We start from the raw sequence: 106,341 nt of genomic DNA, 5'->3' as shown, positions 1-106,341 counted from the left end.
CTTCTACTCCGTTGAAAGGAAGGACAAACACAGATTACGGTATTCTCATTCCAACTAGTCTTCATTGGGACTTATTGGCTGATTTATTATGGGTATCATCTTCAAGGGTCTTCCTCTTTTGTTTCTCATAAATGAGCTGTAGGTACGTGGGCACGATGGATGATAAATAACTTGAGCGTGTGAAAACATTATTCCTTTTTTATAGGTAGGTATGGAATTGAGTTTATGATTTATATATCTCGGTATCTGTCTCTATTCTTCCGTATTATTAGATATATTCTCAAAAGCTCTGAGATCAAATGAGATATGAAACACACCATTAACAGGGGAATGAGATTATACCTTATTCTTACTTTATTTCAAAGGGTATACCGGTACACACATACATCCATACATCACACACATGCATGCATATCATCTGGTCAAGTAGATATATCACCTATACCAAACTTTCGAGCGCAGCGAGCTATGGGGGTTTGGGGGCTTGCCCCCATGAATAAATACACAACATATCATATCTACCTACTATCGGACGACGCCACAAGAATTCAAGGGATGAGATATACCTGTCTGTGTGTGTATACTCTATGGATAGTATTTTTATGTTTTCATAAGCTGTCGATCGGCACGGCAGAATAGCATGCTCTTCTGATCCTCTGCAAGACCACCCAGACAGAGACCACTGAAACAAGGGTTTCTCATTCCTGCATTTATGAAAGATCTCATTTCTTCGTATGGAATACGAAACGAAACGTATAGAGTACGAAGGAATATATACCATATACCTATCTATCAATCATCGAATCAAACACCAAAAGTTCACAAGTACTTGCATACATACATACTTACATACATATATACTTACATACATACATATCTCCTCTCCTCCCCGTCCATCCCTCCGAGAATAGAATAGCAACGGAAATTTCAACCCCCCCCACCACGTCCACCTATCCACATCCACATCCACGCAATTTACCTGGTCGCGCATGTCTAAGTCCTCGTACAAGTACGAAGTCCATCTATCCATCCATCCATCCATCCAGTGCACTCAAGCTCCACACCATACGATTCGATACCACTTACCCAAATAAATCCCACCACATGGCATTCGTCAGTAGGTACCAAAGTACTTTATTCAGCCCTTTCTTTCCGCTTCCGATCAGAGCATAGATGGGGATATGTGATGTGTGATGTGTGATGTGTGATATGATGATGATGAGCGAGGGATGAAAATGGGAAAGGAACTGAAATTGCAATGATAATAATCACAACACGAGCGTTGAAAACAATAGGAACAAACAACATGACTATCAAAATCAGGATTCGAATTAGAATCAGAATTAGAATTAGAATCAAGCATATAAGTTTCATCCTTCCTTGCTTTTATCAATTCAATTCAACTCACCTCATACCTCTCAATATATATATATATACATATATTTCTCATCTCCCTTCTCTTCTCTTCCCCTCCCTCCTCTCTCAACTCTTCAAGGTCTTCAAATACCACACACACATATACCTATACACATATACATACCCCTCTCCTCTCCTCTCCTCTCATATCGTCATCTCCCCAATTTTTACTTTTTGACATGTTTGTGTTTGTGTTTGTGTTTGTTTATGTTTATGTTTTGCACCAGCACCAGTAGGTATGTACCCACCATCTCTATCATCATTATCATCATCATCATCTCCATCCACCTCAACAACACTAAAGCTAAACCAAACCCAAAACCACAAAAATAAATAACCCTAATCCAATCCAATACAATCCGCTACTCCAGAATCTCACATATGCATACGGCGTCGGTTGGCCTAGCTAGCTTAGCTTAGCTTAGCTTAGCTGGGCTGGGCTGGGACAGACAAGATTGATTGATAGATAGATAGATAGATAGCTATCCTATCCTATCCTATCCAACATGCCCAAGGTGTCTGTCTGTCTATCTAGCTCTGCCTCAGCCTCAGCCTCAGCCTGCCTCAGTACTTAGTGCTCGGTGCTCGGTGCTTGTTCATTAAGCTAGATAGATAGGTGGGTGGGTAGCTGGCTATATATATGTGTAAATAGGTAGGTAGATGGGTAGTTACTCGAGCGAGTTAGCTACCTACAGCAGTATAGTATTGTGTATCGATCTATCTGTTTGTTCTGTGTGTTATATTAAGCATGCTGTGTCTGTCTGTGTCTATGTCTATGTCTATGTCTATGTCTATATCTATGTCTGTGTGCAACACTGACATTGACACTGATACTGATACTGACACTGACACTGATACTGCTATGGTATTGTATCATGTTATTAAAAGATACGAGAGAAGACAAGCCACAAAGAAGGAGGGGAACGGAGGCATAAAGTGGGTGGATGTGTGAATGAGTGTACTTTTGCAAATATCTATATTACCACTATCCTCCCTATATCTCTATTCTCTCATCCGAGTTTAGATATTCAATTTTTATTTTCTTCTATTCTCTCAAATTATATATATTGCTATACTATACTATACTATATTGTATTGTCTAATTCATTCATTCATTCATTCATCCATTCATCATTTTCAAGAACTGCTATTTATCTAACTATATAGTTATATCTAACTAGGTATTAAGATGATAATGATAATCACAATCACAATCATAAATGTCTTCTTATCTCTCTCATCCTTCTCCTCTCCTCAAACCTCGCATCACTCACTCACTGATTCATTCATTTATTAATTCATTCTTTCACTCATTCATTCAAGCTTCAATTACTTGTTTGCTTACTTTACTTACTTGCTCGCATATACAAACAAACAAGCAAACAAGCAAACACACACACACACATATATATTCTCTCTCACCTCTCATTCTACATACACATATACATATACATACATACATACCCAAGTACTATAAAAGAATATCTCTACTTTGGTTTATTTTATCTACCCCTTCCGTCCCTCCCTAAAATCAAATCTGAAATCAAATCTGAAATCTGAAGCTCACAAGGTGCTTGCTTTGCTTTGCTTTGCTTTGCTTTGCTGTGCTTCAGAACACGTTGTTCCTTTGTATATATGATAGATGAGAGATAAACTATAAGAGATAACTAGACTTGAATATAACATCAACTTAACTAAGAAATAGTTAGAGACTCTTTTAAGGTGAGAAATATATAATTATCATAGTGTACAATGTTAGAATTTAGATTTTAGAATTTAGATTTTAGAATTTAGAATTTAGATAACGATAGAGAGAGAGAGAGAGAGATTCATAATTTTATTTTTTTCTTTCTTTTTTTACTTCTTTTCTTTACTTCTCTTCTATACTTCTTTACTATACTAATTAGAATAAGTATATATAATAAGTTAGTTATACATATCTAATCGTTTCCTCTCTACCTACCTACCTACCTACCTACCTATCTATCAATCAATCAATCACCTCCCACCCATCTCGCGATTTCGAGTTGAAAAATAATCTACCCATCTACCTATCTACTCATCTACCTACCACACACGTGCCAATCTAGATATCTAAATAATACTAATAATAAATCACTTTTTCAAATTCGCAATTCTATTCATCTATCTATCTATCTATCTATCTATCTATCTATCTATCTATCTATCTATCTATCTATTTATCTGTTTTTTTCTTTCTTTCTTTTTCTTCTTCTTCTTCTTCTTCTTCTTCTTCATTCGGATTCCCCCAATCTCCTCCTTTTTACTCACCTATTTTGTAAAAGTAATCAATACCTCACCTTACCTTACCTTACCTTACCACATCTCACCTTATCCATATAACCTCCCTCCTTTCCTTTTCCTTTCGCTCTCTCCTCTCCCTATCCTCTCCCCCCCCCCCTTTCCCTTCCTTCCCCCCTTCCTCCCATCACAAAACAAAATAAAGCAAAAATAAAAACATACCCACAAAAACCACCCTCCCTCCCCTCCCCCCTTCAAGGCATCTCATGATTCTCATCTCGGACAAGCCTCAACTTTCCATTTTCCACTTTCCACTTTCCACTTTCCACTTTCCATTTTCCATTTCCCAAAACCAACTCCCTCCCTCCCCTCCCTCATCGGACCCGAATTCAAATCCCAAAACAAAAACAAACCACTCAACCGACGCGTCGCGAGTATCTTTTCTTTTCCCCTCCTAGTCTTTCACAACTTTCCATTTTCTACAATCTCGATTATGTTGATGTATTGATGTATTGAGGTGCAAATATTGGGAGATAAATGTCTATTTATTTATATATCTATACGAGTAGAAGAAATTGCATACGGTGATTACACACAAAAAAGGTCTCAAAACCCTCAATTCTCCAATCCAACTTTGAAGAATCAACCCACCCACCACATAGAATGGACTTATCGACAACACAATACAATAAATCACAATGAAGACATGACAAGCAAAGAGAACGTGAAAGACAGATCACAGCAATGCACAAAACTATAACTTTGAAAAATCTTTATAATCCGCTACCTTCAGGTTGTCGTTGATCTTCTGTACAAGTACAACAACATCTGATGTCCATCACTAATCGCTATCACAAAATCACAAGTATCTAGCAACCCTACCCTCCCAACGCCCATCCATTCCATTCCATCAGTCCAATACATAGTTTCCTAGTATCTGTAAATGTCGAAAGAAGTAATCTTGAACAATTACGCTTTTAACATATTCCCAGAACCATAGCAGAGCAGAGCACAAAAAATTCGGAATCAACAAATAACAAACGAACGCGGTCCAGTCACGCGTGATATCCCGTTCCTTCCCAAACGCCTTATGAACAGTTCATTAGAAAGAAAGATGCTTGCAAGTGTTTCTCATTGGAGAAATGTTTATGCAGCAGCAGTAGCAGCAGCAGCCTTCTTAGGGGCAGCCTTCTTGGTGGCGGTCTTCTTAACAGCAGCCTTCTTGGGTGCGTCAGTCTTGGTCTTGGTGACGCGTCCAGAAGCGGTCTTCTTGAGGACGGTGTCCTTCTCAACAACTGCTGGTGCCTATAATTCATTGTTAGTTATGTTTATGTCCGAGTATATAGAATATAGTTGACTTACGTCTTTGGGGGTGGCGGGCTTCTTTGCCTTGGTGACTGTAGCCTTCTTCTCCTTTGGCTTAGCAGCAGCCTTTGGCTTAGCGACGGCCTTCTTTGGGGCAGCAGGCTTCTTCTCTTTGGTGGCGGCAGCATCGACAGGCTTCTTCTCCTTGGTAGCAGTTGGCTTCTTGACGACAGTCTTCTTGACAGCAGCCTTCTTCTCGGTGGCCTTCTTTGGGGCCTTCTCAGCTGGGGCCTTCTTAGCCTTTGGTGCGAGCTTGACTGTGCCGGAGGAACCTGAAGAATAGGGGTTAGAGATTGAAAGGTTTGGTATGCGGTGATGCAAGGAAAGGCTTACCCTTTGGCATGATGAAGACCTCCTTAGCGACACCGTTCTTCAAGGCGCGGTTGAAGAGAGAATCGAACATGCTGTCACCGGCATTGATCTTGTTGTTGGCCTTGAGGTACTTCTTGAGTTGGATACGGCTGTGTTGATATTAGTATGAGATTCGAGTACGAGTAGTGGCAACGAGACGCGTCGAGTATAGATTGCAGGAGATTGTGCGAAGTATAAATAGGGAATCATACCTAGATCCATTGCGCTACGAAAGAATGTTAGTATATGTATGAAACATGGACGTGGATGGAGAAATCATAACATACCTCTTTCAAGTTGATGATAGCATCAATGATCATGTCTGTTGTGACGCGTCAGTAATTGATATATGGGAAAATGAAGCTCCACGTCCGATGCATGAGAAGCATGCGATCACAACCATGTATACATCATGTGTATGCGACGTGGTGTTGTGGATTCGGAAGCTATTCCTTACCTTGGTAGCTGGCATGGTCGGATGGAGCAGCCTTTGCCTTTGGGGCAGCAGCGGTAGTAGTGGCGGCCTTTGGTGGCATTTTGAGTGATATTTGGGAGAAGGGGTTTAAAAGTAATTAAATTGAAAGTCGAGATAATGAACAGGAAAGTCCAAAAGTTTATGATATGAATCTGTCGTATGTGAAAGTTGTTGGTATGTAGAAAGGCAAAAGAGGTTCCGAAGGTTCGTGTTTGGGAAGCGGGGGGGGTTTGTTTATGTAGATGGGAGAAAAGGTCTTGGTGATCTTTCCACGGTTTCGACGGAATTGTTATCACTAGTCCGAATTAAGCAATTAATTATAAAAAATGCAAACGAAAGGTATTTTGGATTCCAATTTCACGGAAGATCATTGGTTTAAAGGAGGGAAATGGGTGCTTAGTTCAACCGTCTAATGCCCCCTCAAAGCTTTCGCCTTGATCATGCGACAACTCGACCTTACTCGGTTTTTTTCGCACTTTTCCACATCCCCCCCTCTCAACTTTGGGGAATCTGCCACACTTTTCTTTCTCTTTCATCTGGGGAGAGGGTATGTTTTGTATTTCCTCCTGATATTTGCGAATCTCTGTTTTTCATCAGAACTATTTTGATCTTTCAATTCAGCAAATTGATGACAATAGTACGCGATGCTTTTCGATATATGATTGATATAAAATTCAAGTCGTCGAGTTTGATGAAGTTGACATATCTTGCTGTTTTTGCTATTAGACACAGGGAACACGTTCGATATTGCAATATTTAATGTTATTAGTGATTTCATCAATTAAGTAGTTATATCAATGATACTTTTGTTCCAAAATTTGAGTTGTGGTTGCGAGTGCATCAAATTGGATTTTGTGTCGAGATATTTGTTGTTTTTTGAAGCATCACGATCTTTTCTACGTATCTTCAATATACGCCCAACAATCAACGAAATCACCTTGAATTATTATAAATTTTATATGAGGAGATGCGTATTTGACATATCATCAAGTGTATATGAAAACAATTTTATTTTGGCTTGTTGCGGCTTCGATTATGAGCATCAACGAAAGTTGGCCAATTTTTGACTCGCGATTATTTCAGATTGCGACCGAGACCCCAACTACTTTTTTGAATAATTCCCTCAGATTTTCATCAATGCCGATGAAAAGACACGCAAATCATTCATCATTTCTTTATAATGTGAACCATATATAATTATCTTCATCTATTTGTTGGATTTGCCATGCTAGACTACGAGGTTTGGCAGGCGTACACAAGGCGGCAGGCATAGCATAGAGCGAAAAGCGAAGAACACTCTCAACATCATTTCAAGAGGTTAAGAATTTTCAAAGAGACTACAGTTTTCACGACATTCTCCTCCAGAGAATTTCCATAACATCTAGGAATAGCGAGTTCTCTGGTGCAACTTTGTCCGGGTGTTCCGAAAGAGTGCGACCGAAAAATCACTCAACTTGGCAAAACCAAAATAGGATTGTGCCACAAAAGTCTAACAGAAGTCTAATATCACACAGCCTCAACTAATTTGAAATAAATTTCTATATACAGAAATGTTTATTATTTCTTTATCGCTCCCAACAATTTCAATAATTTTCATCGTAATGTGCGGTTGATTGAACTGGTGTGGTGTTCACCATGCCACATACCATTCAGACAACTCATCGCCCAATTCCGACGCTACTCCGATCATACCACTCCCGATATCAATTCCTAACCCGAATCTCTCGACTTTTTTCCGTGGCATCTACACTCGCATATGCACTTCCGGGAACTATTGTGTCGATGCCACGTGTATTGTTTCAACTCTTGTCAGCCCTAGATGCACTCTCCTACAGCAACAACGTATCTCGGCAATTGAGCGAGTGAGCCTGATTATGTCGACCTTCAATCTTTCTATCAATGACGGAGATAGGTACTGATATGATTAAATTTGTTTAACATGTCGTTGACTCTCGTAGGCATCGTCCTTTCGCTCATTTTGGTCAAGGTGCAAATCGGCATGAGAATGACTAGGGCTTCTACCTAATTCCTTGGAGTTTGAGCTCCGATTGCCTTTGATATCAATAAAAGGCACCCAATTCTCTACTTCGATCTTTACTTCGATTTGAGAAATAATTTACGAGTTTACCACACAAGGATGGATGAGCTTCTGGAAGTTGTGATTGGCAATGCCTATCTACTTTTGGGGATACATCTCAAACTGGCTTTCAAGGAACGTTACTGTGGGATACCTCGTTCACACTTAACGCACTGCGCCTGCGTTCCTGTTGTTAACCAACTGTGAGTGAGATGTCAATTCTTACATCATGCTCTTATTGGCAGACACAAACCAAAGCGGCAGGGGTCAAAGCGCCATACCATGTGATTCGCTCCCTCCCTCTTGGCTTATGCCTCGTCATCAATGCAGGGGTTAATGGCAGAAATTAGAGCCGAACGTTATTGCAGCAATCCGAAACGACTTAATGCACGCGGTTTCTGTGCATGATATACATCTTAGGGCAACGGATCATTATCATATGAAAACAAAGATGACGATCAATAAGTGCAAAAGATGCTCTTCTCGCGTCGATGCTTTTGTCTTTCCTTTCACGAATATTTTGCTTCGCCATCCACCAAGTACACACTAACCATTCCTTCTTCAGCCGGTCTAATCATGAAGAGAAGGAACGATAGCATCGATATAGGATCGACATCTCTTCAGAAACAAACATCAAGAGCAATGGCATCAATTCAGACCACCAACAAAATGAAAGGCAGTGCAGTCTCTTTAGAATGCGACTTAAACCTATACATACGTCCTGTTTTGAGATTGTTTTCATCAGAAGAGAATCCACAGACAACATGGAGTTTCTTTGGGCCAAGGGATTTCCGAGCATGAACACCGTTCTGTCCTAATGTGCCCTACGATTAAAAGGTCCGAAGTTAATTTGAAAGTTAGTAAGTTGTATGTGAAACTTAAACTTTAGGTCTATTTACTGTTTCTTCTTCGTTTCTCTTTGCTGTACTTCTATACTCTACAATATCAATTCAGCAAAACAATCATCAGTCTACAGCTATGACTTCTATTAACAACGCTCTCGAGATGGATTCTTCTCCTGCCCCGCAAAAACCGGAATTTATGATGACCATCTCTCCAGACTTTCGCAACCTTGACCTCACACGGGATAGAGAAATTCGTCATTTACAATTTAGAATTTCCTATGATAAATCCGATGATAGTGGTAACGTCGCTATCATGGAGGGCCACCTAGTCAATCGCGCACTTGCAGAAGAAGCAGGGTTCGGAAAAACGATGGAAGATATAAATACTGAATGCAGCTTGACATTGGCATCCGTGATATTTGATGAATATGGTCAACTTAAACAAAAGTGGTTCCTAGGGATTCGTAAAGGCTCAAGCATTTGGGATGCTCGTGTAAACATTGGCAGTTTTCTTATAATTGATTCGATGATAATTGAAGAACAGCATCGTCGCAAAGGCCTTGGAAAATATCTGATTTATGAAATGCTACGCTACATGAAAGACTACAGAATTGGCATCTCATACGTTTTCACAAATTTAGGAGAACTGGAAGGGGCAGCGAGAATAGATGCGATTGCGTCTTGGAGAGCAGCAGGGTTCAAAAGAATTGGACTGTCACACGTATTCTGTTATGCAATGTCAATGAGCGACAGATCGAAGATACCCGATGCGGAAAAAGAGGACTCAGAAAGAGATACATTTGATTCCGAAGCTTCATATTCCACAGAGGATGAATTTTCTTCGCCAGTGCAAAGTGTTGAGAGTGAATCATTGTCCGAGTCGTTTTCATCCGGGAGATTGAACGAGTTGGAAGGAGCCCAATTAGCACCCTTTGACGACGATAGTGCATCGAAAAATTCCAGCAGCCCAAGTCCACCCATTGATGAAGAGGCTTCATTGGCGGAGTTGGACAGCCCAAACGTTCAGAGTTCGCACACAAGCATCGAAGAACCCAATATGACCATATCAGATAGATTGGCAGATTTTTCTCTGGGGCACGAAAAAGAAGATAGTGAGGAAATATTCGGGTTTTCGCTGTAAGAGAACTTGGTTTATGTTTCAAAGTCTTCTGTGAATTATCAATATGGTTTCAGTGGACAATAGCGTGATAGCGGGAGTTGAATTCAGGAGTTATTATTAACCACCAGCCTGTACGATTAGGACATCAATCAAATCATATTTTCTTTCCACAAGTTTTGAGGCATAGCTTGAATGGAACTTCTCTGATGATTCGATTCGTGCGGCTTATGATATATACAATTTACCCACCACTAGATGAGAAGAATTACACAATTTTTAATGTAGGAACTTGAAACAGTACTATGAATCATATTCAAAAAACAACAACATACCACTCTCTACATTCTATATCCCTCGCCCACCACACACTTTGTGGCCAGATCTAGGGAACCATCCTATGATGCCAAAAGGAAGTCAGACTCGCTGGAGCTATACATTTCATGATGAGCCAAAATCAAAGGCGAATCCAGCATTCAAAGATATCGATCATCATCGCATGCTGTTCCGCGAAAAGCACATTTTGGGAAGTTTTTATAAGGGTTTCTGTCTGAATGTGATGGTTCAGCCACAAGGAGGGGTGAATGTGGCTACGTTTATCTTTTCTGGAGCTACAGTTAACCATTATAATGCCTTGAAATTAAGGTTGCGCGCACGCGAGAGTAGAACCAATCATGATCATGATCATGATCATTAGGTTAGGTATTCTGTCTCAATGCACATGGCGCGTGGATTTCACTCGGATGGACGTGTCGAGTAAGGATGGACGCGATCGCTGGGTTTTCAGATAATCTGCTTCTGCTTGGTAGCAAAGCTATCGCTGGCACTGATCCAAATACACAGGACGCTGTCTGGAAATCTCGGCGTGGGTGGGTTGATCAATGCGAGACGTGGATTCCATGTTGATCGCGACAGGCGATGGAAAAACGCGTGAATATCATAATTGACTCTTAGCCCTGGATGGAAACATCATTTTTCTCGTAACCATACCATGTCTGTGTAGTTAGTTATCTTTTCTCTGAATTCCGGTGTATCGTGGTCGGATTTGGCTGGTGATACTTCCAGATGAGAGAGAACACATGTCTATTTCGAAAACTCATTGGAGAAGGAGACATGGACTATTCTAGATCTCGAATTGTGCCATTTCTGATACGCGCACTTTGCTTTGCTTTGGATAAAACATGCAATTGTTGGAAAGAATAATATCTCGAGCTACTATCTCCTCCATGTGTAGGATCGAAGATGTGGATGTGGATGTTGACTTGTCAATGCAGTGGGTTGGGGTTGTTAGCATTGTTAAGAAACACACTTCGAAATAATTGACTCAGGGGGAGAATCGGAGATCGATGTCCTGGATCGTCTGGAATCACTCGAAAGATTATGAAGCAAACGGCGATCGATACTCTGCTGGGATATGGTAGAAGGACATTTAGAGACATCTTTGCCGGTCTCGTGTTAGAATGTCTATGAATTTGCCATCGAAACACAACACGCTTGCTTCATCGTGGACTGAGAATTATGGAGGCCACATATATCAACCCAAACTCTCCGTTTTGTCTGGAAGACGCTGTTACATGTTCATGACGTACAAGCGGTTTCAGATGGCATCGACCCTTTCAGAAGTGTCAATAGCGACGGTTTGACAATAAGCTCCTACCTTATATCTTGGGTAATATTCAATCCCACGATCAAGTATCGGGCTAGAGAATATAGTTATTGGAAACAGTGGATTTGTGTGAAATTGGAACTTGAGGGGATTCAAAACATCTCGAATACTCATTCAACCCTCAGTAACTTACCATACCCATCATAAATTCACGCGTCGGAGTCTCCCATCTACTCACAACTTTTGAATTATGTGCGATATACATCGTGCTATCCAGTTCACTCCTAATTCCATATCGTCGTCTCATGTGATTGCGTATTGAATATCGCATGTCCATCTTTATCATACTGTACTTTGAACATTCCCCCTATTTTATAGTGTTTCTTATCTTATTTCACGCCCTTGCTGTTGATAGAAGTTGAAATTATTCATTTCCTTTGAAAAGTTCTCCCCGGATTGTTCGTGAATGCACATGTAATCTTTCAGCATAACTTCCAACAATACCCTACCCGTCTCTGTACATTGATTTCTCAGCTGCACAGAGTAGAATCGATGACAGATATGCACATATACCATGAAATATTCACCATCCATCTCCTGATATCTGCTTCTAAAGTTGATAAGCAACCTCAAATCTTGAAACAACAATGATACATACCTCCAATCTTCACTCCTCAAACGCTCCTCTAATTCTTCTTTCGGCGCCCCGTAGGGCTTATGTCTTCTTCCGTCACTTGAGGTTAAATAGTCTGAGATACACGGGACATACCAACTACAAACTCGCTGAACAGCAGTATAGTTTACTAATGATAGAAAGGGGATGCAAACAGGTACTAAAATCAACTGTGATGGGATCACAACACTCGCTCTGTTTGATTGTCTGAATCAATTAATCTAGAGAAAGACTTCTTTCGACTATGTAACTTGGCATACTGCTTGCTGTTAACAAAATCAACTCACCTGTGGGACCAGGTATTGAATTATCTCACTTCGTTTTCATTTGAACTCCTCGATATAAACTGAAAGGTGTTCATTTTAATTTCACAAGTTTTAATTCACTAGTATCTCAGTTGCGCATCTCATTGTTGTTGTTTTTTTTTTGGTTGTTTTTTTAAATTTTCAAATTTTGGGTGGGTTTTCTTCATATGTCTAGTAAAATCTAAAAAGTTTTTTTTCTGGTAAGCGCACGACTATAAGACAAGGGCATCAAAAGACTGACTAGCGCCTTCCAAATCACCTCTCAATGTTCAAACTTCTTCATCAAGTTTTGTACCTTGGCACTGATCTTTCTGCCCAACTTCCGGGGAGCGGGAGCGGGAGCGATAGGGTCTTCACCCGCTAATTCAAAAGCCAGCATTGGTGAATTATAATCCGGCATGAGTAGACAAGCATGAATTTTCACCACTCGTTTCGCACCTAAGCTCTCTGCATGATCAGTAAGCATTCTAGCAACTGGTCTTGCGTTGGCAGTTCCCATCAACATCTTGAACTCAGCACTCGCTGTGGAAATGTCGTTGGATGCGAAAGTAACCATCTTGAGTTCATTATCCTCGATCGAAAGTCCCTTGATTTTGAGTGCATCAGATAATGTTATGGCGGTTCCGTCATTGGAGATTGGAGCAATGATGACATACTTGAGCTTTTTCATCTGTAAAGCTTGCAAACTTTGTATATTCCCCCCACTCTGGGAAGAATGTGCGGCACAAGTATCGCGCCATGCTTGGAATAAGAGCTCGCTATTCCAGAGACGAGGCGTATCTACGCCGGGGATGTCAAAATCCGCATATGCCCATTGGCTCGAGGTGAAAATAGTCGCAATCTTCGCAGATGCATAGATTTGAGCTACATTAACAAAACGGAGATGTTGATACTTTTCCTTGTTTTCCGGTTTTACAACTTCCTTGGAAGAGAGATTGTATTCAGACCAGTGATGACCTTCATACTCGATTCCAAGATCTGTGAGAACTTTCGCCATGCCATATCTAGAGAAAAAGTCAGAATCTTCGTCGCGTTGGTGACCTCCGTCGACGTTTACATACCGGATGTTCCAATGGGGATATGCAACTTCTCGGTGAGGAGTATTATTGATAGCGATTCTGTTAGCTTCAAGAACGGCGTTGCCGCGTTCGAGGTATTCTATGGGTGCCAAAATTTCTGACTCTCCGGTGGTACAATTTTCGGCATCTTCATATGGGTCGTATATCTCGTCAAGTCGTTCAGGGTCAGTCAAAACTTTGGCGAGATTTGCATCGTAATCGAAGACTGCAGACATGTTGGCGGAAAGTTATGGATTTTATGAATTGAAGTTTTCTTGAAAAAGAAGTATTCTGAATTCGTCTCTGTGGAATGTAAGTGACCTGAGAGTGAATGAAGAATATGGTATCAATTAACAAGGGATTTTCAGGCGACAATATAGATGTTGTGTTGTTGTTCTATCCATTTTTGAAGATTGTTCTGTAGTTGTAACAATGACATTGTATCTGTATCATCAAAGACAACAAAGGAGAGTTGCACTCTTGAAGATGTGTATGTAGCATAGTGCAGAAAATAAGAGGAAACGCGGTTGGGAGCGGTTAAGAATCTCGTAACATCAAACAGTCTCGGGCAGCAGAGTCAATGGAGATTCTCAACCATCTGCCAGTAATTAAATCTTTGAGGCTGTGAGAATGTTCACAACACGTGAGTTTTCCGATTGGAATTAGTACGATAGATGCAAGTAGCTTCTTTCGAAGCCTTGGCCGAATGTTATAAGATTGAGGGTGAGATGAAGGACACCATTTTCGGTGAGGAAGAGATTCATGTCGAGATGATTGGATATGAAGTAAAATTCGTACTGACAGCATCCACCATCCACCATTCACATATCATGCCATGATGTTTGTGGACTTTGGTGCCTGGATAGGAGGTCATCTCCCTTTTTCGAGTTTACACTGTATAGAATTATCTTAGCGAACTGAGATCCGAGACATTTTCGTCAATTCAAGCCTTTCGTCAATTCTTGTGTTTCCGTTTGACACGTGTGGCCGAGAAATTCAAGAGATTCTTTCTCACTGGGAGGCGTCGATAAGATGATAATGCAGATAAGATTGTAACTTGTATTGAATCATCTCGTACCTGTGAAACTTATTAGCCTGTTGGTGGCTGTCGGGCCAGAACTCCAATGTTGGGTTAGCGTACCCGGGGCGTTTTTAGTTTTGATCTCCGCTGAATCTTTGAGCACGTTGTTATTTCCCCAACTTTCATTGGATATCCACAACATCAGCCAAGAACATGTCAATTATTGCCAACAACCATTGTAGAATCTTCGCAACATAAGCAAAAAAGCTTCACTGGAACAAGATCTTCAGCCATTCGGTTTTGGCTAAATGAAAGGCACGTACCTGTTATCTCTGAGCCATGTCGCGTGCAATATTGCAGTAAAGGGACATTGATGTACAGGAAAGGATTGTTTCGTGCCACGAGGAAAGCAATACTCCCCGCTGGCGATCCATTATACGAAGCTACGGACTGCAGGTTGCAGACTGCAGACCCCAGGAAAGCTATATGTTCTGGAGGATTTCTAATTCTGGTTGATTCATCGCTCCACGTGTTTGCACCTTCCATATTTGGAGCTCTTTGGATATCATTCTGAAATTATTTGGGAGGGCATATCATCTTAAAGCATGCAGGCATCAAAATTTGAGCCTTTGAGAATGATACTCGGCCAATGAATTCAGCACATTCAGAAGCTGCGTGGTACATCTGGGGAAGATGATTGGTTTCAACGAATGAACGGGCTTGGCGTCAACATAAGGTTACAAATGGATCCTGCGCTAAACTCGGACATCATCGAAAGGGTCCCGGGTCTCTTTGACTCCCCCGTCTGCCCGCCTAGAATTATCAAAAGGTCATCGACCAGTTACAGCCTCGAGAGGCTGAACTCTATTGCTTGAATAGATCGTCAATGGCGCCAAAAACCTCCAAAGTCAGACATCTACATGCTACACAATGGCAAAATCTGAAGCCACAAAGTTGTTATTGCGCTTTGCTCGGGGTTGCCAGCCCAATAACCCCCATTGAGTGGTCTGAGTATCTATTCACTGCTGAACATACAATCTTGGCGACCCGGGAACTGGGACTTTTACTAGGAATCAGTTTTGATCTAGCCAATGTCATTTTGGGATGCCCAGACTTTGGACTCGGAGCTCCTTGCCTAATAGAATCCACCATGGATTTCACATTAAAATCAGTTTTTTCGGAAGTAGCCAACAATTGGAATCCCACCTTGCAGGAAGAAATATAAGGATACCTGATTTCCTTTTTGCCAAAGTCTTTCTCTCGTCAGTCAAGCACTCGCACCAAATTCTCACCACAAACTTCGTTGCAAAGGTACTATTCCTTCAATTCGTCGCAATGGTTGCTCCTGCCCCTGCCCTAAATACCACCGTAGGTGGAAATTCTGCCTTCCACAACTTCAACAATGACTTCGCCCATATTACAGATGCCAATGAGCGAAGACGTCTCGCTCTTGCCGAGATCGATAGAGCTCCATTCGGATGGTATCACGTCCGTGCCTGTGTTGTTGCAGGTATTGGTTTTTTTACAGATTCCTACGATGTAAGTACATGCAATCACAACACTGGAGAAAGACACCACTAACCGTTGCCATAGATCTTCGCCATCAATTTAGTCACTTCTATGTTGGGCATAGCATTTTTCCAGAACAGTGTCTCAAAGGGTACGATTCCGACAACTAGTGATACTGCTATCAAGGTTGCCACTTCCGGTGGAACTGTTATTGGTCAACTTGGTTTCGGATGGCTTGCAGATGTTGTCGGTCGTAAGAAGATGTATGGTCTTGAGTTGATGATTATCATTTTTGCCACTCTCGCTCAAGCCCTTTCCTCCCCATCACACGCTGTCTCTATTGTCGGTCTATTCATCTTCTGGCGTGTATTGATGGTAAGCTAACACTTGTTTCAATTTTTTTTCGCTTCGCATACTTACATATATTAGGGTATCGGTATTGGCGGAGACTATCCTTTGTCAAGTGTTATCACTTCTGAATTCGCAACCACTAAATGGAGAGGAGCTATGATGAACGCAGTATTCGCCATGCAAGGTATTGGCCAATTTGCTGCTGCCATCATCGCTTTGATTGTCACTTCAGGTTTCAAAGAGTCCCTCCTGACTGGATCAAAGGCCTCAACTTGTACTGGTGTTTGCCAGCTTGCTGTTGACAAGATGTGGCGTGTTATCATGTAAGTTTACCTACTTCTTTTAACATAACACATTGCTAATGAACACTAGCGGTTTCGGTGCCGTCCCAGGTTGCATTGCTCTCTACTATCGTTTGACCATTCCCGAAACTCCTCGATACACCTTTGATGTTGCCCGTGATGTTGAACAAGCTAGCGAGGATGTACAAGCTTACAAGCAAGGAAAGAGCCATGGCGAACCAGATGAGATAACTCGCGCTACCACCAACAATCAAGCTGCTCAACAGCTCGATATCCCAAAGGCCAGCTGGGCAGACTTTATCGCTCATTACAAACAATGGAGATTCGGCAAAGTCCTTCTCGGTACAGCAGGTTCATGGTTCTTCCTTGATGTCGCCTACTATGGTCTCGGTCTTAACAACTCGGTCATTCTCTCCGCTATTGGATATTCCGGTGGTCACAACATGTATGAGGTTTTCTACAAAACTGCCGTTGGTAACCTTATTCTTGTCTGCGCTGGTGCCATTCCTGGATACTGGGTCTCTGTCGCTACAATTGATACTCTCGGCCGTAAGCCAATCCAATTTATGGGTTTCTCCATTCTTACCGTTCTCTTCATCATCATTGGATTCGCTTATCACAAACTTTCTGGCCATGCCCTTCTTGCCCTTTACGTCGTCGCCCAATTCTTCTTCAACTTCGGTCCCAACTCCACTACTTTCATCGTCCCAGGTGAATGTTTCCCTACACGCTACAGATCTACATCTCACGGTCTCTCTGCTGCTTCCGGAAAGGTAGGAGCTATTATTGCACAAGTTGTTTTCGGACCACTCCGAACAAAAGGTGCTGCTCCAGGCGCTACTGGTGCTGCAGCTAGCCCATGGTTAAATCATGTTATGCAAATTTTTGCATTGTTCATGTTCTTGGGATTGTTAACCACTTTCCTCATTCCCGAGACCAAGAGAAAGACTCTCGAAGAGTTGGCGGGTGAAGTTCCAGGAACCCCTAATTATGATCCTGCTTTGGCTAGATACACTGCTGGAGCTCAAAAGAGTGGCCACTCTAGTCATGAAGGCATTGCGCATGAGATTCAACCTGAAAAGATCGTTTAAGTTTGTTTGAGTATGGACTGGGGATAATATGATGTGATACCTGGTGTTTTTGATTGATCGTTCGGTTTCAGGGGTTTTACATAGATAATATACAAAAGCATGATGGATTGTTCTTCTAGTATTGCCACCCTATGCACAAAGTTATCAGAAACAGTGAGATTCGAAAGAGAATTTAAACTTCGTATGGTGTACTAATTAGGTCGCTTGTATAGCTTCCTGCATGGCTTCACTAATAACATTAACCGATGCCTTTCAATAACCTATAACTCTTGACAAAATGTACCAGATAAACCCAATCCTCGTTTGGATTTCTTGCTGGCATGCGGAAATCGTCGGCATGTCATTCACGCCCTTGAGCTTCTATCAAAATCACGTGCGCTGCAGCTCCGACTACCCCGCTTCGATTTTGGACAGCTTCATAAGGTTATCTATTATTCATCTTGACATTATATTGACATTATCAATTTCAATTGGCATAGATTGGAAATCAGAACGCGTAAGACGTACAAAATTAGCTCTATCCGATCACGAACTCGGAGTCGAGCATCTTACGAAGGGAGATATATGAGTCAGAATTGATATCTCAAGTAAGAACAGTCATAACGTGCTTCTACATCTAGCTCACTATAAGTACTCGAAATTTCTCAAATAACGTTCTTGTAACACAATCATTTATTCTTTTCTTGTTGAAACTACCTATCTTGCCAAAATCCTTCCGGCTTTCACAAAGTTTTAAAGCATATCGACGCTGCATTTTTCAGCTCAATCGTTACGGCCTCTACCTCGAAACAAAATCTTAGCTACTTCAAAATGCATATTCCATTCACCAACGTCGATGTATTTACTCATACCCGTTACCTAGGTAACGCTCTTGCCGTCATCCGTCCCCAGTCCCCAAGCACCCTTTCACAAACCCAGAAATTGCAAATCGCTAAAGAATTCAATCTTTCCGAAGTCGTTTTTCTCCATCTTCCCGAGTCGAAAGATTCAAATCCAAAGGAATTGGTAGTCGATATCTTTACATCTGCTGCCGAGATTCCTTTTGCTGGTCATCCTACCATTGGAACCACATTCTTCGTGCTCAATTATTTGGGACTGAAGAGTGTGGAGGCTTTAATCACCAAAGCTGGGAGAATCCCAATCTCACTTGATGCGGACGGAAAAGTGGCGAGGGCCGAAATCCCACATAATGTCCATGTCCATGAGAAAAAATATGCGTTCAAAGACTTTAACACAGGGGAAGAAACGCAATATCCTATCGTCTCGATAGTTAACGGAATGACGTTCGTGCTCGTTAGTCTTCCTTCTCTGGAACATCTAGCACGAGTGGCAGAAATCAAAAATCTAAACCCAAGTACGTATAATACGGAACATTTGGATGAAGGGTGGAGGAATGGCTTGTGTACGACCATGTATTATGTGCATGTTGGGGAAGATCAGGGCAGGAAAAGATATAGAACGAGAATGTTTGGAACGAGAGAAGATCCTGGGACAGGAAGTGCTAGTTGTGCGTTGGCTTGTTATTTGACGAGGAAGGAGGAAGGGAAGGGAGTCAAGGAAGTGAAGTTTGGGTTTGAACAGGGTGTGGAGATGGGGAAGAGGAATGAAATTTTTGTAGATGTGAAGACGAAGGAGGATGGACAGGAAATCGAAAAAGTGGTTTTGAGTGGAGAGGCGGTCAAGGTTATGGAAGGAACTTTGGAGGTTTAAGGGGAGGGTTGTATGTTTCTAGGTCTGAGAATATGGGGGATGAATATTGATATTCGAATTCGACTCATCACTTCATTCTCGCAGGCTACCCTACCCCACGTCGACAATTTGATTGGTCTGTCCATGATTTTAAGCATTTTGTTGCACATCTTATTTCGAAAGTGAGATTATCTCAAGCGATCAACAATATTTGTTTACTTCTCATAGTCGGCTCTCGTTAGTAGCCGACTGTTATCAGTGGTTGTCATTGGCTATGAATAGTGAATACAGCATGCTTTTCAAACATTTCCCACTCGACCTATCCAAGCGACAGTTCTCTCGTGAAGTATATATACCTCTCTTTCAAAACTCTATTTAATTATGGAATCCTAAAAGTCCCACGGGATGGTGTCCCAGGGTAGAGCTGCTTTCCCCTTCGAGGTTTATCTCAATGCCAATCCAATCACAATTACATAGAGCTTCACTTGAACATGAAACTAGAATCGCACGCATATAAATACTGGGAATGTCTTGTTGTCAAATATATACTTGTTGTTGATTCTTATTCACAGTCTGTTAACTTTTCTCAATCACCACTAGACTAAGATAAGAGTGAGGTTTTCGACAGCGAAACCTAGAAGCAAGATTCAATAGAATCACTCTCACACACAAGCATGACATTTTATCCGTTCATAAGTGTCTACAACGTAAAAGGAGGTAACCTAGAAGTCCCGCAAAACGGAGATACTCCTGCATTCGCTCCATACTGGGTCAAGTTGTGTATTTGTCCTAGAATATACCATACACGTGGAAGGCTTTATACTCCTGAGGTCGCAAAAAATCACAAATTCGGGTAAGATAAGGTTAGTTAGTTCTGACCTCATTTATATTGGGAGTTTATGTAGAAGCTCTGGATTGGTCAGATGCCATTGTTCTAAAATATTGCACTAGATATAAATATCTCTCTCATCTCAAGATACGTACTATCTGCAGATGACTAGAGGCTTAACAAAGAAGGTCGATTACGGCAAGTGCCTGTTCAAAGTTTAGATAGGGAAAAAATGCTTCTCTCGCTCGATAGTTTGGCTCATAATTCTGTGGTATGGATCGTCAATTCTAAGCAAAATAACGACGAGTCTATGAATTCCTGACAGTGAAAACGTACTTTGACTATCGATGATGTGTTGTGTTGTCACCTGTCAAACTTAGTTACCAAGACGAGGAATTCTAGATTCCAGAGATCTATATCCCCGTCCCTGTTATATCTCATCACCCCCGCGGTATTGGTTCTGGACCGTGGTGCTCTCTTCACTGTAACTTTCTACCCCATGTGTTGATGTGTGTTCTAGGTCGAGTGTTCATGATGCCAACGTGTATGTCGAAGAAAGCTCACGTTTGTACCCCTTAATTGCTTGTTTGAGTTTGTTCTCTTTGAGGCTACGAGAAATATTCGAGTGTAGAATTGAGGGATCATGATTTTTAGTTACACTCAGCTAGCCTGGTATGGGATATCTTCACGTAGATAGAGCTTTTGTTTTAAAATGTAAAGGTATATAAAACCTCACCTGATTCTCATATTCTCAACCAGGGAGCGCAGGTGAGAGACAACTGCACGGAGAATAACGAGCCGGGGACGTAAGATCAAAGATGTTGTGTGGAGTGTGAAAATTTGAAGGTATAGAGATTGTTGTACATGGAATGAATTGCGATAGAAACGAGGATCTTGATGGACAATAGATATTGTTTTCATTGTTGTAGCCTAGATTGTCGATGATTAACTTGTTGTTTCATTGTCGAACAACCTTTCTTGCTAGTAACAATCTTTGTTCTTGTTATAAACTCAATTTGCTTGAACGTTGACTACAAGGAGCTCCCATTTAAATAACTAAAACCGAAATTCACACCATTTTACTCCCCCTCCTCTTAACCTTGGCACTGACCCCATCTTTAGCATCGCCCAGCTCTTCATTTCCTACATCACCTTCAACCACTTCGCCCTCCTTGACCTTCTCCCCAGCCTTTCTCTTCTTCCCAGCTGAACTCTTTATCCTTCCTAAAAGTACATTCAAAGACTGCCCCCTATACACCGGCATCTTATTCCTGGTCTCCCTCGTACTCCTCCTCGTTCCCGTCGCTCCCTCACTTCCAACCTCCGATAATTCATCAGTTTGAATCTTCTTATTCCTAGCCTTGCCCTTCTTCTCCTTTGGGCCAAGATATTCAGGATCGCCCTTCATTAGAATATCCGGACTCACCGGCGGACTTTCGACCGGTGAGATCGGAGGGCTTTCAAGCTCTTCTGCTCCTGTAGCTTTGGTTTTAGGTTTGAGTGCTCCGGGTGCAGCTTTTCTCCCTTTCCCTTTTAGAATCCTCTCCTCCTCCAACCTCCGGACCTCAGCCTCAACTCCCCTCTCAAACCTCTCCTCCGCAATCTTTAATTTCTCCTCAATCCTTTCCTTTTCTGTGACCTCCTCTTTCGCATTATTCTCAATAGTATTAATCTTCTTCTCAAATTCTTCCTTCATATCCATAAATGCACGATCTGCAAAGCCAAGCTTAAGTCTAAGTTCTTCCACTTCTTCGAGCGTGTTATAGAGATCCGTCTTTACGATTTTGAGCTCCTCGGATACGGATTCTCTTTCTTCGGAAAGAGTGTGACTTGAGGGTGTATTTTCAGGGGCTTCAGAGGGCGCGGTAACAGCTATACTTTGACCTGAGCCGCTATCGACTGCATTCCTTTCAGTGAGTTGGCTTCGCAACTCATTGACCTCATTTTCTAATTGGGCGATAACCCCATGCGCTCCATTTAATCTCCCCTGTAATGTCTCTGCTTCTTCAACCAAGCCAGCTGCATGCCTATCTGCGCCCTCAACTTCCTTATCAAACTTCTGCTTCCAAACATCCTCATGTTCATCTGAAAGTACCTTTCCTCTCTCAGAGACCTTTATAAAATGATTCCCCCTTTCGTACGCCGTTTTGAGATCATGTTTCAATTTTTTGATTTCATCCTTTTCCTCCCGAGCTTCATTTTTCGATTCGTATAAGCCTTTGAAAAGATTTTTCTGCTCATATGATTCTTTGAGTTGCCTATTCAATTGTTCTATTTCATCTTCAAATTGGCCCGCTATTCCATCCAGCTCCTGCTCTTTATCTGCGAATTTGTTGTTTGCTTTTTCAAGTGCCTGTTCAAGTGCCAGGTTGGTGGCATTCAGAAATTGAGTATGACCGATTGCTTCATCTCTATCCGCTTCGCCTCTTTCGAGCTCTTCGATTCGGGCCTCAGTCTCCTTAACTTTAGCGCTGAGCTGATATTCTTTGAGGGTACGTGGATGCTCCGAGTGGGAAGGTAATTGGGTAGCATATGCAATGAGTTGACGAATCCATTCTGCACCTGCTAATTGTTGTCCTTCTTCGGCCAACTGATACAACGCAGATATCTCGCGAGGTACAGTCAGAACAAAATCATTTATTTCATTTGCCCATTCTCTCCAAGTGCTTTCTTCAACAAATGGAGCGACTGGTCGATTACAAGCTAGTTCAATCAATTCTTTGACCCAAGTTACACCTGGGAATTGTTGACGTGGACTCTCAGGTCCCGGGTCTACATCTGGTAGTGCGCCCCCAGGCCGATACAAATTTGCTGCAGCTAGACTAAAGAGACCTTCTACTGCTTGAGGCTTGGCTTGGATATGATTCCATAACCTCTCCGACCATTGTCTCCAGACGGCATCTCCGAGGATTTCTGATCCTGATGAGCGTACCGCTTCGCTACTGCCTATATCGGCCATTTGTACACCAGGCGGATGCTGAGCCTCTGAAGCAGCCAACATGTCCTCCAGAGTTCTTATTGTTAGCGATAATTCTGCAGTGCGATCCTCCAACTTCATTCGGTCTTCTTCCCAGGCAATCTTTTCTTCTTGTAGCCGTGAAACCTGTCGCTTTGATGCCTCCACGAGGTAAGAATCCTCTATCTCCTTCACCCCCCGTAATCGTTCAATTTCCTTGTTGGCTTCCTGCAAAGCAATCGAATTATCTTGTATATTTGTCCATTCGGCCTTTTGCTTCCTTAATTCTTCAACGTCGCTCATTGAAGCATTCCAATTAAGTTTCAACTCTTCGGCCCATGACCCCAACCTACGTGCCTCGTGATCGAACTCATCCCTCTCTTTCTTTGCATGCGCTAATTGCCTGGCAAGTTCCACAGTATCGGGAGGTAGAGGATCATTTGCCAGTTCGAGCGCAACATGCGCACTTTCCAATCGATCCCTGTATCCGTTTTGTCCAAACGTTCGTTGGTGTAGCTCATCGTATTGATGCTGTAGCCCAGTCTTCTCTCGCTGCGCTCTGTGAATTTCATAAGACTGCTCGGTTTCGGCTTCGGCTGTAGCGCCTTCGAGATGTTTCACTCGCTCAAGATATTTGTTCTTTTGGGTAACAAATATCTCCGCGAGATTTGTGCCATTTACATCGAAGCGGGGTAGTACCTGTTCCTCAAGCTCACTCACATATTGTCTTAGGTCATCCCTCTCTTGAATAACTGTCTTGTAGGATTGACGGACTTCTTCATGGGCACCATAATGATCTGATTGTTCGGATTGTCTTCTTTCAAATTTTGCAGTGGTTTCTGGGTCCATGATTCCTGAATTGCAATTGCATGAATGATGAAAAAAATCAAATACCTCGAAGCTGTAGACTTCACTTTTGGAGAACAAAGAAGTGTTTGGGTTTGAAAATATACACTAGCCGCCAATTGTTACCGTCCTATTGCGCCCGAACAAAGAGGAAGGGAAAACAAAAAGTTACTGCTTTTGCACGCTTTTGGCATAGAGTCATTGTAATAACGCACAATAGCATCAAGATGAGAGAAATAGTCACCTGGCCACAGCAGTCCTAGGATAAAATGCTCATCGTTGATGTATCAGCACGAGAGAACTATGGACTAGTTCAATAATGTTATTTGTATGAATGATACTTGTTTATTGTGCTGGGGCGATCAATTGCTGGCCATCATCTATACCTTAAGCCTTTAGCTTTCCAATCTTTTATGGGATTTAAATTTTCATAGGGAATTGCCGAATCCAAGATCAAAATCCCATATCTCTGTCCAGTTTTGAGCCAGGATTGTACAGTCCCATGGATATCCAGAATTAGACGTCAATAATAGATGCGATTAACCTGGGTGTTGTTGAAATCCTATTAATCACTAGCGCTAGGTGAGGAACGTTAATTTCGATACAATTCATTATTGGTGCATCTCATCGAGGGGTTCTCAATTAATTACTTTAATGTTGAATGATATTTCATTCCTGTGGTCTTTTGCTAGGCGCCGTCTTGTAAAACTTACTTGACTTGCTAGCCTTGAAGAATGTGGTATCAATCTGTGACATCAAGCGATTCCATAGGGTTTTGATTTCTGTGTGCTCATTGGCGCCATGAGATAATTGATCTGACTTTATACCCATCAAGGGAAATTCCGGGGATTGAGTGACGGTTGTGCGAACTTTGCTATAACTGAAAATTGTATGGACCAAAACACACCGCGTGATCATACCTAGGTCAATTCCATCTGGATGTGCTATATTGATTGAATCCACAACTTCTCGTGCTTGAGTTCGACTGAGACCCCGAGCGAGTACGGCTCTCGCTTCCCAAAGAGCGTCAGGGGCAAAGTTATAGTGTGGAAGATCGTCTTCTAATACCTGACGGAAAGTTTGACGAATCGCTAAGATTTCGGGGATATCCTCTATTTGCCAATAAACTTCCCAGTAGCGCCCCAATCGTGTCATGGCAGGCTTTACTCGTCCCATGTTGAAAGGAGACCTCCAAAATTGTAGAAATCGCATGAAAACTTGGTACTGTCTCCAATTTTGCACTGGCAGGCCCTTTATAACTGCAACGTTCGCCCGACCATTGTTCATGGTTGGAGTATACTGGGAGTATTTAGCCACCGTTCTGTCCAACTCTCTTGTGACTTTTTCATCTAGATGTAGACAAATGGTGAGGGTTTGGTCGATTCTGCGTGATATCTCCATATCTTGACTGGTCGTCGTATCGGCTTTGGCTGTCTCGTGCTCATGGTAGCCGCTGGCCTTTTCGGCAGCCGGTTTCTGGAGTTCCCCGAGGAAATCCTTATTGTGTCGCAGGCTGTCTGTGGAAAGCCGGACTTGTTCCTTGCTTATGGCGTTAACTTTGGGCACAATCTGTGTGGGAGTGGACTTCTGTTTCGTTTCCAATGTAGTGATCGGCTGTGTTGCGGTATTATAGGGTGAAGGTTCTTTAAATGCCGTATAACCATCACCCTCAAGTTGGTCTAAAAATCTCGTGAATATTTCGCGGCGTGTGTTGGACTCCTGCTGTATGCCTCCGCTAGTATCCTCCATCCTCTTCTCAGTTACCATATCGGGATTCGAATCCTTGACTACTCGGTAGGTTTCCATGTTTGTGCTAGTCATTGCAGTCTTTTGAGGATGCGATGCATGAGTGGAATCGAAGTTGCTCGGACTTTGAGCATTTTCTTTGACTCCAGTTGGCTCAACTCTTATCGGCGATTCATCGTTGAACATTGCTTTGCAGGTCTTTGAGAAGCTTTTGGTAATGCCTCGACGTAAGAAAATGGACACACTCTCAGGACGAAAGTGTCTGGCAGGCAGGATGAATGGCACGACACATCTCGGCATATGAGATTTGCGTAGCCACATGTTCAACAAGTAAGAGGAGAGAAATCCACCCAGGTTCTTCGCCGCAGATTCGAGAATGAGTCCAAAGACTTTATGTGAGCTTAATGGGTGAATCGACGCATTCACCTGATTATTTATAATACAAAAGAAAAGGCCGACTGTACAAGTGTTATGATATGAACATATTGACTGGCGTTTGTTGAATATATCGTACACCCCACGATATATTCCAAATACGTTGTTGAACTTCTAAAATTATCTGGGTCTGTACAGGACTTGATATTCAATTGATTATTTTTGCAAGGAGCTGCCAGCCACAAATACATCAAATGATAACAGCCAATGGGATCAACTATATCAGCAGCCACAATGCATATTGATGCCTTAGGCATTAAATGAGACTGGTGGGTATCTCAGTATGTACTTTTTCATGATCAGACCTTTCAATTAAAGAGGATTCACAGTAAAGCATAAAATTTGTCAAAATTATCAATTGAATTTTTTATATCAGGCTGCCCGTACCACATATTCCTTTCTCATCCAAGAACAATGAAATCCTGTACTCCGTTGTTTAGGTTGAAATTGGAAGTTATGACTTTTATGTCATATTGATCAACAAAGATCTTACTCCAGCATAGGCCTCAATGACACTAGGTGTGATTTGGGTAGCGGGCAGAACGAAACCATAAGTTCCAGTATCTCTCAGTTCCGTGGTGAAAGAGAAATCAGCACCAACGGTCGCATCATGGTAATCTACACTGTTTCCAGTGGCTGCATAAATTGTGGAACAGATAGGGCCGTATGTGAAGACGGTCCCATAAACCGCTTTCACGGCAGCAACATAACCTGCTGCAAGAGATTGGTGCTGGGCATTGTTCTCTGGTAGTGCAGTGCAAGAGTATCCGTACGCTGTGCATGTTAAGTTAGGAAATTTGTACAGTGTTCTTTGAGGTTGATTCGACTTACGAGACATCATGAGTTGAGAGTACGAGTGGAAATCAATGAAAAGCTTCAAGCCCTGGGCTGTCTTGATCTTGTTGGAGTATGCAGCAAGTGCTTTGGTTTCTTGGGCATCCGCTGCAGCAACTCCTATATGATATTTAGCACATTTTTGTCAGATAGTCTGGGCCCAATTGACAATACATACCCCTATAATCTTCAGCGCAAGGATTCGTGGAAGCTCCACCAGCAGTGGACCACTTGTACTCCCAGTTTCGATTAATATCCCTACCATAGCATGTTGAAGAAGATGGTGGTGTCTGACGATTCTTACGCCACAACCGATTTGTACTTTGCGTGTATAAGAAGCCTGAGGTCGAAATTAGCCATGCCGAAAGAACAACTCGATTCAGCTTACCATCAGGATTTACAACTGGGAAGATATAATAGTCATATTTATCAACAAATCCTTTGATCTCCGTGTTGCTGGCATAGTTTGAGAGAAGGTTGTATGCCATGTATTCAACAGTCTATAAACGTTAGTGCTGCAAAATTGTCGAAAATTTGACAATTGACTCACCAAAGTTGTGATCCACTCTCTAGCATGCACAGTACCGTGGAAGAGCACGGCTGGCTTAACTCCTTTACCCGAACTACCATAAATATGAATACCAGTAATTGGATTGCCTTGAATGGAAGTTCCAGCAGTCACAATCTCAGCATTTGATGGATGTGCAGTGACAAGATCTTTAAGGAATTGTATGTGGTCCGCATACGCATGGTAAGCAGTGAACCACGTAGCATTTGGTGCGAGGGCTGATATCTGTTAATTACAACTCCAGACAACACAAATGAAACTTACCAGCTTCTATGGAATAAGTATCAGCGTGCTCCTCTTCCGCAATAGATTCTCCAAGGTTACTGTGCATAACCTGTTTTGAGAAGTCTCCGGTAATTTTCAAGAAGTTGTCGACCTGCTCGGGTGGTACAACCACATCAGCAGTCCCAAGTTTGGCAGACTTTTTCCATGTTTGAAGGTTTAACGAAGAGACAATGTCATCGATTTTCCCGATGTTGTCTTTTTGAGCTTTGAGTCGGAAAACTTTGTAACCATCATAGTCGACCTTCTCTGCAATAGCCACACCTGCAGCAGCAGCTACAGTAGCAAGAGTGAATATCTCGGAGAGCTTCATTTTTGCAGAAGTCAATGAATGCAATTAGCTAGGTGTTATGAGAGGGAGAATGCTGCTTGATATATCTTTCTGTACGGGCAGATTGCGGTTACCAACGGAAACTTTTCTGGGGGAGTTCCTGAACAAGAAGCTCATAACTTCGTTCACTAACGTTCACCAAAGTTACACATATTAATGATACACATTAAACAAATCATAAGATCAGACTGAAGAAATATCTGTAGTGACTGGCCTCGGTAGATCCAAATAGGAAGCTGTGATACTTTGCCGAGCATGTTATCTCTCGCGCCAAGGGGGCCAAGACTTTGAATTAAGGTTAAATTGACATTGCCTTCCGCATTGTGCGGGGAACCTGCATTTAGCTTCGAATTCACCATTTTGTTCTAGAATTCCATTATCGAACTCTTGAAGACATCTGTGGCTTCGCATCGGGACTTGGCTGGCCGAAACACAGTTGAATTTTGGTCAGTGCAGGGGTTTTGAAGCGCCCACAAAGGTCGTGTTGAAGTATGTGAGTTTTGCCTGAATTGATTACGCTATGAAATCGCGTTATTATTGGTACTCAATACCGATCTCTTAGCTTCTGAGCAGACACTGCTTTCTTCAATAGCGCTGACAGCGCTGCATGTAATGCGCCCGCCTTCCAAATCAAGCATTTTCTAAGCACTGCTTTTACATATCGGATTGCTCCATTTCCAACAGCATTGCAGCCATTTTTACGACGCAACGACTCAACAAGGAAGGTGATAGTATTTATGAAGTCCAATCTTTGACATCCATTATCTTGCCCATCTCTTGGACTAACATAATCGTACCCAGCCCCATGTCCATCTATTTTTCAATACCACATTCCAACACATTCAACCCATGTCAAAGCTGGTCTATAGCTATGAGCTGAATACCAAGTCAAGTAGAACTCTATAAAGCCAATCATCAAGATCTAGATCACGGCTTGTGGAACCGTACAGTACAACATCAATTATTCGCATAGTTTATGCATCGAAGGTAGAATTTTCAAATGGCGTCAAATTTGGCGGCAGCGTTCTGGCCGCAATAGACTACCGTAAACTATCATTAATGTTTATCAGACAAAAAATACATATTTGCTATGCCACATACGTACAAGGTTGCGTCGCCTACGAAGATTGTCACAAGGTCTTTGATTGACCATTCGGCGATTGGTCCAGTGTTGTAGTGTCAAGCTTCATGCTGAATAGCCACCACAAATTGCAACTTTACTAGCGACCCATAGGGGATCGTATCATGTATTGTAGAGGCCAGCAAAACGTTTTGCGCAAACCACGGTTTGGTAAAATTCATCATTTTTATTGCACATTGCATTCGCAATGATACAAGTATGGATATCTCAATTTCTCATCAAACACGCAACCATATACTGCGTCCTGGCATTGAATCAATCGGTACAACACCCCACGGCTCATTGTTAATGGCCCACTAGGGATATCTTCCAACACCACTCAAATACATGGCTGGAGATCAATAAGGGCTATCACACGAGCCAAATGCACAATCCCTATACAGTTTGAAACCAATGTCCAAGTACTTAGATGGAAATTAATCTGGACTGACATGATACTGCAAAGATTCAAACGACCCCAGAATTTGTGTGTAAGTTGGGATAAATGTAACTGTTTACCCTGATAGCTAAACCACAAAATAATGAGAACTTCCCCCTATCCAAAGTGCGCGGATGGTAATGAAGAGGTATGAGAACTGTTAAGTAATCTTCTGACCCTACAAATCTAACTCCTCATGTCCCAATGCTTCACCTCACTAGGCCATTCCCTGAATGCCGCCTCCATCGATAACGCTATATGTCTCGAGGCTGCAGCCTGAGGCTTTAGCGTATTTGGAGGTAATACGAATACATACCTCACGATCAATTTGTCGGAATCGGCTAGTGGATAAGTAACAATTCTAGAAACTGGCTGGTCGGCTACTTCCAGACCTAGTAATATGCCGTAGTCATATAATGGATGGCGGACAGCTGCAAGTGCGTCGCGAGCCCCCTGTTTGAAAGCATATCGCCATGACACTGCTGGTTTTCCAGCAGTCCAGATTCTGTCGGTAAGAAAACCATTTTGAAGGATAGAGTGAAGTGTGTTGATTGCAGTGCCGTGCCATCGTACTGACGTCTGTCCGTTGTTTCGAATGACAGCCGCATTAAACCGATCTCGGATTCGTGCTGGTGGATAAAGGACGGTAAATTGCCATATATTGTCTGAAAAGCCAGAGACTTTTAAAAATTCGGGTGGAGGAAAGTAACTGTGCCCGAACGTCATCTGCATCCACTTAACCAATCGAAAAACTGGCTCAGGATGATTTTGTTCAAGATATGATACCATAGCTTTAGATGTTAACGCCCCGCACTTGGGAAGGCCTCGGAGAAAAGGCTGCAATTCCTGAACATCAGAGACGGTACAATCATCGGATAGTTTTAGGAGCCGACGGTTGTGATCGATTTGATGATAAAATGACATGAGAAGCAAATAGAGCCCACGATGATTGACCTCGCAGATTTTGGCCATGTCCTTACCCCATTTTATGACAAGCTCTGATTCTTCCCCATGATCTGACGTATCCGAATCTTCCGCTGTAACATCTTCTGCTAGATAGGAGGGGATAGCGAGGGTTTGGAGACGATTGCGGATTGTATCTGTGTTTTCGCGTTTTATATGAGGAGGATTTGAATCTTCGGAGTGCTCGTTTCTACACATCATAGTTTCTTTGGGACTCCTGACGGCTGGCTTAAGGGAGCGATGAGATGTATGCGAGGCATACAGTTGGAGACAATGGTAACCGGGATGTGTAGCGGGCATTGCGAGGAATGATTATTGAAGAGAGTGCAATGATTTATAACGGAAAACTATGCTGTCTTAGGACATTGAACGGTGGAAACATCTGACTAGAACTACTCGTACCTAGTCATCTATCAAAGGCCCAATCCGAAAAGTGACATGGCCATTCTAGAATATTCTCAAATTCGATGCCGATCTAACTTTCTTGTGAAAGGTTTTGCTCCCTTTGAACTTCCCGCATAGTAAGTATGCTATACAAGCCAGCAGTGCTTTCAAGAATACGACTAGATACTCTAGAACTGCTCAAATCCAAAACAACAATCATTGTTAAAAAGAGAGATTTCTTCTACAGTAATAAATACAGAACGAACCATCTAAAGTTCTAAAGCTACCCATTTTTTCATACCCAATTTATCAAACCATATCCTAATATCTGGCAATTTCCACTCGGTATTTCGCCGCGCGAAATCCTCCAGTCCATTTCTCAAATTGGGAATTTCGCTCTCGTCTATGAAACTTTCATATATTCTCAAGCTCAATCTTCTTAATCCGCTGAATTGCATGACCTCGTTCCAACAAAAATCGTTTGAATCCCAGAAATGTGGCTGCACCGTGAACTCCAGATTTCTGACCTTTTCTACATCATCTATACCCTCGAAACGACCTCCAACTAACATGAATACACAATTGGAACCCGCCCGAGTCAAATCTATGTTATCTCTTTCAAAATCAACGTATGCGGTTCCTGCTCTGTGGTAAGAGCTAAAAGCTAATTCATATCTTGTCAATCCGACCTCTCGCGCCTCGCTATTGACATGGAGTATTGTCGGGATAGCGCTAGTATCACCACCACCAGTGATTAAGCTAGCGCTGTCAATAAACCAACCACGAAATGAAAATCGCCCCGTAATGCTTTGATAATTTTTAGATTTGATGCATAGATCCCGAGGAGCGGGCATGTAAAAATGCCAGATTTTGAGACGGAGCTCCGTTGGAAGCTCTGCAAAACAAGAGAACGTAGTGAGCTGCTCCGAAGATGAATCCGACGACTGCAACATACGTTCCATTACAAATAGCTGGTGTGTTTTAACGGATTATAAGGGTAGAAAACAGAAGCGATCAAGAAACGTTGATATCGAGATGCGTCGTATTTGGAACAATCGTCCGCTTGGCGTAAGGGCGGCGTAATGAAGTTAATGAGGACTGATACCACAAATCTCTAATGAAAATGAGTTGAATTATGTAGGAATGCGTATCAAGAGCATGGAGAGATCAGACAGGTCAGAGTATCTTATATGTATTCAAAGTCGTCAGACGACGCGTGGTAATCTTGGCTAGGCACCCAGCTTTAGCTTTTAAATAATAAGCAGTTCGTGCCTTCACCGTTGCTGTCTGATGATATTATTAAAGCGGCAGCTCAACGGAGATTTATTTGAAGGATGTAGTGGGGGAATGCGGGGTCGCACCTGGAAATATACACATCTGCTAACACCCTGATCTATCGATCCCTAAAATATCAATAGCCAATAATCTATGGGAATCAAGATTTTTGATGAAAGCATTTATTTCGCATCACCGAAAGAAAGGCGAACGAGCCGCAGAAGAGCAAAAGGTTTTAGAGCCATAATCTTATTTTACGGGCTGTCACTCAGACATTTACCAAATCAATGGATTAGGAAAACATGATCATCTCTTGCACCTAGTATGATAAACAAGACCCCTAAATCTTACGAGAGTAGCTCAAGACTTGAATCACCAACCCCTTCACCAGTTCGCTTACGCACAGTTTGTAAAAAAATCTTCACTATCTGACCCACACCACCCTATTACAGGTATCGTACCCACAGTGCGCACTCTCTTTCATGAAGTTCTCTGAGAGCGAAAGATGGAGCAACAAGGCTGTTCATCTACAGAAGTTGGTACTTTAGAATTGCAAGGAGGAGAATGGAATAGAAAAGCAAAAAATAAATGACCAGACTGGGGCACGATCCCAGGACCTTGTCCGTATTCAACAGGTGTTAATTGTTAAGGACACGTGATAACCAACTACACCATCCGGCCGTTTGTGATTTTTGTTGAGAGGAAGATTCAATTTAGCAATATATTGAAATTTTCATCAGGAGGGGTTGTGTAAACAAGGTATCAGGAAAGAGGAGAGTGGGGTTAAAACCGACATGGGTGGTAACGGTTCAACTAACATCATTTTTATAATTGGACGTCATAGGCAAAGTGCTACTTAATGTTGGAAAAAACTTATTTGTCAAGAGGTCATGAGAAATAATATTACTAAAAGTTATAATGTACAATCATACGCGAGTGTACAAATTGCCATGCCTTTCAGCTTAAGCCTCACCAGGCCAGATATCATCTGCGATACTTCTGACCAAGAGTAACTTGTTCTTCATATCTTCCCACCCCAATGAATTACCTTCCTCATGACTAGCAAAACCACACTGAGGGCTTACGCCCAATCTCTTTAATGCTTCCTCTCTCGTTTGCCCTGCTCCTTTTGCTACAATATCGGCAGCTTCCATGACTCTTGCCTTCATCTTCTCTTTGTCTTCGAGCTCTGGAAACTTTGAGGTGATGACTCCAAGAATAACATTCTTGTGGGATGGGAGGTAGAGCAATGGCTCAAATCCTCCGGCCCGTGGTGTGTCATATTCGAGGTAGTATGTTGCTACATTCAGGTTGCGGAATAGCTTAGTAGCAATGCGATCATAACCTCCTTCGGAAAAGTGGCGTGATCCCATAAAGTTACCTCTGCAAATGTGCAAACCGAAATGCATTTTCGAGGTGTGTTTCTCGATGCTGTCGTTATAACACTTGATATAGGCATCAAGCAACTCCTCAGCAGTTTTAGTATTGGATTTGTCTTCCTCCCAACCCTTCAACATTTTCTCGGAACAAAAATCTTTCAAATCGTTAGCTCTTGCTATTATTTGCGTCGCATCGGAATACTTACATGCAAAATTTGGATCGTCAAACTGCACATTTCTGAGTCCAGCTTCGTACAAGATGTCCAACTCTGCACTGACAGCTTTCGAGATATCTGAAAAATATTCCTCATCGTTTGCATACACTTCTTTGGGGAAAGCCTTTCCATCTTTATATCTGAGATGATACCACGGTGGGGCAATCATTGTCAATTTGATGTCACTCCATCTCTCTTCAGGTACAAGAGTTTTCAAATATTCGAATTGACCAATGAGAGTCGATTTTCCAGTGTGCTTTATTTTGCCGGTGCAGAGGCAAGATTGGCCTGGCTTGTGGCCTTTCTCGATGAATCCAGCGATATCAGGAACATAAGGACGGAAAATGTCCATAGAGGGGTTGCGGATTTCGGTCATACCGTCGAGCTCCTCGAAGAACGTTCCCCAAAATACAGCACGTCTGCCATCCGATTTGAGTAAGCATGGATGCCACAATTTACAGTTTATTGAAATTATGCGAGACAACGAACCGATATTCTCCATCACTGACGGCCCTAAACCCGCACTCCTTTTGTAGCTCTACTACCTGCTTGATAGAATCATTCTCAATTTGTGTAAGTTCTTCTTGGCTTAGATTATTTTTCTCGAAAGCACTGCGTTTGGCGAGAAGCTCAGTTGGGCGTAGTAGGGAACCTAAGTGCTCGGCGCGAAAAGGGGGATTATGATGAATAGTCGCCATTTCGATGTATCTTACAATGAAGAGGGAGATGTTCAAGAAGCAGAAGAAGCGTGGGTAATCTTCAATAGTGGAAAGAACAATACATATACTTCACTTCCCCCGCTCGACTCCGCACCAGCCGCTATCACTTCCGCAATACCTACATGAGTGCTATATCGGCAGTTGAGATGTATAGTCTTGTTGGGATGGAAAGAAGTGATATACGATAGATATACCACATCACAACCGAAAATTGCCCTCAACAATTGAGGTTTCTGAATAACAAGACGCTTGATGCTCGTGAGGCTGTTGATGAACGATTCACGTTGTCCGATAGCTTCGAGCTTTGATTGGACTGTGCAGATACATCGGAGATAGCAACGGATAAACGTTTGCCGACAAAAAGCCAAGTTCTATTTATTATCCCGCGCATATTCGTGATACGAACCATTAATACACCACCCACTCACCCTGATTGCAGCCAGATCAACGTGACAATGCACTCAGTTTACATGAAGCAACGGTTATCTATCTGTCTGTCTTGTTGAGGTCGGCGTGAGAAATTGAACCCCGCATGAATCATCCGGAAAAATGTATCACATACGATCAAATAGACGGCGTGCCGCCAAACCGACTGACATACATCATACATCATGCATCTCGCAGCTGTGCGTTCTTATCCCCGATTCGCTCCGTGGACCAAGGATGATATAGGATTTTGGCAAGTTGTTTGTATCCCGCAACAAACAGAATTCAACGAAAGAGGTGGGCGACACGCACAATCTTTATGTCAACCCTGCGGAAGCTTTCAATTGACAGCTATAGTGGGGCCATTTGGTGCATCTACTGCGTATCGTCCATGACATGGCCGCCGCCAATTCGGCAACTCAACACCGCGTTCAGACATGCTCCTCAACTTTGATGAGCTTCAGTATTCGTTATTCTTTATTCGTTCTCGTGTCATGTCGAAAGTAGCGAGCTACTGAGCAGCGACTCTATGAGGCCTAGGCCCAACACAATACGTATAGCAGTGGGCCTGCGGAATCGCGGGTGTCAAAGTTTAGTGGGGGTTGAGAGGCTTAGGGTTGGGTTAATCCTGCAACCATTTCGATCATCATCTACTCTTTATCTGTTTTGCCACACATCTGACTGCATGAGTCGTCGATAATTCACTATCGCAATTATGCGAGATACCAACCGCTACCCTTGGAAGCGCGTATTTTCTACTCAAAATTCGCGCAGCTCCTTATCAGTCCTAAATGACTATAAAATTTCTCTTATCAGCACCTTTTCTCAATTGTCTTTGTATGATTTTTGTCGCAAATTTTCAAAGATAATCCAGTGAGGATGCAAGTTCAAAGCATCGTTGCAGAAGTCATTGGACTGGCTGCTATCGGAGCTTTTACACTGCCATCGATTGTAACGATCTCACGTACTCCATACCGACGAAAGGGCACTTCAAGCTGGGGTGACAATAAGGATGGGAACACAACTACCACTAGCGAGACCAATTTTAACTCCAAGGTCCCAAAGATATGCTTGTCAATATTTACTATTTTGGGTATCTTGACGTTTGTTCTGAAAACCCTTCAATTCGGTAGCGCTACTTATTCCCTTGAGCAATTTGCAACTAATATTGTGGGTTGGGTGAGTGGTTGATTACAACTTTTCGCAGCAGTGATGCTAATGATGATAGTTCTTGTTGACGATACAAGTGTTCGCTGTATGCTATACGAAAGATACTATCGTGAGCTACACACACGGTGTATACATTACAGCTTCCTGCCTTGCTTTCCTCTGTATGGTTATTGTTGAGGACCAAGAAACTCTGAGAAGCTCATGGTCGATTTCTACTGCGTTATCTGTTGCCCAGATGGTTACTCTAATTGCTGTTGGGATCGCAAGTATATCGATCCCACGACGACCGCAGGTTTTCTATCATGGGAGACTAGTTCTAAATGAATTCAACGTTTCTTTCCTCAATCGATTCTCGTTCTCGTCAATAGGGTACTTGCTCACAAAAGCGAAGCGACAAAACAATTTAGATATGGAAGAACTTCCAACAATGCACTACGCAAAAAGATCAAAGACTCTCAGCCATGAATGGATGGCTAATAGCAGCACTGGTCGATTATGGGTGAGGTTGTTGAAGGTGTACAAATGGTCACTTATCCTACAGATTGTTCTCGGGTTGATCCATGCTTTTCTTGCCATTGGCCCACAACTAGCAATCTTCAAAATACTAAATGCAATGGAGTCAGGGCAAACTGGAAAGCAGCTAGCATTCTATATACTGGCTTTTGGGCTTGCCACCGTTTTAGCTTCTTGGGTTGAAGGTATGTGTCAATCACCAAAGTCAATCCTCGTTATCATCAATCTAACATTGCATAACAGCCATGCAAGACATTACTAGCACGAGCCTAGTTTCTGTTCCAATGCGAGCTCAACTATCTGCTTTGATATTTGAGAAAACTATGCGGCGCAAAGATGCAAAAGGCGGACCTTCGATCGCTGAAAACGAAGATGGCGTTTCTTCTGATGAGATAGACCCCGACAAAACATCACAAAAAATTCTCAATTTAATTGGAGTAGATACCGGAAGAATTTGTGATTGTGCTAGGCAAACTTTCGAAATTGTTCAAGCACCCGGCCGGATTATCATATCTGTAGCGTTTCTGGTTACGTTATTGAGCTGGCAGGGAATTTTACTTGGCTTCTGGTGCGTCACCTACTTTCCAATCCTCTCTTGGAGATTTTTATTCACAGCCCCGGAACTAACTTACTAGCTTTATCATCATAACTTTTCCCGTTACACGCCGCTACGCAAAGAAGTTTACAGCCTCTCAGGGAATTCTAATGCAGACTAGAGATAAGAAAGCTGCAATTATTGGCGAGGCTCTTCAAGGATTCCGCCAGATCAAATTCTCCGCTCTTGAGGATCGATGGGAAAGATCAATCATGGCAATGCGAGACATTGAGCTTACAGCAACCTGGGATGTTATGATGTCCAGAATAATGCTGATTGCTTGCTGGATTTTAAATCCACTCATGACCGCCGCTATAGCACTGGGAGTTCACTCATACATATACCAACAGCTAACACCCGCACAAGCGTTCACTGCCATCGGTGTATTTCTACAGTTGGATCATTGTATGCAATGTCTCCCCAATATAATAACACAGATGATTGCTGCAAACGTATCGTTGCAACGTGTTGAAAGCTTTCTTAACTCGCCAGAACTCGGGAATATCCTTTCTAGCCCAATGGAACTACTCGAACCTGCCGACTCCGATTTGCCCGTGATTGTTTTTGAAAATGCGAGAATAAGCTGGCCCGCCGACACCGAGTATGTAGACAACGAAAGTGATCGGTTTATTCTTCGAGATGTCAATATCTCATTCCCAGTCAACAAATTGACAATCATCTGCGGGAAAACCGGTTCCGGAAAAAGCTTGTTGCTGAATTCAATGCTTGGTGAAGCAGAGCTTATCTCTGGTAAAATCAGGGTACCGGAAAGGCCATTTGATTGTTACGACCAGCACGCGAATAAAGATAATTGGATTGTTCCACACTCGGTTGCTTTCGTTGCACAGATTCCCTGGATAGAAAATTGTACAGTCAGGGAGAATGTTCTATTTGGCCTTCCACTAGATCTGGATCGTTATAAAGAAGTCATTGAAGCTTGTGCTCTGACCAAAGATCTTCAACTCCTGTCAGACGGTCATGAAACAGAAATTGGAACTGGTGGAATCAATTTAAGTGGTGGTCAGAGAGTAAGTAATACATGCCCGTGCTCTCTTCCTCGCATCTTGATTTGTCCATTGCCGCAAAATCAAATTCATGACACAAAACTAACTTATTGGTGATCTAGTGGCGATTAACTTTGGCAAGAGCTTTGTATTCTCGTGCTGGAATTGTTTTGCTAGACGATATATTTAGTGCTGTTGATGTTCACGTTGGCCAGTTCATCCTTAATAATGCTCTCGTCGGCAAGCTGAGCGCTGGCCGTACTGTTATATTAGCAACACACCATTTATCTTTATGCAAATCGCATGTCAAGTCTATCGTAGAGCTTGAGGATGGTATTGTCAAGCAATTTTCTAGTGTTCAGGAATTGGAAGAATATCTTGGTGCACCCGTCGAAAGCCTGGATGATACTGACGAGACTCTAATCGCTGTGGAAGATGATCTGAAGGAAGATACCATCGTAGATACATCAGGCTGCAATTCTCCAATGATGAAAAAGACCGATCCTCTCAAGTTTGTGATGGATGAATTTCGCAAACAAGGAAACATTGGATCTTCAGTTTATTCCAAATGGCTCAAATCATGTGGTGGATGGACTATCGGAATCATATTCCTTTTAATTTATACCTTGACTACCTTATTCAATCTCGGTAAGATTATTTCTTTCCACCATGATTTACGAGGACAAACACTAACACTCATCTTTAGGTCGAACATACTGGCTTCGATTCTGGACCAGTACTGATGGTGAGAACGAGCGCAATTTACATACAAGATTCAATCAACCGCAAATTTTCTTGACTTCCTCAGCGTTTGATAGAAATGGTACTGTGCCATCACTTGATGTACCAGGAAAACACAGTACAACCTTTTATCTCGGAATCTATTTTGCCCTTTGTATCGCCATGAGCATCTTTCGTATCTACGGTTATATTTATGCATACAAGCAATGTATTCGGGGTTCAAAAAAGCTCTTTAAGACAATGCTATTCAAAGTTCTAAGAGCCCCTCTACGTTGGATAGATACTGTCCCATTTGGAAGGGTAATGAATAGATTCACGACGGACTTCAACACAGTCGACTTTGATATTGTGGTGAGCATGGTCATTTTCATATATATTCCCCTTGATTGATTGATTGATTGATCCGTTTTATGAGATCTTTCACACACTAGACTGGCCATATTGCTGACATATTTTACCTCAGGATACGCTCACATGGGGGGTCGGTGATGTTTTCAGGTTATTCGGCATAGCAATTGCAGGGTAAGTAGTAGATTCTTGCTGAATATCCCTTTGCTAATGAGAATAAGGATGTTTTTATCACCATATGTAATATTTTTAACAGTTGCTGTATCTGCATTCTCCGCATATTTAGCGCTTCAAGCCATTACTGCCGCGAGAGCAATTAGACGCTTGGATTCGACCAACAGATCACTCATATTTGAACAGTTTCGAACTATTTTGATTGGCATCACTACCATACGAGCTTTCGAGAAGAGAGATATTTACCTGGAAAAGGTATATCGTAGGATAGACGATGGAAGCTCAACACTTTGGAATACTACTTTATGTCATAATTGGCTCGTTTGGAGGATAGGTGGCATAGCTTCGGCAGCATACACAATGTCAATTGCAGCGATTGTAGCCGCTACTGTTACTGATGCAGGGCTTGCTGGTTTTGTCCTTGCTATATCTCTGGAGTTTTCAAGTGCCCTTTTTTGGTCACTTTTCCATGCAGGTTTCCTGGAATTACGAATGAACGCGGCGGAGCGTGTGATTGAATATACAGAAATGTCCACAGAGACATTAGATGGCGAAGAACCCCCCGCTAGTTGGCCAACAGCAGGATGTTTGGAAGTGAAAGACTTGGCCGTTGCATACAACCATGATCTGGAACCTGTTTTGAAAGGATTGAGCTTCAATATCGATCGACAAATGAGGTGAATATCTGAAATCTTTACCTCCTTAAATTTCAAGTCTAACATGATATTAGGGTCGGGATTGTTGGTCGTACTGGATCTGGGAAATCTACGCTAACATTGGCACTCTTCCGTTTTCTGGAAGCGAGAGAAGGCAGCATTGTTATCGACGGCTATGATATCTCGAAACTAAAGCTACAATCTTTGCGCCGTAATCTAGCCATCATTCCTCAAGATCCAGTGTTGTTTTCAGGTTAGAGCTCTCCGGATTTTCGAAAAAAGAAAATACGCTAATAGAATTTTAGGTACACTTCGGAGCAACTTAGATGCAGATAATGAATACGATGATACAGCACTCTTTGATGCCCTTCGCCGAGTTCATCTCATCGATGAATCAAGCTCTGGTATTGCAACTCCGTCATCAAGCTCATCTCAAAATCAAAACATCTTCCTCTCCTTAAACAGCTCCATCGCCGAAGGTGGTCTCAATCTTTCCCAGGGCCAACGCCAACTCCTCTGCCTCGCACGTGCTATCATTCGCCGCCCAAAAATTCTTATTCTCGACGAGGCGACTTCTTCTGTAGATGTTCAGACGGATGCACTTATTCAGCAAAGCATTCGCGAGGAATTTGTAGATAGCACGTTGTTGGTTATTGCACATAGACTTAGTACAGTAGGAGATTTTGATAAGATTTTAGTGATGAATGATGGAAAACTAGCCGAGATGGGAAGTCCAAGGGAATTAATTGAGAAAAAGGGAATGTTTTGGGGTATGGTGAAAGAGAGTGGAGAGGTAGATAAATTGGTTGATATGAGTAAGGATTAATAGAGAGAGGGTAATAGTCGAATGCTCTCATGTATGTTGACCAGGTTGAAATTAAATACGGCACAATTGTCAAAATCATATGCTTTCTCTGCACCAGGTCCTATCCTTCATTATGAAACATTCTTCTGATGTTCCATTGGAGACGGGGGTATTCCACAAGTTTTTAAGAGACTTGGTATCACCAGTGATAATTTTTGAGCTTGATAGATCAAAATGCTTCTCAAATTCATTGGTATAAGGTCATCTAGCATACTAAATTACCCGATCTACGTACCTACAACACCTACTAGAACATTTGCTCGCCTTCCCGCAATAAAACCTTAGTAGTTGGCTCCTCCATCGTCCAATGTTCGAAGCTTAGGTTACAGGAATAGCACGATGACTAAAAACACTAGTCCGACCAAGAGCTGCTCTCCAGACCGGCGTACTTTCACTAAGGAGCACTTTTTCTCTCAGAGCACTCGCGTTGCGGCATTGATGCTCGTGGCCCATACCATCAATCCCATCCACCACTTTGCCCATGGCGTTAGTCGTGGGCTTAGGAACTTCAAGGGTATCATCGGCCGTACAGATAATTCCCTAATAGGCAGTATGAAATTAGCACAACGATGCTTTCGAGCACACACCAAAGAAGAAAAATTACTCACCTGAGCAATATAATCCAAACAATGCAGGAAATGCAGCGGATTTTTCGACCACTCCGCCCCCTGAACCTCGTGATCATGATTCATCGATCCTCCAAATAACATCGTCCTGATCATTCCCAAACAATGCAATTGATGAAACATGGTGACTCCGTATCCCTTCGTAACCCCATCTCCTTCATCCACCATGATAAAGCCGCCGTTGGGCGTGAGAAGATATTCATCCCAGTCTACATCCTCGGGGTCACCGATTGCAGCTTCGAGCGCGGGGATCGGCTCGAAGATCTTGGAGTGGAATTCGCTGGCTGGAGGGACTGGGATTGTGGCTCCGCTGGTGTGGTCGTGTGCTCCGGGACAGATTTGGTAGATGATGAGGTTTTGGACGGGGGCGAGGAAGGGAAGTATTTCTTTGTGAGCTAGGAGGATGAATGTCGATATGATTGCTGTGGATAGGAAGATTGTGTATAAGATAATGCGGAGAGGATGTGCGCTAGCGTTGGGCATGAATTTGTTTTCCATGGTTGCTGTGGAAGTGTGAGTTCTAGGATCGAATATCCAAAGTCAAAAGGAGGGAAAGGAACGGGAAGCTATATTTTCTTGACTACAGAAGAAGCGCAGTAGGACTTCCATGTGCTGGACTTAAGCTATCGTGGTTGTAAAATACCTGGATCTTCAAATTACAAGCGAGTACTAGGACGGAATGAAAGGCACAGAGTTTTTCAAACTCGGAGAAACGTAAGATACCGTTTGATTGGCCATGCATATGAATCCTATGATGAGGATATGAGCCATATTTTAGTCATTCGGAACAGATACTCGAGAACAATTTCGATATCAGGGGAATCCCAAATGTTACATGAATTGCATGCGCACCAGTGGAGCAGATATCGGGATTTGAACGAGCTTTAGTTGGATCCAACGTTATTCATGTAAACTAATCTTCAAAGAATCATCAATCGTAAAACGAGATAAACCAAGCACCGTTTCGGAAATCGTATCGTTATCTTCGCAAAATACACAACTTGTTTTCAATCCTAACAAACCTCGCCCGCCCTTACGATAACTATCTTTGCTCCAGTGACCATCTAATCTCTAGCATGTGTCGCACATCTATACACACAGTTACTTTCCACCAAAACCTAAACTAAAAAAACTACCGGCTGTGCCAAGCTGATAAGACAATCATGTTGTGTAGCGACAAGCGAGGATTCGAGACCAATGAACTTCAGCATAACGATAATATCAAAAGATCAACCCTTTCATCGACACGTCATGTAATTCCCTACCGTAGTATGTTCGGCTTGATGAACTGATTGCTGCAAATAAGTGATCATGAAGAGGCAGGGTTCTCAGAAATTATAAAGAAAGATAAAGATACTTTGTACGCCGGCGGAAGCTGTGTGAGGTTCTCCGCAGACGCGGTTACATTGAAGAATATACGATATCACATCTATGAGGTAAATGGCCATGAATGAGAAACAAGATTTCCTGGAAGTACTTCAGTGTTGCGATTGATTCCAGCCGAAAGCTCTATCTTTATAGAATTCCGATATTTAGTCAATCACCCACTTGCTTTGATTGTACAACAAAACAGTTACATTGGGAAGACGAACACTCACTTGTATTCTCGTCATCGCTGAGTGTTAAACTTCGAATCTTCAAACTTCGAAACCTATTCTTCATTTTTCCACACAGGTACAGATATCATGTCAGCTTTATACAGTCCCGAAGCAACGCATTGCGAAGGCCTCGAGGACCAAAAGCTTCACAAATCAGAGAAAGAAGATAATGATGACTTCTCTAAAGCAGACGAAGAAGAATTGTTTCTCGAGCGCCATAACTTCCCATCTCATCAAAAGCAACACAGCCATAAGCGAAAAATCTACATCGTGGCCACCGTCGCTATTTTTATTGTTCTCGCATCCATCGTATTCGGAACATACTCGACGTTGCGTTTTAAGGCCTTAAAACACAGCTACAATAGCGCGTCTACTCAACACCCATCTCCGCCAGAACCTCACTCTCATGAAAACCACATAGGAGTCCACGAACACAAGCATGAACACTCCCCCATCTCATCCGCTCAAGCCAGCTATTCCACACGTCCAGACCTAGATTGTGGGGATAGCGAAGCCTCTGCAAAAGCTGCAGGCTGCACTTTTAACGTCATGGCATTCTCATACGTTCCAGCCTCATGTAACGGCAGCGAAATCATGAGCTCCTTCGTCGACAAGCATGCAAATCTACCTCTTGATGGAGCCGGAATATTTCCTTGGTACCGCTGGTCCAACCGGACCGAGTCTGTACCGCAAGATGCAAATGAGCTTAGTAAATATCCATTTATTTGGACAACTCATGAATGGCACATTGCGCACTGCCTATACAATTGGGCGCTGACTACTGATGCAATTTCGAGGGTTCTCAATAGCGAGAAGAATGTTTGGATCTTGCAGGATGCGGTTCAAGGGGGTCATATTGCGCACTGTAATGGTTTGGTATCTGATCGAGTGACGAGTGGTCTGACGCCTTTGCGAGCTTTCAGGGCAATTGGACGTTGTGTAAAACTAGACACTGACGGTATTGCTACTTTGAGTAAGGATCCCTATGGAAGCCATGTGGATTGAAAGGTTTGCGATTTTTGTTTGGTGTGAGAACTCCCAGATAAATGCCAAGAGGTTTAGGAATATCAGTATATAAGTCAGAACATGAGCCTACATTATAGGCTATAAGCAAAGTTTACAGAGTTCACGCAATATAGAGCCATGTGTCTGCACAGTATTCTGGCTTACTGTTTACCAAATTTGGAAAATGGCCTAACTGAAGCCCAAATGACCCGCGTGATATTTTAAAGATAGAAGATATACATTTTTATTAAAACATTTTATAGTAAAAGACGAAGAATCTGATAAGAGAAAGCCAAAAATGAAAAACTTAGTTTCCGCACAAATGCATTGAGAAACTGCCTTGAGTTACCGACTATGTATGCTTCTAAGTCTCCCAGTCCTTCACTTGATGGCGTAGGTGAATCAACTTCCATATGCTACACGTATGTGCTTCAACAATTGACAATGTGTAATGACAAACTGATTTCACCAAAACTAAAAAAGCTCATGGGTGAGTACTGGATCGATGTGGAAAATAGCCATTTTAGAGATAAATTCATCGTCCGTAGATACTTTCATTTGGTGTACCTGATGTACTAAGTCACTCTTCAAACTCCACACTCAAATCAATATCCTTCCATCCTTCCCGCGAAAGCGTATAAGAAAATTCCGCCACTATTCCACGACCTTCGAGCTCTATGATTTTCTCCTCTTCCACAAATCCTAGATTTCTCAACGTCGAGCGCATTGGTTCATTATCCCTCATTGTTCCAGCGACAGCTTGGAGACCAAAATTGAGAGCCAACTGAGTCAAAACACTAGTCGTTAATTTTCCCAATCCCTTGCCCCTCACCTCTTCATTCAGAACCACGCCGATGTTTGCGATTCCTGGCCTGATCACAAAGATATCTCCAAACCCCATAACTTGTCCATCAACTTCAATCAGGACCTTTAAGCAATGAAAGTCCGTATTAGACTTGACGTATTGATCGTGCATGCGGTCTTTCCATTTCGAGATAGCAACCTCATCCCAGACTTGGTCTTTGCTGTCTTGCAATTTGTTGTTATCGGCGTTTGTCGCAATGGGGAGCCAGGCATCAAAGTGAGATGGTGTTGCGCGGGAGAATCTGACAGTTGGGTTTGACGGGATGGTAATGGTCCATTTCTTGGTGAAGAATTTTGGGCGGTAGTCTGAGGGTGGGGGTGAGGGTGAGGAGGAAGACATTGAAATGGATGCTCTGTATCGACTTAATGACTGAACTTCTACCGCTGGGTGAGGGTATAAACTCTAGACAAGTCATCATAGACCATTGTATACTTACTTTGTGAATATCTGAGGAATATCTGAGGTGTTGATACTGCTGCCCTCAAATGAAATGAAATGACTGATTATTGAAATCAGGATGAATTAGATTGTGAGGGGGAGAATGATTCGATCAATGGTTAATGATTCAAAAGTCATCAGAAGCGAAGATAGTTCTGCGTTACAAAAATCTGTAAGTCAACTTTGTGCACCATATTATAAAGATCGGGTCGAAGTCCAGTTGAGGAGCTCGATAACCTAAGATAGGGAACACAAAATCGAGATTCTGGTTTATCTGCTTTGATTTGTTGCAGTGAACTTCGTTAATCGTAGCTTCCAATTGATAGAAACCACTCTTCTCGCCACCTTCCTGATTAGGTGATTAGAGAAATTGAAGAGAATCCTTCATGCCTCATCGTCGTCGATGTTCTTTTCGACCACACTAGTGTTAAGAGCGAAAACACGCGGGGTGGGTAGGTAAGGTGGCTTTTTGAATATCATACTCGGAGGCAGATCTAAACAGTCTTTCCATATTGTTTTCCAAACTCCCTTGTATCGGTTCTTGCCTGACTCTCATTCCAAGTATGTGCATACCTTTGAATCTCATCAAAATGCTTACGTCTCATAGTCATAAGATTGGTAGCAACTGAGCAGGCAGGACTTTGGTCAAGCTCTGCATTTATTCAAGACACTGCGATTTGATTCGGTAGATAAGATAAGATACAACTTTTATTTAACATACAATAGTCGAGCTAGCCACTTTGAATCTACTAGAATCTCACCTACCTAGCAGTCGTGGCAGTCTATTTCGTTTGTGTCGTCATCTAATCACTCATCATGCGTCGAAAAGATGTTTGAGAGTAAAACCTTCGTCGCATCGGTTTAGAGTTCTAAATGATCAATTCCTCCGCAGTCTTAACGGCTTTGATCTACTAGTAAAAGGAATGACTCTTCCCTCACTAATGTATCATGATACTCTATACTCTATTTCTCAATTCTCTATGCTAATTGGTCAATTCGATATCAATATCAATTAACTTCAATATTGTCCGAGCGGGAAAAGCAGTCATCGGAGTAGATGTAAGAGCGCTTCGAAAGTGGAGTGAGTGGAGGAACCACACGGACAAACCCAAGTATATTCAGACATCCCAATGAGAATTCGAGAAGAGATACAAGTCTAGATCATAATGAGTCTTACGATGACATACTGTATGCAATTTTATATCGAATTTTTCATCAAAATTTTCATTCTGGAGAGTTCGGTCCGGAAAAAGCAGGTATTCCGACCCAACGGGCCGAGTTGAGGTTCTAAGCCTCTTGCGTATACCGACGTGTTAATCCAGTTTCGGAGTTCAGTGCGAGGCGCGGCGAGAATCTGGGTATGTATTCATAGGTGCAAAGTAGTGAGGCACGGAGTTGGATATCTGTCAGTTGAAACACTTATTAGAGGAAATACCCATTCATCGTCGTCCGTAGTAAGATCTTAGTTCCACGGGGTAGGAAGTATTGTTCCTGCTTACATACGAGTTTTGGAACATATTGTTAGGACTGGAGCTATGTGACGAGAGTATCCCCGTGTGGATGGACCGATGGCTGGATCGATAGATGCATAGATCAATTCACAATACAATGTTGCCTTGTCTAGCTGGCGATCACGATATGACACCAGGACCACAGCACCGACATCCCAACACCGGAATATCCCACAAAACAGACGAAACAAAACAAGAGATAGATTAAAAATCAGGCAGCAGATCGCTAGCCACAAGAAGCCATGAGATACTTGCATATCAGACACGTTTATTCGCAATCCCTTCGGGTGTCTGTCGTAATGGAACTACTGATACGTATTTGGGTTTGGTTGGCACCTGCACATTGCGATTTCCAGTCGATCAGTTGTCGCGGCACAATGAAGTACATACAAGTCCGTAGCTATCTGTCGGTTTGTTTATTTACGAGGCTGACAGAATACGTGTACTCGAAACATAACCTGTCAACCTGCACGAACAAACGGGATATCGCGTAGAAATGCTCCAGAATAGAAAGTGGAATATGATATCTGGGACTCGAGAAATATCAAGCACCAAGCCACACGACCAGAGAACGCTTAATACTCACTAACTTCGCTTTGAATAGTAAATAGCATATGATCACCAAATGACGCATCTCATGCCCCATATCCTAAAATTCCCCTCCCAAACAAAGCTCCCCGAGTACACTGCTCTCCTCTCCCCAAACCCTGAGTCATCCGGCCTCGCTCCCACAATTTTTCCACCGCTACAACTAGCAAAAGCTTAGTCCTAACCCAACCCGCGGAATACAGCGTCAACATGGGAAATAAGCGAACTCCGACTCCTTCATCATAACCCATTTCCACGCTTTCCACATTTCCACACTCAACTTCAGCCTTATTCCAAACCCCTTCGAGCATAGTTTCTAGTTGCTGAGGACCCAGGAAATCCAGAGCGTGTACGCGGCCGGCGTTCTGATTGCTCTAAAATAATTTCTTGATATGCATTGCATGGTTTGTTGGTTGGTGAGTGTACCTTTTTTCTTTTCTGGGCCGGGGTGAAAACGAGGCATGCATGGGATGAGAAAGTTTTGTGATTTTTTTTCCATGACTATCTTGTTCAGACTTGCTTAGTTGCTTAGCGGGCGGAGTTTGCATGAGATGAGATGAGATGAAATGGGACGGGGTTGGGATTCTGGATTCTCGAGTTGTCATGACTGTTTGCTTTTTCTGGGTTCCGTTTGTTGGAGGTACCTGGACGGGTGTCATGATTTTGTGAGTCTGGGGTTGTGATGGATTTGAGTTGGATATATATAGAGGGAGAGATGCCTCGATTATGAAGGGTTTCTTATTCTCATCATCATCATCATCATCAATCAGATATAATATAGATACCAATACACATAAGAGTAACACTTTTATCCCGATATCAAATTTGTTTTTCAAAGACACAGTTTTATCATCACCAACACCCCAAACATCATCAACAGCACATCTATAAAAATGCCTGCCGGATTCCCCGCCTACCCAGCTTCCAGTGTGTTTCCCATCCTCCCCTCCTCTATCCCATAAACCAATCTAACAACAAACCCCAGGCTTTCCCAACGAAAAACCCCCAACTCTCTTTCATCCCTCCTCTCCCAAATCCCCAAAAGCAACACCCGTCTCCTACTCCACCTCGAAGTCCTACACTGCTACATCTTCTTCCTCTTCAAAAGACTCAACGGAGACCACTGCCAAATACACTCCCGCAAACGATACCTCTTCCCTCTACAGCACCACTTCCACCATTTCTCTTTTGAAGCATCCGTTCAGTACACTCAAAACAAAGTTCTCGCACAAGGAACGTTCGAAGAAAGAATTAGCCAAGCCGAGTGAGAAGACACGTACGTTCGACCCAAAGGCCTGATGTGGTGGATGTGAATGAAAGAGTAGAAGGCTGACTTCATGAGATTGGCAGCGAGACAATCACTTACGGAGACATATATGATCATGGCTATGAAGTAAACTTAGCCGGCGTTCGATTTGTCTTTTTTTGTGACTGGTGTTTTGCTCGCGGAACCTTGGGATCTGGGGATTTCGCGATCATGTTGTGAAATCATATATCCTTCGGCATGGGGGTTTGCGGAGTTTTTTATTTAAATTATTGGTGACATGCTGGTAGCATTAGGGATGAAACTAGATACTCATGGAACAATCCTTTCCTGAATGGAAATGAATGTAATGGAAGAAGGCGTTTCAGAAGCTCTAGTTTGGCGTTGGAAATTGACTTCTTGTTTTTTGGTCTCTTGTTAGGGTTTTAATCAATAAATTTAAGTTTCTCAAAAACTATCATCAAAATCATCTTTCATCGCAACTATACTTGGACTGTTGTCCAGTTCGTCGGTATTGTCAAATCCAGCTCCTGCAGTGGTCAGAAGATCTTCAACGATTCGTTTACTTGCTTCTCGTGCTATAAGTAAGTTAGCTTGCATCGTCAACGGATCAAAAGAGGACAACAACATACCAGGAGTTTGTAATAATCTTGATTGTGGTAAGGAAAATTGGATGGTCTTTGGGGGACTCATTCCGAGTTCCTTATAGATGTCCTCCGCATCTTCATCACTATCACTTTCCCATGTAATCTCATCTTTCTCTTTCTTCACAGATCTGGCAAAGATATCCTTTGACTTGCCTTTCGCAGGGGTTTGCACACTTACACCGGGAGTGCGTGGTGCATTTTGTCTGTACGGTTGTCTAATCGGCGAGCTGAATATATCAGCGTGTAATTGAGGTGCTGCAGCTGGCGGCGAAGACAATGGTGAATGATTATCTCGCCATGAGGGTTTGTTGACAGGTGTTTTCTTTTCTTTTCGATTCGTAAGTGGCGTAGCTTGGATTCGATAATTCTTCTCTAGCATTTTAAGGTATTGAGGATCTTTTGACTTTTGGGCCGTCGATGGTACGTAAGTTTGAGCATTCGATGGTAGATCATATAAAGTCGGGTCCATTCGATATGAGGCTGGGTCAAATGGGGATGAGTCTGGTAACATTGACATATCCGGTGCCCTTTGCCTCGCTCCAGGTGTACTGGGTAGTTGTGTGTCATCTTCATCATCCTGTAAAGTCGCCCCTTTGAGTTCCCTTCTCAAGTCCTCGTATGGAGATGAAAAGTCTGCAAATTGTGGCTCTTTATCTTTTCGGGGAGGGGGAGCTCGAGGGGTGCTACCACTTATGTCGTTATCTTCTAACATTGAATCGTCCTGATCATAAGAATGGTGTCCATCATCTTCTGTTCGGACAGTTTCGTCCTCAACGTGCGATGCTGTATATTGGCTTTGTTCTTCGTGGGACTGAGAATATGAGACATCCTCCTCCTCCTCCTGTTGCTCTACTTGTAATAATGAGACATTGGCACTGGCTTCGAAAAATTGTTTCCAAAACTACCCCGCTGTTAGTTACTTTCCCAGCATTCTGTAGATGTGCACCAACCTTCGACCCTTCCCATACCGCATTTGAATGGTTGGCATATTGTTCAACGACTGGTAGGATACTTGTAGTAACGATACGGTGTGCTCGACTAAAGTTATGATCAATTTCTGAGGATGTGTTAGTAAACAAACCATGTTTTAGAGGGGAGGTGGAATCTTGCCCTGAAGAGTCAAAGTGATAGATTGCTCTAGTTTCTCAAGCTCTTCTGTGAGAGATAGTGGTCTTGCAGACGATACACTAGCTCGAGACATTTTCTTTTATGGAATTTCGTCTCTCGTTCAAAGTTTGCAGACTGGAAATTTTGGCGTTGCTGAGGGGTTGAAGCGACCGGCGCGTCACTGGTTTGATTTCACCACGCAAAAGCAAAACTGATGGAATGGCGTAGCACGTGACCATGGGATTCTGGAGATTTGCTTACTTTAAGTTTATTATCTACGCTGTCCCCAACATTTTATACTTCCCAGATAGCATGAACGTCAATGCAAATCACGTCTACCGGTATCAATATTATATTACGATCGTTGCTGATTCCCTCGTTTTGAGGGTGTGCAAAGTTTGTTCCTTGAGAAAGAAAGGCTATCCTCTACCTGCCAATGCGTGTTAACCATCCAATCGGCCGTGATCAGCACTATCGATTTTGGTACAGTGCACGGAGAATGGACTCTGCACTGTCCAGTGTTTCCTTTCAACCTTAAGCTTAAAGGCAGAGATGGATATGGATATGGATAGGAATAGGGATAGATATGGACGATATGGACGATATGGACGATATGGATAATACCTATCTACGAAGCATAGACGACGGTATGGCACGGGGAAATTTGGTGTTCCGCGTTCAGACTCCCCCCCCTCCCTCCATCAGTTCCCGCCAGTTCGCACCAATTCTTCCCGCTCATGCAACAGTTTTGCGCTACGACTTCTGTGCCGTCTTCTCCTGTTTCCTGTCCCAAGATTTCTTGTGTCTTATACGCATCCACAACATTGAGATACAGATACGAATTCTGGCCAAGCCTGTCATCTGATCAACACCAACCCCATCGTAGGCATCAACTGGTTCAATTCGAATCAAAAGCACAGACAAGACCCCCCCGGGAATTTGGATCTAATCCCTTGAGGATTATCACAAATCCACTCCATCCAGAAGCCCTACAGCATTACCACCAGTATCACCATCAGCGTCACCACCCGGACATCTGCACTATGATTGGCGTATTCTGGAAAATTTCTCCTTTATTGACGTTATCCTTCCGCACCGTTTCTTTTGGCCCCCCTCTCCCCCCTCTACACCATTCCTCAGAGTCTCGGATTTTCCCAGCCTTTGGCTCCAATCGCTCAATAGGGAAGGAGCAGAGCAATCCATTCTTGCGACCATTTAGAAATATTGCACGTCGATAAGTGGGTGAATCCATTTCCCTTGTATCAAGAGAAATTCCAGACTTCCAGATCACGATCTCTAACAGCCTAAAACTTTTCCTGACAATGACCTTCAACTGCCATGACGACCATTGCCTCAAACTAGCAGAATTCTCCTCTAGAACCATGGACTAATAAGTAATATTGCATACGCACGGCAAGCATTCTATGGCTTATATTCCGTACACTACTCAGAGCAGAGAGCAGGTGGTGTGCATAAGGATTTCAACGAGAGGATCACCCTTGCAGGATCGTCGACAGCTTTTATGCAGGAACTTTCGGTTTGGGCTCCACATTGCCGAGGCTCCATCTCTACCAACGATGTAACCGCCGTCTTACAGAGATCAGCAGACAAATCATTGGGTAGACAATTTGGCCATGCCCATTACCTGCACCGTACGTACTGATATTGACGAATTTTCAAGGATGAGATCGTCGAATTAGGATACTCGGCCAGTAGTATAGGGGCTTCATGTACCCCTTAAAAGATCGATGATTACTCTGCACAAGACGAATTACACTATTTTAATTCCACATCGCACAACTCGCAACCACTCACACTGATTGTTAACATTCACACAAGTGTGCCAGTGCGGGGGCTTTCCTGTTGCAACATCACCAAGCCAACGTCGAACTTACTCGCTTGATGTTTTGCAATCAAAAAGTCAAATTTCAGAGTTCGAACTCGTCCAAACAATCCCGAGAGATAAGTAAAAACAAACAAAAAGACTTCATCCATCTCAAACTACCTCCAAACCTCAAACTGGGGCAATCCGTGCGTCACAAGCCAAGGGACCCTATTCATTTATCTTCGGTTCGAGTTCAGAGAGGAAAATCCAAGCTAACTTCTAAGTTCTACGTTCTAAGTTCTCACGCTTTTATAGTTCCAAGATTATTTAAATGGCATCCAGTAAGATTTTGGGAAATTAATTTTAAGCGGTCTAAACCATACCTTGTCTACTATGTTTAGAGTGCAGGCTACGGAATTGACATGGGCGAAACCCTCTTCTCCAAAGCTATTCAGCCAGTTTGGTCTCTGAGCGCTATGGGGAACGTGAAGTCTGTTTATCCATGTCGCGGCCTTGTCAAGACCTTGTCACCGCGTGGACCTGGTACTTTCTAAAAGAGAAGTTTTGTTTTTCTTATACAGCACGATGTACTTTCCTTCACTTTATCCAGTAACACTCCTTCACTACGTTTGTGTGCTCTCACATTTTCTTATGCTGTTTCATTTCTACCGTCATTCCTTGCATTCCTTCCTTCAAATGCTTTCCTCAGATATATCGAATCCCATTGTGTGTTGAGTCTTCTCACATCTAGGAGCTCAGTTGATATATTGTTGATTGCTTACAACGTCCTCCCCATCTCATCTGAAGAATCTCACTCGATATAAGGTCCACCCCTCTTATGATGCCTGTCCCGATCATAACAATTTGCGAAATTCACTGTCACTCATTGAATCAATCGTGATTTGTTGACCCGGCTTTTCACCTTTGGCTTTGTTTACATTGTCCATAAGCTCATTTTTTCACCACCACGATACATCACGAACACCACCAACGTACTTGCGAATCGAATTTACTTCAACGATACCTATGTCAAGAGCTTACAGTACTACCCTTCAATCCAGGAAATCGAGATATTTGCGAGAATTTGAGGCTTGACTCAATTGAGCTCTCCGAGTCACGATCTAGAGATCTGGTTTCCAGAACCATATAAATTATATAGGGAGCTTGGCAATTCTCTACAATGTCAATAAATGTGGGAAATGGTGCTATGGGAGAGAGCATTGGCAATGATGAATCGTCATCATCGTCCATTGCGCCCAGTCGTCGCGTTCGTCCGCCACCAATAAATACAAGCAACTCAGAGGAAGGCAGAGTTCCCTTGAGCGGTCGAAAAGTCCTACGCAAGGAGTCGAAAGGTGGTCTTCGAGGAATTTTCACTCGCAATAAATCAGAAAAGAGCGTGGTATCGCCAGTGTCTGAACGACACACACCAGCTCCATCAATCACATCACCAACGCCACTTTCACCAAAGCTAATGAGTCCAATAACAAGTCCTGTGGGAGATGGGTTTTTCCGAAAGTTTGGTACGGGCAATGCAACTGAATCATCGTCTCCAACTACACCAGCAACACCAGGGAGAGCCACTAGGACCCCATCTCGTCTGAATCTTAGATCCAAATCGATCATGGACGGCAAAACTTCCGCCAAACCTGCATCAAAACCTACCCAAAAAACCTCGGTATTTGACCCACCGCCATTATTCCAAAGTTATCCTCAATCTGTAAAGCACGCTCGTCTTTCCGCTTTAACCTTATCAGCCGATGCCATTATTCGCATGTCTAATCACAAAAGGAATACCAGCCTACGAGATGAAATAGCACAAACAACAGAAATCGGGCCAGATGGGAAGAACATAATAATCAAACATAAAAGGCAAAGGTCAGGTTCAATATCCAAAGGTGAATGGACTCAAAAGATTTTTGTCTTGGTGACTTCCGGTTATCTTCTACAATATCCAGGCGAAGGAAATTTCGATCGATTACCAGAAAAGATGATTCAATTGGGCAAGGAGTCTGTAGCTTTTGCATCAGACGTAATTCCAGGAAAACATTGGGTACTACAAGTATCTCAATCAATGAGTGCAGATGGAGTTCCAACATCAGACTCGAGGTCTTTATTATCAAGACTTGCATTCAGAAGTGCAGATTACCGGAGAAATGCTACTAGCCTTCTGCTGGTCTTAGACAGCGCCGAAGAAATGGATGCTTGGATTGCTGTGTTGAGGAAAGAAATTGAAACACTTGGAGGCAAAAAGCAGATTACGGAAATCGGAACTGTGAAGACAGAAGAGAACCCACCAGAATTGAAGAGTCAACCAAGTCATCGATATCTTGCCCAAAGAAGAGGCTCGGATCAAATTTCTATCCCATGCTCGCCACCTCAAGCTTCTGGTGATCGCCGCCCCTCGTGGCAGCAACCAGAAGGGCAAAATATAGAATTGGCTTTACCATGGTCAACTCCGCGTGAACGTCGTCCCTCTTGGCAGCCAGAAGAACAGAATATCGAGGAGATATCCTTACCTGAACCCCTTCCACGTTGGTCACTACACGAAGCCCAAAGTGAAGCAGCTAACAGACCAATGACCGGATGCGCATCAGTTACGAATAGTTCTAGTTCATATGAACAAAATTTGGAGGGGTTTCGGGATAGTTTCAATAGATTATCATATTGCTCATCCGATCAACGAACCTACATTTCGTCTCCAGCAACATCACCCACCAGAGATAGTACTTCTACCATGGAGGATCTATCTCCTTTGTGCTTGGATGCAGTACGAGCAAGGCCAAACGCTGCAGAGATCGTTGAACGTAGAAGATCATTACAAGCGCTTCAAGTGGTACGGGATCCTGTATCTCAAGTATCGTCTCACCTTCAAACTCCTCAAAAATCCTTACGACAATCAAGTTACGGTGTGTCTTCCCGAACTATGAGAAGCCCATCACCTGCAACACCAAATTTTAGTGTACCTGTCTCTTCGAGTAAGAGATATTCAACTAGGAGTCCCGTTGCGGAAAGACGACCGTCGCTTCCTGCAATGAATCTAACCATGGAGACTCAAAAGAGACCCAAAAAGGGACCTCCAACGGCACTTTCCGTGGCTAGACCGTTATCTCCTGTTATGGATACAACATCACCGAAACGAGTTCCAATACCTGCTGCCTCTACAGAAACTTCACAGCGGCGTTTCCAACGAAATAGATCATCGACTGTGGATACTAATTCACGCTCTCTAGCAAGATCTCCAATTGGAAAGCTATCAAGTAAAGAATTAAGGTCCGCTCGACGTGTCTCTAGTTTTACACCATCAAATAATGCATTAGAAGTTCGCGACCTAGATTTACGACGACATTCTAGTATGCAGGCAGTTCGTCAAACTACACCGCCGCCTATGGAATCCAATGGATCATGTGTATTCAAATTTCCCGAACCACTTTCCCCAAAAGCTACTCAAGATAAACCCTTTGAGAACATCTGGAAGAATGATAAAGAGTCATTACCAACCCTTAGAGAATCTCTATTTCCGGCTCAACCCCTAGCAACACTTCCAGAAATTCCTGTCAAGCAAAGTCTACAGCGTCGTCCAAGAAGTATGCTTGCTTCCTCAGGCCATCAACCACCAATCGCTGAAGAACCATCAAATACTCCACGTCGAAAGCGACATTCTTCATCTTTCGCTCCTACGACTCACTCTTCCACCCTCAATCACAAATCAAGTTATTCCCCTGGTTTGGTTTCACCAGGAGGTGGATCCAGAAGGTCTATTTCAAATAGAAGAAGCTTGCCAGCTCTTATGCATGGTGCTCCTCCAGCTCCTCCTCCAGATTGTGCTTTACCTCCTTTGCCCCCTGGAAGTGCTATAAGTACCATTGGAAGAACCCGGGGAGCCTCTTTTGTGAATTCGAGAAGGGAAATTGGAGTGAAGGTTTAGGCCCTCACTTTCCTGACGAATTCTCAATCGTAAATGAGAATTTTCATTCTTACTACGGCGTTCATGATACCAATTTTCTTCTTTCTAGCACTGTACATCTAAATCTTTTCTTTTGTTTAAACCATTTCATTTTCCTCTTTTATCCTTTTCCCCTTGTATTCTATTTCAAACATAATGTTCACATTCACGAAATAAGCACGACGCAGCACGGCAGGCGGTTTTTGCGTCTTTTTCATTCTTGATAACCATTACATACATTCTTCATGACTTAATATTTAGAAAGAGACTTTCACATACGAAACGAAGGCGAGGATTTTTACGCCATGTACTTTTATGTATTTTAGGCTTGGACTAGTAAGAAAGAGGTTGGGTGGTTTGGACGAATAGGCAATTATGGGGTTAATAATCCATTTCAATCTTGATGGTTGAAATGGTTATACAAATGTGTCGAGGAGAAAGAGTGCTGTGGGGCGAGATAATTCAATTTGTATGAAGATGAGGTTGAAAATTGAATTGGTAGGAGAGGCTCATGAAATTTTGGTCATGTATTATGAATTGAGATGAGATGAAATAGTATACAATAAAGATACCAAAATTTACACAAATCAGACATCTTCTTGTGTGACTTGGTGATATGATATGCATGCTGATTTTATCATCAATTTCATATATATTGGTGTAATAGCCCTCATGATTGGGCAAGTCATACAGTATTGTTTCGACAATCGATATTCGAGACTCCTTCCCTCCCTTGAAAATTACGGGAATTCAAAAACTGCCGAGTCAGGTGGTGGCTGCTGCGGGAGGAAATTACATGGGATTGTTCGGGATATATATGTATGTTGGTTGTACGAATGGGGGTCTTGGTCATGTATGTATTATGCATGTATGTATGTATGTATGGGTTGTTTCTATTTATATCTGCGGGATACCCTTATCTTTGGAGCTTTTTTGTTGGCTGTAGGTTGGTGATAATGCAATATTAGTGTAAAATGTCGGGACGGGGAACGGCTATTTTGAGGTTTTAGCTGGTTGATTGGTTTATCCAGTATTGAAATGATGAGCTTATTAGTAGACATGGATTGGGAGGAAAGGATGTCCGTCTGCGAGAATGTTTGGACATGGAAATGGATAATTGCTGCATGTATGATTGTTTGTTATGGTCTTACATTGACACTTTGAGATGTCCGTGCCGGTGATTATGAGTCTGTCTTATCTCATGTCCGTCTAATAGTAATCGTCAAGTATAATTCCGAAGCTTAGCGGACGGGCATTAGAGGTAGACAAGTTGTAACTTTGTAGCGTCTTACAAGTTCTAATATGGATGCTATTGTCAACGTCACCCGTAATCTCTTTTTCTTATTATGATAGGTTCTTAGTTGAATCGCGGCTCGGTAGGTCCTGTCTAATTCAAAGAGTCAAATCTCTAGTGCATACTACATACAGCTTCATTCACTCAACATACCACTTCTAAACACCTAGACTCTACATAGAGTAGTAGGAGCAGTCCGCTCTCCGGAACGGGAGACCAACCCCACTAATAGTGCCCGGCTTGGTTCGGAGTACACCGTCTAGTCTCCAGACTCCACCAGCGATCATCCCACCACAATCACACACATTCCACACTTTTCTATCCTGCATACATGAATTTACAAATATATATTATCTTAAAAGCCAAACGTCCATCAAATAACCACAATCGGTCGCTTAGCTCAGTTGGTTAGAGCGTGGTGCTAATATCTGTTCTGTTCATTCAGTTGGGTTTGGCACGCCAAGGTCGGCGGTTCGAAACCGCCAGTGATCAATTTTTTTGCTCTTTTCAAAAACTTCATTTTGATGCAACAATCATCGAAAGTAGTTGAGAATTGAGGGAGTGATGGCAGATTGAATCTTTGGTGGTGTGAGTGGTGAAAACTTTGCGTGCGGGCTAGGCGAGTGGGGGAAAGGGGCGCTGCTTTTATTAAAATGGAAAAAATATTCAGAGGGTCTTGCTTTTTGGAGTGTGAGGATGACTTTCAATGATGGACTTGTCATTTTCTAATGGTAGTGATTATTAGGCTTGTAAAAATGGCAAGTCAGCAACTATTTTTCATATGGGAGTACGTGGTTGAGCGGAAGAGATAAGATAAGATAAGAGAAACACAATTGTCAGGGAGTGAATGGGTTTGCTATTCTTACTTCACAAACGAATGCAAGGGATTGAAGGACTGCCAGATAGGTATATCTGGGAACACTTATTTGGCTCGCTCTCTGTCCATCTATGCAAATTTAAATGGAGCTCAAGAGTATTCCATATTCTAACAAAGCACAGCATTTGATGCCTCGTTTTTGGCGGCGAGCTGTTCGACATCCAGCAATACGGAGGGCTTTTCGGGGCTGTAGTTCGCCTCCTCGGGTTAAAAGTTGAGATATTGGATCGATTCCATTGATTCTATTCAAGGCGTGCTTTATTTTATGCTAAACTGACAAGTGTCATGATAAAGAAGTCCATCAGTGATGGCCGTTGGGGGAATATCTCAACAGACAAGAATCTTGGGTGCAGATTATCAAACCTGATATTCTGATTTCATCATGGTCAAATCTTGAATTCATACTTCATGCTTAAAACCGTAGCTATTGAGGTTCCTATCTCATATTTGGTAGCACTATACAGCAGCTGGCTGGTACTTCTTTCTAAGAGAATGTCAATGTCTCTTCTACATCGTTACGACATACACCGAATCGATACTATTTCACGAATGCTCTCCCTTCTGATATGTTCCAAATCATTTTCCTTATACATACTAAATCATGGCGGGGAAGGTCCACGGTTACGTATACTTTTGAATTGGTGTATTGTACCGAAAAGAGACGACCTAAAGCTATTTGATATACTGCATTGGCAAGGTGTGCTGCAAGGCCGGCACAACTTTTCGGTCTCTTCCATTTCTTACAAAATCATCGATGGCAAATCGTTTGTGGTACGAGACCATTCCCCGCAATCCCAAGACAAATCGATGAAAGCAGGTCCCAGTGTGCTCCATGCGGTTACAGTCGGCCATAAATTGTCATCACGACAAGCGCGCCAACGACATAATGCTCTTTATCCTTTATGTATAACCACCATAAATGCAACCTCCAGACAAGGTACGCTACATTTTATCGACGGTATAAAATTTCATTCGCATTCAAAGCTGCACCCTCCGACGTATCAGGAATAGATCGTTAATTAATTAACCTCACGTCCTGGCTATGCGCTGGATGGAACACAAAACAATCTCATATTGCCTAAACCATCAGCCTGGAATCTCTCAGAATCCCACATAATTTTGCAGATACGAAATGGCGTCCGCTGAAAACAGTTGTATCATTTAAGGAAGTCTAAGGTGGTTTGAGTGAGGAGGGATATTGAGACGTTCAATATGATAGACGCAATATACGGTATGCTCCGATGAGCGCGATAGTGAAAGTCTGGAGTCTGGAAAGATGTCTATACTACATCTAGATGTATGAGAGTCATCAGCATGGCGACAGCTTTTCGTGCATTACGTTGCACACAATTTCCCAAAGTCAGTACCCCCACTGTTTCACTGCATGGCTGCAATCCCGTCGCTGTCAGCTACACAACAGAGACATTTTCAACGTATGTTTTACAATAGATTAAGGCTCCCACGGCTCAATCTGCTGTAGTATGCTCTCCACGCGCGAAAGTGATCCGAATTATCTTTTGGCCTAAATGCAATCTAAAGAGTTACTTGTGGTAGTTTTTGATCTATCTTTCTACACTGACTCTACTTGTTTTTTTTATACGAGCAAGTTCATTCTAAACTACGAAAATGAGGGGCAGTTGGACGTTTGCCAATGAGAGTCGTGATTTGAGATAGGTGTTTTCAGCTCCATTCTACCCCGCTGCAATAAAATGTTTACAAACTCGTATTAAATGCATATAGTCCAAGCACAGCAATTTGATACCCCAATTGACACCTATAACGAATCTTTAAACAACCCCACTTGTTCAAGTTGATTCACATGAAATTTCCAGCTACGCCTCTTCAAATACCCCGCACTCATGTAACATCGCTAAATTCTGGTTACTAAATTACTCCTCTACCAAGGCCTATGATCTTGGAGGATTGATATGATCGCTGAAACTTGGCTGTGATTCTGAGCTGAATTCGTTAATGTGATATGGCATCATAATTGGGTGATTTTGCGCAAAAGTGCGTGAACGTGTTTTCACGGCGTGCTTGGCTATGCTGGAAAGCCGTTTGAGCATGTCGTTCTTTTTTTGATTGCAGCAATATGTGATCGATCAGGACGCAACTATCAAGCCATTCCAATAAAGAGTCCATCGATGTATCACTCAAGAGCTTGTGTCTTTCACAAAGACTACCATTAGCCATATCACAGCCAGCCACCGAACCACAGAAAGTGAAGGACCCCGCACCATTATAGCCGTCAAAGGTCAAGAGGATGAATATTTAAGTCGAGCATATCCAGACCAAGATTTGATTTACATTCCTCACTACTCATCTACTTCTTACAGCAACAAACAACACTCAAATCAAGTTTTTCTAGCAACTCACACATATCATCATTCAATATGGTTTTCAACGGCGTCGGTACCTACGAGATTGTGCCATACCAGGCTCCAACTCTCAACCTCAATGCCTGGGAGGGTTTGCTCACACCTGGAGCAGATGTCAGAACATAGTAAGTTTATTTGCAAATCGTCCTGACACATTGCAGAAGACAATAACTAATGCTACTGGGAATTGCAGCGCTCGTGGTAACACACCAAGCGATAATGCCAAGTGGCAGGTTGCACTCGTTGCTGGCTCTGGTGAGAACGCTGAGTATTTGATCATCAATGTCCGCAGCGGTTTCTTCCTCACCGCCACCGGTAAGTGTTATAGGAATAAGCTTCAGCGGGTGATTCATATGCTAATCCAATAATGGTAGGCGACAACAAGATTGCCTCTACTCCTCAAATCTCCCCAACTGATCAGTCTGCCCGCTGGACTATCAAGGCCTCAACAACCAATGGCTACCAAGTCTTCACGTGAGTATCACTCTATTCACCTCACCTTGATCAATTCAATAGTCCAGATAGCTGACATTAAAATCACAGTATCAACAACAAGATTTCCAGCCGTGGTCAACTTTCCGTGAAAGACTTTGGCACCCAGAGCGGAGCTGATATTCTCTCTGCAACTACAAAGAATGAGGACAACCAGAAATGGTATTTTGATGCCAAGTAAATTGCACGAGAATTATCTGGTAGCGAGTAGCCTGGTTTCAAATTGTTGGAATTCAATACACTCTTTATTGGTATCTGAATACGGATCTAGGTAGCAAATGAAATACAACGGTCTTTTCTCATGGCATTTGCAGACGATTATTATTGTTCTTGGTGATTTGAAAATCGAGATGGTTGCGCGACCATCTTTACATGTTATTCTTACGTTGTTTAGTAAAAGCGTCAAGCCCAGAGCAACCAGAATGGATTTGTAGAAAGTTGATGCCTGAATAATGAATGATGTGTTTCTGGGGATGTAAACATGACATGTTATTCAAAAAAATAGCACAAAAAGCCAGTTCTGCTGGTCCATAGATCATTCTGGGTTTACTGCTCGAATTTGAATATTAGTATCATGACCAAAAATATTCAAAAAGATTCTAATTGCGATTTACTTGACTATGCAAAACTATCAGTAACATGGGGAAAATAAAGTAAAAATACTCCAATACTTAAACCATAGCTGCATGTCGCCTTACGTTTTGAAAAGTACTTAATCTTCTCCACCTTCGTCATTTCCATCACCGCCATCTTTCCCATTGTCATTAGTCCCTCCTTCATCACCACCTCTATTATCTCCTTAATTAGCACCTCCCTGATTGTCGCCCCCCTTGATCATTTTCGCTTGGTCATCTCCTCCTTGATCATCTACTTTCTGATCTTTTGTATCGTATTCTCCCTCGCTTCCCGTTTCAGTATTACCAGTATCAATTTGTTGTTGCTCATTCTGGTCATCGTCTTTGTTTTGTGGGTCACCCTCTTCTTTAACTTGGTTGTGCCCTCCTTCCTAGTCTCCCTCCGTTTCATCTCCCTCTGCGTTATTTCTATCTCTATATTCACCCTGATTGTCCTTTTCTTGGTCTTCCTGTGTATCTATACTCTTCTTTCCTCCTTCACTTTTCCTTTATCTTTCCCCTTTCGATCATCTCCCTCGCTATCACCCTCTTGGCCCCGTCCATTAATTGCCTCTTCATTTTCATTTTCGCTATACTCTCCTTGATCGTTTTGACCTCTTTCGTTTTCTCCTGAATAATTTGCCGCATTACTGTTCTCAGTTTGATTGTTTTCATCCGAAACGTCTCCCTCGGGATTGCATAATTCTTGGATATCCTCCCTCTGGATCGTTTACCTTTGACTTGTGTCCTTTTGGGTTGTCTCTTTTTGAGTTGCTCCCCTTCGAGTAATCTCCCCCTAGATCTTCTCTTTGCTCGCTTGTACCCATTAGATCTTCTTGCTCTTCATTCTGCTTGTCCGAGTTTCCTTCCTGAGCACTACTAACCCCTGTTTCGTCATCTTCACCCCCTTTGCCGTTATCTTCTTCACGAACTCCCTCCTTGTCTCCGTCTTTTTTCTTGATCGGTTTTCGTGATTCTTTCCTTTATTACCTTCTTCTTGACTCATTGTCGTTCTCCTCTTGATCAATCTCTTGTCGTGTACCTGTTTGTTGGGTTTCTTTATCATTCTCCCACATCGTTGTTACATGCTGAACCTCTCTCCTAAGCACCACTTCCTTCCATATCTCCCTCCTCTTTGCTACCTGCTCTCTCTTCTCCATTACTTTTACCATGGCTCTCCTGTGCCTCTTTTTCTGGCTCATCTTTGGCCACATCTTCAAAAGCATTATCTCCGTCAACTCCACTATCCTCTTTCCTACATTCTTCCTCTCCTTTGCCTCTTCCTTTTTTTGATTTACCTATATTGCTTTTGCTTTTGGGCTATCCAGCTTATCATTCTGCTCAGGCCCATCATTGAATATTAGGAGTATCCTGGTTGATCAATATATTAGCCTTTTTATCACCTTGATCATTTGTGCCATCTCTATCACTATCACCAGGTCCAGTTTAAATTGACCTGCCGAGCTTATTAGTGAGAACTTGCTCTTTCAAGCGATTGATGCCGTGATAATGAATTTTTTGGGGTATTAAAGCCTTCATCAGCATAAGATTTGGAAACCATCTAGAGTAGAATTTGACTTTAGAACTGTTTGACACCACCTGGGTCACATTCTCAGTATTTCAAAGCCGCTCGAGGGAGCCAAGCAGCAACTTTCGGGTTTTCTCCTGCCATGTTGATATCTCTTGGGGAAGAATCTTTTTGAATTGAAGGGGAAATTATAGGCAAGAGAGTTAATGCTAAGAAGGGTAACGAGGATAAGGAGGTGAAGTGACCGGAGGTAGCGGGAATTGCGCTTGCATTGCTCGACTTGGACCTGGAAATTGATATATGCTGCGTTTTCTTTGTGGAAAAGCAACTACTCCTGGCAAAATTTAAGAAAACAATAGAACCCAAATCACTCGTCAACTAACCAATATCTCTTTGTTAAAGAAAGAGGGCGGGATTACATCCATGTCAAATATAATTCTTACCAGGCAACACCTGCAAAACCCGAGTTGTTGATTATACCAGATATCGCCATTCGGGTATCTCACTCTTCCCGGAATTGCAGCCAATAATTACTTAAATGTTTAATTGAGTGTGTCAATATCCTAATGGGTTGTAGTGTGCCTGGAAATTACGGCTGTGTTCATATCTTCTGCTCCTAGGCGACAGATCTCCCACTATACCACCAGGAATACATCCGCAAATGCAATAAATCTGCTGTGTTCTTCAAACTATGTCTAAACTTTCACGACAAAGAAAATATTATCAGTCAGAATTTTTCAGGATTTCACGTGCAACTTGTTGTAAACCATTTCAGACTAGAAAAGCACCTATTCTACCAGTTGACTACCCCTAGCTTGGCGACAAATATTGGAAAAATTTGTTTCTTTCCACCGTTGTGTTTGTGGTATATAGTGTAACACGTAGGTTTTCAAACTCAAACATTGGGCGGGAACGGAATAAACTGACCATAGGCAGTACTCAACCCAACATGAATGGTGATACGTGTAAAAGTACATCTCAGCATGGACAATGAGCTACTTGTCCTTCTTGAAACAAGTAACGCGGAGGTTGAAATAATGAAACAATGATTGAATGACCATACATCAAGCAATCAGGAAGATAGACGCTTGGTCAGTGAGTGAGCTCATAAAACGGATCTGCTTCTGGTGGCTATTGTTCGACTGCTTTGAACACATCTCATGTTATAAGGTAACCATACCCCGCATGATACGTCTTAGTGGCATGTTTGTCCTTTGATACCCCCATTGTGTTAACGGGTATCACCATTCAGACGTAAAAGCGAATCGGTTCTCGGATTAGCTCTCGTCATGATTTGAAGCGCAAGAGAGAGCCGAGTGTCCGGTCTTTGGGTTACTATCATATTGGGACATGCTTTGACGAGACAATCTCAATCTTGACATCTGACAGTTCAACGCGATGTTTATTACTTCCACGTTCTTCTAAACAAAGATGTTGAAGTGAGGAGATAATTTAAATGTTGATAGCATCTCATTTTTCATGCAGAGAACATGCTTGGTGATTCTTCGGGAGGAGCTTCGCATAGAACTGGCCCATTGCGCACTTGACTGGAGTGCGTTCAAGTGCTGCCAAAAACCGTCTCAACAGATTCTTAGAGAAGTTTGTTTTTGAACTGGTTCAAGCTGCTTTTCCACCTAGGATTATGCTTGGAACAGGCTTTTAGTAATGTGATGCAAAGGACTATAGGTAGAAAGTGCAAAGATCTCAGGGCATGGTTTGCAAGCATTGAGAATTTCATTGAAGCTAAAATCATATGATTACAATAAACGGAGTGTATGATAATGATAAATAGAATGATTATGATTGATCAAATTGTTTTGCATTACCTAACATCAGTCAATCCCTCGGTCATTGGAAGGGTTGGATGGGAGGGGGGGGTGCTTACCGGTGCGTCCTTTCCAGCCTCCAAACTATCTGCATGCTTTATGTAAGCGGGATATTTAGACATCGCCACTAGCCACACACGTGACTAGTAGTGAAATTTGTTACAATTTTGCGACAACGTCTCATGAATTCCAAAATTCATGTCAACAACCATCAGTGTTGTTTCTGTCTTTTGTTGCAGAAATATGACTTCCCGTGTCGAATTGTCACACGCTACAACTGAATTTTGCATTGGGTTAAATCCCTCAAACACTTCCAGTCTCTTACAGGACTATATCGACTAGATCAGCATCCATTCTCATCCTTTAATCCGCAAATGTGTAACAAGCACGCCGCCCTTCCGGTGACTGGAAAGGCGTTGGCTCGATACTGTTGATAGCGAATCGATGCCTGTCTCGGTCTAACGCTAGTTGACCAGGACTCCACTGCGTATAAGAGACTTTAGTCTGTGGGCCCCAACCCGCAAACCGTGGCTCGCTCGCTCGGTATGTGGAAACGGTCAATCGATTTCTAGGGTTTCTTCAGTCAATCCACTCTTATCTATCTAGTCAGGGCGGGACAGAACACACTACTCTGGTTGAAGAAGGTGCTCGGGTTTTCGTCGCGATTGAGAGTTATTGTAGTCACCTGAATGAACCGCTTCCAGGGGTTAAGGTATCTTCAGGCGTACCCAGAGATACCACTGTGAGAGTTGCCCAGAGATCGAATTTATGCAAAATTTCACAGTAAGTACAAAATCATGTTGGAGTCTTTCCGTTTTCAATAACATCAGGCAACGCATTCTACAGTATGATTTCTTTTTCATTATATGATCGTTTACTACTTTCGAACCTCGGCTCGCTCCGAAGTAAAAGTTTTCTTACCCGACTCAATTTCGGGCTTGCGCTGGAAGTGGAAACATGGCACGGACTTCCCCCTCAACGTGGGCAGCTCCGATCCTTGATGATTACTCAAGATTGGCTCGTATGAGAAGGAATCGAATCAAAATAATTTCCAGGTTGCTGGAATCGTCAAGTGACGACTATCTTGGCAAATGCTTGAAGACCATTCCCGTCTTTCCGTAGACGCCCCAAAGCTTGTGTTGACGACCCTACACACAATAAGCAAGAAGTTGCGAATGAGGATTGCGTTATTCGTATTGCAATTTCCAGATGATGCGTTTGATCTCGACCACCTTCCTCTTTCATCGAGGTTCCCCAGTTTTGATATGTCGTTAGCACAATTTCACTCAAACCATATCTGATAGGATCGATGTGGAGGGTTAACGGTTATATTGGGTAAGAGATTCAGCATTGTGGGCTGTTGATCTTGATTTCACCCAGTGATGCTGCTTCCTCTGCTCCAATGCTTAAGGTTTTTGGTGGGGCATCCACGCGCGTCTCCACTACTCTTTAACGACTTCCACATTGAGGACCTCGGGTTACACGGATATCCATGCTGAAAGCATGGGAGGAATCCACCAGAGGAAATTGACAATCCTTCATATATCTCCTTGATTCCCAAGATGTTTCGATGTGGTACCTTTAGTCAGTCTCCTACAGATTTCAGTCATGGCCAACAACTTAGGAAATCTTGCCCTTGATGGCGGCGACCCTCGCATTGACGGAGTAGGCGAGGTGAACGTACCAACAGCTGTTCGTCACAACTTGCATGATCCAAATGTCTCCTTTGAGGAATATTTGTACTATGCAAAGATTCAGCGGGAACAGGAGAAAAATGGACTTGGTCCAGAGGAACGGGAAAGAATGTACCAGGAGTATCTTGCCGGAGTAGACCAAGTTGCCGGAAAGGAAATCGGCAATGAGAAACATGCTGTTCCGGAAATTGAGAATGAGAAGACCGAACCTCAGCCAGTCAACGAATCAAAGCCTAGTTCTATTACCAAAGGTCCTCATCCTTCGCACGTCGGAGCTGGTGAATGGGAAACCGCATCCCGAGCAGCAAGAAACGCTACGTGGGGAGCTGTGTAAGTTGTATTCCTGCATGAAGCTATAATGTATCTGACAGCCAAACAGTGTATACCTCATCACCACCGATATTTTGGGGCCATCAAACGCACCATACGCTGTTTCACAATTCGGATATGTTGGAGGTGTAATGATGTATTTCTTCATGGGTATCATGGCTTTCTTCGCTGGATGGCAAATTTGGCGCATGTTTTTGAAACTCGACAGTGACAGGTATCCAATGAGGACATTTGGCGACTTAGGATTCAGAATGTAAGGATACGACACCGATAACAAACTCTAATGGCACACAGCTAACCTTAACAGTTTTGGAAGTTATTCTCGCCATGGTATCAATCTCCTGCAAAGTATCCAACTCCTATTCAATGTTGGTGTTATTGTCATCTCTAACGGCCAAGCACTGTCGGAAATGTCTAAATACAAGCTCTGCTTTTCCATCTGCATCTTGGTCTGGGCACTCGCTGGTATGATCCTGGGTCAAATCCGCTCTCTACAGAATTTTGGATATCTTGCCAATTTCGCTATCTGGTTGAACATTCTCGTCATTTTCATGACCATGGGCGTTGCAGCACACAGCCCACCTAATTATGCCGCCGTTTTATCATCTTTTGGTATCGAGAAAGCTCCTATCACCCATACTGTTTGGATTCCTTCCGGCTCGACTTTCGATTCGCAATTGAGCTCTGCTATGCAAATCGTCTATGCTTACGGTGGCGCAATGTTGTACTGTGAATTCATGGCCGAAATGAAACGACCACTCGATTTTATCAAGGCGCAATTCCTAGCTGAAATATTCATCTTCGTTTGCTATCTCATTTTCGGTCTTGTCGTTTACTCGCAGCAAGGTCAATTCACCTACAACCCAGCCAATCAAGGGCTCTCTCCCTACTCGTGGCAGACCGTCACCAATGCGATTAACTTGGTTTCCGGCCTCATTGCTGCGGTCCTATACGGTAACATCGGTATTAAGGTCATCTACCAAAACATTGTTGAAGATCTCTTCGGTGGCCCAGAACTCACCACCAAGAAAGGAAAACTCATTTGGATTGCCATCGTACCTTTGTACTGGGCATTTGCATTTGTCCTCGGATCTGCAGTTCCTCAATTCACTAACATCTCTTCCCTCGTTGCTGCGGTCTGTATCATGCAATTCACATATACTTTCCCCACACTTCTCTACTTTGGCATGACCATTAAAGAAGATGCCATGCATCCAGATGAAACATTTGACCCCGCTACCGGAGTTGTGAACAGAATCGATACCTGGAAAGATATGAGCAGATGGAAGAGAGGTCTTGTTCCAAGATGGTGGTTGAAGGTCTTCTGTTTCTTGTTCTTTTTGGCAAGCGCTGCTACTGCCGTTTTGGGCATGTATACCAGTATTAAAAGTATCATTGCCAATTTCGCATTGGGTCATGCAACCAGTTTTGGATGTGTAAGTCCGGTTGGATATGCTTAGATGATTGGGAACTGGGGATTGGGGAATCAAAGGTATATTGAATGATGATAATGATGGGGTAATGACGGAGAATGAAGATATGAATAATCTACTCCGGTGGAGATATCGAATGAAATAAATGTATATACTACACTCACTCAGCAAGAATGCATTGTAATGTGAAAGGATCTGTGCCAACTATTTCGATGCTTAAACGAAGATCTGTCTGTGCTACCGCCATTAAAAAAGACGATTGGAGGTCATTTGGCGCCCTGTCGAACTCGCCCCTTCATCAAATTATATACGCGAGCCATTATTCAAAAATGGTAGAGGCACGCTCTGTTCCAGCATTCTCGATGGAAATATCACAGTGAACAGTTAATGTTTTAGTTCGAACCTTTATTGAAGTACTATGTTTCTCAGTTTGTATTTTTGATAAATGGTTCTGATATCCGATGAGGTCCTACGCCACTATGATGCCATGCGCTTCAACTAGTGCTACCAATACTATCAAAAATGGTATGCTCGCTATGTTCATCCTGCCTAATATATTTACCTGTTCCACTCTACTAAGCCACTTTATACACGATTTCACCTGGTGCGGATTCGAGAAATTTACAGATCCAATTTCTCCTCTGTAATGTTAATGTTGTCATCAGTCTTGGATTGAGCCTTCAAATCACATTCAACCATGGCCCGAATTAGCTCAATTGTAATTTCAACACCCTTCCGTATGGACTCGGGATCCGATTCGACGGGCACATGCAGGAACATGGCTTTATTTGGTTGTTGATACTTGTAGCGGTGCGCGAGAGAGGTATAGTATATAAAATCGCAAAGGTAGTTACCGGCATCTTCAGAAATGCGTGTATCAGTCTCCTATATGAATGTGTTCAGTAATAAGCTACGGAGTATTGAGAAAATCAAGGTAGTGATATTGATAAAATGGTTAGAAAAGTCAATACGAACAGGACAAGCTTCCTTCCATTGACGAAACATTTTGTCGAATGGTAAACTCGTCAAAAGTTCTCCGGGACAGTTGTGCCATACCCAGTCATCGCCATCCTTAATCTTGTTGTATTCATCATTCAAAAGTTTCCCATCGACATCTTGCATGAAATATCCATCTCGATGACCCCGTCGCTCACAACTGTAAAAGGGTCGACCAGATGCCATCCCGATATGTAGTACATAGTCAGGCGTGTTGTCATCAAGTAGTGTAGGCAAAAGTTCCCGAACAGCCTTATATCCTACATGAACTGGCGTTCCATAAGTATCAATCTTGATCTGTGGTGTAGGCTTGTTGATTGGTGGTCGTGCGTGCGGATGGCGCCCCTCATTTTTCACATTCGTAGGAACGTAACGTGGTAGACGAGATGCTATCTCCCATGATGGATTTATGGGATACTGCGCGCGAAAAGGCTGTTTGAAGTCACGGTCAGCATTTAGGAACTCTGAGGTGTTGGGCAGTTCAACATATTGAAGGAACAAGTCCACGATTGAGGGGTAAAGCGGGGTGCAATGTCAGAACAACTCACACCAAAACCTGTGACCAAGACTCGAATCTCCTTTGAATCAGGACGTGTATTATCATTACCACTGATGGATCCCATGACTGCTAAAGCGAATGATGCAAAGTGTTTATAATAAAAGGTACAGTAATCACATCCTATCCAAGGATTGAATGATGAATATACAAGTGGCTGGTCAAGCTTGCCGATGAGATTGCGGAATGTCCCGCAATTTAGCGTGGATGGGACGCTAAAACCCCGGATTCGATAAACTTCCAAACTACCTCGGTTGATTGAATTGAATGACTTCATTCACCAAAAGCGCTCCTCTCATGCCCCCTTCATTATACACATACCTAAGTAGATAAACTCAGGACAACACCTAAGCACTTAGAATTTTGGGCAGTTGACTACTACATGTCTAACCCTTCTAATCTCCTGTGAATCTATGTGATGTTTACCCAGACCCAGATACGAGCTTATTAGCTTCTCAATGAGGTTGAACGACCGAGTGGTCTTTGAACAGTGCAACAAAACGAGAAGACCGATCGATATTGAGGCTTACGATGTTTTGTTGGTGTTATTCAATGGCTTCACTCATGGAAATATTGGTTGTGTTGGCAATGGTTGGATGATGGCGCAGGCGGCGTAGTCTTGAGCAAAAGTTCTGGTATGTTGTACTAGGGGGGCATGGACCCCACTCATTATACACACTTTCACGAGTCCCAGACTTCGAGAATGCTATTTCAGTGATGCTTTCTCCAACAGTTGTTCCGAAAAAGAAGTGTTTTCGATGGATAATTGCATCAAAGTATGGAGGCGGCGGGGGATCAGCCTAGTAAAGCAGAATACCCTAGATTATTTCGAAGCCCTGAAGCGTTTACATAATAGACAAGCAACTATGCGAAGTCTTACTATCGTTCTGCTGCATGTTACGGTGTTCTCCAGGAGATACTTCTCTATAATACACAGCCTCACGTGAGATTTGATACCCGTTGAGTTGGTTGGCGGTGTATAATTCGCGAAGGTGTCAGTTGCGCCTCACGGTGTGGCATGGTTGCTAAGATTTTATTGGTCCCTCTTTCTCCAGCCTCTCAACTGGCCATATTTGATTCTTGAAATAGATTCCCTATACTCGTTAATCATATCAAACAAAAAGTTTGGTGGTGTTATTCACTGCCATGGTCGTTCTCCTAGCCACGCAGGCAAGCATCACACAGCAAACAATCAATACGATCATAAGTTTTTGTTTGTTTTCCACTGGCAGGTACAGCAAAACTCTCTAACAAAGCTGTGGGCTGGGTAAAAATCTACTGAGAGTGAATCCATTTCTGTGCTGTGCTGCATTGGACTCGAGGTATATATATTTTGGCACGACCACCTCAAATTTCATTATCAAAATCATCAACATCAACATCAAACATTCTCATACAATTCCTCAACTTCAAAGATCACAGTTTAATACCACTTCCATTTTCTCTTCTTTTATTACATCAATTGAATATCTTAACTACCCGAAGAATACCAAATATCACAATGTTTTTCAAGGCTTCCACAATCGCTTTCATTGCCGCCATCGGCTTTGCATCTGCTGCACCTACACCAGCCGGTGAATCCTCCTTCGTGCCAACATTAAGTGCTGATTCCGATGACTGCACGATCGTGTGGCCTGGGGTTTTAGAGTACATCTGGGAAAACACTCCTCAGCATATCGCTTACAATACACTACCCGAAGGTTATTTTGGAATGGGTGCAACTTGGAACGGAACAGCATGGACCTCACGCCAATACACTTATGCATCATTTGAACTTCCAGATGATGCACAAAACTGTGAACTCTGGTCTTCCTTCCCTGCGAGTACAGACGACTATGAGGTCATTACTGGCCCATTGGACCCACAAGTCGAAGTTTTTGGCCCATCTATCCCTCTCGATTCCACTGACCTTACGTATTGGGATGTTTTCCCTGTCAATGGCAAGCCCAATGTAGAAGTGTTTACATCTAACACCTTAAATCATGGCCAGGAGACTTTCATCGGTACTTTTGACTGCTCTTCGCAGGCTCAGTTCTTGATGGGTATTGCCAACTTACCCGACCCAAGCGAATCTGTCTATGATATCTACCAATTCCGTGTCAACAACACTGCTTCTAGAAACTACGGCTTATACGTAGCATACGGCTCCGATACTTGCCAGCTATGATTCTCATAGAAGACATTGCATTTGGCATGTGATTAACGACGGAGAGGGGTACAGACGGGGAAAGGTTGGGGTGGTTCTTAATGTTCGGGTTTAAGATTTATGGTTGTGAGCATGGTGGCAAAACATACACATTTCTTTTTTTGGATGCATATGCATAGCGATGGTTGGTTTTAGTCACTCTTTTTTAGTACTTTTGGTTTCGAGCATACCGAGGGCAGCATTGTCGGGATATGGAAGACTCACATTCATTACGATCATGATAGGAGAGAAGATTGCATGGTTATGGCATGTGGATAGATGATAGACATGAAGCTCCTTATACAGGAAAATATCTAAACAATGATAGATTCGCATCACAATCAGTTTACTCTTACAATGCACTCTGTTGAACTGTGAAGGAATCTCGGATTTGAGAATAAGGAATTTTGAGATATCTCCTCCTCTGCTAAAATGACAATGTTTGTAATTGTTTTATGTATAGTAAGTGGGCTATTACAAGGTAACTCGCACATGAGTATAAAATCCTAATAAGTATCTAAACACAGATAATTGTTCCATTTGACTTCGGGATACAGTGAAGATATTGAGGATTGTTGAGCCATTCGTTTCATCAAACGTATGGCCGATGTAACTATCATTTGGGAATCGTAGATATATTGCGTCCCATAGTGAATGTGAAATTCACTTTCAACAGCGTGATTCTTAATTGACCAGCTTACCGCCTTGCCCGTCAACATCTCATCTGAATTCCAGTTAAAATATATAGGCATCTCTCATAGCAACACAGAAAAGGAGTCTGTAGTTGGGACCGATCTTCAATTATGCAGATCTTTCTCTCGATATTAGAAGGGAAGAATTCACGGCAAATTTGCAAAAGAATCAATCAGTCTCACTCTGATGATTAAATAGTATCTTACGAAACATTTTCGGCCTCATCAAGTTTCTCGATTTGCCTCGAACTATCCAGTCCGCAATTTGATACTTCCAGTGACTATGACGGGACAAGCATGGTAAGTTCTCTCCAACAATACTGACATAAGTCCGAGATAGCTAATGAAAGCGTCAGTACTCACGGTGGCCTGGTCAACATTGTTGATTTTAAAGATTAGCTTGTTCAAATTTTTGTTGGAGCCGAACGAAAAAAGTATTCGGCTCATAAAAATCTCATTTGCAAATCTGGAGATTTCTTTAGGGATGTTTTTCAAGACAATGGAAATGGGGCGGAGAATAAGATGGATCTACCGGAAGATAATCCATACATCTTTGACGCTCTTGCTAGCTGGATGTATACTAAACATCTTGGAGGGCTTCCGAGTGTCGATGAAGAATCTGATATTCCTATCATCGAGTTGTACATCTTTGCCGACAAGTACTGAATTGAGCAACTCATGAACTTCTCGATGGATTCTTTGCAAGACTCACTCAAGGAATGGCAAAGTAGTCTGTTTTGTCGAGAAGTTGAATCAATTTTTGATTCTACGAGTTCCAGACTCGGGTATCCCTTGCGATCCCTTGCGACAGCTGTCGTCGCTCACACGATTCTTGCTGTTCTAACGGAATTTTGGTGTCAAAAATACGACGAGATGTTCAAGGGGGTTGATGGTGCAACGATACAGGTTCTTAAACGCACACACTTAATGCTAAGAAAGAATGATGATCATAGACATCGCGTAAAGAAATCTGAAATGGATGACGTTGAAGGTTTCGAGATCTGCGCATTTCATCAACACAAATCCGGCGGAGATTGTGACTTGGCGCCGAACTTTTTCGGCCACTCAAGTAACTGAGTCTTTAAAGTATTGTTCAATTTTTCCATGGGCGATTTGGGATTTTCCGAGGGCAGGAGTTTGATATTGTGACCTCTCGAGGTACTGGGCTAGTTAGTATGTATCTATGGTTGGCAAGGAAAAGTGCGCTATGCTTCGGGGACAGGATTGCATCTTAGGCTTCGCCTACTTTATAGGAACGAAAGTAAAAAGAGAATAAAAGCACATTATCTAAGTATCACATGTTGCTTAATTTATGAGATAATTCATATTGAACCACCTTGTTTTCACTTCAGACGTCCTACGTGCAGTACCTCCCCAATCACAATGACTTAATGATCATAATCAACGTCAAGATCGATTTTTTAACAATGGGTAGAAATGTGAGGTTCAAGTAACTTTAAAAATGATCAGACTTATCTTTTTTTTTTTACCGTATTGAAGGTAACTAGAGGGAATTGATAGTTCTTCGGTACATGATTTGAGATTTTAGCACCAAACTCGCCTCCCTAGAAGATTCATACGGTTCATCATAATACGACAGGACTCTAATACCAAATTGATAAAAGGCTTCCCATTCGCAACCATTTGGTTTCTCACACATTCAACTCCTCGACTCTATAAATTTAGATCCGCGAGTTCTCAATCAATTTTTTTTTACAAAATCATCAGAATTAGCAAGCGAAAACGCTGCGATCAAGCCAAAGGGATACCCAAATAGCACATTTCATGATGTCACATCTAACTGCCAGGTAAGAAACAATGATTTGTACTAGATCGATCAAAGCTAATTCGAAAATTCACAGTTGTCTTGGCAGCGAATTTGTCCAAATCATTGTTGGTCCCGAACTTGAAGAATTTTTCGTCCATAAAACTTTCATCAGATCGTCCTGTGACTTCTTCGAAAGAGCTTTTAATGGAAGATTCAAGGAAAGTGTCAAGAACAAGATGTTTCTTCCTGAGGATGATCCGGAAGTTTTCGAAATCTTCGTCAACTGGATGTATTCCGGGCATCTCAGAGGAGGATTAAAAGAGGCTATGTTGATCATTGATATCTGGATCTTTGCCCAGAAGTGCCAAGCTATAACCCTGAAGAACTGCGCCATGAATGCTCTACAAGATGCGCTTGGCAATGAACAAATGGGCCGTTTTCCACTATCTAATTCTGAGGTTATGCGCATATACGAGAACACAGAATGGGATGATGAGTTGCGAGTATTTGCGGTAGCGATGCTAACGTGGGAGATTCAGTTCGGAGATCAAGAAGATGTTGATAATCTGGAGAGCATATTTGAGGAAGTGAATGGATCATTTGAAGAAGCTTCACTGTTCACAGAAGAACTAGAAGGACAGCCTGCTGCCGATCCTAGAGTTCGAGGCGGCCGTTTTGATAAGTGTGCGTTTCACGAGTATAACGACAACGAACAATACATTTGTCTTGCAGCCGTAAACTCTCATCAATATAGAAGCATACTTTAGTGGAATTAAAGTGCATAAAGGACTTTCGACTTCTAGAATTAAGATTCTTGTATTTTTCTTAGATAGCTGAGAATCAGAATTTGGATCGGGGTATTCATAGATGCAATCAAGTCAGATGGTTAAAAAAATGTTGGCTTCATCTTCTTGGGGGCTGGGCTGATTCAGTTTCTTCATAACCTAACTCCGAAACCATCAAAATTGGTGCGGCACTCAGATCACAGGAATCATCAGACAAAGATTAGCTATCACAATATTAAGTACTATCAATGTGTTACCCGCGACTTGGAATTTATTATTTTTCGAGTACTTGCTTATTATTAGAGAGGAAGAACCATATCTCCATACGTTTCCTTCATTACTATCGAAACGAGTTTGCACTTGACTATTCGTACTTCTGTTTTCATGATTCAGGAAACCCAGCTTTCCAACCACAAAGAATTGTGAATCTCCCAAGTAAGACGAGTAAACTCCCAAAATAGATTTAACAATCGCATTACGAATTAAAATCGCTGGGAACGCCAAATATAATGTTGGCAAAATAGACCGGAAGTCATTACTACTGCCAGCTGATACAATTTCAGAAAATGGCTGTACGAATAAACGAAAAAATCCTGGGCCATTGTTGCATGTACTCAGCCCGCGGGTACATTACGATCTTACTAAAATAAAAATTACATTGTGCCTCTCCCTACTAGTAAACGAGCCCCATGAAAGTTGCTCTTGGCACCACAATAGAAGTTCTTCAAATGTCTCGCTTACCGAGAGGCTGAGAGAAAGGGGGTTCAGATCATCATCGGGCTATCAGTTTTCACACTCGGGCCAACAAATCAAAACCATTCAAACCCCACTACACCGACAACAAAGTGTTTGTTATTTGCTTACCCTCCTCCAAAAATAGCTCACATCAGCCTCATAACTCAAGCCGTTAAAAAATTTCCCCAAAATCTCACTTCCTTGCAGCTGCCAAGCACTTACCCCGCGACGCTCACTAGTGGCCCAATCCGACTTGCCTTACACAACTACATACATCAATCATTAAATTTGTCACAAAAACTGTCTCTACAAAGAAATCAGAAACATTTCCTCTCACCAGTTTGCTAGAGACATCATGTAAAGATGACAATCATGGCAATCATATGATGTTTTCAGCTTGAAGAATTCGTGGTGCGTTAGCCTTGTGTATATCAGCACTTGTAGCAAGCCTCTTCGTATCCGCCCATAAGATCATGAGATAATCATATGGTTTAAGTCAGCACTCTACGATAGTGACATCAAGTTACTTTTTGGTGTTTGAGTATATAATGATGCTGCTGGATCGATGAAGATGTCGGTTTCTCTCCATCATCATCACCATCATCACTCAGAGTCTAAATACTTCACAAACAACCACATCTCTTCATTTCCACTTGAAAAATATTTCACAAATTCCCAAAATGCTTTCCAAGACTATTATTTCTCTTCTCATCGGAGCAACGAGCCTCGTGCAAGCTTCTCCCGTCCCAGAAACCCTGAACGAAAAACGCACCTGCGGAACCCAACTTTTCCCAAATCAAATTGTCCAACTTTCAAAGGCAAATCCAAACACAGCTTATCCAAATACATGGAATACAGATAAGTCTGTCAAGATTAGCCAGGATGCTGATGCCAATGGTATGTATACCTTTCCTAGATATTCTCATGAACGCGAATTAACCCATTTATAGGCAACCCTTCCAATCAATTCTGGGAACTCATCTCCTTCCCCGCTCTCCCAGCCGGATCCTACGGCTGCTCCCTCACTCTTACATTCCCTTCAGACTACGCACCATCTATCACTGGCGTTTCTCCAGCTCTCGATGTCTACACCGTTTCCACACCTCTTCCCAGTGGTCCAACATTCAACAACATCAGCCCTAAAATTAACTCTGGTATTTTCGGCTCTGTCACCCCTGCCAGCGGACAGAGTGTTGTGATTAATAGTCAGGCTTGCAATGGGGGTAGTGGACAGGGATTGGCGTTTGTGTTCAGATATGCGGATTGGGTTCGTGGACAGGGGAGTGTGAGCTGGACCGAGTATGTTAATGCTTTGAATGGAGCGGGTGCTAGAGGTGTTTATTTGAATTACAACTGTTAGATGTTGGTGGAGATAATGACTTCTTTCGATTATGCTTATTATTTTGGGGAGTGGTGAAATTGGTCTAGTTAGTTATGGGAAGTGGAGTTGAGCTGGCAGGAAGGATGATTATCACATGTTTGGCTCTTCAGAGTTATTTTCACTAATTTTAGAGAATTGATAAGGCTTTCCATTATCTTGTCCTGCGGACAATCTGGTTCATCTCATAGGATCTATGAATGCCACGAGCAAAGCACAGGATGCCCGCGCGACAGTGCAACGTTCCATGACTATCCCTGAAGTCATATTTGGTGTCCAAACAGTACGAGGTATCATATTCGAGATATAGATCAATAATTTACAAGGAATTAACGACAGTCTGTTCAACACTTTCGCGATCTTCATAATCGTATCGGTAATGAAGTTGCAAAACATAGAATTCCCGCAAAAAATCATAACTCTCGAACCCAAGCCTATTAGTGACACTAGCAATGTAATTCAATTTATCCGAGCCGATGAATTTGTCACTACGAAGATAATGATCCCGAGTGAGATTCATGCAGTAATTTTGAAGTTTTGAAAACTCAATCGTGTCGGCGAAGATCACAAGTTTCAGCATTGTTTTGATTTCTGGCACCTTGACGAAATGTCCTGGAGTATAGAGCCATTGGACAAAGTAATCGATTCTCTCACACTATTCATCCAGCTTAACAGTATGAGCATCCCCTAGATCCTTGAAGAATCTCGAGTCGGCCAATAATTCCTTGTGAATCTCGCAACAACCTCCGGCGACTTCGAACCCCGACGACTTCGACCCGGATCTTTCCTCTGGGCATTGTTAGTCTGAATCTCATGTGTTGACACTTCTTGAAAAATACCGAGCACTTACTTGCTAGGTTGGGTTAACACTTCCGTACTCGTAGATATCGAGAAACTGAGATATTGAACGTCATCAGAAGTTCTTATGGAAAGTGCGTTGAACAATAGTTGGGAGTAAGCATAGGAAAGTGTCTTCAAAACTGCCTTACTCGACATAAGTTTTTCAAGTAGAAGGCGATAGCAAAAAAACAAATGCCACACATCCTCTGGTTTCCAAAGCGCTGCTTTTTCAAGGCGAGAAATAAAGAATGGTAATTGTTCAGATTCACTTGCAAGTCGAAATGGTTCTCAAAATCAGTGCACTTCGATAAAAAGATATATGGGTAAAAAAATACATTCAGGAGGGCCGAGCCCGCCTAGCACATGTATTGTGATCCAGAGGGGTCTATATCAACCCCTTGGAAGGTAAATATTCTCAAATATACCTAACTAGTTCTTTACATACCGATATCTACTACGCCCTACTTTCGGACCCTGCAAAGATTGACACCAAACGTTAACACCACCCAGCCTACTATCCCCAAAATGTTTATGACCACAAAATCCAAGCCACAGCCCCCAAGCCAACTGGCATGGCTATCTTTAGCAGATCGGCCAGTCATGTATCTCGCTTCAAATCGTGTATGACAATATCACCCTCCTCCCCGGCATCCTGTGCTGTTCCGGTACCAACTTTCGGCGGATATTGGACCCCGTCTTTCTCAAATTTAGGTATGCAGGTACATTGTTCATCGGCAGGGATCGAAGAGAAGACGGAAGGCAAATGTTGACCGCAGCCGAGCCAGGTTTCCTTCTCTGCCGCACCGTCGATATCAGTATGATGTAATATAAGAGGAGGGCGGGGTCAGAAACATACGACAGGTTGGACAGTCTGCTGGTCTACACATTTTGAGATAATTGAGGGTGTTGTGGGCTGATGTATCAAGTACTGATCTGGTCTTTGTAGATTGAAGTTTTTCTCCTCAACGTGGTGGTTGTTCTTTATTCTTATAGTTGTAGCTAACTACTCGCAATAGCTCATTAAACTTTTGCTCGGGCTTCATTTTGTGGGGTATGATGAGGAATGATGTTCTTTGGGGTCGGCGACGTTCAGGTTACAGGGGTATCAGCGTTGCCAGCATATTTAGGGTCGCCGAATGAGCCTGAGGCATTGCTGACTGTACATCAAATCTTATCTTGACATCCCACCTGATTCCTTCTGCACAAGTGACGCCTCAACAGCTGTGGCACTGGCACGTGTGTGGCTGGACCAAAAATAAATGTTTCCGAGACATATTACTGTCGTCCTCGCATGCTTTCTTTTCTTGATCTGAAAGGAAACTATTGATGGCACGCCCCTGTTGAAGTCCTTGACATTGGACGGGTTCCACTTACCAACGGAATGTTCTGGCCAACTGAGCGATCTATAGTTCACCGCTCTTAGTCTTGGAGAGAAGAATTCTACAAGATTATCACTGAAATATGCTTCGTAGCTCACTTAGTCAGGGGGTGTTCAATTGGTACATGAACCCTTCTTAGGGTGGCGTGGAAATGACACTTCAGACCTGCTGCATCGAGGACTACTGCAAAGTGAGGAAACGCCAAAAATACATAGCGCCTGCCAAACAGGTAATGACTCTCACAGATATGCAGAGAAATCAATATCGCTCATCAGACTTACAAGCATCGGGTAATAGTACAAGTTGCATTGTGAGACACACCTTCAATTTGCAACACCGAACTTCTCATCGCAAAGGAATTGTTATATTTATCGTTGCTGTTCTCGAGCGATAATAAAGTTTGTGGTAGTTTAAATTGAACATTATAGCCCTCCAGTTGATAGCTACATTGTAGTTATCGTCTAACATTCAGATCCGGCACCCACGTTGTAATCTATACGTGTTCCGTTCTCTTTAATTAATCATTCGCGAGTCGACAATATACTTGGTTACGGCGAAAAGAGATGTGCTTGCATTCGGCTGTGAAACCCCCTGTCCCTTTTCGGAAATATGTATGAGATCGTGGTGGTTGATCAATAATATGATGTTGAAGACGTGTACATATACCTGGACATCCTCTTAATCTTCTTTCTACCATAATTCGAAACACCGTCATCCAACATGGCCTCAGCAACACAAACCATCACAAGTGCGAAGAACAATTACCAAGTCACGTATAAAAATGAGAGATATCCTTCCGATGCAGATCTCAAACGTGCTAACAGGCTCATTCCACATGTTCTCGAGGAAGAGGCACGTGAAAATCCTCAAAGAATCGTGGCAATGATTGCCAAGACAACTGACATATCCGAGGGATTCCACGAAGTCAACGCTGGACAGTTTTTGTGTGGTGTGGACTTCCTAGCTAATTGGATCGACGCCATTAAGTCTGAATTTTCATCGACCGAGACATTCGCGTTTCTTGGGTCTCAGGACTTTCGCTATCCGATCATTGAGATTGCTTGTATGAAAACTGGAAACCCTCTGCTTTTACCAAGGGTTGGAAATGCATTAGGAAACACGGTTTCATTGCTCAAGGCAACCAAAAGCACAAAAGTTTTCTACACATCGCAATATTCAGATCTTGCTGCACGAATTTTGGAGGTGCTCCCAACTCTGGAAAAGCACGAAATACCGACGCTACAGGAGATAATAACCACAAAAAGCAAGCCGTACCTTTACTTGAAGAATTGGGATACACATAAAGATGAGCTTGCATTGATTATTCATACATCGGGTTCCACAGGTGCACCAAAGCCAAAGAATTGCAGCTATGAATACCTCAGTGGTTTCATCAACAGCAGTGTATTGTTACCTGAAGTACCTGGAAGAACGATTGCAGGCTTCAAGTTTGTAGAAAAAGACAAACTACTCTTGAGTGGGTGTAGCTTCTCTCATGCATCTGGGCTCGGCCTGGCGTTCTCAACGATCTTCTTAGGTTCGACCTTGGTTCGTGGCCCACCAAATGAACCATCTAGTGGGAGGATACTTCATGAAATCATGAAAGCTCTTCCAATTCATGGACTAATGGAGGTTCCAAGCATTACGGAGCAATTATTCTTGAATCATAGCAAGGGCCTCGAAGACGAAATCGCTGCTTTGAAACATATTTCCTGGCTCGGAGGTAAATAGAATTCTCATAATCTGCCCTTGAATGCGTTATTGATCAAGAACTAGGTCCACTATCACAGAAAACAGGTGACTTCATTGTCCGCAGTACTGACGCAGTACTGTGGCAAATCTTCGGGTCGACTGAATCTACCCAGTTGCCACTTCTTGTACCACCCAAATCACATTGGTCACATCTCGAATTCCACCCCCAATTTCTACCGGAACTAGAGCCAGTGAACTCTGATTCTACGCTCTGCGAAATAATTTTGAACAAATACAATGATCTAGCTCTTGCTTGGGCTCAGCCTGTTTTTCATATGGCACCTGATCAGACTCAGTGGAGGACCAGGGATATTGTGCGCCGTTGCGAAGATTCACTTGCCAATGGAATTGGTACACTATGGAAATTTGAAAGCCGAATCGATGATCTTCTTATCCTTTCCAATGCGTCCAAAGTCAATCCTGTGTACATTGAGACTTTCCTCCAATCACACCCGCTATTGAACGGCTGTCTTGTCTTTGGAGCGGGTAGAACTCGTTGTGGGATCTTATTAGAACCGAAAGAAGATTCGACATTGACGGAGGAAGATTTGGTAGAAAAATTATGGCCGGACGTGCAACAAGCTAATGATACGGTACCAGAACACGCTCGAGTTGAGCGCCATCTGGTTCTCGTGGCGAAGAAGGACAAGAGGTTTGAGAGGGCTGCTAAGGGAACTTTTATTCGATCCATTTGTACAAAAATGTACGAAGCTGAGATTGATAGTGTGTACGCAGCGTTCGAGGCAAGGAAATCCGGGTGCAACAAACCAGTTCTCAAGTTGCAAATTTAGATCACTTTGGTTCTCTCTCTTTATTTGCAGTCAGCTTTAGGAAATCGGAATGCATTTTTGATTATTGATATCATATAACACATACAAACAGTAACTATCCTATGCACGACATTTTTTTATTCAGTTCATTAATGTAAATGACAATAGTTTGTTTACAATTTTATTCATAAGAGATTTTTTTCCATTAAAAGTCAATCCACAAGGAGAGTAAAAATCGCTTCCATCACATCATCACAACCACAGATCTTTCTTTTCCATTCCCCATCCTCTCAAACTCCTCCCCTCCTCACAAAATCACACACCCCGAAGATGAACTCCCTTCCCCATCCCGTCCATCTCGTTCCGCTCGTCGTCTCATGAATCTAATCCATCGATTCCATCGGACATTTCTACAAACAGGACAAAATTCGCGCTTCTCAACGATAGAAAGCCAGTAGAATGAACATCTAGTTGAGTCAGGAGTATGATCGGATCTATTGGTGGGTGCTCGAGGACAGTGGTGCAAGTTTGTGGATGCATGCATGCAGAGAAGGTGGACGGTATGTTGTTGCTGGCACATATTGAGGTTGGGTTCAGGCTAGAGTGTTCTAGGAAGTTGATGTTGGGGGTAGGTTTGATGAGATTTTATTGTCTTGGGGAATGAATACTTTAAGCTGGGACAAGTCGATAAGAAGAAGTCAGTATTTATATTTGAGATACGGGGTTGTGCTGGCACTGTTTTGAGTTCGTTTGGAAGTAATGAAGTTCTTGTGTTGGCGTAGACTCTTAGATTCTTAGTCTCCTGTCGTGGAAATAAGATTGGAATTATTGGAGAATAAGTTCGGAACGACGTATTCATCTTTGATGGTTTTTCAAATGGCAGGCTGTTCAAACGTCCTGTATTTCTCGGTCTTCTGCTGCTTTGGTTAATTTCAGCATGGCTACTTCATGACTAATCATCAATGTCATATTGACCATGTCAGAATCTTATTGCGGGTTTTTCGTTTTTCATATTTAAAGTATTCTAGGGAAAATGGTTTTTACTCGGGGGGTTTTCAGACTGTTATATAGTAGATACTTTCCAGCATCCACCTACCTATGTCATTTTTCGCTTACAACCGTCTCAAACATGCGCTCGCCCCTATCACTCTCGCCTCAACTTCAAGATGAAATAAAGAGAAAAGAGGAAATGATCACGAGCACAACTCAATCAATTTTGTGGAATATTATAAATGCAATGATAGCACTTACCCGGCTGGCGACGGAATCCGGCGCGGTATGCGGGACAATCTTGAAGTGCGCAGTTGTGTAGATATTGATAGTGGCAAGGAGTAGTGCGGACTTCGCAGCAGCCGCATTCATCGAATTGGGTGCAGATTTCTGTACACATGGTAGCTTTTGTTGCTTTGGGTAGGGTTTTGGGTTGGCTCTTGGGTGTTCGTTTCGCGGTTTGGTGTTTGCAGTTTGAATTGGAGAGACTGCGGGATAAAGAAGCTGCTGATGGAAGGGGATTTATATACTAACTGTGTGGGGCTGTCCTGCACTTGTTCTAGAAGAGTTTGCGTATGTTGAGCTAGTCTTGCGTGTACTAAATTCTGGAATGAAAATTGGAAGCAGTTCAATACCCGTTACACTGTAGAAATCAGCCAAAGTTAAAAGTACAATTTCGAATTGATGACAATGGAGTGAATTTAATTGCGCATTGGTGCTTTAAACGGTGTGTTGACGGGAGGAATGCGAATGTCAACACTGACTGTTCTCTCTTTAGGTAGCACTTTGAGGAGAAGGCTCTACATATCAGAGTCCACACAGTTCAAGAAGAGACACATGTGATTTTATGTCTTCTCTGGGACTTCTCGTTTTCATGATATGTTGATGTTACTAATTGGCATGTAGTGTGATACCCGTCATAGGAAACCAAAAACAACCCTATAGCTTCAAACCCATTTCATCTTTCATCGCAGCATCAAATTCCCGTCCCTAGAAGTTGATTGCACGTCTTACAAAACCCAACACTTAATTTTGTTTCAATTCGAAATCCCAAAATTTCACTTCTAAACTCTCTCCGTTAGTAGCCTCAGCTTTGGCAGGTCTACAAGCCATTGCCCCAACTCCAATTTGCCAATCTTCTTCATCGGCAAAAAACCACGCCACCTCTCTAAGTGGAATTCTCTCTTCGTCTTGGATCCAATAAACCCAAAGACCCTTTCCGTTCTCATCGCCCTCTCTCCTCACTTCAACCGTAACCTCCACATCTTTACTTGCATCGAGACCTGTCGGGTAGATACTCCAGTCTGCAAAATTATCACATCCAACAGTGCTGACAAATGGTTTGCCATTATAAAATTCAACTCCAGTCTTCAGCCAGCGATCTTTGGAGCCGGCTTTGGTGAGATGGAGAAGAAGACCACCTTGGTCGTAGCGATATTTGCAAGGGAGAGAAAAGGTGATCTTGGAGGAGAGGAATGAGGTAAGTGGTATAGCTGAAGCCATTTCGGTAGGAGCATTGAAAGCATCAGTGGTGGGAGGCTTGCGCCAGATATCGGTTGATGGAGAGGCAGTTATGGTGAAGGGTTCTTTGGTGGGAGACATATTGTTTTGTATAGGTTGTTTTCGTAGGTGTGTAATGATTTTGGTCTTGAATAGCACGATAGTTCTAGAAAAAAAACTTCAGTTACTTTAGACAATAAAGATTCTTTCCATCCATTTATAGTAGTCATGATGTAGGACGAGTAAGAGAACAGACCACGTGTTTGGTTGCCCCGCTTTTGCCGGCCGCATACGATGTAAGCCGGAGTTTGAACATCGTGATGGAATAATTTCTTGGTGTTTAGTAATCACAGTTCAAGCCTAATAAAGTATCTAGGCGTACTAGGTATTTAATGACACAATTTTAGCTCTTATCTCATCCTAGGAACAGATGACAAGAGGTCATCGTGAATTGGTCGAAACACCGGAGAAACTAAGGCAAACCGCTCATCATTTTATCTCTCAATCGGGTTCATTCCTTGGCAGCAGCTAATCAAACTCCGATGACATTCCCCGCATGTATGCTTAGGTTGGTAATCTTGCTGGGCTGTTTGATACATCAGAAATAGTCCAGGGGCACTTCGCTTAATAGTAAGGATTTTTCGATCTAGTCACAATTTATTCCGTCAGTTCGTCATTGAATCTCATAGCACATTCTAATCAAGGTGGTTTCTTTTTTCTCAAAAATAGTTGTATTAAAATCATTAATAGTGAGTCGTTCCGGTACTCTTTTTGATGAGTGCGTACATAATTGGAGTTTACAATCCTGATCTCGTAACCTTAAAACTCATCGTCCCTCACATGATTACACACTTGCGCGTTTTATCACCCTTTTCGGTATGTCTTCTTCTTAACATATTCTGCCTCTTTTCTTCTTTTACGAACTCTTCTGCTTGTTCTAGTCTCTTAAGAGTAAGAATTGTACCTTTTCTGATTTCAGCTGCTTCACTGAGTCTTCTTGTCTTTGCGTTCTGATGGGATTCGTTCGTTATGAAAAATCCTTCCCTTTTCAAGCAACGAACGCATTTTCTCTCCAAGTGTTTTATCTCTTCTTTGCGGAATGGACAAGTTGGAGGGTAGGCATTAGGTTTGCAAAGATGATCATTGTAGGACATGTGTGGACAGGTATGAGCGTGGCAGATTGAAAGACACATCTTTGTGGATATACTTGTTAGTTAAGGTGAATGTTCCTGTGAGTATATAAGCTGATCTGAAAGGGATGTTCGGAGATTTAAAAAAGAGTTGCCGGCTTTAGTAATGCATTTCAATGGGTTGTTTGTCTATTGTTCTCGGTTTCGTCACCCCCCCCCCCCTCCCCCATCTCGAGAATCAATAGTCTTCTTTCCCCTGTCCCGATTTCCGTATGAAACTGCAGATGAAATCGAATTTTGAAATATTTGAAACGATAGGTTCATATCTAGTTGCGCCGGCTTCTGACTAAGTTGATCCAATTAATTCCACGGGTATGATATCTAATTGTATCATTTTGAGATCTCTGTGTATTACAATTGAGCCATTAGATTTTGTTACTTATGACTATTTATAAATATCGATGGCACGGAAGATGGAAGAAGTTTCGCGCTATCTCCGATCTCTCACATTATTCAAGCAATTAACAAAAGGGATTGACATATCCGGAGTAAGTTGTGAGTTATGTGTTCATGTACCAAATTTGAATCGTACAATAGAGCTTATTGGTTGTTTTAGGTTTTGAATTCCATTCTTATCTGTCGTTACCACAACATATGAAGTATCTTTGATGTTTATCACGAGTTGGATTTACCTTAGTTGATAAAATCCAATCCCAACAAGTGGTACTCGTTCTTCATCCACAAATAAGTATTTTTTCACATTCCCAAGCTCAAGATAATCAATTTCTTTGTGATCTCGCCAGAAAAAAACATCGAATCCTTTTAAAGCAACTTAACAAAGACTTTCACTAGTCAATTTATAGACTTATTGTGTGCGGAAAAGCGTGACCTAGATGCTACGTGAAATTACTATTTTAGTATTTATAGTTTCTCCTTCTGTAGATTAAATAAGACACAGATTTCCTACTCTCTTAACTTGACCTCTATACTGTATGCTATTGCCTTAAGTATATTTCTGCACCTCGCTGCTGTTATATAGTGATTCATTTTTATTCACTATACGTTGTTATTAGATTGACTATGGCATATACAAAGGCTTTTCTTGTATCAATTCTATCGTCTTCTCTTTTACAATACAAACATATATCTTTTTTGCAATTGCAACGTCGCATCACATAGAAGATTTCCTCTTCAACAAATCTCTACTAACAATAACTCCAATCTTCTCCAACATCTCAATAATCAGAGATAATTCTTCCCATCAGCCATTTCAAATCTATAGAAGGCTGTGAAGATAACCATATGCAAAATGTTCCGCAAAGAACAATACTATCGACGAGGTCTTTAATCCATTAGTACATTTTAGTTGTTGTTTTTTTTTATCAAAACGTTCCTTTTACTATCATATCTTTGAGTAGAAACTCACAGGATTGAAAGTCCAACGGGGTATGCTCTTCAGCAGTGGGTATTAACACACCCCCAGTATGAATATTGATAGCCACCAAGCCATTCTCGCCAAATTCCTCCCCGAGATGTTCAATACGTCTCGATTGCGCAAATTTGCTTATTCAACACCCTATTGCTACAGAGAAATTTCCAAGACAGGCAGGCGTACTTCCCACGCGAAAAAGCTCTTGGTTCCATTTTCACTCTCGAAGAGTAATGGGATGAGGTATTGCGCAGCGTGGTAAATACCCACAGTGTTAACGACGAAATCCTGCTGGAACCAAGCCGAGGATTCTTCCGCATATACAGCGTGTGGAATCACCACATCCAGACGACCGAATTTCGCGCGTATTGCAGAAGATAATACAAAGGCGCTTTGTGGTGAGTGATGTCACATTCTACTTATTCTACCCAAATATCTTAATTTCAATTTTATAGAGATTGCTATAACTGCACTGTCGCTTGCGAGGATCTCTAATCGCTCAATTGGAGAAGAAACTAGTCTGTAGTTATAACAACGGCGACATAACGTACTCTAATTACTATAATACTAAGAAAACTATTTCATTATCATAATAAAACCACGCTAGATATTTCTAATCGTTTCATAAATTTGACATGTAGAAAAGGCTTATTATAATAGTGACATTAAGAGTTCAGAAGTTTATCTTAGTATTAGTAAAGATTATACTCTATAATAATGACAAAGAATATAAACAAGTTTAAGAATACATGTTCAAGCTACTCAATATACACCTCCCTATTCAATACAGATTTATAAACTTTTCGGTATATAAAAGTACTATAGTAAAACGAGAAAGACTCAAGACGTAGAGGATAATACATAAACTATACAAGCAAGCAAAACAAAGGAAGCAGATAAAGCTAATCTAGAAGACTCAAATAAATACACTCGCTTACACACAAACTATACATTTTCCCGTCTTGTTTCTCTCTACTTAATATCCCAATATATACTATTTCACAAGTCCTCGAAGGCATTATATACGTATAACCGATCCAATAGATAGAATACATAACTATCTATATTGTCAAGGTACGGGTAAAGACGTATATTGTACCATAAGGGTAGAAGAGCTATGGAAGAGTGAGGCCCTACTTATAGAAAGTAGGGCACGAAGGCAACTACAGAACATGTAGTTGGCGCCGTGACATATACATCGAAACTATCAGAAATATTCATTTCCAAACCTGGAAATAGAGGATATAAAAGACACACAAATTTATACATATCTCTTTCCTCTTACTCTTCCTTGATGACTTTAACAACTAATGAATTCGCTGATATATTATTAATACTCTTCTTTTCCCGTTTCAACTTATAAGTTATATATATATCATTCAAACATAACACATAAATATAAATAAAAATAAAAAAAGGAAACAACAATTCTCAATTTTTTTTATCTTTCTCTTTTTCTTTGTCAGACGAATACCAGAGTGATATATATCATTCGATTCTCTTCATGAAAAATATCACACCAAACAAATTCTATATTCGCTCGCTCATAAATAAGCATGCACTTTCATCTCCCTCATGTTACATATACATTCCGACTCGGAAATCTCTTCAACTTCCAGCTCAACCATCTCCCATCCCAAATCCTCGTTCTCTACTCACCGCACAGTAACGCACTGAGCATCGCATTATCACAGACTATCAAATCAAATCAAATCAAATCAAAGAGCATTTCGCAATCGAATTTAGGAACGATCCATACATACATGCATCCCAAGATCAAAATCCGAACCAACAAACGCCCGACCGACCAGAAAATCCTTCGCCCAAACGAACAACTCAGGACCAATGAAAAGTCACACGCACAAGATCTTCTCAACAGTGCTTTCCACTTCTCTCATGGTTCTTTTCCCGGTCATATATATAAGTTAGATGGAAAGATACAAACACTGATGTATCGTAACGTGAAATCTATCAAAGTGCTCGCTCAGAAATATGAAGATAACTCGGCACTGAACCCCGCTCACTATCCTACCAGGTAAGGAAGTAAGTAAGTATAATTCGAGAAGTAAATAATCCCTAGGTACTTCACTCCCGCTTCCCAATCCCCAATCCCAAACCATGGATCCCGACCCTGACCCCCAGGCCCTCCCTCCTCCTCCTCCTCCCATACATCCAAACCCAAGATCTCCTCAATCCCATTACCAAACACACACACACACACACAAACTCCTACTCTCATCCCCAAGCCGAGATAATCCCAGTTCTCGCGATGAAGAACGAATCTGCAACTTCAGATGCAAACACAGATACAAATAAACATCACAAACAAACATCACAAACAAACATCACAAACAAACATCACAAACAAACATCACAAACAAACATCACAAACAAACATCACAAACAAACAAACATCAAACAAAAGGAGCAAGAGCACAGAATACAGAATCATCAACGGAATATCTCTCTGTATACATAATGCAGGAAAAGGAAAAAGGAGAAGGGGATATTGATGATTGTAGCAGGGGGGGGGGTGCTTGTGAGTTTTCGGGTGTGGCTCTGAGTGAGAGTTTGGAGATGGAATGGGATGGGATGGGATGGGATACACACAATCGAGTAGAGAATATCTTCAATATTCCAAAAAAAAAAAAGAATCTAAAAAAATTAAAACAAAATAACTTATAATAGGTAGTTAGACCAAAATACAAACCCGATTGGGAAATTAACCGATAAATCGAATTGCGGAACTTCAATGAGTTAACTATACAAATAAGTATACTAAACCAAAAAAAAAGAAGGAATAAAAGTATAGCAAGCAAGTATATCAAAAAAGAAAAAAAAAAAAAAAAAAAAAAAAAAAAAGAAATAGAACAAGATACCATATAAAAAGATTTCAAGGTAGAATTCGCCAACTGCTGGAAATGTGTTATAGGAAATTGATATAAGGGGACAATATGACAAATAATTTCTCTTCCCGCTAGATCTCATGTGAAATAATACTCCACAGTCTCTACATTAAATAGATGCGGGATTTGCTACAAAATTGCAATAACAGATACTTCAAACATAATCATAATCGAACAAAACAAAAATTATCAGTCATCATATCCGTGACCCCTCCTCCAAAATAATTCGTAACCCTCAAGGCCACAACCCCCTCTCCCACTCCTGCCCCCCCAACGGATCTCCAAAAACAACACTCAAGCCATACCCACCCCTCCCCGGATTCCTCAATCCATCCTTCCCTACCCCCGCGGCTCCATCTCTAAAACTCTGGAATCCACCCCCTCCATATCCACCGACCGGTCCCCCAATCGCACCCGCATCTTTCTCATTTTGATCTTTATCCGCACTTCCGCGATCAAATACAAAGTCTTCAGCTTGTGGTATCCATGTTCCATTTCCCCATACGATGTGTCTGCGAAGTGCTATGTTCCAGGAATATGATGATTCGAGGGTACCGCCGAAGATGGAAGATTTGAGAAGTACTTCATGGTCGATTAGAGAGCGCTGGGGGGGAGAGAGAGAAGTGTAGAGCGCTAGATCTCTGGGGTGAAGAGTTAGTAGATTAGAGGCCGTAGCGACATGGATATGATATGTAGTGTAACTATGAGCGAGAGAGGTAAAGTGTTTGATATCGTTTTCAGAAGTGCAGGCGAGATAGACTACTCGAAGTTTATTGTGCTTGCACGCTTGAAGATAATTCTGGGTTTGTTTTTCAACACTAGTCCAATTGGCTGCTTTGGCGTCTTCGCCTGTTCGAAGATGTGCGCCATAGTACATTTCATCTTGCATTCCTTCACTGGCATTGAATCGAAGATTATATTTCCGAGACATTGTGTAGAGGACTGTTGAGGCTAGAGTGCGGATTTCTAGATTGGGACGAATTAGTCGGCCAAACTGAGAGACAAAGTCGGAACCATCGTAATTCAATGGCCATTGTAGTAACGACTCTTTGATTGTCACACGCATGGGAAGTTTTTCCGAAAACTTAAAGTTCGTTTCATTAAGCCAGGTTGTGAAATCATTAGCCCATGTGCCAGGATTGGAAAGGAGAGATTCAAATGGCTCTCCTAGTTTTTCTGACAATGAACCTGGGTCAAGTGGATGTGGATTTTGAGTGCTGGGAGCCGCATACAAGTCGTTGATATGTGGAATGAACTTGACCCGAGGGCATGCTTCAGTCAACGATTCTTTCAAGAAGTCAAGGTCAAAAAGATATGAAAATGGAACATGCGCAGTATTATCCTTTTCTTTCCTACTTTGTAGTCCGGTATTCAGTTCTGGATCCGGTGTATTGGGGCTATCATTATGAGGTATCCAGAGTTTAAGTTCCGGGACGACAATTGATGTTGCTGGAAAGTTAGCAGACGAAAGACTAAGGATGGGATGACATACCTCCAGCTTCAATGGCATATCGAATACAATTCAATAACATATTTCGAATGTTTGCAACACCTCCATATGGTGCTTCGCATTGAAAAATCAATCCTTCTCTCCATTCAGTATTTTCACAAACATCAATCAAAGTCGAATCATCGAAAGGTCCATCAATATCTGCCCGAAGAGCCTTTTGAACGAAGATTCTTTTCTTCCCCGAGACAGCGACCTGAAGAGTCTCATGATAATTGTGATCTGAAAAAAGATGAAACCCAAGACTGATGGTAACAATGAATACTAAACCAAACTTGAAAAATTGAAATGATTGTTGTGACAGGACCATTTTCGATCATTCGTGAGACTTTGAAGATGCGATGATGTTAATGAAAGTGTAGAATGGAATGGACAGAGTAATCGTTCATACATTGCCATATGCAGCAATATTACCCCTTACGGATGATAAAACGGAAAAGAAATTCAATGTCTCAAATCAGGTGGAGGGTAGCACATATGTGGCGCGGAATCATGAAGCTGGTTCGCAAGATGATATGACCATGTTTGTCACATTCTGTGATTCTCGAAGGATACGAGTTGAACCAACAGAGAATATCAAGTACACCAGTATTGAGGTAATAATATGTAAGGCGATGTAGAAATACATCACGTGTGTAATGAATCTCGAAGTTCTGATGATTTGCAAGCTTGACATGACAAGATGCATTGAGACATCTGAGCAAGACGTGAGAATGTGGGATAGACGCGAACGTGTGGTGTGTGTACATTGTATGTGAGAGTTGCTGATTAATAAGCCTCATGGATCCGCCCAAGTCAATTTAGATGAAGCGATAGGAAACGTGACCAGAAAACAACTCTCGTCAATATCAATGTCAATATCAATATCGAGTATCCTAAAGCATCTCTTTCTCTGGAGGTTTGCTTCTTCTCCATCGGAAATCTCTATCGCATCCCGTGTTCTTGTTCTTCTTCGCGATGCTTGTTTATCCTCCATGCATGAACCATGAATGCGCACACACCGCATCACTCCAAAAGTGCCGAGACGGATACGATCATTCGAGAATGTGATGGTGCAATGTCGGTGTAGCGCGCTTCGGCCTTTTCCTTATTCTTGTTGTCATCATGATATATACTCGTGATGTGAGGGTTGCACCACGAGAAACGAACAGCTGGAGAGCAGCGGGAGCAAAGCAACCTCTGCAACCCCCAAGGCAGTTGGGCCGTAATTTCTACCGGTAGAAACATAGAAGAATAGAAGCCATGCGTCAAATAGCTAGTTGGCACTTCTTATGCACGTTGGATGGATTGGAAGGATTTCATGTGGTACAGCATCAGCACTGGGGACAGAGAATGATTTGCGTATCCAATGAGATTGTGGGGACGTCAAGATTCGAAGAAACGCGAAATTGACGCGTGGAGGGATTGGAGAATTACCAGCAAAACAGAGAGGAGAGAAAGGGAAGAAAGGGAAGAAATGGAAGAAATGGAAGAAATGGAAAGAAAGAAATGAAAGAAATGAAGGAAAGGAAAGAAAGGAAAGGAAAGAAAGGAAAGAAATGAAAGAAATCATTGAACTCGACCTTGAAATCACTTCAACTACCACCTTACCTAATTTCTTACCTAATTTCTTATTTCATCCGTTGTTGCATATTTTGGCTTCCATTACCATTACCATTACCATTACCATTACCATGTCCATCTCCCGTGATATCTTCCATTCACTATATGTCAATTCACGTGTCGACATTTGGATTTCATCACGTCTTTAAAGTTCTGACATTTGGCATTTAACATTTAACATTTATTAACATTTGACATTTGACATTTGACATTTGACGTGTGACATCCGACCCCTCCATTTTCTCTTTCCCTTTCTCCCATGATTTTCGATCCCTCTTTTTGTGGAGTTACGACTGTCTTGCTACTTCCTACACCAATGATATTCACGGATCGCGATATCCGCCGGGATGCAGTCCTACTTGTTACTCGGTATGGAGGTAATTTAGAGAGGACCGAGGAATCCATATAGGAAAATAGATACGCCTGGAAACCCACGCTTTATCACCTAGGTCGTAAGGAGTAGTTTTTATGGTGGTGTTTCATCGCAATTCATCATCATATCATACCAGGTCCCTCCACTTCAACCGTCTCGGAGCATTGGCCAACGCCGTCCCACTCCTTCTTGCGAGACCTGCAGGTCCAAGAACTCCACACGAGCACGACGAAGCATACCATTTACACATTACCTACAGCAAGGAGCCTAACGCGGTGCGCGTCCTGCGACTCGTGGGATCGCATGCACTGTAACTGCGTGTCCTGTCCCTGCTCACGGTCGACATCCCCACTCTTGCTGCACTCTTGATGGAGACGAACAACAGACTATCGATCCTGGTCCATGCAGACGAATGATGGTGCTGTGCAGATGGCAGACAGATGGCGATGGTCCATTTCTCATCATGCTCGCCATGCCGCTACTGCAGCATGGTGGACATTGGTTGCCAACTTTGCACGCCTGATGATATTTTGGATGCGTGGGTGTATGGTACGTTCCCAACGGGAGCAGCGCGAGGATACAAAAGAGGGCTATTTCTAATTCTCGTGGGTTCCTCTGGATGGATGATGGTGGATGTGTGTTAGTTGATGTATGCTAGTTGATGTATGTTAGTTGATGTATGTTAGTTGATGTATGTTGCTTGATATATGTTGCTTGATATATATTGTTGCTAGATATTGGATTCACAAAACACCATATATTGAAGTCATGATAGATATTTTTTTTTTTTACAACGTCGTCTTCACATAAACCTTCTCTGATGGTACAGATTTTGAGTTTATTTGTTTATAAATAAAATCTTCTGGTCCACACTACCCGAAAGTGCATTGATGGATTATTTGTTTTGATCGTCCAGTTGAAGCCAATCTTCTATTTATCACTTGCCAACCAACCAAATCCATCCATTCGACGAGATCTCGACGCGCCAAACCTCCCTCATCTTGTTTGATCCACTCTCCCCTAATTAGGACGCTCGACCCACTTTCTCTCTCTTCGCTTCAACTTTCAATTCCACTTTGAACCTACAGACACCCACTGACACCCACTGACGCCCACCATTCATCTATCCATCCATCCACCATCCACCTTTAACTCCTTCCGCCGTGCCTTGCCTTGCATATCTAATCTTTCCTTACTATCCTATTCTATCCATCTTCACCACACTACCACTACCACTACCACCACCGCTACCCTCCCTTCCTCTGAATAGCTTCCTCATCCTCTACCTTTCTCCCTCCTCCCTCCTCCCTCCCGCCGATCGCCACTTCCCGTCAATTCTAGTTGATCCATCCGACCAACAAGTCTCTCGAGGAACAATCAACCTCCTTTCTTCGTCTCCGTCTCCGTCGCCGTCTCCTCCTTTGTCTTCCTCATTAAATTCGCCCCTGGACCAAAACAAGAATCATCGAAATACCGCATCGCATCGCATCGCATCGCATCGCACCCGATCAACACACTTCCCTGTCTCAGTCACGGTCTCGATCATCGATTTCGCTCAATTGTCTCTCTTGCGCCGTGAGTACTGAGTACTCTGGTCACAATTTCCCATCCGCAGACGTGCGCCATTTCACAAACACACCATACTTACGACAACACCACATTCGTCCTCCCTCACGATCTGCGAATTTTACTACACCACACATTCTTTTATTCCATTACTTCGCCTCTTCGCCTCTTCGCCCAGATTTCTTTTCCTCGTTCTGCTGGTAGAGCCATCGGTGATCCGGTAATCATAATTTCACAACGAACCCTCAATTGTGCGACCGCGATAAAATAATCCATAATACTCCAAGGGTGAAGAAGAAAGGTACGAAACGGTCAATCGCGACGATACGCGCGCAGAAGTCAACCGTCAACCATTGAAGCACGGCCGCAATCAATCAATCTCCACCAAGAATTAATCTCACGATACGCCGGGACCCTCCCAAATTGTCAATCAAGTGGCTAGAAGAATCGCTTTACCCACGAATACCGAGTCATATCTGGGGATTCACTTCCTGATTCGTTCAAGTCTATCGATTTAATCACGCCCTAACCATTGATTCGATTCTGCAAGATCGTCAACATCAATTTGTTCATGCAGGGCCTCTTTGGCACCAGTCTATATTCAGAAGGTATTTTCCGATATTTCTATTGATAGGATCTGTTGAAGTTGAGAAGTGAATTCGAGCTTCACATTGGCTTGGATATATTCACTTCGCGCGTCCCAAACCATCGAACGATTTTAATTACTTCGGATCACCCACCCAAACGTTCGTTCTGGATTCTCTTCCAAGCCACTCTCTTTTCCGATCTCTGCGATTTTTCCAGCCTTCTCCTCACACGTCCAATCTCCTGTAATTCGGAACATTGCATCGCAACGAGTGAGACTTGCTTCTGGCGTTCTGTCCAAGATCGAATTCCCACTTTTCCCATTTTTCCCATTCTCGAATTCGACGATTTCCCGTCGAAGATCAAACCGTTGCAGCTCAAGCCATCAAAACGATGTCACATCACCATGAAAACGGGTCAAGTACCCTTCCTCGGGGTTTCCGCTTTCATCATCTTGAAGGAGATCAGCCAACTACACCCGAACCCTTCAACCTTGTTGGATCCGAGGGTCCACCTTCTCCACCGCGTCCAAATCGTTTAAAGGTCAGACGACGAAATGTGTCGAACTTGCAAGCACCAACTGAACATTTTCTCGCTTCTGTTGCAGCTGCAGATATCCCTATCCCTACAATTGAGGAGCCACAAATAGCTCCCCACGTATCGTCAGATTGCGATATGCCAGACCGAGACCCACTTTCTATCAGTACATCTTTCTTGGCCCCGCATACATACAATACAAGATTCTCATCTCCTCCGAAAACTCCAATACCTTCTTTAGCCATGGAAGAAACAAACGTTCAACGTCCCGATTGGGGAATGGGACTCTCATCGCCAAGCGAGCTTGATAATGAACGACCAACATCTGCCGCATCGTTCCGCTCCGAAGATTCATTGTACAGTGAAGGTCATCTTTCAAGGTACTCTGAAGATGGTAGTTGTACAAGTCCTGAGTCCGATTGCGCCGATCCATTCTCATTTCCATCATACTCAAAAGCCAAGGGCAAGAAGCTACACAATGAAGCCACCAAATCTAACGACACCGTTCTCAACGCAAATCTTCGTCACAAGACTCGAAAGGATGCACCATGGACGTCGGCAATGAGTGCTCATTTATGGTCGGTCTATCTCCTCTATCTCCAAGATCCAGTCGTGACACCCTTTCGAATTGGAGCTTGTGCTGTGCCTCCAGAAGGTGTATGTCATCGTGTTGCTCGTCAAGCAAAGAAGAGTTGGAAGGGACCCAAGGGAATTCACAGTACCAAAACGTCTAATCATACATCACGTGCGGCACCTTCTGAACATGGCCAGCTTGCGACCCCAATTGAAGACCGACAACGAACATACACACAGTGGCCTCACACAAGCTCAGCTACTCGGGCACATCTTCGCGAGCTTTGCAAGACAAAAGATACCAGCGCAGTTCAACGACATATGCACCTTCAATCTAGGAATTCTACACCTTTCACACAACATAATCCTCGTTCACGATACAGAACTCCCGAGCCACGAATATCCGTTCCCAAATCTTTCAATACCAAAGATATCTCATTATCGTTAACGACAAGTACATCCGAAACCATGCAACCAAATGGACCTTTGGCACAACTCGCGACTTCCCAAGAATCTTCCATTGCTAGACCACGCAGATCTATATGTCATCCTAGGGGCTGGGTTCGATCTCGTACTACAAATTTGAGCCTGGACGACTCGAGAACTCGAAGTCTTGGGTCACCATTCATGGCTCGTACGTATGGACCCAGTTCGACCATGGATGGAGCATTTGATGAACCTCGACCTTCAGCTTTTCGCGTTCATTCTGATGCAATATCAGGCCCAGGGCCTGCACCTCGTCTTAGGTCACCTCTACAATTTGATGCTCCTCGTCCTTCAAACAACAAGGAACATAAAAGGCGAGTTCAAAATCATTTTGAAAACTTAAATTCTGGTGGAGTCATCTTGAAGCCAAATAGCATGAATGAGCAAATATATGGTATGCCTCTCTCGGGAAATCAACAAAGACGAGTACGAACTAGAGCATTCACCATTGGTGATGATCTCTTCAGAAATCGCATGCCAGGATTGTTTCAACCTCTCCCAACAGGACCAGAAAAGACGGGTCTTGTTCCCGATATTAGCCCATCGCCAAGATCCCAGCCAAAGCTACTTCCATCAGCCACATTCGATGCTCCACGTTTAAGATCACCTTTTATGGAGAAACCAAGTAATACATTTCCCAGAAGAACTACTCATCAAAAAACACCCGTTCGACACTCTGGAATAGTGACTATGCATAAACCACGTCACTCGATAGATTCTTCCGATTTCGATGAAAGGCCATCATTACAATCAAGACTTAGTCGACTTGATACTAGGCTTGCTGAAATCAGAGAAAAGGAGAATGGCAGTGGAAATTAAGATAGTCTATGGATTGATGTACAATAGTCGATCGGTCATTGTTCCATCGCCTCCTGGGACACATTTATTTTTTTGTCTTGCATATTTGCGCTTTTATGCCCACGATATCCATGAACTATGCGCTGTTGCATATGAAGCAATTTGGAGTTTCTTCAATTCGAAGTTTGAGCTCTCACTCATCTAGCGGCGCCTTGATTCAGGCACATATACTCTTCGTTGAAGCTACATAGCTTCTTATTTTAATCGGCATTGGTTTCCTTGTATTATAACTTGCTCTACTTTCGGGATTGGAATGAACGGCACGTTGGGAAATGATTGTAATGATGTTATGAAATGTGGTTGGAGGGGGATCTGATATTTTATTTGCATTGAGCAAATGCTTCTTTGTTTTTAGTCTTTTTACTTTTTTTATTTTACAATCCTACTTATGGTAGATGTATGGTACTTACTGGATATGGATATGATATTCGGGAGTTGATGCTGTGCATATGAGGAAATGGAAATGGTATGGTTTTAGGTGGTGTATGTAGATATGGGAACGGATGGATAGGAAGGGAAAATAATTCAATATCATACAATTACTTCTTTGCATTTATCCGTCAGACATCGCTCTTCATTATACATCAAGTGATAATAATTAATTGTTTCCAGATCATCCAATTTGCACTGATCATCTTTTAGCTATACTCGCTGGACTTCTTCTTATGCTTAGATTCATAGATATCCATCCAACCCAGCCCAACTCAACCCCCTTCCCAAACCATCAGACAATCGAGTTCTTTTCATATCATAGCGTAATCAACAATCAGGTAAACAATGGGGTATGTAAGATCTTCTTGCTTTCGGACACGAGGATTCTCGTATCGTTTCACATCACATCACATCACATTATATCACATTATATCATATCATATCATATCATATCATATCATATCATATCATATCGTAGCGTATCATATCACATCACACCATGTTGCGTGAGGAACTTAGGCATTAATTACTTATTTGGGATGCGGTGCTATTGAGCTATGTATGTATGTATATGTATATGTATATGTATATGTATATGTATAGTTTGCAGAGGAAATATCTCAGTATACATCACACACTAGAGAGTTTCTTGGAGATTTTTTTTTCAATCGTAATGTAATGTCTTGGCTTATTTCTAATGGTGGATTTTTCCTTTCTTTTTTTTTTTTTTGTTTTTTTTTTGTTGGTGGGTGAAAGGTGGTTGGAGAAAGTTGTGTTGTGTTGTGTTGTGTTGTATTGTTTTGGGGAATGAGAAGGGAAAAATGAAAATGAAAATGAGATGTGTTTGGATGTTGGTGTGGATGGGGATGGGGATGTTGATATGGATATAAATATTAATTGGGGTTTGGTTGTGTAGGGAGGAAGTGTTTTGATTTTAATATTGGTGATTCAGTTCTCTTTTGTTTGTTGTTTGTTGATTCGGGTTTGCAATGCTGATGGTAGATGGTAAATGGCAGAATCTTGAATAACATGATCTAACATCTACTACCCACCCACCTCATTTCAAGAAACTCCTCTTCAGTTCCCCCCCTTCCTTTTCACATCACAACCCTAACCACTAACCCCCCAACCCCTTCCCACACCCAATACTCGCTCTCAACTTTTCCAAACTCAACGTCGTCAATCTCAACCACTCAACATCCTTCCCAGACCCAACCCCCCTCCCCCTCGCATAAAACCCCAACGTGCCGATTTGCACGCGCCACGACTCGCGACAATTGACAAAGCTGTATTTCCCCTTCATCCCCTTCCCATCTTTAAACGTGATGTCTACTTTTGCGCTTGGGAGCTGTGCGGTGCGCACGCGGAAGAGGAGGGATCGATGGCCGAGTTTTTTGGTTTCGTGGAGGCTGCGCGACCCGAGTGATGTCATCTGCAGATAAAGATAAAAGATGTCCATTAGTATACTCAACATGCGGACGGGAACAAAATTCGACATTTAGTTCTCGGTGCACCAAAACCCAAACTCAGACAAACTTACAATCGCAATCTCCACCACCGAAACCTCACTCGCCGGATTCGGCATACTCACAATCACAGCCGGGTGATCAAACGCATTGACATGCAATTTCGGATCCACAAACGCATTATCCACAATATCTTCTTTCGATGGGAGCCACACAACCGTGCCCGGCGTCATATGCTTAACATGACACGCTTGGATGTAATATTGGGAAGGCTGCGTGCTAGATTGCGCCATATGCCTGGGAGGGTTGGCAAAAAGAGGTTTTGCGAGAGAGCGAGATAGGGAGCGAGTTATGGGGGAATGGATACCGGGAGATCGTTCGCTTGATGATAGGGGCGCGAGCGCGAGTGCGAGTTTGTGCTTGTGTTTCTGTGCATGCGGTGTTGCGATGATTTTGGGGGGAGAGGGAGAGATTTTTCGAATGGGAGGGGGCGAGGAAGAAGTCAAGTCTATAACGATCTGTTGTTTCGCAGCTCGACTTTGAATACTCGTAGATACAGACGCCGGGAGTTTGGGCCCGCGATGTGTATCAACCTGCCGCGATAAATTCGCGCGAAGTTTACTCTTTTCCTTGGCGGATTTTGGTTGAGCTTTTCCTTTTCCGTTTCCTTTCCCTTTCCCTTTCCCTTTTCCCTTTACCCCCGGTTTGAATCTCGACATCTCGACGTAAGGAAATGCGCAAAAGAGGATTCGATCCAACCAACCAACCAACCAACGCGTGAAAACAAAAGCTTCCCAAACGTATCAAGACTTCTTCTTCTTCTTCTTCTTCTTCTTTTCTTCTTTTCTTCTTCTTCAGATCCAGTCAACAACCCACCCCAAGTGCCCCAATCCCTCAAACAGAAACACCCAACCGGAATAGAAATAGGACTCTCGAACAACTCAACACAAAAGACTATACAATACAATACAATACAACACAATACAGTACAATACTCGAAAGAACTTCTATCCTGAAATCAGATAGAAACTAGAATCCCAATCAAAATTCCGCTCTCTCCAGAACCCAGAATAATCCACGCCCCGCAGAACCTGAATGAGAAAACAAAGAGAGGGCAAGAAACAGATATCTTTCCTCCAAGAATCTTTGCGGTGTTCTTTGTTCGGATACTTATCGAACATGAAAATCACTTAGTCTACCAAAGGACATAATCATTTATAGATTCAATTGGAATAGAATCAACTGGTGAAAACATATATGTTGGATTCGCTACGCTACGGTACATTCAATTGGGTACAACAGTGTTGTACATCAAAGAATCACAGTGATTAGTCAGCATCTTTTTATGCAGAAAGATTCCCAAACATTATTCACGACATAAGATAATCACGGAATGCATAAAATCACCATTTTCAATTTTCAGGAGAAGTCATCGAATTGGAACTTATCAGTGGAGTATCAAGATCACATCGCAATTACATCTTATTAACCTATTATACTACTCCACCACCAAAACCCGGTTTCCTTATATATCCGAATAATGCAACATGAATACCGTATCTATCTTTATCCATGTACCATCCAATCCCATGCATTTCATACAATTCTCAAAACCCAGTAATATCCTGAAATTGGTATATACACACATCCCCCCTCTTCTTGTCTTCCATATTATACAATTCCATATGTATAGTAAGATCCTCTCAAATCCCCATTCACCATGATTCATTCTTAAACAATCTTATAAGCTATCTTCGCAATGTAGAAGCAAGCTAGTCCGAAAAATAGTAAACCAGCTGTGATACACCAAAACCAGGTCAGATCTCCTTCATAGTCCTGACCAGGTACCCAAACGTTCATACCCCAAAGACCAGTAATGATATTCATGGGTAAAACAATGGTACCAAGGACTGTAAGTTTACCGAGAACATCCGCGGTTTGTTCTTGACGTTCATTCATGCGAATATTGATTTGAGCCAGGTAATTACCATGAGAGCGAGCTAGGATTCTATAGATGTGTTAGTAATGATTTCAATTATGCTTCGAACTTAGGATGAACATACTTTTCATAATGGGATAAATTTCCAGTCATAGTAACAATATGATCCTGAATATCTCCCAAATATAATCCAATCTCACTTCGGGGAGCAATCTCCCATTGCTCATTGCACCTTTTGGCGAATCCCTTGATGACATCTGCTTTGTTACCTAGCAGTCTGTAAAGACCCATGACTTTCTTTCGACAATCACCAACTCTTCGAAGCATATCCCCTCCACTTTCTCCTGAAGTGCCATCACCCGCTTCAGATTTCTTCTCATTGTCCCTGGTAGACTTTTCGTTTTCTGCTGGAGAGTGAAGTTTCAAAATAGCATCATCAATATCATCAACTTCATCTTCGATAGTTTGAATCAAAGGAGCAAAAACATCAGTAATATCATCAATGATAGCATATGATATCCAGTCAGCTGTGAGCCTCAAGTAGTCTTTCAATTGTCGAATTCGTCGTCGAACATTAGCTGGATGTGGTGTTTGAGAAAAGTGAAAACTGATAACCCCATCCCGGAAGACTACCACATACATATTGAGAGGCTCCAAGAAATTATCGTTGTTCATATCCTGCTCGAATGATCGATAATTCACAAAGTAGTAATGTCGAAACAATTCGACCTTCTCTCGAGCTTCCTGCATTAAAATATCCTCAGCTGTCAAGGGATGTATTCCAAAGGTCTTTGAAATAATTTTCATTTCCGCATCTGTTGGAGAAAGAACATCGAGCCACCAAGTAGGCCTATCACCATATCTTTTAGGCTTTTCTTCAAGCGGTGGAGTAGACTTTGGTGGCGACGATTTATTTGGGGATGCGTCATGGGAGGTTTGCCTAGAATGCGATTCTGGAGGGCGCCCTGCGCGAGGAGATTCTGTACGTCTTGATTCTTGGTTTGCCATATCAATAATGGATGATTGGCGAGTTGCTGATTTCGAATCTTCATTATTAGGTCCCAGGGCATGACTAATGTATGCATTTTCTCGACGAACATCCGTATCATCAGCCTCATCCTCAGTTTCAGAATCAGAACTATCATCAATTATAGGACGATCAGGAATGAACAATTCTCTAAAACTTCCACCAGGTTGAACAAGCTCTGAAATTGTCTGACTGTGAATGGTGCTTGGAAATTCTTCGTTGAAGTAGGTAAATCGATATGGTGCATCATCCTCTGCTCGATGCCAGCCTTTGTGAATTGGTCGAAGCCGTCCATTGATCAGTTGAGGTTCTGTAATTTTCTTGGCCCTTCTCTCTTCACTTCTACCTTCTTTCTCAAATCTGCTCCAATCGTCGAGGACAGAGAGATTTGGAAATTTCCTTTTGTGGCGTCGTGATCTGTATACTCCATCATCTTGTTGAGGAGCATCTTCTTCTGCCATTTCAGACATATCAACTGGAAAGCACACGTCTTCTTCGGCTTGCAATGCGATAGTGTGTCTACGTTCTCCGTAAGATGATCCTTTGCGCGGGGTGCCTGGAATCGAATCATCCTCGCATGCATCTTCTGGGAGAGACCTAAACGATCTCATAGATCCTGGCTGAACAGAATCTTGGTCTGGTGAATGATCGCGAACCATTACATCTCCAAAGCTCATGTTCGGATTTGTGGCTCCAAGCACTGGAGACCCTGGAACTGAGGGTGGGTAATTAACATTGTATTCGTCATTCTGCCTAGCCAAGCCGGATGTAGCCTTTTCGAAAATTGTCTTCTTTTTGCTATGATTTGATGACCTGCTAGAGCTTCGGCGACTGCGTTTTCCTGGTTGGAGAAGAGTGTGAGAGCTTTTCGATTTCGAAGCACTAGATATAAGTGGAGTCCTCTCATCGGTTTCTTCCAGTAGAGCTTCATCGTCGGAATTGCTCTTCGATTTACCCGTGACAGGTCTTCGGGGAACGCTTTCCGATGATTTGAATGGGTTGTTATACGAAGGCCGATTGAAAGAAGGACTATCATACATTTGACCGAAAGCGTTTTGACCCATTGTCGAAGGTCTTCGAGGTCGCATACTTTGATGGTCTCTGTCGCAAGACTGTTAGGGTATGCTATGTATCATATGCCATTAAAAGACTCACCTGTGATCCAAAAGTTCTCCGCTCTCGATACTAGTATTACTCAAGTTTCTTCCTCTGTAGAAGCTCGACCTTGTTACACTCTGCGGAGCATTTCGTTGTGCCATTGGCGTTTCAACCAAGCCATTCCCATCCTCAGTCGATGCGGCGAAAGATTGTCTTCTCGGTCTCTTTTTCTTCCCGCCTCGATGATTATTTCTCTTCTTCTTGGAGTTATTCTTCTCTTTCCCGATATTGGGCGTTGATGTCGCATTGGAATCATTGGCATTATCTTGTGGTGGCTGTATAGCAGTAGGCTCCGGTCTTTGAGGTGGTGTGCCACGAGTATTTGAGCTTGTCGACTCTGTCGCACGAGGCGGAGGTGGTGCAGACATTATGAGGGAAAACGTGTAATTCAGTCGAGGGACACCAAATGATTCTTCGCCCGGCTGATACTCGATATGAGGTAAGGCAAGGCAAGGTGAGCGAGGTAAGTTGAGAGTCGACGAACGGGGCCAATTGAATGATGGTCCAATCAAAGTAGCTTCCTTTAACCTGCAAGGAGATAGATAATAGCGATGGAATCGTTTATCGCAATACGATGCATTTGTGATGGGTAAAACGAGGCGAAGTGCAGAATCTGATGTTCGTTTTTACCACAAAATTATTGCGAATTGAAGGAAGTGATGATATTGTAAGTGTTGTGTGAGTTTATGGAAGGAAAAGTTGGTTTTTAGATTTTGGGACGAGCAAAAGCGCTATCTAAGCAGCTAAAGGCCCGAGGAGGCTAGTTCTACGGCCATTTATCATTTATGACGCCTTGGGACTTGGGATTTTCCGAACCAAGGCACAATCAGACAGTCTTAGTTGGAAGCTTAACCTTCCTGGACGTCCTTGGCTTTATTGCTCTCGACGATGGAAAAAGGACAGAAGGATAGGAAAAGAGAAGAAACACATTCACGACAACGTCAAAAGAGTCAAGAGAGGTCGAATGGATAGATGGTAAGAATCCCAAGAATTCACTCCATGAGACCGCCACCCAGATAGATACTACCGTGGCGGGGTCCAGAACCGTTTCCATGCACATTGTATCTAGGTACATATCATCATTCAGCCATTGTGATATCTCTGCATCGTACATTTGTGAGGATCCAGCCAGGTACGATGAACGATCTAGCTTGGTGTAGAGTAAGCATTGCCATTCCCAACAAGCAAATGCTGATTGGCTGGGTGAATATCATCGGATGTAGCTTCCT

The 106,341-nt window shown here is 42.5% G+C and overlaps 32 protein-coding genes across 39 annotated transcripts; 14 read left to right on the top strand and 18 right to left on the bottom strand.

The window, feature by feature from the left end:
* Window positions 1–4,205: 4,205 nt before the first annotated feature.
* On the bottom strand, window positions 4,206–6,272 carry BCIN_02g04870 (hypothetical protein). The gene is made up of 6 exons (XM_024691339.1): window positions 5,852–6,272; window positions 5,682–5,716; window positions 5,607–5,620; window positions 5,377–5,504; window positions 5,041–5,315; window positions 4,206–4,983 (listed from the first exon to the last, which is right to left on the bottom strand). The coding sequence occupies exons 1-6, from the start codon at window positions 5,928–5,930 to the stop codon at window positions 4,825–4,827; spliced, it is 690 nt and encodes a 229-aa protein (XP_024547109.1). The 5' UTR covers window positions 5,931–6,272; the 3' UTR covers window positions 4,206–4,824.
* Window positions 6,273–8,867: 2,595 nt separating this feature from the next.
* Window positions 8,868–10,056, top strand: BCIN_02g04860 (hypothetical protein). Its single transcript, XM_001552930.2, has one exon. It carries the CDS (start codon window positions 8,925–8,927, stop codon window positions 9,930–9,932), a length of 1,008 nt encoding a protein of 335 aa, XP_001552980.2. The 5' UTR covers window positions 8,868–8,924; the 3' UTR covers window positions 9,933–10,056.
* A 2,558-nt stretch (window positions 10,057–12,614) lies between these two features.
* On the bottom strand, window positions 12,615–14,238 carry BCIN_02g04850 (hypothetical protein). 5 transcript variants are annotated; one of them, XM_024691335.1, is made up of 3 exons: window positions 13,554–14,238; window positions 12,734–13,496; window positions 12,615–12,673 (listed from the first exon to the last, which is right to left on the bottom strand). In XM_024691335.1, exons 1-2 carry the CDS (start codon window positions 13,784–13,786, stop codon window positions 12,755–12,757), a joined length of 975 nt encoding a protein of 324 aa, XP_024547108.1. In that variant the 5' UTR covers window positions 13,787–14,238; the 3' UTR covers window positions 12,615–12,673; window positions 12,734–12,754. The 5 variants fall into 5 exon arrangements, with proteins under 5 accessions (XP_024547108.1, XP_024547105.1, XP_024547106.1 ...); XM_024691336.1 differs by having other exon boundaries at window positions 12,615–13,078; window positions 13,149–13,496; XM_024691337.1 differs by having other exon boundaries at window positions 12,615–12,939; window positions 13,149–13,496.
* A 1,485-nt stretch (window positions 14,239–15,723) lies between these two features.
* BCIN_02g04840 (hypothetical protein) lies at window positions 15,724–18,065 on the top strand. Its single transcript, XM_001552926.2, has 4 exons — window positions 15,724–16,110; window positions 16,165–16,455; window positions 16,510–16,754; window positions 16,804–18,065. The coding sequence occupies exons 1-4, from the start codon at window positions 15,907–15,909 to the stop codon at window positions 17,822–17,824; spliced, it is 1,761 nt and encodes a 586-aa protein (XP_001552976.1). The 5' UTR covers window positions 15,724–15,906; the 3' UTR covers window positions 17,825–18,065.
* A 201-nt stretch (window positions 18,066–18,266) lies between these two features.
* On the top strand, window positions 18,267–19,826 carry Bcyhi9. The gene has a single exon (XM_024691334.1). It carries the CDS (start codon window positions 18,635–18,637, stop codon window positions 19,532–19,534), a length of 900 nt encoding a protein of 299 aa, XP_024547104.1. The 5' UTR covers window positions 18,267–18,634; the 3' UTR covers window positions 19,535–19,826.
* Window positions 19,827–21,237: 1,411 nt separating this feature from the next.
* On the bottom strand, window positions 21,238–24,253 carry BCIN_02g04820 (hypothetical protein). Its single transcript, XM_001552923.2, has one exon. The coding sequence runs from the start codon at window positions 24,145–24,147 to the stop codon at window positions 21,412–21,414; it is 2,736 nt and encodes a 911-aa protein (XP_001552973.1). The 5' UTR covers window positions 24,148–24,253; the 3' UTR covers window positions 21,238–21,411.
* Window positions 24,254–24,475: 222 nt separating this feature from the next.
* On the bottom strand, window positions 24,476–26,456 carry BCIN_02g04810 (hypothetical protein). Its single transcript, XM_024691333.1, has one exon. The coding sequence runs from the start codon at window positions 26,209–26,211 to the stop codon at window positions 24,814–24,816; it is 1,398 nt and encodes a 465-aa protein (XP_024547103.1). The 5' UTR covers window positions 26,212–26,456; the 3' UTR covers window positions 24,476–24,813.
* Window positions 26,457–26,668: 212 nt separating this feature from the next.
* Window positions 26,669–28,512, bottom strand: BCIN_02g04800 (hypothetical protein). Its single transcript, XM_001552921.2, has 6 exons — window positions 27,992–28,512; window positions 27,710–27,945; window positions 27,548–27,659; window positions 27,338–27,499; window positions 27,157–27,279; window positions 26,669–27,099 (listed from the first exon to the last, which is right to left on the bottom strand). The coding sequence occupies exons 1-6, from the start codon at window positions 28,320–28,322 to the stop codon at window positions 26,789–26,791; spliced, it is 1,275 nt and encodes a 424-aa protein (XP_001552971.1). The 5' UTR covers window positions 28,323–28,512; the 3' UTR covers window positions 26,669–26,788.
* A 1,354-nt stretch (window positions 28,513–29,866) lies between these two features.
* On the bottom strand, window positions 29,867–31,328 carry BCIN_02g04790 (hypothetical protein). 2 transcript variants are annotated; one of them, XM_024691332.1, is made up of 2 exons: window positions 31,265–31,328; window positions 29,867–31,209 (listed from the first exon to the last, which is right to left on the bottom strand). In XM_024691332.1, the coding sequence occupies exon 2, from the start codon at window positions 31,160–31,162 to the stop codon at window positions 30,086–30,088; it is 1,077 nt and encodes a 358-aa protein (XP_024547101.1). In that variant the 5' UTR covers window positions 31,163–31,209; window positions 31,265–31,328; the 3' UTR covers window positions 29,867–30,085. The 2 variants fall into 2 exon arrangements, with proteins under 2 accessions (XP_024547101.1, XP_024547102.1); XM_024691331.1 differs by having other exon boundaries at window positions 29,867–31,328.
* A 113-nt stretch (window positions 31,329–31,441) lies between these two features.
* Window positions 31,442–32,415, bottom strand: BCIN_02g04780 (hypothetical protein). Its single transcript, XM_024691330.1, has one exon. It carries the CDS (start codon window positions 32,206–32,208, stop codon window positions 31,516–31,518), a length of 693 nt encoding a protein of 230 aa, XP_024547100.1. The 5' UTR covers window positions 32,209–32,415; the 3' UTR covers window positions 31,442–31,515.
* A 966-nt stretch (window positions 32,416–33,381) lies between these two features.
* BCIN_02g04770 (hypothetical protein) lies at window positions 33,382–35,099 on the bottom strand. Its single transcript, XM_001552918.2, has 3 exons — window positions 34,605–35,099; window positions 34,107–34,534; window positions 33,382–34,055 (listed from the first exon to the last, which is right to left on the bottom strand). Exons 1-3 carry the CDS (start codon window positions 34,811–34,813, stop codon window positions 33,484–33,486), a joined length of 1,209 nt encoding a protein of 402 aa, XP_001552968.2. The 5' UTR covers window positions 34,814–35,099; the 3' UTR covers window positions 33,382–33,483.
* A 166-nt stretch (window positions 35,100–35,265) lies between these two features.
* On the top strand, window positions 35,266–41,383 carry BCIN_02g04760 (hypothetical protein). The gene is made up of 10 exons (XM_024691329.1): window positions 35,266–36,439; window positions 36,489–37,128; window positions 37,187–37,511; window positions 37,579–38,566; window positions 38,665–39,190; window positions 39,249–39,634; window positions 39,747–39,805; window positions 39,853–40,482; window positions 40,536–40,714; window positions 40,767–41,383. Exons 1-10 carry the CDS (start codon window positions 36,140–36,142, stop codon window positions 41,285–41,287), a joined length of 4,554 nt encoding a protein of 1,517 aa, XP_024547099.1. The 5' UTR covers window positions 35,266–36,139; the 3' UTR covers window positions 41,288–41,383.
* Window positions 41,384–41,488: 105 nt separating this feature from the next.
* On the bottom strand, window positions 41,489–42,547 carry BCIN_02g04750 (hypothetical protein). Its single transcript, XM_001552914.2, has 2 exons — window positions 41,935–42,547; window positions 41,489–41,866 (listed from the first exon to the last, which is right to left on the bottom strand). Exons 1-2 carry the CDS (start codon window positions 42,448–42,450, stop codon window positions 41,645–41,647), a joined length of 738 nt encoding a protein of 245 aa, XP_001552964.1. The 5' UTR covers window positions 42,451–42,547; the 3' UTR covers window positions 41,489–41,644.
* Window positions 42,548–43,265: 718 nt separating this feature from the next.
* BCIN_02g04740 (hypothetical protein) lies at window positions 43,266–45,026 on the top strand. The gene has a single exon (XM_001552913.2). The coding sequence runs from the start codon at window positions 43,638–43,640 to the stop codon at window positions 44,553–44,555; it is 918 nt and encodes a 305-aa protein (XP_001552963.1). The 5' UTR covers window positions 43,266–43,637; the 3' UTR covers window positions 44,556–45,026.
* Window positions 45,027–45,042: 16 nt separating this feature from the next.
* Window positions 45,043–46,159, bottom strand: BCIN_02g04730 (hypothetical protein). Its single transcript, XM_024691328.1, has 2 exons — window positions 45,857–46,159; window positions 45,043–45,772 (listed from the first exon to the last, which is right to left on the bottom strand). The coding sequence occupies exon 2, from the start codon at window positions 45,757–45,759 to the stop codon at window positions 45,136–45,138; it is 624 nt and encodes a 207-aa protein (XP_024547098.1). The 5' UTR covers window positions 45,760–45,772; window positions 45,857–46,159; the 3' UTR covers window positions 45,043–45,135.
* A 2,477-nt stretch (window positions 46,160–48,636) lies between these two features.
* BCIN_02g04720 (hypothetical protein) lies at window positions 48,637–49,570 on the top strand. 2 transcript variants are annotated; one of them, XM_001552909.2, is made up of 3 exons: window positions 48,637–48,884; window positions 48,943–49,233; window positions 49,308–49,570. In XM_001552909.2, the coding sequence occupies exons 1-3, from the start codon at window positions 48,851–48,853 to the stop codon at window positions 49,352–49,354; spliced, it is 372 nt and encodes a 123-aa protein (XP_001552959.1). In that variant the 5' UTR covers window positions 48,637–48,850; the 3' UTR covers window positions 49,355–49,570. The 2 variants fall into 2 exon arrangements, with proteins under 2 accessions (XP_001552959.1, XP_024547097.1); XM_024691327.1 differs by having other exon boundaries at window positions 48,943–49,570.
* Window positions 49,571–49,600: 30 nt separating this feature from the next.
* Window positions 49,601–51,236, bottom strand: BCIN_02g04710 (hypothetical protein). Its single transcript, XM_024691326.1, has 4 exons — window positions 50,979–51,236; window positions 50,819–50,925; window positions 49,854–50,769; window positions 49,601–49,799 (listed from the first exon to the last, which is right to left on the bottom strand). The coding sequence occupies exons 1-4, from the start codon at window positions 51,067–51,069 to the stop codon at window positions 49,669–49,671; spliced, it is 1,245 nt and encodes a 414-aa protein (XP_024547096.1). The 5' UTR covers window positions 51,070–51,236; the 3' UTR covers window positions 49,601–49,668.
* Window positions 51,237–53,290: 2,054 nt separating this feature from the next.
* On the top strand, window positions 53,291–57,331 carry BCIN_02g04700 (hypothetical protein). Its single transcript, XM_024691325.1, has one exon. The coding sequence runs from the start codon at window positions 53,981–53,983 to the stop codon at window positions 56,726–56,728; it is 2,748 nt and encodes a 915-aa protein (XP_024547095.1). The 5' UTR covers window positions 53,291–53,980; the 3' UTR covers window positions 56,729–57,331.
* Window positions 57,332–60,909: 3,578 nt separating this feature from the next.
* BCIN_02g04690 (hypothetical protein) lies at window positions 60,910–62,222 on the top strand. The gene is made up of 4 exons (XM_001552905.2): window positions 60,910–61,420; window positions 61,489–61,610; window positions 61,670–61,769; window positions 61,839–62,222. The coding sequence occupies exons 1-4, from the start codon at window positions 61,311–61,313 to the stop codon at window positions 61,966–61,968; spliced, it is 462 nt and encodes a 153-aa protein (XP_001552955.1). The 5' UTR covers window positions 60,910–61,310; the 3' UTR covers window positions 61,969–62,222.
* A 4,857-nt stretch (window positions 62,223–67,079) lies between these two features.
* Window positions 67,080–69,415, top strand: BCIN_02g04680 (hypothetical protein). Its single transcript, XM_001552903.2, has 3 exons — window positions 67,080–67,779; window positions 67,829–68,032; window positions 68,087–69,415. The coding sequence occupies exons 1-3, from the start codon at window positions 67,364–67,366 to the stop codon at window positions 69,237–69,239; spliced, it is 1,773 nt and encodes a 590-aa protein (XP_001552953.2). The 5' UTR covers window positions 67,080–67,363; the 3' UTR covers window positions 69,240–69,415.
* A 103-nt stretch (window positions 69,416–69,518) lies between these two features.
* Window positions 69,519–70,947, bottom strand: BCIN_02g04670 (hypothetical protein). Its single transcript, XM_024691324.1, has 3 exons — window positions 70,757–70,947; window positions 70,188–70,640; window positions 69,519–70,097 (listed from the first exon to the last, which is right to left on the bottom strand). The coding sequence occupies exons 1-3, from the start codon at window positions 70,829–70,831 to the stop codon at window positions 69,834–69,836; spliced, it is 792 nt and encodes a 263-aa protein (XP_024547094.1). The 5' UTR covers window positions 70,832–70,947; the 3' UTR covers window positions 69,519–69,833.
* Window positions 70,948–71,852: 905 nt separating this feature from the next.
* BCIN_02g04660 (hypothetical protein) lies at window positions 71,853–73,289 on the top strand. Its single transcript, XM_001552901.2, has one exon. It carries the CDS (start codon window positions 72,266–72,268, stop codon window positions 72,929–72,931), a length of 666 nt encoding a protein of 221 aa, XP_001552951.1. The 5' UTR covers window positions 71,853–72,265; the 3' UTR covers window positions 72,932–73,289.
* Window positions 73,290–75,417: 2,128 nt separating this feature from the next.
* On the top strand, window positions 75,418–76,191 carry BCIN_02g04650 (hypothetical protein). The gene is made up of 2 exons (XM_024691323.1): window positions 75,418–75,449; window positions 75,504–76,191. Exons 1-2 carry the CDS (start codon window positions 75,427–75,429, stop codon window positions 76,174–76,176), a joined length of 696 nt encoding a protein of 231 aa, XP_024547093.1. The 5' UTR covers window positions 75,418–75,426; the 3' UTR covers window positions 76,177–76,191.
* A 1,314-nt stretch (window positions 76,192–77,505) lies between these two features.
* BCIN_02g04640 (hypothetical protein) lies at window positions 77,506–78,387 on the top strand. The gene is made up of 2 exons (XM_001552898.2): window positions 77,506–77,826; window positions 77,880–78,387. Exons 1-2 carry the CDS (start codon window positions 77,610–77,612, stop codon window positions 78,287–78,289), a joined length of 627 nt encoding a protein of 208 aa, XP_001552948.1. The 5' UTR covers window positions 77,506–77,609; the 3' UTR covers window positions 78,290–78,387.
* A 373-nt stretch (window positions 78,388–78,760) lies between these two features.
* BCIN_02g04630 (hypothetical protein) lies at window positions 78,761–79,383 on the bottom strand. The gene is made up of 2 exons (XM_024691322.1): window positions 79,158–79,383; window positions 78,761–79,096 (listed from the first exon to the last, which is right to left on the bottom strand). The coding sequence occupies exons 1-2, from the start codon at window positions 79,301–79,303 to the stop codon at window positions 78,976–78,978; spliced, it is 267 nt and encodes an 88-aa protein (XP_024547092.1). The 5' UTR covers window positions 79,304–79,383; the 3' UTR covers window positions 78,761–78,975.
* Window positions 79,384–79,455: 72 nt separating this feature from the next.
* On the bottom strand, window positions 79,456–80,281 carry BCIN_02g04620 (hypothetical protein). The gene is made up of 2 exons (XM_001552896.2): window positions 80,004–80,281; window positions 79,456–79,942 (listed from the first exon to the last, which is right to left on the bottom strand). The coding sequence occupies exons 1-2, from the start codon at window positions 80,032–80,034 to the stop codon at window positions 79,746–79,748; spliced, it is 228 nt and encodes a 75-aa protein (XP_001552946.1). The 5' UTR covers window positions 80,035–80,281; the 3' UTR covers window positions 79,456–79,745.
* An 868-nt stretch (window positions 80,282–81,149) lies between these two features.
* On the top strand, window positions 81,150–83,226 carry BCIN_02g04610 (hypothetical protein). The gene is made up of 2 exons (XM_001552895.2): window positions 81,150–82,249; window positions 82,303–83,226. Exons 1-2 carry the CDS (start codon window positions 81,247–81,249, stop codon window positions 83,067–83,069), a joined length of 1,770 nt encoding a protein of 589 aa, XP_001552945.1. The 5' UTR covers window positions 81,150–81,246; the 3' UTR covers window positions 83,070–83,226.
* A 1,494-nt stretch (window positions 83,227–84,720) lies between these two features.
* Window positions 84,721–85,948, bottom strand: BCIN_02g04600 (hypothetical protein). Of its 2 annotated transcripts, XM_024691321.1 has the most exons (2): window positions 85,795–85,948; window positions 84,721–85,704 (listed from the first exon to the last, which is right to left on the bottom strand). In XM_024691321.1, exon 2 carries the CDS (start codon window positions 85,638–85,640, stop codon window positions 85,065–85,067), a length of 576 nt encoding a protein of 191 aa, XP_024547091.1. In that variant the 5' UTR covers window positions 85,641–85,704; window positions 85,795–85,948; the 3' UTR covers window positions 84,721–85,064. The 2 variants fall into 2 exon arrangements, with proteins under 2 accessions (XP_024547091.1, XP_001552943.1); XM_001552893.2 differs by lacking the exon at window positions 85,795–85,948 and having other exon boundaries at window positions 84,721–85,790.
* Window positions 85,949–90,963: 5,015 nt separating this feature from the next.
* BCIN_02g04590 (hypothetical protein) lies at window positions 90,964–94,060 on the bottom strand. Its single transcript, XM_001552890.2, has 2 exons — window positions 92,496–94,060; window positions 90,964–92,452 (listed from the first exon to the last, which is right to left on the bottom strand). Exons 1-2 carry the CDS (start codon window positions 92,818–92,820, stop codon window positions 91,239–91,241), a joined length of 1,539 nt encoding a protein of 512 aa, XP_001552940.1. The 5' UTR covers window positions 92,821–94,060; the 3' UTR covers window positions 90,964–91,238.
* A 1,432-nt stretch (window positions 94,061–95,492) lies between these two features.
* On the top strand, window positions 95,493–99,737 carry BCIN_02g04580 (hypothetical protein). The gene has a single exon (XM_001552887.2). It carries the CDS (start codon window positions 97,030–97,032, stop codon window positions 99,049–99,051), a length of 2,022 nt encoding a protein of 673 aa, XP_001552937.1. The 5' UTR covers window positions 95,493–97,029; the 3' UTR covers window positions 99,052–99,737.
* A 330-nt stretch (window positions 99,738–100,067) lies between these two features.
* On the bottom strand, window positions 100,068–102,241 carry BCIN_02g04570 (hypothetical protein). The gene is made up of 2 exons (XM_024691320.1): window positions 101,063–102,241; window positions 100,068–100,954 (listed from the first exon to the last, which is right to left on the bottom strand). Exons 1-2 carry the CDS (start codon window positions 101,705–101,707, stop codon window positions 100,640–100,642), a joined length of 960 nt encoding a protein of 319 aa, XP_024547090.1. The 5' UTR covers window positions 101,708–102,241; the 3' UTR covers window positions 100,068–100,639.
* A 203-nt stretch (window positions 102,242–102,444) lies between these two features.
* Window positions 102,445–106,098, bottom strand: BCIN_02g04560 (hypothetical protein). The gene is made up of 3 exons (XM_001552885.2): window positions 105,110–106,098; window positions 103,052–105,055; window positions 102,445–102,996 (listed from the first exon to the last, which is right to left on the bottom strand). The coding sequence occupies exons 1-3, from the start codon at window positions 105,478–105,480 to the stop codon at window positions 102,720–102,722; spliced, it is 2,652 nt and encodes an 883-aa protein (XP_001552935.1). The 5' UTR covers window positions 105,481–106,098; the 3' UTR covers window positions 102,445–102,719.
* Between the last annotated feature and the right edge of the window lie 243 nt (window positions 106,099–106,341).

This window comes from Botrytis cinerea, chromosome 2 (assembly GCF_000143535.2).
Source record: "Botrytis cinerea B05.10 chromosome 2, complete sequence".
Lineage (NCBI taxonomy): Eukaryota > Fungi > Ascomycota > Leotiomycetes > Helotiales > Sclerotiniaceae > Botrytis > Botrytis cinerea.
Note: the sequence above shows the minus strand (reverse complement) of the source record. Positions and strands in the feature narration are given on the sequence as shown.

Excerpts from the sequence above, each read along its gene's own strand:
- BCIN_02g04870 (XM_024691339.1), bottom strand. The coding sequence starts at position 5,930 with ATGCCACCAAAGGCCGCCACTACTACCGCTGCTGCCCCAAAGGCAAAG. Across the intron at positions 5,717-5,851 it reads CGACCATGCCAGCTACCAAG|ACATGATCATTGATGCTATC; the intron begins GTAAGGAATAGC and ends GCGTCACAACAG. Across the intron at positions 5,316-5,376 it reads GGTCTTCATCATGCCAAAGG|GTTCCTCCGGCACAGTCAAG; the intron begins GTAAGCCTTTCC and ends CCTATTCTTCAG.
- BCIN_02g04860 (XM_001552930.2), top strand. The coding sequence starts at position 8,925 with ATGACTTCTATTAACAACGCTCTCGAGATGGATTCTTCTCCTGCCCCG.
- BCIN_02g04850 (XM_001552928.2), bottom strand. The coding sequence starts at position 13,786 with ATGTCTGCAGTCTTCGATTACGATGCAAATCTCGCCAAAGTTTTGACT. Across the intron at positions 13,497-13,553 it reads TATCCCCATTGGAACATCCG|ATATGGCATGGCGAAAGTTC; the intron begins GTATGTAAACGT and ends CTTTTTCTCTAG.
- BCIN_02g04840 (XM_001552926.2), top strand. The coding sequence starts at position 15,907 with ATGGTTGCTCCTGCCCCTGCCCTAAATACCACCGTAGGTGGAAATTCT. Across the intron at positions 16,111-16,164 it reads TTTTTACAGATTCCTACGAT|ATCTTCGCCATCAATTTAGT; the intron begins GTAAGTACATGC and ends CCGTTGCCATAG. Across the intron at positions 16,456-16,509 it reads TCTTCTGGCGTGTATTGATG|GGTATCGGTATTGGCGGAGA; the intron begins GTAAGCTAACAC and ends TACATATATTAG.
- Bcyhi9 (XM_024691334.1), top strand. The coding sequence starts at position 18,635 with ATGCATATTCCATTCACCAACGTCGATGTATTTACTCATACCCGTTAC.
- BCIN_02g04820 (XM_001552923.2), bottom strand. The coding sequence starts at position 24,147 with ATGGACCCAGAAACCACTGCAAAATTTGAAAGAAGACAATCCGAACAA.
- BCIN_02g04810 (XM_024691333.1), bottom strand. The coding sequence starts at position 26,211 with ATGTGGCTACGCAAATCTCATATGCCGAGATGTGTCGTGCCATTCATC.
- BCIN_02g04800 (XM_001552921.2), bottom strand. The coding sequence starts at position 28,322 with ATGAAGCTCTCCGAGATATTCACTCTTGCTACTGTAGCTGCTGCTGCA. Across the intron at positions 27,660-27,709 it reads GAGAGTGGATCACAACTTTG|ACTGTTGAATACATGGCATA; the intron begins GTGAGTCAATTG and ends TAACGTTTATAG. Across the intron at positions 27,100-27,156 it reads CTCTCAACTCATGATGTCTC|CGTACGGATACTCTTGCACT; the intron begins GTAAGTCGAATC and ends TAACATGCACAG.
- BCIN_02g04790 (XM_024691331.1), bottom strand. The coding sequence starts at position 31,162 with ATGCCCGCTACACATCCCGGTTACCATTGTCTCCAACTGTATGCCTCG.
- BCIN_02g04780 (XM_024691330.1), bottom strand. The coding sequence starts at position 32,208 with ATGGAACGTATGTTGCAGTCGTCGGATTCATCTTCGGAGCAGCTCACT.
- BCIN_02g04770 (XM_001552918.2), bottom strand. The coding sequence starts at position 34,813 with ATGGCGACTATTCATCATAATCCCCCTTTTCGCGCCGAGCACTTAGGT. Across the intron at positions 34,535-34,604 it reads GTCAGTGATGGAGAATATCG|ACGTGCTGTATTTTGGGGAA; the intron begins GTTCGTTGTCTC and ends ATCGGATGGCAG. Across the intron at positions 34,056-34,106 it reads TGACGATCCAAATTTTGCAT|ATTTTTGTTCCGAGAAAATG; the intron begins GTAAGTATTCCG and ends ACGATTTGAAAG.
- BCIN_02g04760 (XM_024691329.1), top strand. The coding sequence starts at position 36,140 with ATGCAAGTTCAAAGCATCGTTGCAGAAGTCATTGGACTGGCTGCTATC. Across the intron at positions 39,635-39,746 it reads CAGTCGACTTTGATATTGTG|GATACGCTCACATGGGGGGT; the intron begins GTGAGCATGGTC and ends ATTTTACCTCAG. Across the intron at positions 40,483-40,535 it reads AATATCGATCGACAAATGAG|GGTCGGGATTGTTGGTCGTA; the intron begins GTGAATATCTGA and ends ACATGATATTAG.
- BCIN_02g04750 (XM_001552914.2), bottom strand. The coding sequence starts at position 42,450 with ATGGAAAACAAATTCATGCCCAACGCTAGCGCACATCCTCTCCGCATT. Across the intron at positions 41,867-41,934 it reads GTTTGGATTATATTGCTCAG|GGAATTATCTGTACGGCCGA; the intron begins GTGAGTAATTTT and ends ACTGCCTATTAG.
- BCIN_02g04740 (XM_001552913.2), top strand. The coding sequence starts at position 43,638 with ATGTCAGCTTTATACAGTCCCGAAGCAACGCATTGCGAAGGCCTCGAG.
- BCIN_02g04730 (XM_024691328.1), bottom strand. The coding sequence starts at position 45,759 with ATGTCTTCCTCCTCACCCTCACCCCCACCCTCAGACTACCGCCCAAAA.
- BCIN_02g04720 (XM_001552909.2), top strand. The coding sequence starts at position 48,851 with ATGCCTGCCGGATTCCCCGCCTACCCAGCTTCCA. Across the intron at positions 48,885-48,942 it reads CCCCGCCTACCCAGCTTCCA|GCTTTCCCAACGAAAAACCC; the intron begins GTGTGTTTCCCA and ends AACAAACCCCAG. Across the intron at positions 49,234-49,307 it reads CAAGCCGAGTGAGAAGACAC|CGAGACAATCACTTACGGAG; the intron begins GTACGTTCGACC and ends TGAGATTGGCAG.
- BCIN_02g04710 (XM_024691326.1), bottom strand. The coding sequence starts at position 51,069 with ATGTCTCGAGCTAGTGTATCGTCTGCAAGACCACTATCTCTCACAGAA. Across the intron at positions 50,926-50,978 it reads TATCACTTTGACTCTTCAGG|AAATTGATCATAACTTTAGT; the intron begins GCAAGATTCCAC and ends ACACATCCTCAG. Across the intron at positions 49,800-49,853 it reads AAGATTATTACAAACTCCTG|CACGAGAAGCAAGTAAACGA; the intron begins GTATGTTGTTGT and ends ACTTACTTATAG.
- BCIN_02g04700 (XM_024691325.1), top strand. The coding sequence starts at position 53,981 with ATGTCAATAAATGTGGGAAATGGTGCTATGGGAGAGAGCATTGGCAAT.
- BCIN_02g04690 (XM_001552905.2), top strand. The coding sequence starts at position 61,311 with ATGGTTTTCAACGGCGTCGGTACCTACGAGATTGTGCCATACCAGGCT. Across the intron at positions 61,421-61,488 it reads GGAGCAGATGTCAGAACATA|CGCTCGTGGTAACACACCAA; the intron begins GTAAGTTTATTT and ends TGGGAATTGCAG. Across the intron at positions 61,770-61,838 it reads AATGGCTACCAAGTCTTCAC|TATCAACAACAAGATTTCCA; the intron begins GTGAGTATCACT and ends TTAAAATCACAG.
- BCIN_02g04680 (XM_001552903.2), top strand. The coding sequence starts at position 67,364 with ATGGCCAACAACTTAGGAAATCTTGCCCTTGATGGCGGCGACCCTCGC. Across the intron at positions 67,780-67,828 it reads AACGCTACGTGGGGAGCTGT|TGTATACCTCATCACCACCG; the intron begins GTAAGTTGTATT and ends ACAGCCAAACAG. Across the intron at positions 68,033-68,086 it reads GGCGACTTAGGATTCAGAAT|TTTTGGAAGTTATTCTCGCC; the intron begins GTAAGGATACGA and ends TAACCTTAACAG.
- BCIN_02g04670 (XM_024691324.1), bottom strand. The coding sequence starts at position 70,831 with ATGGGATCCATCAGTGGTAATGATAATACACGTCCTGATTCAAAGGAG. Across the intron at positions 70,641-70,756 it reads TCTTGGTCACAGGTTTTGGT|CCTTTTCGCGCGCAGTATCC; the intron begins GTGAGTTGTTCT and ends GACTTCAAACAG. Across the intron at positions 70,098-70,187 it reads AATGGAAGGAAGCTTGTCCT|GAGACTGATACACGCATTTC; the intron begins GTTCGTATTGAC and ends ACATTCATATAG.
- BCIN_02g04660 (XM_001552901.2), top strand. The coding sequence starts at position 72,266 with ATGTTTTTCAAGGCTTCCACAATCGCTTTCATTGCCGCCATCGGCTTT.
- BCIN_02g04650 (XM_024691323.1), top strand. The coding sequence starts at position 75,427 with ATGATGTCACATCTAACTGCCAG. Across the intron at positions 75,450-75,503 it reads ATGTCACATCTAACTGCCAG|TTGTCTTGGCAGCGAATTTG; the intron begins GTAAGAAACAAT and ends GAAAATTCACAG.
- BCIN_02g04640 (XM_001552898.2), top strand. The coding sequence starts at position 77,610 with ATGCTTTCCAAGACTATTATTTCTCTTCTCATCGGAGCAACGAGCCTC. Across the intron at positions 77,827-77,879 it reads CCAGGATGCTGATGCCAATG|GCAACCCTTCCAATCAATTC; the intron begins GTATGTATACCT and ends ACCCATTTATAG.
- BCIN_02g04630 (XM_024691322.1), bottom strand. The coding sequence starts at position 79,303 with ATGTCGAGTAAGGCAGTTTTGAAGACACTTTCCTATGCTTACTCCCAA. Across the intron at positions 79,097-79,157 it reads GTGTTAACCCAACCTAGCAA|AGGAAAGATCCGGGTCGAAG; the intron begins GTAAGTGCTCGG and ends AACAATGCCCAG.
- BCIN_02g04620 (XM_001552896.2), bottom strand. The coding sequence starts at position 80,034 with ATGTGTAGACCAGCAGACTGTCCAACCTGTC. Across the intron at positions 79,943-80,003 it reads AGCAGACTGTCCAACCTGTC|AGAAGGAAACCTGGCTCGGC; the intron begins GTATGTTTCTGA and ends ACGGTGCGGCAG.
- BCIN_02g04610 (XM_001552895.2), top strand. The coding sequence starts at position 81,247 with ATGGCCTCAGCAACACAAACCATCACAAGTGCGAAGAACAATTACCAA. Across the intron at positions 82,250-82,302 it reads ACATATTTCCTGGCTCGGAG|GTCCACTATCACAGAAAACA; the intron begins GTAAATAGAATT and ends ATCAAGAACTAG.
- BCIN_02g04600 (XM_024691321.1), bottom strand. The coding sequence starts at position 85,640 with ATGTCTCCCACCAAAGAACCCTTCACCATAACTGCCTCTCCATCAACC.
- BCIN_02g04590 (XM_001552890.2), bottom strand. The coding sequence starts at position 92,820 with ATGGTCCTGTCACAACAATCATTTCAATTTTTCAAGTTTGGTTTAGTA. Across the intron at positions 92,453-92,495 it reads ATATGCCATTGAAGCTGGAG|CAACATCAATTGTCGTCCCG; the intron begins GTATGTCATCCC and ends CTAACTTTCCAG.
- BCIN_02g04580 (XM_001552887.2), top strand. The coding sequence starts at position 97,030 with ATGTCACATCACCATGAAAACGGGTCAAGTACCCTTCCTCGGGGTTTC.
- BCIN_02g04570 (XM_024691320.1), bottom strand. The coding sequence starts at position 101,707 with ATGTCGAGATTCAAACCGGGGGTAAAGGGAAAAGGGAAAGGGAAAGGG. Across the intron at positions 100,955-101,062 it reads CGGTGGTGGAGATTGCGATT|ATGACATCACTCGGGTCGCG; the intron begins GTAAGTTTGTCT and ends CTTTATCTGCAG.
- BCIN_02g04560 (XM_001552885.2), bottom strand. The coding sequence starts at position 105,480 with ATGTCTGCACCACCTCCGCCTCGTGCGACAGAGTCGACAAGCTCAAAT. Across the intron at positions 105,056-105,109 it reads GGAGAACTTTTGGATCACAG|AGACCATCAAAGTATGCGAC; the intron begins GTGAGTCTTTTA and ends GTCTTGCGACAG. Across the intron at positions 102,997-103,051 it reads AATTTATCCCATTATGAAAA|AATCCTAGCTCGCTCTCATG; the intron begins GTATGTTCATCC and ends ACACATCTATAG.